Source organism: Sphaeramia orbicularis, chromosome 12 (assembly GCF_902148855.1).
Source record: "Sphaeramia orbicularis chromosome 12, fSphaOr1.1, whole genome shotgun sequence".
NCBI classification, from domain to species: domain Eukaryota; kingdom Metazoa; phylum Chordata; class Actinopteri; order Kurtiformes; family Apogonidae; genus Sphaeramia; species Sphaeramia orbicularis.
In genome coordinates this window covers 71,168,325-71,305,182 of record NC_043968.1, presented here as the reverse complement: position 1 = coordinate 71,305,182, position 136,858 = coordinate 71,168,325, and the positions used below count along the sequence as shown (strand labels likewise).

General features: G+C 37.1%; 1 protein-coding gene across 1 annotated transcript; it reads left to right on the top strand.

The window, feature by feature from the left end:
- Positions 1–20,360: 20,360 nt before the first annotated feature.
- Positions 20,361–113,455, top strand: eng (endoglin). Its single transcript, XM_030150108.1, has 14 exons — positions 20,361–20,496; positions 22,063–22,232; positions 60,702–60,850; positions 75,556–75,675; positions 84,413–84,590; positions 91,651–91,825; positions 91,927–92,029; positions 92,139–92,334; positions 97,770–97,915; positions 99,183–99,413; positions 102,356–102,422; positions 106,387–106,497; positions 106,590–106,631; positions 108,858–113,455. The coding sequence occupies exons 2-14, from the start codon at positions 22,175–22,177 to the stop codon at positions 108,962–108,964; spliced, it is 1,683 nt and encodes a 560-aa protein (XP_030005968.1). The 5' UTR covers positions 20,361–20,496; positions 22,063–22,174; the 3' UTR covers positions 108,965–113,455.
- The last annotated feature ends 23,403 nt before the right edge of the window (positions 113,456–136,858 follow it).

Genomic DNA, 136,858 nt, shown 5'->3' with positions numbered 1-136,858 from the left:
ACCACCATGGGCCACTTGATTCACAATGTTAAAGGTCCCATATTATGCTATTTTTCAGTCACGTCATATAGGTCTCAGAAGCCCAAAAACATAGTATTTAAGTTTGTTCGCCCCAAAATCATCCTTTGTTCGGAGTTTCAACGGTCGAAAAAGTCACTCTCACCAGCCCTCCTCAGAACAGGCTGTTTCTGGGCCTGCTTCCGCGTATGCAAATGAACGCATCTGTCCACGCCCACTCCCCCTCCCCTCTCTGGGAAAGGACGCGGCTTACGCTAGCGGTACTACGCGCTAATGTTGACTGTGAAGCCCCTCTCTCGTCTACAATACACATGTCTCAGACAGAACGTCTTTCCAAACACCAGCTTTCTTTGCCTTGAGGCGTGATTGAGCCCCGACGGAAAACGGCGGTGTTGTGTCGGGTTCGTGGACCTGACACGGAAAGACGCCTGCCGCCACTAATGCAGGCAGCTACTAACAAGCTTGATGCTAACTATACTGATGCCAACCACAAAAGGCCCGTGTTCAAAGTAGTTATGTTGAATGTCTCTTGATATTATCAGCTCTTGCATGTTAACAGGGACGCAAACGTTAGCAGCAGTAACCGAGCTATGTTAGCTTCCATGCTAACGTTAGACGTACACATCAACAACCACCAGCTTATCCGTAATGTTGGGTTATGCAGTAACGATATAAAAAAATGATAAGAACTTACATCTCCCACACTTGTACTTGGGTCACAAAGCGTTGGTACTGCGTCCTTCTTGATTTGGAGTCTTTGTGCTAAGCCGGAGCTGTATGGGCCCATGTTCGAAAAACACTCATCCGTGAAATGCCAGGCACACACAAACAAGCGTTTGGGAATGTTGTTTGGTACATGACCGTCAAAGATATAATCCAGCCACTTTTTACGGAGAGGCTCGGAAGTGGGGAGCAAAAATAAACTTTCGTGTTGGTGTGTGCAGCCAACAACACCACAACTTGCATGTCTCGCCTTTGCCATGTTTGTTGTCCAAGAGGTACTTTGCCAGGGCGGGTCTTACCTTTTCATGCAGGGTGGGGGCACAGTCAGGGGGAGGAGTTAAATCCGCTTATGTCGTCATAAGCGGACCCAACTCAAACTCGGCCGTTTGAGCAGGCATTTTCACAAAATGTGGTGTAGCAAGGCAGGGAGGAAACAGACAGTTTTCAAATTCGAACCTCATAATGAGGCTACTGCAACACACACTACTATAAGAAAACTTTCACAAAGTGAGATTTGCATAATACGGGACCTTTAACATCCACAAACCGCTCACCCACATGGCACCATCTGCCCTGGACAGTGAAAACCAGGATTCAACCATGAAGCAAACACCTCTCCAAAGTGCCAGACACCATTGAATGTGAGCATTTGCCCACTCAAATCAGTTATGATGACAAACTGCAGTCAGGTCGAGACCCCGATGAGGGCAATAAGCATGCAGATGAACTTCCCTGAGACGGTTTCTGACAGTTTGTGCAGAAATTATTTGATTAAACAAATCGATTGTTGCAGCAGCTGTCTGGGCGGCTGCTCTCAGACCATCTTGGAGGTGAAAATGCTGGATGTGGAGGTCCTGGGCTGGTGTGGTCACACGTGGTCTGTGGTTGTGAGGTCGGTTGGATGTACAGCAAAATTCTCTGAAACGCCTTTGGGGATGGCTTAAGGTAGAGAAATGAACATTCATTTCATGGGCAACAGCTCTGGTGGACCTTTCTGCAGTCAGCATTCCAATTGCACACTCCCTCAAAACTTGCAAAGTGTGGCATTGTGCTGTGTACTGCACATTTTAGAGTGGCCTTTTGTTGTGGTCAGCCTAAGGCAATAATCATGTTGTCTAATCAGCATCTTGATATGCCACACCTGTGAAGTGGATGGATTATCTCAGCAAAGAAGAAATGCGCACTAACACAGATTTAGACAAATTTGTAACAATATTTGAGAGAAATAGGTCTTTTGTGAACATAGAAAAAGTCTTAGGTCTTTGAGTTCAGCTCATCAAAAATAGGAGCAAAAACAAAAGTGTTGTATTTATATTTTACTCAGTGTATGTGTGTATGTATTAGCATGTATTTATTAGTGTGTATTAACATTAGTTTTTATTAGTGTGTATTATTATTAGTGTGTATTAGTAAGTGTGTATTAGCATTAGTGTGTATTTGCATTTCTGTGTATTAGCATTATTTTGCTTTTGCATTATTGTGCTTTTGCATCAGTGTGTATTAACATTTGTGTGTATTAGCATTAGTGTGTATTAGTATTACTGTGTATTAGCATTAGTGTGTATTAGCATTAGTGTGTATTAGTATTACTGTGTATTAGCATTAGTGTGTATTAGTATTACTGTGTATTAGTATGTATTAGCATTAGTGTGTATTAGTAAGTGTGTATTAGCATTAGTGTGTATTTGCATTAGTGTGTATTAGCATTATTTTGCTTTTGCATTATTGTGCTTTTGCATCAGTGTGTATTAGCATTCGTGTGTATTAGCATTAGTGTGTATTAGTATTACTCTGAATTAGCATTAGTGTGTATTAGTATTACTGTGTATTAGCATTAGTGTGTATTAGTATTACTGTGTATTAGCATTAGTGTGTATTAGTATTACTGTGTATTAGCATTAGTGTGTATTAGTATTACTGTGTATTAGTATGTATTAGCATTAGTGTGTATTAGTATTGGTGTGTACTAGCATTAGTGTGTATTAGTACTAGTGTGTGTTAGTATTAGTGTGTACAAGCACTAGTGTGTATTAGCATTAGTGTGTATTAGTATTGGTGTGTATTAGCATTAGTGTGTATTAGTACTAGTGTGTGTTAGTATTAGTGTGTATAAGTACTAGTGTGTATTAGTACTAGTGTATATTAGTGTGTATTAGTACTAGAGTGTATTAGTGTGTATTGGTACTAGTATGTATTAGTATTAGCATTAGTGTGTATTAGTGTGTACTAGTACCAGTGTGTATTAGTATTAGTGTGTATTAGTACTAGTGTGTATTTAGCATTAGTGTGTGTTAGCATTAGTGTGTATTAGTATTAGTGTGTATTAGTATTAGTGTGCATTAGCATTAGTGCGTATTAGTATTAGTGTGTATTGGTATTAGCATTAGTGTGTATTAGCATTAGTGTGTATTGGTATTTGTGTGTATTAGCATTAGTGTGTATTAGTATTAGTGTGTATTAGTACTAGTGTGTATTAGTATTAATATTAGTGTGTATTAGCATTAGTGTGCATTAGTATTAGTGTTTATTAGTGTGTATGAGTACTAGGGTGTATTAGTGTGTATTAGTATTAGTATTAGTGTGTATTAGTGTGTATTAGTACTAGTGTGTATTAGTATTGGTGCATATTAGTGTGTATTAGTACTAGTGTGTATTAGTATTAATGTATATCAATATTTGTATTCGTGTGTATTAGTACTAATGTGTATTAGTATTAATGTGTATTAGTATTTGTGTGTTTTAGTACTAGTGTGTATTAGCATTAGTGTGTATCAGTATTCGTGTGTATTAGTACTAGTGTGTATTAGTATTGGTATGTATTAGTACTAGTGTGTATTAGTAATAGTATTAGTGTGTATTTAGTGTTAGTGTGTATTAGTATTAGTATTGGTGTGTATTAGTACTAGTGTGTATTAGTATTAGTGTGTATTAGTATTGGTGTGTATTAATATTAGTGTGAATTAGTATTAGAATTAGTGTGTATTAGTATTAGTGTGTATTAGCATTAGTATTATTGTGTATTAGTATTAGTATTGGTGTGTATTAGTACTAGTGTGTATTAGTATTAGCATTAGTGTGTATTAGTATTTGTGTGTTTTAGTACTAGTGTGTACTAGTATTAGTATTAGTGTGTATTAGTATCAGTGTGTATTAGTGTTTGTGTATGTCTGTGTTGGGCGAGGCCTGTGCTCTTCTTGTGTCAGTCTGGGATATGAGTGGTGCGAGGCCATGCGTCAGCTCCCCCCTTGGAGGACGATAAGGAAACATGTTAGCTGGCTCATGCGCTCCATCCCTCCTGCCTCCCCTCTGCTGTGGACGGTGGCGGGCTGGCACCACAGAGACCCAGTGGCACCGAGCGGGAACCAACGTCAACCTGCGATGAAAGACGATGGCCGATTGTTTCCTGTTATTGAAACGCTGCTCATGGGCGGAGGTGGAGAACGGGGGAGGGGTCCGATTTAAAAAAAAAAAAAAAAAAAAAAAAAAAAAAAAAAAAAAAAAGGAAAGCCACTGAAGGAGAGACGGCTACTGTACTCTTGCCCTTCAGGAAAGGAAACCTGTGACAGGCTCCGATCCAACTGCCGGAGGAGTGCAGTTAAAAAAAAGCAGAGAATACAGAAAATAAAAGGTGAACATGTCTGTACTTAGTGATGTCTCCCATGTGGGCTGTCTTTGTTCAAACTGCCTGAAGGAACTGGGTCAAGGCAAGTTCACAGAGTCAATAAGCAGAATATTCCCAGAGTGTTGGTAAAGCTTCGTGGGGGTTTTAGCGCCATAACATGTCAACTCAGTCCAATTAGTCCTTAAACACCTATAGCAGGGGTGTCAAACTCATTTTCTTCCGGGGGCCACATTCAGCCCTATTTAATCTGAAGCGGGCCGGACCAGTAAAATAATAGCATGATAACCAATAAATAATGACAACTCCAAATTGTTTTAGTGCAAAAAAAAATGACATTCAATTATTCCAATATTTACATTTACAAACTATCCCAACAAAATGGATGTGAATAACCAGAAAAAAATTTAATTTGTTAAGAAGCATAAGTAGAATTTTATCAATATTATGCCTCAACTTATCATTTATACGTAGATATGCATTACAGGTCAGATCTACAAAGGCACAAAATATTTAGTAAGAGGCAGAATATTGTTAAAATTGCACTTAATTTTCTTTAGACATTTCAGGTTGTTCATATTTGTTCAGGTTATTCACATTTTATTGTTAAAGGATAGTTTGTTAATGTAAACATTTTCATAATTTAATGTTTTTTTGCACTAAATCAAAAAGAAAATATTGGTGTTGTCATTATTTATAAGTTATTATAATATTATTTTGGAGTTTGATGCCCTAACTTACACTTTGTAAATTCATCCTGCGGGCCAGATTGGAACCTTTGGCGGGCCGGTTTTGGCCCCCGGGCCGCATATTTGACACCTGTGACTTATAGTATCTGCAGCAGGGTTTCCACTGGAGCTGAGGGACAGCCAACATTGATTCTACCTTTATATTTGTCACTCCAAAAAAAACCAACTATTTACTTTGCCTTGTTTGGTGTAATTTTTTCTGCACAACCTCACCTGTGCGACTTCATTTTTTTTTTCATTAACCCTTTCATGCATGAATTATGAGAACCTTAATCAAGATTTTTTTTCCTGAGTGTTTTTATTCCTCTTTAGGCATGAAAAAAAACAAAAAACAAAAAACAAAAAACAATGTGATTTTTTTTTTTTAAATCAACCTGTTTTTCATGGAGTTACAAAAATGTCCACTCAGCTACACCATGAATTTTATTCTTGAAGCAAAGAAACATGTATTTAAAACCCAATATCATAAAGTGATATGAAAACAGTGAAATGAAACCATGTTTAATGCAGCTAATCTGATGTTTTCTCACATTTTAACAAATTCTAATACTAGTTATTACTCACTTCATGGAGATAATATGCCAAAAAATAAATATTAATAATTGATTTCCACTCAAGAACCAATCAAGAACAGCAAAGTTACAATAATGGTATGAATTGCAGTTTATGAGATGATGCATAAGTGTCCACTGTGTTGGTTGATATGGAACTAAAACAACAAAACCTATGAATATACAAGAGTAAAGCTGTAGAATAACCGTCCACTGTTGTGACCACTTTGCATGAAAGGGTTAATTTTTTTTCCATTAATGCACTGAAGCTAAAATCACACACACAAATAAACATGAAATCCAAGTTGGAAAAAGTTAGATTCTTTACTGTTTTTTAACAAATACACCACCGGTTGCTCATTTTATTTTCTCTCTCTCCTTTTGAGGTCAGCGGGTGGGGCACTCACATGGAAGCGGGCCCATGTGAGTGCAAGCAGGTGTAACAGATCTGCCTGATCAGTCCAGATCATTCAACCACCAGAGTCTCACCAGGTGCACACGATCGGTCTGATCAGGCCAGACCCTGGAGCCCAAAGGGAGGGGAGGTGTAGCAGGGAAGGACAGGATTAAATGTTATCACAAGGGGTGCATTTTTTTTTTTATAGATAATACATCAATTTAAATACTAAGGTTGATATTTAGGTTTGTGTTTGTAGATGTGTTTAAGTGAAGGTGGATGTTTGTTTCAGGCTTGTAAACTAGTCCGTACTGGATTCACCTGTGGATGAGAGGGTGGTGGAGTGGGCCAGGCCTATTTAACCCTTTCTTGCATACTGGTCACTATGGTGGACAGCTATTCTACAGCTGTTCTCTTGTATATCCATGGATTTTGTTGTTCTTTTCATTGTTTTTTTTTTTTTTTTTGACACATATCTTTATTAAAGTTTTAAGACACTACATATCTTTTCTGACATAAATTGGTAACATTATGTAGATCTCTCCTGAGCATAAACCTCCAGAATCACAAGCCCTCCCATAGTTCTCACACAATTTATCAGTAAATACATGTTTCTGTGCATCAAAAATTAAACGCATGGTGTCCAGTTGAGTGGACATTTTTGCAACTTCATGAAAATTAGGTTCATAAGAATTTTTTTTTCATTATTATTTTTTTTTAAATGTATTTTTTCAATGTTTTTAATTATTTTTATTTTATTTTATTTTATTTTTTTTTATCACCTCCGCCAAGGAGGTTATGTTTTTGCCAGGGTTTGTTTGTTTGTCTGTTTGTTTGTCTGTCCGTTAGTGTGCAACATAACTCAAAAAGTTATGGACAGATTTTGATGAAATTTTCAGGTTTTGTTGGAAATGGGATAAGGAAGAAATGATTAAATTTTGGTGGTGATCGGGGGTGGGGGCGCCCATGGGGGGGCCCATTTCCAACAAACCCTGAAAATTTCATCAAAATCTGTCCATAACTTTTTGAGTTATGTTGCACACTAACGGACAGACAGACAGACAGACAAACAAACAAACCCTGGCAAAAACATAACCTCCTTGGCGTGGGGGGGGGGGGGGGGGGCACTGATCAGCCTTGGTGGAGGTCTGCACTCTCCGAGTGCTTCTAGTTTATTTATTTAGTCAGAAGAAAATTTTCAATCACATTGTTTTTTCATGTGTAAAGAGGAATAAAAACACTCAGGAAAAAAAATTTGATTAATGTTATCATAATTCGTGCATGAAAGGGTTAAAGGGGGTCTACAGACTTGTAAATGTTCTTCTTTTTTTTTTTCCTGATGCCTGAGAGGGGGGAAGATGCTGCTGGTTTGCTGTATTTTTGTTGGTGCATAAAAAAATAAAAAAAAAAAGTTTAGTATTTTTCCAATTCCTAATGGCTTTTGTTTGACTCAGGCGCTGTGGCTTCCTTGGCTAAAGTAAGAAGACTGACAAATCTTACACCGGTCAAAAGTTTTAGAACACCCAATTTTTCCAGTTTTGTATTGAAATTCAAGCAGTTCAAGTCCAATGAACAGCTTGAAATGGTACAAAGGTAAGCGGTGAACTGCCAGAGGTGTTAAAAAAAAAAAAAAAAAAAAAAAAAAAGGTAAGGTTAAACAAAAGTGAAAAATAATGTACATTTCAGAATTATTCAAAAAGGCGAACAAGAAATAGGTAAACAACTTAAAGCAGTTCTGCAGCAATGGAGGTTGATCAAGCCTGGAAAGTTGGTGCTACCAGTTCCTACAGGTGTCCCAACGTTTGTGAATTCCTTCCAACCCCCTCTGTCTGCATAAAAGTAGTGTTGAACACACTTTGGTACCATACTGTTGTTAGCATTATTTGAACAGTATTGTACTGCAGACAGTAGTGTGTTACTATAAAAATGGAAAAGACGAAAAGGCAATTAACCATAGAAGAGAGACAGACCATCATAACACTAAAAAATGTAGGTCTGTCCTACAGAGAAATGTCCAAGAAAGTCCAGGTGTCAGTAAGTCCAGTTTCCTTCACCATCCAAAGGCACTCAGAAACTGGGGGAAATGCTGACAGGAAGAGGTCTGGCAGAGCCAAAGACACAACAGAATCAGAAGACAAGTGTCTGACAGCCAACAGCTGGAGTGAGAGCAGACTCACAGGACAACAGCTGAAAGCACAGTGAAGATAGTGGTCGGAGTAAGCAAGTCTGAGTTTAACTGTGAACAGAAGACTTCCAGTTGCAGGTTTGATCAGTCCAGAACACCTTCTTCCAGTCTTCAGTAGTTCTCTGGTGGTGTTTCATGGTCCAGCCAAGCCTCTTTTTCTTATTCTGAAGTCTCAGCAATGGCTTTCTTGCTGCAACTTGACCCATCAAACCTGCAACTGGAAGTCTTCTCTTCACAGCTGAAACTGAGACTTGGTTACTACGAGCACCAACTTTCCAGGCTTGATCAACCTCCATTGCTGCAGAACTGCTTTAAGTTTTTAACCCATTTCTTGTTCGCCTTTTTGAATAATTCTGAAATGTACATTATTTTTCAGTTTTTTTAACCTTACCTTTTTTTTTTTTTTTTTTTTTTACCTCTGGCAGTTCACCGCTTACCTTTGTACCATTTCAAACTGTTCATTGGACTTGAACTGCTTGAATTTCAATACAAAACTGAAAAAATTGAGGTGTTCATGTTGAATGAACAATTTTTATGATTTAGAATGAACACATAAAATGAAGACTTCCAAAAATTATTAGAAATTTAGCAAATAACAAACTTATATACTACTTACATGAAAATGCAAGCAATGCCTCAGGTGTTTTTCAGGAAAACTACATACAGGGTGTCCCATAAGTCTCCATACATAGGACACATAATACATTCCATACATATATGGTTCTAACATGTATTTCTTTATATTTCTTCTTTATAGTTCTTCAGCAGTGGAGGACATGCATTGAAATGTGTTCCCGACAAAATGGCAGTCATATAGAGCATATTATATAAATAAAAATGGTTTATGTCAAGAAACGTTTATTTTTCCTACGTATGGAGACTTATCGGACACCCTGTACAATTATTCACAAAACAATCTGGAGAACGAACCTTTTTTACAACTCAGAAAACTATATACAACTATTTATAACAAAAATCATCATAAAATACCACACATCTGTTGACAACTATGACATGGTGACATTGTGGAGATTTTTTTCATGCGGTCACTTCCCTTAGAAGCCTGTTTTTACTGTGTCTTCCTGCACCGAACATGATAACAATATTGACAAGAAATTCTGTTTTCGTTGCGTATAATGGGTCTGGTTTTATTTGGCCTTCCAACACAGTTGACTTCACAGTATTAGTTTGACATCTGCAGTTTCACACAAGTTAAATGAAGACTCAGCGAGGCTCTGTCTGCTGATACATGTCATAAATCGGTTTGTGATTTGGGCCCGAGGGAACATCCAGAGACTTCGAAGGGTTAAACATCCACTAGTGTGACAACATCTTTCACATGCAAATCATCTGTTAAGACTGAATTCCTGTGAAAGTGTATGGCTCACAAATACAAACAATGAACAAATACAGTTGTGGTTTGTGTACTTCTGTTTGCTTCAACACTATTGTAAATATTGTAACGACTGTGTAGAACTGTGTGTATATGTATTTTTCTTTCTCTTTGTTTGCTGAGCTGATTCGACAGGATGATGACTCCTCTGAGTCTGTGCACGACTGAAAGGATGTTGTGTCTACTCTCTGCACCAGACTGTTTTTCCTCAAAAAATAGAAATGGCGGAGTGGTCAAAGATGGATGCTATTCCGCTGAGGGGCGCCTTCACCATATTATTGATGAATTAGTTGTTAAATCAGGAAACATTCATTCATTAGTAATAGAGGGTCAAAGAGAGACTTTTAAATGTGGTGGTGAAAAACAAACAATAGACAAACAACCTGTTAATTATGGATATTATTTTGAGTTGCTGTTCTTTTTTTTATGCTCTAGGCAAAGCCAACTGGCTGCTGAGTTTTCCTCTGTTAATACACAGTAAAGTTATCCTTGAATACTTTTCCCTTTAACCCCTGACATGTCTGTGGTGCTCGTTCTGAATGTATGATTTAATTTAAATATTCAGAAAAATTCAACCATTTGCTCAACAGGAAAAATTTAAAAATGTGCAGATGGAATAGACCTTGCTCTTTCCATAGACATCTGAGCATGCTCAGTGCACCCCCTGCTGCCTGTGTAATGGGGGGCAAAACACAGAACAGCAAGTGAGACCGACTCACTATGAAAATAGATGGTTTGGGCTTCCTTTTTTCAAGCACCGTTTTTCTTGTTTTTTGTTTTTAATGTTGTTAGTGTTGTGGTGGTTTTCTTTTTTCTTTTTTACCAGACTGATCTCATGAAATCACACTGTATGTCACACCAGTTCTTATGGCATTTGGCGTGCTGTATGTATGCATTTTCATCCTTTCGCGTGTTAATCAACGCCATTTGATCAATGGCCAATTGGTCAATTTACGCCAAGATCTCCGGTTTACATGTCCATAACCACTAACCCTAACTCTAACCCTAAACTTAACCCTAAACCTAACCCCAACCCTAAACCTAACCCTATCCCTAAACCTAACCCTAACTCTAACCCTAAACCTAACTTTAACCCTAAACCTAACCCTAACTCTACACCTAACCCTAAACCTAACCCTAATTCTAACCCTAAACCTAACCCTAACTCTAACCCTAAACCTAACTCCTAACCCTAAACCTAACTCTAAACCTAACACTAACTCTAACCCTAAACCTAACCCTACACCTAACCCTAACTCTAACTCTAACCCTAACCCTAGACCTAAACCGAAACCTAACCCTAAACCTAACCCTAGACCTAAACCTAACCCAAACCCTAAACCTAAAACTAACCCTAAACATAAAACTAACCCTACCCCTAACCCCTATCTCTGACCCTAAACATAACCCTAACTCTAACCCTAAACCTAACTCTAACCCTAAATCTAAACCTAACCCTAAACCTAACACTAACTCTAACCCTAAACCTAAACCTAACCCTAACTCTAACCTGAACCCTAAACCTAACCCTAGACCTAAACTGAAACCTAACCCTAAACCTAAACCAAACCCTAAACCTGAACATAAAACTAACCCTAACCCTAACCCTAATCCTAACCTAACCCTAACCCTAACCCTAACCCTAGACCTAACCCTAACCCTAACCCTAGACCTAAACCTAACCCAAACGCTAAACCTAAACATAACCCTAACCCTAACCACTAATGACATAGTATTTGGCGTGGTGTGACCATACATGTGGAAAGCTTCTAATGCGTACAGATAACACAACAATTAAAAGTGTTATTCATGATATCACATTCTTTTACTGTGTTTTTACTGAGTTTTGACTGTGTAACTACTTTTTGGAGTTCAACCAGATGCCAAAAGCAGCTTTAGAAAAAAAAGCCCAAAACAAGAACTACTGGGCCAGAATTCAAACCCTTGTTGTTCAGTGTGTTCCAGTTCACAGTTCATGGTCAACATCCTAAATCTCTTATTAATCTACATCCTGAGTGCCTTATTTAGTAAAAACCTGTAAAACTTTAATTCCTTTCTTTGTCTTTTTCTGTTTTTCCACCTGTTTTGACCCTAAAACACCCAGTAAAACAAACCACTGAAGAAAAGGAACCCAAGCACATACTCACAGCAGCTTTTATTACACTGAAACAGATGACAATTCACAGCAGCACGTTTCATTGAAATAATGTCTCAGGGGTTAAAGGGTTAAAGGGGTCTTGTACTGATATTCCAAACTCCACAGCAGGGTGCAGTCATGTACCAGAACACACCCACGACAACCAAAACCATGAATCAACACTGTGTATCCACAGGCTGTGTCACTCACTGGATAAAGTATAAAGCTCCGTTTACACACATCTGCGTTAAGTTTTCTTCTTCAAACATTATTGTCTGAAATAATACTGTGTCTCATAATGTACCTGCGCTTCGTCAGAACAAAGAGGTTATAAAAGGTTTGGGAGCCCCAGCTTTTTTTTTTTTTTTTTTTCTGACTTGTCTTGTCCAGCATCCTAACAGCAGAATGGTAGTCTGGCTCCTTTTGGTGCTGAACAAATTTGCTTTGCCAAGGGAAACTTCATAAAGTATATGAAGCTCCCCTTGACATTCTACTGCCTTTATTAGGAGTTTTGTTGAACCACATTTTGATGCCGGACCTGACATGGGGGGGGGGGTATCAACAATACAAACAGTAACAACCATGGTGATAATTATAATGGTAACAATAACTACAACCAGAACTGAGTAAACTGGGCAGAAGAGAGAGAAAAAAAACCCAAAGCAAACAAACAAACAAACTAAACTACAATAAAATAAAATAAAACTAGAAAAGCACTTGTAGAGCGCAGACCTCCGCCAAGGCAGATCTCCCCACCACCACCACCGCCAATAACTACCAAAATTTAATCATTTGTTCCTTGTGCCAGTATCAACATTTCCTGAAAATTTCATCTAAATCCGTCCATAACTTTTCAAGTTATCTTGCTAACAGACATACAAACAAACAAAAAATAAAATAGATAAACTAGAAAAGCACTCTGAGAGTGCAGACCTCCGCTAAGGCAGATCAGCCCCCACCCCCCAATCACCACCACAATTTAATAGAATAGAATAGAATAGAATCTTTATTGTCATTATGCGAGGCACAACGAAATTTTGTCCAGCAGCTCTTGGCATTAAGGCACACATATTTACACACATATAATATAAAAGGCACATCTAAGATATATATATATATATATATATATATATATATATATATATATATATATATATATATATATATATATATATATATATATATATATATATATAGAAAAATAGAATAAAATAAAGTGACACAAGTATCCGTAGTGCAAACTTTCAAACTTTAATCATTGGTTCTTTGTGCCAGTATCAACATTTCCTGAAAATTTCATCCAAATCCATCCATAACTTTTTGAGTTATCTTGCACACAGACAGACAGACAGACAGACAGACAGACATACAGACAGACAGACAGACAGACAAACCAACGACAGCAAAAACCACGACAGCAAAAACATAACCTCCTCGGCGGAGGTAATAAAATACATAAGATCTATTAAATGATGAATATAAAAGAAAGCATGACCAGAATATCATACACCACGTCCGCCCAAATAAAACCAGTAACAAATCCACACATTAGTTGTTCACATTAATCTGCTGTGACAGAGTAACTGCATCAGAGTAAAGCAAAGAGAACAAGGCAAAGAGACTGAGGTGAGGAACACAGACATGTAACCACAACCGCACTCCCTCCAAGGACCAGGGGCCAACAAAGAGGGCCCCAAGGCCGGGCCAACCAGCAGACACCACAGAGGGAGGAGCCCCAGCTTTAACATGGACCACAAGAGGCCAGGACAGATGCGGGGGGAAGCATACACATTTATATAACATAACTGTTATTATAGAAGTGAATATCACACAGATCTACTATAATAATGTCAGTTTTTAGCTTATCTGGCGTCCGGCGTCATTGTCGTCTGTCGTTCATTACAAAAATTTCAATCATCTTCTTCTCCGAAACTACAATTCCGATGGACTTCAAACTTGGTATACAGCTTCTTTAGGATGACGTCAACAAAAATTAGTGAAATTATTTGGATCCGGATCTGATTCTGGATTTGAAAAATTTCCCCATTATAAGAGATAGGAAGTGGATCGATGCAATAACTCAGTAAATATAAATGATATCAAGTGTACATTTCTGCAGTCCAGCCCTGATGGGGAGATGACCAAAACATAATGGCGACATGCTGATCAGGATCTTCTTCGGGATCCGGGAACTTACGGAAAATTTAACATGGGCTCTTATAAGGGAAAAATTTCAATCGTCTTTTTCTTCCAAACTACAGTTCTGATTGAATTCAAACTTGGTCTTTATGATGATGTCAACACAAGGTATTGAAATTATTTCGATCCGGATTTGATTCTGGATTTGGTGCGACTTTGAAAAATTTTCCCATTATAAGAGATAGGAAGTGGATTGATAAAATAAATCAGTAAGTATCAATGACATCAAGTTGGAATTTGAATTTTTTACAGATCTGATTGGAATCTGACCAAAACATGGGCTATTTCTGTAATAGAATAAATACACAGAACTGGGTGATAATAAATGGCATCTGGATACATTTCCCAAAGCTTTTAATTTGGCCGGTCTACAGGGCCATTGGTCCTATTTTTTTTTAATCACATTTATGACACAAATGGAATGACTAATATAGACAGTGGAAGTCCTGGTGGAAACATCCTGATGTCATAAAATGACTCATGAGGTGTTTTTTTCTTTTTTTCCAAAGACAGGTCCCTGGTGGTCATTATTTTATTCCTCTTTAGCCTGGAAATCCTCACATTAGTCAACTTTGGAAAGTACCTACACTGAACTGTATTAACTACACGTACATGTATCCACATAATAAATGACATTTCCTTATTAGCGTTATGAGCATCACACTCAGTTTTAAGTCCACACTTTGAGTCTATTTTTAAACATGTGACTTTGGTTTCTCCTGTCTGTAATTTATCATTGTTGAGCAGTGAAAGTTATGTGTTATGTAATGAATTGTCTCTAAATACAAGTGAAAAAGGAGAAAAAGAGAACTTTGTGTCTTGACGAGGAGAGGACACAAAAAGACGTGTTAAAAATAGTGAGGTTCAAAGTCCCCTGTGGACAATAAGTCCTGTCTTGCGACTTTTTCGAGATCACAAAGGTCTTAGAAGGTTTAAAGGATTAAGGTAAAGTTAAACACATGAGAGACACTGGGTATACACCTGTATCTCTCATCATTCTTGAGCTATGAATGTAAAATTTTTACACAAAGTACCCACAATTTCCTCTGCAAATGACATTAAATCAAACTTCTGAAAAAAAAAAAAAAAAAAACAATTACAGATGCACCAAGTTAGAATCTAGAGTTAGAATCTAAAAGGGGCAAGTTATAACAGAAAGAAATAAACCAGAAGCTATTGCATGAAAAGAGATTATTATTATAAAACTACTACAACTGGGTCTGAACTGTATGTGTGCAAATCATACTGTGAAGATTATTGTGCTATTTTATTTTTTCTGATCGAATGTATATTAAAATGTCATTTGTGTCTCTACAGAAGCAGCTGTTAAAAGATGGTTCATTTAAAATAGCATGTTGAGTGTAATTTTTAGGAAACATTACCATATTGTGAATTTAATATCATAACTTGACTTGTCATCCCTGTAATGTACCTGTGCGTAAAACACATAGGTCTAACAAAAAAAAACAATGATAATATACAATATAAGTTTCTGTCTGTGTCTGCAGAAAGTGCGTAAAAGTATTAAAGTGAACAAAGTCTTGCTGGTTAACGTTTAACGGGATGGTTGTAACACTTTATTACAACCCATCTTGCTACTGTCGGCCATTGCTCAACTGCTGTTTTAACATAATGGGTTTGACATTAGCGGGGGAAACGTATCTCACATTTTCATCTAATGTAAATTATGTGATTATATGAAAGAGGATTAGGACCAGAGTTAAAAAAGGGGTATTTTGAGAATAAAGTCATAATATTCTCAAACAAAAAGTCATAATATTACAAATAAAATCTAACATAATGGAAATAAAGATGCAATTTTTCCAATATAAAAGTTAAAATATTTGAAGAAAAATGTCATAAAGTCACAATATTTGAAGAAAGAAGACAATAATTTTATGAGAATAAACTTGTGAAGAAGAGTAAATGATAGAGGAACAATCTACAACTTGCATTAAAAGGAGTGATAAAATTACTATGACTACTACTACTACTACTACTAACAATAATAATAATAATAATAATAATAATAATAATAATAATAATAATAGTTTAACCTCCTAAGACCCAGGAAATGTCAGCAAAATACAAGCTTTTTTTTTGTTTTTTATTAAATAAGTGCCTATATTGGAAACATCATGATGCAACAGTTTTTTCAGATACAGTTTTTTACATTTTTATGGAATGTCCTTTGTAGTGGACAGTTTTCTTTTCTTTTTTTTTTTTTTTTGTATAAAGTTCTGAAACTCTTGTCCCCAAATGTGGACAGAAAACCCATAGCTGGGTTTTAGGAGGTTAAAAGTATGTAGCGTCTTTCATGGGACCCAAGGACACTTTATACCTTACAACATAGTAGCTATGTTCTCATGGTGGATAATATTGGTTTCACAAATATTGAAATACTCGGTCTTCTGTGGTAAAATTGGAAAGATATTTACGATGTTTAAATCTTCTGGGGTTGAGCTGGTAATTTTGACAGAATTTTTTCCCCCTCATAAATCTAGTCTATATGATAGAATTAGAAATTTATGTTTGTACCATTTTGACTTTTATATTCTTTTAATATTATAACTTTATTCTTACCCCGCCTTCGCCCCTATGTAGCTGGGATAGGCTCCAAGCGACCCCAGTGACCCTAGTGAGGATAAAGCGGGTTCAGAAAATGAATGAATGAATGAATGAACTTTATTCTTGAAACATATACACACTGTTACCCATAATGTTGAAATAAAATATTCTTACCTCTTCTCATGAAATGATCGTGACAAAGTAATTTATTATTGATATATCAGTATAACTGGGACTCATTATTATGGGTCAAAGGTGATTTAATAGGAATAAAAAGAGAAATATGTCTGAAAACAAAATTATTCCTTTCATTTGGTTTGGAAATATTCACCGTGGCCCTTATTGTATCTTCATGACTTTTTGTCTTTTTATACAGGATTTCCACGTGTGTGTTTGTTGCCGTGACAACCATCATTCGGGATCAGGGTTATCTGTGTTCTAACAGACCCCAGTCTCCCCTATAGCTCTGTATTTATTCATCTACTCTGAATAGAAATGAAAAAGTTATATTTCAATGCGATCGAAACATTAATTTATAAAGTGTAATAAAGTGGAATACAGTGACATAGAAGGGGCTGTGACAGCGTTTTTCAACCTTGGAATCGGGACCCCACGTGGGGTCGCCTGGAATTCAAATGGGGTCACCTGAAATTTCTAGTAATTGATAAAAAATTAAAATAAAAACTTACTAATAAAAAATATATGATGAGTTGAGAGAGACAATCCCAATACATAAAAGACATGACAAACTGTGAAGCTGAAACTGAAGCACTGTGGTTCTGTTTATCTTTCAAATGTTCATTGTGGTCGGTTTCAGATGCTGCAGCTCTTTCATAATTCATAGTTTGAGTTATTGTTTGTTCAGTATTAATTGTCAGCCTTGTAAATCCAAGCTGGACTGACTGTACATATCCTGACCAAGGAAAATAAAATTCTCACTTTGTGCAGTAATCTACACCTGGCTTTTCTGCCTCCATCCATAATAATACACATTCTATAGCCTAAATGTCCTCTAAAATTAATGTTTATTTGCAACATAGTATAGTAAACTATTACATGATTAAAACTTTTTTATTTTAGCAAAAAAGTCTCTGTTTTGAATGCCTGGGGTCACCAGAAATTTGTGATGTTAAAATGGGGTCACGAACCAAAAAAGGTTGGGAACCACTGGACCACAGGTGTAAAACATACAGTTTGGGGGCCAAATCCGGCCCGCCAAAGGGTCCAATCCGGCCTGTAGGATGAATTACACTGAAGATATTAACAATCAGTGGTGTAAAAATCATTTTAATTCACGTTCCACATACAGACCAATTAGATCTCAATTGGGTCACATCAGTAAAATAGTATCATAATAACCTATAAATAATGAAAACTGCAGATTTTATCTTTGTTTTAGTGAAAAAAACGTTAAATTACATGCATTAATTAACTACCCTTTTACAAAAAATGTGAATAAGCTGAACAAATATGAACAACCTGAAATGTCTTAAAAGAAGTAAATGTAATTTTACCAATATTCTGCCTGATACTAAATGTTTTGTGTATTTGTAATCGTAATATAAGTTGTAATGCACATGTGTAAATTATAAACTGATAAACTGAGGCAGAATATTGTTAAAATTGCATTTGTTTTTCTTAAAACATTTCAAGTTGTTCATGTTATTCAGATTTTTAACCCTTTCATGCATGAATTACAAGAACTTTAATCAAGATTTTTTTTCTTGAGTGATTTTATTCCTCTTTAGGCATTAAAAAAAAAAAACAATGCAGTATTTTTTTTTAAAATAAGCTATTTTTCATGGAGTTGCAAAAATGTCCAGTCAGCTGGACACCATACGTTTAATTTTTGAAGCAAAAAAACATGTATTTACTATGAAAACTATGAAATAAAAAATAATGCTTTTAATGCTGCTAGTCTGTTTTCTCACATTTTAACATACTCTAATACTGGTCATTACTCACTTCATTGAGATAACATGCAAAAAAAAAAAACCTTTTGTTGTTAATTACAGTCTAATAACAATAAAAAGGAAATGATTTACATTCAAATGTGTTAGATCAAGTTTATCTAGAACAGCAAAGTTACAGTAATGTTATTAATTGTAGTGTATGGGATGATGCATAAGTGTCCAATGTGTTGGCTGATATGAAACTAAAACAACAAAATCCATGAATGCATGAAAGGGTTAAGGAAACATTGTAGATGTAGACATTATCAAAATGTAATTTTACTTTTTTCACTGTTATTATTTTACTGGTCTGACCCACTTGAGATCAAATTGAGGTGAATGTGGCTCCTGATCTAAATTGAGTTTGACACCCCTGCACTGAGGTGAAGAACAGTTAGTGATGTGACGTTCACGAACGAATCGAATCTTTTGAACAGCTCTTTGAAATGAACAATGGGAACCGAGTCTTTCTAAAGAGCCGTTCATTTTTTTTAAAATTTTTTTTTTATTAATAACAGTGATTAATCACTGTTGTGTTTTGTGCATCTTTTTCCGTATGTTTACACACATTTATTGTTCTTATTCTGAGGGATAGTGCACTACAGTTGTTAAAGTATTTAAGTAATTGCAATGATAAATCGCTTTTGTGTTTTGTGCATTTTTTCTGTATGTTTACCAACATACTGTTCTTGTTCTGAGAATTGCACTACAGTTCAGGTATTTAAGTAATTGCAGTGATTAACCCTTTCATGTACGAATTATGAGAACCTTAATCAAAATTTTTTCCTGAGTGTTTTTGTTCCTGTTTTGGCATGAAAAAAACAATGTGACTGAAGACTTTCTTCAGAAAAATAAATTTAAAAAATAATAATGAATTAAAAATAATTTTTAAAAAATTAAAAAACACATTAAAAAAAATAATAATGAAAAAAAAAAAAATCTTATGAACCTATTTTTCATGAAGTTGCAAAAATGTCCACTCAACTGGACACCATGCGTTTAATTTTTGATGCACAGAAACATGTATTTACTGATAAATTGTGTGAAAACTATGGGTAACGCTTGTGATTCTGGGGGTTTATGCTCAGGAGAGATCTACATAATGTTACCAATTCATGTCAGAAAAGATATGTAGTGTCTTAAAACTTTGATAAACATATGTGTAAAAAAAACCCCAAACCAAACCAAAACAAAACAAAACAAAACAAAACAAAACAAAACAAAACAAAAAAAAAGCCAAAACAACGAAAAGAACAACAAAATCCATGAATATACAAGAAACCAGCTGTAGAATAGCTGTCCACTGTAGTGACCAGTATGCATGAAAGGGTTAATCACTGCTGTGTTTTGTGCAGTTTTTCCGTATGTTTACACACATTTATTGTTCTTGTTTTGAGGAGAATAAAATGTTATTTCATGAGAAAATGTTTTATTTTCTTCTTCATTTTCAGTCTACAGACTAGTCCACATAATGAACTGTGATGTTTTTGGCCCAATTCCTGCATTTGCCTAATGTCACCTCTTATGTCATGTATTTAGCCCACACATTTGAACTAACTATCCTTTGTTATGGTAAGATAATATTTACTGCCACGCCAGTTAAACACCTTTAAAATGTAATGTCAAATATCACATGTAGCCTATTTAGTCATTAAAACATTGGTTTTTCAAAATAATACAAAAAACTTAAAAGAGCCAGTCTTTTGAACGGCTCCTGATTGAACGGCTCCCTTCAAAGAGCCAAAAATCCCATCACTAAGAACAGCCCCGTTGGAGGAAAAAACAAAACAAAACAAAAAAAAAAAAACAATGTGGGAGTGGTGCAAAGTGTGCGCGCACCGCCCAGCTAGTGCGCGTGAACCGCCCAGCTTGTCCGCACGAAAACTTTGGAAAGTTCTTACACCGACACAACGGACACAACGGACACATCTGGACGAGTGTGACAGCACAACTTCATGGTGGATTATTACAATTTAGAGCCGAACACACAGCCCTGAATGAACAAGTAAGTCCTGGAAGTCCAAACCTCTGACTTTTGTTGTTAAGTGTTTCAGGTAGAACTTTCCTCTGTTTTCCTTCTGCTTTTCCAACTCTTTTCGGAAATATAACTCGACTGTAATTCACCTTAAACAACCCCAAATCTATTAATTACGGTTATGTGGGTTAAAATAATAACTTTACATCTTATTATTTCACTTAAATCAGATTAATATTAACCGTAATTTGTGTTTTACTGAATAATCTGAGTTTGTCTTTTCTTCTCATTTTCTACATAATGACATTTTTCATGTCCAGGGGAAATATTTTTTTCATTATTATTATTATTATTATTATTATTATTATTATTATTATTATTTTCAATGGAAGGTCATACACAGTTTACACAGGCTCTTCCTTGCTTTTCGAACTCTTTTTGCAAATATAACCTGACCTTAATTTGCCTTAAACAACCCCAAATTTATTAATTACTATTATTTGGGTTAAAATAATAACTTTACACCTTATTATTCACTTAAATCAGATTAATATTAACCATAATTTGTGTTTTACTGAATAATCTGAGTTTGGCTTTTCTTCTCATTTTCTACATAATGACATTTTTCATGTCCAGGGGAAATTTTTCTTCTTCTTCTTCTTCTTCTTCTTCTTCTTCTTCTTCTTATTATTATTATTATTACTTTTATTTTCAGTGGAAGCTCATACACAGTTTACACAGGCTCTTCCTTACTTTTTGAAGTCTTTTTGCAAATATAACTCGACTGTAATTCACCTTAAACAACCCCAAATTTATTAATTACTATTATCTGGGTTAAAATAATAACTTTACATCTTATTATTCACTTCAATCAGATTAATATTAACCGTAATTTGTGTTTTACTGAATAATCTGAGTTTGTGTTTTCTTCTCATTTTCTCCATAATGACATTTTTCATGTCCAGGGGAAATATTTTTTTCTATTATTATTTATTTATTTATTTATTTTCAGTGGAAGCTCATGCACAGTTTACACAGGCTCTTCCTTTAACCCCCCCACCCCCCCCACCTCCATATGAATCATATAACAGGAGCAGTCAGTCTCCTCCTTATCAGATGTGGGCATTGTGATTTTATTTAAAGAAAGCCATGCCGTAGTGCTTCCTGACCAGCAGATAACCCCTAGGTTCAGACCCTTATTGTGCACCAAGAAAAACACTTCCACAAATATTGTAGGATTGTCTCAGGAGTCAAGTCATGTCATCCTGCTGAAGGAATTTAAGACATTTAAGCAACACTTCCTTTAGTGTCAGTGTCGATTTAACATATTTAACCGGCTTTGTAAGTCACAGAAACAGAATGAATCCAAATCAACTGCACTTCAGTTTTTACTCAATGATCCCTAGATACTAGAAGCTACGTAAACAACATAGATTTACACTTGTTTCGACATTGTCGGCCTGAGTCAATGAGATTGGATCAGCAGCTGGTCACTCACGTCCTTATCAGCCATTAACATCTCATCGATTCCCATCTTCCGTTTCTTGACCTTCTGACCTGCTAACACTGGAATCGTCTGCTCCATCACTTCCACAGTCATCGTCGCTGCTGCTGCTGATCAAGGACACTTCAATCTTTCCCCATCGCAAACACAAAGACAGATTCAGCTCCAGCAGCCTCGAACACCCAGATCAGAAAGTCAGTGGACATGGACGCTCTCGTGGCTCGGATTGTCCTGCTCCTGTGTATCACTGTGGCAGTATCTGGTAAGAGCACATGCTGTGTGTGTTGGATTTCATGCTACAGGTCTAGAAGAGTAAAATAGAATAGAATAGAATAGAATAGAATAGAATAGAATAGAATAGAATACAAGGGGGGGCTGAAAAGTTCATAGCCTGACTAAGAAGGAGTTATTCCACAGCAATGAAACTTAGCAAACATTAAATTCAACCTTTCCTGATACTAATTGCATGGTTTCCTTCCAGATAAACCCACGTTGGATAAATAATTTAGGACTTTGAAAAGTAGTACCAGAGACATTTAGTGAACCATCCATGGCACTGTGGTTTTATCAAATGTCTGCAGAAAAAAGGGGTTAGCCCCCAAGGACATTCATGCTGACATGGTTGCTATAGGGGATGATGCTCCAGCTTTATCAACTATGCAAAACTGGGAAGCTGAATTCAAGAGGGGTAGGGAGAACGAGGGACGGGTGAAAGCAAGCATTTTCATGAAATGTCTGTAGTACTACTTTTCAAAGTCCTAAATTACTTATCCAGTGTGGGTTTATCTGGAAGGAATCTATGCAGTTAGTATGAGGAAAAGTTGAATTTAATGTATACCAGGTTTCATTGCTGTGGAATAACTCCTTCTTAGTCAGGCTATGAACTTTTCAGCCCCCCCTCATAGAATAGAATAGAATAGAATAGAATAGAATAGAATAGGCTTTATTGTCATTACACCAGTTGTGCAACGAAATAGCATTTGGTCTCAACATTGTAAGATACGGACATATATTACAAAAGATATGAAGAAGTGTGCAGTGGAAATATGTGCAAATTAGAGATATGCTGTATGAAAGGGTAACATTTGAAAATAGAAAAGTAGTATAAAGGTAAACCTAAATAACCCTGGCATTACTGGAGCTGAGATTTAACCAAGAAAGGCTACAGTGTTTTTAGGATATGGTTCTCTGTGTAAGGCCCCCATTAGGTTATAATGATGAACATATTTCTAATCTCTGTATAAGTTTTAAACATATATACATATATACATATATACATATATATATATATATATATATATATATAAAAGTGGCGGCTGCTCGTCTTTCAGACAGGGGACGCTCATTGTCGGCTTACATCCAAAAAAATTGTCAAGTTATTTAAACATAAATTTGGCCCTCCGTTCGTTTTTAATAAAATGCTCAGTGACTTTATCGTACCGAGTAGGCATCTTTTCCAGGGACTGTACCAGTGTCCTCTCAATGTCCAGCAGAGCTAGGCTGCTTGGATTGCCTTGGCCCATTGTGTTTTGGTGTAAGACTTCAGCCTTTTTAAACAAGAGATGCTCCGTTCACTCCGACCTAGCTGACAGTTTGATTGATTTAACTATCTACAAAACGATATTAAACTCGAACAAGAAATGATTAAATTATGTAACTGAAACACGAAAACGCTGAAATTATGTTAAATTGAAACAAGGAAGTCCAATGAGTGTTTTATTTACAGTGCAAGAAATGAACGAGTAATTTCGTAGTGGTTTCTCTCTCGATTTCACAGCAGAATGTGTGACGGTATTAAACTGAACTGTGTCAGTGAAGGAGTAGATCTGAAAATAGCTGTCAATCAAACAGGATTCAGCCTTTCGACTGATCCTCCAATCAGCACGTGGGATTCTGGTGTCCAGCCTGGCCGAGCTCCGCCCACAGCTCCATTCACCCCCAGAGACGCCCGGCGTCCGGGGGCGGGACAACATCGTGGCATTTATCCAATTACCGTCCAGTTTTGAGGCAATGAAAAAAACTGTTCCACTCAGTCCCATTGAAGCCCAGAGACGCCTGCAGTCTACGGACAAATGCACTGAGCAGAGATTGAATGACAAAACAACGCAACAGGAATGTATGAGAAGTGAACAACATCGAGTCTGTAGATGTGTGATAAAGCTGATTCTGAACGAACTCATCTGTGAGATGAACGTGTTCGAACACATTTGTAGTCAATAAAATGTCAACACAACCGAGCATATTTAACCATTTAATTTTCGTAATTTTAGGGGAAGCTGGGCTTCCCTTGCAGTCTATGAGAAATCGCCACTGATATATATATATATATATATATATATATATATATATATATATATATATATATATATATATATATATATATGTATATACCATATGGTATACCATATACCAAAATATGCAGGAAATATGTCAACAGCAAAAAACACAGCAAAATGTCAGAAAATTCTGAATACTGAAGGGGATGAATGGGTCATCTGGACTGTGAAAGAAGTCAACAATACAGCCTGATCTAACTAAGAACTCTGGGGAGTTCTGTAGGAAGCTTCTTATATAATACCACAAGATTATTTAATAAAAGACCCATGAGAGTTCAAGATGCACTGAGGGCAAAAACAGGTTGCAGTAAATACTGACTTTGGTCTGTGGAAGCCATTCAATTCAGATGGTTTATGTTTCTACAATGTTGAATCTTAATGTTAAATATGTATGTTTATCACTATCCTGCAAAAAGCATCACAGATAATACTGACCTCTGAGACTTTTGCAGGAGTAATGTTCAGTACATTACATTTTATCTACAAATCCTATGGACAGACTCAGAGCGGTGACCTCATCCCTGAAAGTGTTGTCCATGTATCGTATGCTTGTTCATGTATGTCGTACCGCTCCACTGATGTCTGAGAACCATTTAAAAACCCATCAGTGAGTCTGGCTGTTGCAGTGATGGCCGAAGCCACTGTACCGGCTCAGATCACTCAGTCCACATATACTGTAGATGTGTTTGTCTGGAAGTCATGGCAAAGACAGTGCAACTTTAGGTACATGTCAGTCCACCACTGTTTTGGGAATACTAGCAACTGCTTCAGCTCCATGTCGTTTTTTTTATACTTTAACTTTTTTTCTGTTTTAGAAATCTCTGAATCTGACAGGTTGTATCTACTGAGCTGAGCTGAACTGAACCTCCGGTCTGGATTATGTTGTTCTGTTTTAAACTCTTGAAACCTTTTGTTTCTGCAGCTGTATATACACGGTGCTGTTTCAGAGTTCAGTTTCCATATAACGGGACATTTCTGTCTGTTTGGTGTAGTGATATAGTGAACATTACACATAAGTATTTGCTAAATCTGTTTTTATTGCTCTTATTTACATTTACCTTTTTATGGATACACCAAAGTCTACACAATTCCCCTTGCAATTTAACATCCTTTCAAATCCAAATTTTTTGACATTTTCACTTGTTTGTTATTGAAAATGCAAATTAGAAACAGCTGGATAAAGCCACCTAGTGATGCAAAGCAAAGTGTTTTTAATTGGTTTTGATCAACAGTGGGAACTCTATTTCAGATACACATACAGTGGCAATGTTTGTATGAGTACTTTATTGATAATATTTGTGTACGTGGTACTGACAGTGACATAGGTTTATAAAATACCTGGACTTAAAGGCATCCCACGGATAAGAATGGAGTAAAAACTCAGGCCTTGATGGATTTTTTTTTTGCCGCTCCTCTGTTGGCGTCCTCCACCACATGCTCCACAGGCCGCCTGTGGCCGTCCATATCAAATTCAGACATGTAATCCCTACAAGGTGGCAAAGGGAGTTGATTCCCTCCCTGTGCCTTCAGGCCATAATCCAGCCCCGCTCTCTGACCAACGCTCTGCTGCTTTGAGATGTTTTGGTCTCACTTCCCTGCAGCTATCTGGCATTAGGGCCGAGCCACACCACCCTGCAGTTCTCAATTAATAAAACAATGTTAAATCATTTATAGAACTGCGTTAGTAATCCCTACTCCTACAAACAGCTTCTGTTTCAACAACCATAACATGTCCCTATCTTCAATAAGAATCACATTAATATCCAAGTGCATCATTTAAGTTAGTATTTAAGCGACTGTTGTGCTCATTTTCCGGGTCAAAGATATAGTTTTAAAATGAAGTTGACTGTGAATCAGTGTTTTTGATTATGCTTTATGCTTCTCTTTGTATAATGTCACTCGTTTAATATATTCCTGAAAATAGTTGATTTACACACATGCAGAACGTCACATTGATACACATAATTTTGGTTTGGTTTGAAAGCTGTACAAGGAAGATTAGACATTAATTTTGGTATTATTCAATACCAAATTTTAATTTATAAGCATATTATTCATTAATAAAGTAACACAACTTACATCCATGTTGTAAAACTGAGTTTCTAATGATAATAATAATAATAATAATAATAATAATAATAATAATAATAATAATAATAATAATATGTTATTTATGAGTTTGATGTAGGAGTAAGCTGATACAGTATCCTGAAAAATTCTGACCCTGAAAACACATTATCCAGATCTGAGGTTATCTTTCATTTTATTAGAAACCAGAAAACTGGAATAGACCATGGAAGTCAAAGTAATTAATCGATTAATGTGACTCTGAACCTCAGTCAATGAAAAAAATCTAGCTGGGTGTAAATTTCATCTTCTAAGCTACTATTTTTCCTCAAAGTCAATAATTCCAGTCTAGAAGCCTCATATTAGCCAGTGGCCATTATTGGCAGCAAATTCTACTAATATTGATAGAAGTCTGATGTCTGAATTGGCCAGAAATCAGCCCTGTTACTAAAGACAAGTACAATTAGTTATAACTATAGGTGATGCAATGGCATGAGCATCATCAAAAGAGCAAATAAATGGTGGAACGCTATATGGAAATAGTGTTTGAAAATATTATATTTACAGGTAGTTATGATTATGCAAAATAATTCATAGAAATTGGAAGGTATTTGGAACATGATGATTATGTAGTAACATCAGTAACATCAATAGTTACTAGAGATAGAATGTTTCATTGTTTCGGCCAGTTAATCAGTAATGACAGGACAATTTGCAAAGTCTGTAGCCTGGCACTGCCAGACTTATTCTCCAATGAAAATTAGTCTGGTCTTCTCAGACTAAAATCCACTTGGATAGACCCTTAACCAATCAGAGAGCTCACCACTCCCATAGCAGATACATGGTTGTGACGGCCTTTACCAAGTCTAACTGGGCTTTGACAGTGGCCGATGGCTAATGTTAGCCTACATAACTGGAATGAAATGGCTCAAGGGAAAATAGCACCCCAGTCACCAGATTTCTGATGGTAATGTTCAGGTCCACTCATATTTATTTATGTTCTGTATGTACATCCAATTCAATAACTAAGAGTCAACCCATCATTGGGTTTGTAATATTTAACAGCAAATCAGCTATTAGTATTCTGCTGTTCCAAACTATCGCCCTAATATTGGCCTACAAAAATCCACCAGTGTCCAATAGTGAAAGTAATGTACTTTGAGCCTCATTTCAAAGCTATATAAAAGTCACAGATTAACATCAAGTATGTCCTATGTTGTAGCTGGTGTTCAAAAACCTAGTGTATGAATAAAATCCTTTTCACAGGATAAAAATATCATAAAAGAAAGCGCATGCCATTAAGTATTGTAGTTTTAACTGACTTCAATTTAAAACTGCCCCCATTCCTTCCGCATTTCTGCTCTTGAAGGTGAAAAAAACACTGTAGCGCCAACAGCCTTTTTTTAATACTGTAGATCTATAAACATAAAATGGAAAATAAAGTAGCTTATCTGGCTTACTTTTTTTTTTAAATAAGGCAAAGTGGCTCTGGCAAGCATACATCACTGTTGTTAAGATTATACGTGCCAGAAAAACAAGTAAGTGTTCACTGATGGCTCCAGCACTGACCTCCTCTATGACAAATCACAATATTGCCACAAGTACTAAACACCCTCTCCACAGGGGTGCTGGTGGCGGGGATACAGAGGTATTTTTTGGCCAACTGGCAGACGTGCAAAGCGTTGACCTCATGTAGTTTTTCCACCACGGGGGATCAGTCTCGCTGTCTGCTGGTGGAGTCTGGAAGGAGCTGTTTAGCTCAGCTTTAATTGCCTATGTGACACATGGGCCTGTATTCGCTATCAATTTTTGCCTTTCTTGAAAAAGCCTCAGAGGATTTCCTTTTTTTCCTTTTTTTTCATTCCCCTCTTCTTTTTGCATCTGCTTCAGCTCCAGGAGAGAGCCTGGACTGTCGTAGTCCTGTTCTGGGCGTTCTGACCCGTGTACTGGCATCCTTACCTATTACTCAAACACTGGCTTCACATGCTGTACACGAGCACTTCTTCCTCATGCATTGTTTGTTTTTTATAGTTTACTATTTTTATTGTAATTTGTCAATTTCTTTGACATTGTCTCCTGGGTTTAGAGCACTGTTGTTTTGGCACAAAAGAGCGTGAATATCAGGGGTGACATACTGAGGCCAACAATATACTCCATATATAATGAAATGTTGCATACTTTCAGACAGCACTATTGAAAACAGAAGCACACAGTATGTTGTCTGTTTGGATATGATTCAGAGTCTGTTTATTTAATAGCATCCTCGCCAGTCGTGAGGCTGTGGTAGGAGCCGAGACACTGCGAAAGTTCCTCAAAAGAAGAAGTAAACACAGAAAAAGTCAAAGTAAATCGAAAATAGCCTACAGCTGTAACAAATCCCATGATACAGCCAGCCCACTGCAGCCTATGGTATATTGTTTTTTTTTTTACTTGAGCTCAATTTCATTTGAGCTGTATTTATACTTTTTCTGTGTTTGACCCTGTGCTCTGTATTATCCCAAGGCTGACTCGTGGAGACTAAATTCACAGTCTTTTCTCTAATGTGACAAGCAGAGACACTGTGGTGTTACAACAAACCAGGCCAGTGGAGTTGGATCAGATCAACTGGTCATTTTCCTGGCATCATGTCACAGTCATTACTTATGCACAGACTTTGATTTCTTTCCAAGCATCTAAACAACATGGGCCAAAAATAAAACTCCTCAGGTTCACAATGGGATATTTTTTCTCTTTTTTTGAGTGACAACACATTCCTGGCTGAAGTTTGCACAAATATTCTTCTTCACCTATCACCTTTGTGTTTAATAATTCCCAGAGTGTGACTAATAGGCATTCACAAAAGTTAAACACGCCACTGTTAAACATGAAACTATTTTCAGTTATGAGGCCAAAATGTTACCAGATAACAAGGACGTCCCTATTAACAAGTAGGAAAAGCCCTGTGGCTCACTGCAGCTAAAATGAGCAAATGGAAATGTCAGTCTTAACATTTCAGTGTCAGTTTTTTAAATTTAGACTTTAGAAATTGCTTAAATATGCTTTAATTTGAAAGTTGCATACCTAAATATTCACCTATGATTACACATTCCTACTGTTTTTCTTTGGGAAAGGATTTAATATTGAGATTAATTTGCACAACCATGAGGTTCTATATCAGTTCTCCAGTTCAGGTCTAAGAGTAACACTCATAGAAGTAATGAAGTAGACTGAATTCCTCCTCAGACTTCCACCCATGTCTGCATTCTGTATTTTTACACTCACCACCACTCAGATGCACGCACTGATGATGAGTAGTGATGAAGATTCATATGGAAGTTTTTTTTCCAGGAGTGGGTGTTGTACCTGTGATACAGATGTTGTAGTTTAAAGCTGTAGTGTAGTGTAGTTTTTTGTTTTTTTTTGACCATATGACTCTGGTGTCATGAAATACATCAATGCTGTTGATAATGCACATGAAAATTCACAAAAATGTGAAAAAATCTGCATCTTATAAGTGAAAACAGCTCAACTCACCACTTCCTGTTTGAAAATCTTTTTGCACCACCCATTTCATAATGTAGAAACAGACTTTTAGTATTTAACCCATAAAGACCCAAACAGCCATTGGCAACCAAATGTATCTACTGATCTAAACTGATTAATACCTGTTGATCCACTAATCCTATCAATACATGTAAATAATTGGTGTAAAATGCAGTTTGTCATCTTTTCATGGTCATCAGATATGACCCATTTAGACATTCAGAGGCTCCGTAGTTACCGTGGAAACACTGTCATCTTGATTCACCAGTAAAACCTATGGAGTTTGGATGGAGGCACTTGGTTTATGTTCAGTTAATGATATATATTTTGTTGAAAAAGTCACTTTTTCTTCAGTTCTCTCTTTCTGTTATAATAACCCTCAACTTTAACCTGAACTTTTATGAACATCTACATGATCAGTAAATTGAATATTGGAAAATATCTGATTTACACTGAAATACACAAAATACAGAGGATAATATTGCAATAAATGTTAATCATTTAGAAAAGGTAAATGTGGAGGAAAATATTTTGGAACTGCCACAAAAGTAGCACTGGGCCTTTGTGGGTTAAAACCATTCTATGTCATGAAATTGACTCTAAAAAAATCTATTCAGCTGCCTCTAATCAAAAGTGTTCAGTTCATCTGTCCCTCTGTCACATTCTGGAGAACAACAAAGCTGTTTTATTGCTTCATCCAGAAACAATGGACTCACACAAGGACAGTGATTTTTGTCCTGTAATTCTCAGATATACAGACGTCCCTGAACTACTCCTGTCTCACATCCACACCTAGACATTTAGACACATTTAGACACCGATCACCACAGTCACTGTTGATTTCTGACTTTATAACGACTTTCATAATCCTACAGTGAGAAAAGTAGAGAAGATTGGGGTTAAAGCTACACTTTAAAGAGTCAGAATACTGTTATTCAAGGGGAAACAAGAGTGCGACCCACTGTTGTGGTGAATTTGTGAACTACTCCTTCTATTCTCTGTGGCTGAACAAAAGAGGTTAGGAAAGTGTCCTCACTTTTGCAGCATCAGGTCACCTAGCTTTATATTTAGTGATTTCATTTGGGCTGAAGGGAGAGAGCTGTAGAATCAAAGTGTGTATTATCAAATTCTGGTGTATTTCCTCCTGATTTTGGGTTCTATAAATTAAAACTGACTTTCAAATACAAATATTTATTAATAGTGATAATCAGCATCTTATATATTTATTGTTAGCCTCATAGCATAATTGCCTAAGTCATACACTATATGGACAAAAGTATTTGGACATGTTGAATTCAAGTGTTTCTTTTCTAACAGGGGTCTGGGACATAAAACAATAATGACAAATGTCATAATATAGTTTTATCCATCCTTCCATCCATTATCTTCCGCTTATCTGGGGCCGGGTCGCGGGGGTAACAGTCTAAGCAGGGATGCCCAGACTTCCCTCTCCCCAGACACCTCTTCCAGCTCTTCCGGGGGGACCCCGAGGCGTTCCCAGGCCAGCCGAGAGACATAGTCTCTCCAACGTGTCCTGGGTCTTCCCCGAGGTCTCCTCCCGGTGGGACATGCCCAGAACACCTCCCCAGGGAGGCATCCAGGAGGCATCCGAAACAGATGCCCGAGCCACCTCAGCTGGCCCCTCTCGACGCGGAGGAGCAGCGGCTCTACTCCGAGCTCCTCCCTGGTGACTGAGCTCCTCACCCTATCCCTAAGGGTGCGCCCAGCCACCCTGCGGAGGAAACTCATTTCGACCGCTTGTATCCGGGATCTTGTCCTTTCGGTCATGACCCAAAGCTCATGACCATAGGTGAGGGTAGGAACATAGATTGACCGGTGAATCGAGAGCTTTACCTCTCAGCTCAGCTCCTTCTTTACCACAACCGACCGGTACAGCGACTGCATCACTGCAGACGCTGCACCAATCCGTCTGTCAATCTCACGCTCCATCCTTCCCTCACTCGTGAACAAGACCCCGAGATACTTAAACTCCTCCACTTGGGGCAAAGACTCCCCACCGACCCGGAGAGGGCAGACCACCTTTTTCCGGTCGAGAACCATGGCCTCGGATTTGGAGGTGCTGATCCTCATCCCGCTCGCTTCACACTCGGCTGCAAACCGCCCCAGTGCACGCTGAAGGTCCAGGTTCGATGAGGCCAACAGGACAACATCATCTGCAAAAAGCAGAGATGAAATCCTGTGGTCCCCAAACCGGACCCCCTCCGGCCCTTGGCTGCGCCAAGAAATTCTGTCCATAAAAATTATGAACAGAACCGGTGACAAAGGGCAGCCCTGCCGGAGACCAACATGCACCTGGAACAGGTCTGACTTACTGCCGGCAATGCGAACCAGGCTCCTGCTTTGGTCATACAAGGACCGGACTGCCCTTAGCAAAGGGCCCCGGACCCCATACTCCCGAAGCACCCCCCAGAGGATACCACGAGGAATATAGTTTTATATTGTGATAAATATCATATTAATTATCAATATTGATATTTATATGTCAAATCAGCATGAACAGGACATCTTACAGCTGTAGACATGATGTGTCCCAATATTTTTGTCCATATAGTTAATAAATATCAATATTTCCTTTTTAAGTTTAGTGGGAGATTTTTCTTCCTAAGTTAGATGTGGAGAAAGTAGATGATTACTTGTGGTAGAAAATTATTATTTACAGTCAGACTATGAAAAATATTTTATAATTTTAGAGATAGAACATTTAAAATCATAGTCATAGATAAAAAAACAAAAAACAAAATGAATGTTTAGATAAATTAAGTAAAAATATCTCTTAGGCATTTTGGAAGCAAATATAACAATTTAAACCAAACTAACCAATGCAATGCAATGTATCTCAATATAAAACTATATTATGACATTTGTCATTATTGTTTTGTATTCCAGACCCCTGTTAGAAAAGAAACACCTGAATTCAACATGTCCCAATACTCAACAGATCTCCTAAATGACGTCCACCTCTGCAAAACAGAGTTAGGCTACAGCAGAACCCTTGCAGTGCATAAATAGCTTTGCTTGTTTAATCATCTCAGTAGCACATGGATGTACTGCTGAGATGTTTTAATACCCCTGAGTAGGAGTAGTAGTTTGACACTGACGTTTCCTCATTAAAATCAAACAGTCTGACCAGTTTAATAACTCCAAATCAGATCTGAACACCATTTCATTGTTAGTTATCTTAATTTGTCGCCTGATTTCAGTTCTGTGGCCCAGCTCTAACTCTGTCTGCCAGACACAGCTTTTAATCTTACCGTGAAATTTGTCAAACAGATAAATTCTGCCGCGAGATCCAGTTTTCATCAGCTTATTTCGAAAAGCTGGGTAGCACCTACCAAACCTAAAAGCAGGATCGTCTGCTCTGACGTTACATCACTCTTATTAAGATTCTCCGTATGTCGTGATCAGTCATGCCTTTTGTTTTCTGTTTGCGTGTCTGTAATCTCTGGGCAGGCGTTCACCATCACACTGGTCTTAGTTTCACCACGCTGCCTCCCTGTGAGGTTAATTGTGTTTAAAATGTTCAGTTTGTTTTTGAAGCCTTACATGGTTCAGCCTGTGAGTTTATCTCTGCACTCCTGCAGCTTTGCAATTCGTCTAAATCCCTTTAGTCATTTAACGGGAGGGGGGCGTTCACTTGTGCCAAGTTCCCAGTGGCTTCATAAAGACAGTGATGCTTTTTGCAAAACAGTGGATCCCAAACAAATGAATCATCCTCTCTTTCAGATAAGCTCAATTCTGTCATTTTCATTACAGCATGTTTTAAAGTCGAGCTTTGAACCGTGTTGCTTTTTACATTTTTCGTGTTGCCATCAGTCTTTTGTTTGTCTTGTTCCACTTTGTACTGCTTCACTTCATTGCAAATTATTGTTTTGTTTAAAGTAGGGCGGCATAATTAATCGATTTGCAATCTCAGTGCCAGCCTGTGCAATTATATCATTGCGAAAAACTGCAATTTAAAGGTCCTGTGTGTGTCTGGTGACATTTTGGATTCAGTGACACTGAGCAGACTGAGGTACTGAATAAATGATGAAAAATGAAGCTTTTGTTAAGTGCTTTCTGTAATAGTTTTGTATGTCTGCGCTGGAAAAACACATATTTTACAATGACTCTGTGCATTTGAGGTCTTGTGCCACCAAAACACTGCAAGACCAAGTGAATCTGTACATTTAAAAATCAAGCAAATAGAGTCAAAATCAACATGACTTTTTCACCAAATCATGCAACTTTAGTCCAAAGACTCTTAATGAAGAAATGTTAGAAATTTAGCATCTTAACTTTTATCGAGGGCAACGACATGTACATAAATAATAGTGTGCAGATGCACTGTATTGTCTGAACTTCAATATTGGCCAAATTAACCTTGATGACTCACATCACTTCAATGTTATGAGTGGCCCATCTTTAATATATTTCATTATAAGTGTCTTTCATTAATTTATATGATTGAAGTCACAGTTGAGTATAATTGGATTTGTAATGGTCAGTGTATGTTCAAAACATAGAAAGGTTGACCTCTGAAAAATGTCTCCTCAGTTGGAAATAAATTATCCTTCACTTTTTTTTTTTTTTTTTTTTTTTTTTTTTTTTTACAGACTGGATAGTGTTGAACTGAACATCAAAGTCAAAGCTATTAATCAAAAAAGAGTTTTTACGTTTTGAGCTGCATTAAGCCCAGTGCTAGTATATTAGTCATTGGCTGCTATCAGAGCAGAGCTGTGCCATAAACAGATTATACTTCATAAAAATGTCTTACTGACACTGTTTAATGGGTGGATGAGGAACTGAAAGACATGAGAACAGTTTATTTTTTTTAATAATGACAACTTCATTGTTTGACTGAAACGAGAGAGGAATACACAGCAACAAACAGAGAGGAAACAAAACAGAAAACAACACTGGAATCAATATAGGCTGAGGATTTTAGCATTTTAACCAAGAATTGATGATCACTGGTAATTGATGGTGACAGTCAAATATTGGGAGGGTGATTAACATCCACTATTCTATCAGCTGAGGTTGCAGTTGTGTGTGTGTTAAGATTTTTCACTTGGAAGTATGTATGCAAGTGAAGAAGTACTTGATATTGGTTTAGTTTTCCAACATTTGAGAAAGTCAATTCAGGTGTAAATCATGTGGGTCATTCAGTAGGAATGGACTGAACAGAGGTGTAACAGTATGAACTGGATGAAACACTGACACAGACTGACAATAGGAGTTAAACCGGGCTAAACTCCGTTACTGTGGCATTTGCAGTTTCATCTTCTGCCTTGCATTAACTCTGCTCCCAAAAACAGCCTCTCACTCAGAAGTAATATTGATGTGCACATCTTAGAGCCCGACCGATATGGGGTTTTTGGGGCTGATGCCGATACCGATATTGGGGGCTAAAAGAAGCCGATATCCAAAATATCGGCTGATATCCGATATTGGTAGATAACCGATATATTGGCCGATATATGAAATAAGAACACTGATCTACACATAATAATCTTACATTAGATAATTGTGGACAGGTGGATAAACAGTTGCATAAATCTTTGTTTATCTCACAAGTATAATTTACACAACTGTCAAATGGAAACTATGCAATCACAAAAATAATTAGAGCAAAAAATATTACTTACCACACAATTATTAATTCACTCACAAATTTTGATGTGTCTGCCTCACGGTACTACAACTTCTTATGTGGACTAAGGACTAAACTGAGCATGTGCAGAGTGAATTAGGTGAGTCCTAAGTTGTTCCTGATTGGAGCAATAGCAAGAGTTACAACTGACCCATGTTACAACTGTCCCTGGTCTCCCCTACACTATTAACACCCAGGCCTGCTGGCAGAATGAAACTGTGAGACAGGAAGTGCACGGACATGGGTGTGTGTGTGGGGGGTGTGAATACTTCATAAGACTGGGGGCGGGGGGGAGTAGCTCTGGGATTATGTGATTGTGTGTGTGGGGGGGTGATAGCGTCATTGCCCGAGCAGGAGTGAAAGTAAAACTAACTCGCTTTAAAGTTCCTCTTATTCTCCGGGCAGCACACACACACACACACACACACACACACACACACACACACACACACACTCACACACACACACACACACACACACACACACAGGAGCAGTGAGCGACAGAATCTCCGCGCAGCAAAAAAAGTTAATATATCCGCTACATTGGCTACATATTGGCCGATGTTGATTAATTGGTGATACGCGATAATCGGCCCGATTAATCGGTCGGACTCTAGCTTATCTTTTACGTGAATAAAATGTTAACAAGCTAGGGTCCAACGATTAGAGATTTTGGTGCTATGGTTATCGACAGACAAATAATCTAGGTTTTTTTTTTGCGGGGTGTTTATATGTAGGGTTGCGGTCTGGTCCGTACCTCACAATGTGTGTGCACAGACCATATGACCGTACATCCCTTTGAAAAGAAAATGAAAAAAACAGGTTAAAACTGTATTAAAGAGACAGGAAAATAGTCTAGTGACCTAATGGATTTTTTTGTAATGATTATGTATTTTTAAAAATCCATGCACATTATCTGCCTAGAATTTCATAATTCCTAGTAAATCTTAGTATGCAGACTAATTTATTTATATCTAAATATAAAATAAAACACGTTTGAAGTGTGTTAACTGTACTGTGGCTGCATATAGCCTGGTACTATTAAGCATAGATTGTCTATAGTGTTTAATTTACTGAACATAGGGCTGGGGATCCTAGAACAATGGATTACTTAGAGAATATTGAGTATCAAAAGATGCCAGGCAACATTTGGTATCATTTGACATCACCATAAATCTAGGAGATCTCACATTGTGATCAATCAATATTGATCACAATTATTGATTGCGATCAATAATTTGTCACATGACCCACTTTTTAGCGGGACAGATTGTGCCAAAAATAAAAAATAGAAAAAATAAAAGCGCTTTCGAAACTTTCCTGCTCAGTTGGCATCTAGTGTAGTTTCAGTATTTTACAGAGAACTGCACAAACCTATGGGGTTGTAGCGTTAAAGTCACAGCACAGGTCACTAGGATAGTGAGTTTATGCTAATCTGTTTATAGTGATACTTTAATGTCTGTGTTTGGGTTTAATCTGCATTAACTTGTAGAGTTTATGTAATGTGTTGCTTTTCTTCTGCTGAAAAATAATGATGAAGCCTAAAGTCTCGGATCAGCTGGTTCAGCATCTGAACTCTGACGGGCAAGAGTCTGATTTACACAAATGCATAAGAGTTATGTTAAAGAGCAAAAACATTTTTGATTCAATATAACACTCTGGTGGGACAAATTATTCTGCTACTGCAGCTATATGCACAGGAAAATGTCAAGTGGTGTTTACTTCATTTGAATATTGTCAATATTGTAATAATTTTGGTCCAAATGATGCAAAAATGCAGTTTTTAGTCAGATACCAACAACACAAAGCCATCACAGGCAGTCTAAGCTTCCATAAACCGGAGGAAACCGAGGAAGAGTTACCTTGCCTGCAGGGTGGACTGGGGCAAAAAGCAGCCTGGGAATTCGTACCTGACCTGCCCACTCTCCAGGGGGTGTGGATGGGGTGGTAGCGGTCAGCCAAAGAAAATGTCATGTCCCATAAAACACTGATATTATTTAAGTTTATGTCCCGCAAATCAGCCCACAACAAAAATAATTACAGTGTATGTAGGCTGTACACATATACAGGGTGGGGGAGCAAAATTTACAATATTTTGAGGCAGGGATTGAAAGACAGTGTATGACCAATTAGTTTATTGAAAGTCATGAGAATTTATTTGCCACAAGAAAATTTACATAATAGAAAATGTTTTTATTCTATGTGTCCTCCTTCTTTCTCAATAACTGCCTTCACACGCTTCCTGAAACTTGCGCAAGTGTTCCTCAAATATTGGGGTGACAACTTCTCCCATTCTTCTTTAATAGTATCTTCCAGACTTTCTCGTAATAGTTTTGCTCATAGTCATTCTCTTCTTTCCATTATAAACAGTCTTTATGGACACTCCAACTATTTTTGAAATCTCCTTTGTTGTGACGAGTGCATTCAGCAAATCACACACTCTTTGACGTTTGCTTTCCTGATTACTCATATGGGCAAAAGTTTCTGAAAAGGTATGGATAATAGTGTTAGGTATGATTATGACATCAATATATGTTTGGTTTCAAAACAACTGACGTAGTGCCTGCTGAGAAAAAACAACTAAATGTTCATTGTAAATTTTGCTTCCCCACCCTGTACATATGTAATTCTAACAGATGTGAACAGAACACCAAGTTCCTCAAAAAGCAACAATATTTGCCCAAAACACATAATTACGACTCTGGAAAACCCTTGCATATATGCATGTACACATTACTGAAGGGATAATGACACATCCTTTCACCCAAGGTCTAGATTATAACAAATGTTTAATATTTTTAATGTTAGTATTTAGAAGATGGATAAGTCACACAATAATAAATAATACACATAGCAATACTAATACCAGTACTACTATTATTATTATTATTATTATTAATAATAATAATAATAATAATAATAATAATAATAATAATAATAATAATAATAATAATAATTCTAAACATACCATCATCTTACATAATTAATAATTTTTGCAGCAGCTCACTTTTCTCCGCAACACCAAAGGAGTGTGACACATGCACATGGACCAAAGTTATCTGGCCTGTCACTTGTGAAACTAGCCTATAAAACACTGGAAACCATATTAAAGGCTGGCTGCCGGCCCAACTGCACCAATACTCACCCTGTTGTGGACCGCTGGCCACAACCTTGTGGACCATCTAGGCATTGGCAACAGCAGTTGTTTTTTTTCTTTCACCAGCTGCACCGGCCCACTGACCCAGCGGCCCACCGGGAAAACTCCCTGTACTCCTGATGGCCAGTCCGCCCCTGCCTGCCTGCATTTACAAGGAAGAGAAAAGATTGAGATTCAGAACATTTCATGAAAAAAGATCAAAATGTGACATTTTGGCCTGATCACATAGCTTTCAAAACAGTAAGAGAAAATGTCATCAACATCAGTGTATGTAGCAAGCACAAATATCACGTATATAAATATATTTATAATTTTATGGCACTACATAAACACATTAATGTAGTGCTGTTTTAATGTAGGGTTAGGTCATCAGTAGGGCAGTGTTTTTCAACCTTGGGGTCGGGACCCCACGTGGGGTCGCCTGGAATTCAAGTGGGGTCGCCTGAAATTTCTAGTAATGGATAAAAAATAAAAAACAATTACTAATAAAAAATATATGATGATTTCAGAGACAATCACAATGCATTTAAGACATGACAAACTGTGCAGCTGAAATTGAAGCACTGTGGTACTGTTTATCTGTCAAATGTTCATTGTGGTCGGTTTCAGATGCTGCAGCTCTTTCATAATTCATAGTTTGAGTTCTTGTTTGTTCAGTATTAATTGTCAGCCTTGTAAATCCAAGGTGGACTGACTGTACATATCTTGACCAAGGAAAATCCAATTCTCACTTTGTGCAGTAATCTACACCTGGCTTTTCTGCCTCCGTCCATAATAATATACATTATATAGACTAAATGTCATCTAAAATTAATGTTTATTTGCAGCATAGTAGAGCAAACTATTACATGATCAAGAACAAATTGATTTTAGCAAAAAAATGTCTCCGTTTTGAATGTCTGGGATCGCCAGAAATTTGTGATGTTAAAATGGGGTCATGAGCCCAAAAACGTTGGGAACTACTGCAGTAGGGTAATAATAGTGAGAACTAGAAAAGCACTCAGAGAGCGTAGACCTCCACCAAGGCAGATCAGTCCCACCCCACGATCACCACCAAAATTTAATCATTTGTTCTTTGTGCCAGTATCAACATTTCCTGTAATTTTCATCCAAATCCGTCCTTAACTTTTTGAGTTATCTTGCTAACAGACACACAAACAAACAGACAAACCCCGATGAAAACATAACCTCTGCTGTTCTTTGGTGGAGGTAATTATAATAATCAGTAATCAGTTTTATGTTGTAAAATGGTTTTGACTGCATATGACCTCAAAAGTAGAACAAAAAATTGACATCAAAATATATAATATAAATGTATTTTTTTAACAAAAATGGGAAATTAAAGTATTGAAACTCAGCTCTAGCTATGCAGCACCTTTGCAGCAGACCTTTATAAAGTTGACTTTCTAGTCATCCAGACCACTCTGTAATGGCATGAACAGTGACTGCTACTTGAGTTGAATGTATAAACAATGATATTTACGTCTGACTGAGATTTTTTGTACTTAGCGATTTTATCCAATGTGTGCCCGGCATTTCCTGGCAGGGAAGTAGTGTTGAATATGCCCCCTGCTGCAACAGGCTGCCCAGTGGGAGCCTGGCATGGGGATGTTAACGGCCAGACCTCCTGCTGCATTTATACCGACCCCAGAGTCTGCCTCCACGGCCGGGAGGAAAAGCACAAAAGTGATTAGCGAGCTGGTGGAGAAGGAGGGGAGGGTGTGTGTGGCGGTGGGGGGGCTGTCTGAACATGGATCTGAGAGAGGGAAAAAGAGCGAGACAGACGGACAGACAGACAAACAGAGATAACAGAATTCATAAAGACTGATTCATGGAGACAGCGAGGGAGGGGGGGGTCAAATTTATGTGACTGTCAAAGAGCAGATAAGTGGTTCAGAAGGAAGATGTGGGGCAACAGAAGTAAATAGAGGATTAAAAAGACATAGCGATAGGAAAAGGAACAAGACAGAGATAAAGAAATGGGGAGATATGGAGACAGTTAAATCAGAAGTTGGAAAGAAAATGATATAACACGACGAGCAGAGAGAGTACGACAAAACTCAAATGGGGTTGAGAATGAGGTATTCAAGATATAAAGGGAAAAAAAGTAGATATTTGCACGGGTAACAGATGACAGAATGTTTCCCAGAAGGCATGCGTTAATGTTGTGGAGTGGAAAGAAAAAAAAAAAGTCATGTTAAAAATGGCGATGAAAGTCAAAACAGTCGACTTCCCCTGTTTTACTGTGGTGAGCCAGCAGTGCCTGCAGTCAGACTGGGTGGCAGGGAGACGCGACCACTTGTCGCTGCCTCAGTCCGATTTCGATCTCCTTCAGTGTTATGCCCCTCCCAAATAACAATCCATTTCAGACTGCCTCGCTTTTCCTCTGTTTGAATACAGAATGCGGCATGAGGGAGCCTCACCAACGCCACACTATGTTCCACTCTCCATGTTTGTTCCCACAAGATTTATGCCCACGAACATTGGACTAGTTATGCATTTCCTGCCAAATAGATTTCAACATTACAGTCACAGATGTGTCATTCTTCTGTGGGTGAATGAATAATGGATCCAATGTGCCCAAGCTTTGAGTATTAATAGAAAACCACAACAGAAATCTAATCCATTATTATTATTATTATTATTATTATTATTATTATTATTATTATTATTAATAATAATAATAATAATAATAATAATAATAATAATAATAATAATAATAATAATAAAAGGAATTAAAAAAATAGTCTCACCTGTTCTTACAGACTTCCTTCAGTCATATATATTTTTTACTGATAGGTATGAAGTCCAGACAAGTATCTAAAATATATCGTGGTAACCACAAAAGTCAGTGCAATTCATAAAATCATTACATTTGACATGTAGAGGAGCTTAGATTTACATTTGCTGTATTCCTATAAAACGTGATGGGCATTAGAGGTGAACGTTTGTAAAATAACAAAAAGAAATGGTGACTTGTATGTTTCCATAGACTGAATATTGTTGTCTGGGTAGGGTGTCCTGATCAGTCCACTCTCCCTGGTGTACCAGACCATTTCACACTGTATTGAATATGTGACAATATCCTGCAAACAGCTGATCAGTCATGCGAAATAAATGTTTTGCTGTTTTAGTTTTTATTCATTTTCCTCTTATTTGCATCTATTGTTTTATGCAGAAAATAATTCACAGGAAATGGGAATTAGTTTTCAGATTTTGCTGTTTCCATGCACATTTTCAAATGTTAAATATATTTATGGAAACAGCTATTGTCAACCAAAGAATGACTATTTCAGAAATTCTGGGAACCTGTGATTAGTCTTGTTAAAGTAACTTGTTAAAGGTCTAACCAGTAGGGGTGTGTATTGGCAAGAATCTGGTGATACGATACAAATCACAATGCTAGGATCACAATACGATATACCATGATACTGTTAAAAAAGCCATTTTTTGTTTGTTTCTTTTTTTTTTTTTTTTAAGATTATTTCCTGGAAAAACTGAATTACATTAGAAATATGCACAAACACTAACATTTTTATTCGATCAGAACAGGATCTAATGCTATATCACAAAATATTCCCCTGTTAAAACTTAAATAATATTTTACAGACAATACAGTTTCAGATCCTGCTCAAATGTTCACATTCTGTTAGTTCATAACTAACATCATAACATTAATTTTGTGCAATCCCAACAAGGAACTAACATCTGCTTTTAGGAAGCTTCAGATAACCATTATTTAATAAAACAGCGTTAAATAATAATAAATAAAACAAAAAAGAAAAACCAAAAAAACAAAAATTAACCTCCACAATACCTGCATTTGAATAAATACCTAAAAATACCGATACAGTACTTTTTAATATCGATACAGTATTGTGAAATGAAATATTGCGAGAGATTACAGAACCGATATTTCCTTACACCCCTACTAACCAGTTAGATATGCCGTTTGTTAAATCACTGTAACCTCAAAAACAACTAGCAGATGTTCCATAAAGATGGTTCAATCATGCCATGTGGCTTATAGAGGATGACAGGAATATTCTGGTGTCTTACTGCTACATCAAGAGCAAATTCCATCTGAGACACTGTGGTTGGTTCTGAATCACTGGTCATGTAAGTTATAATTACATCGATGTCTAATACTGAACCTTTCGATTTCCTTCTTGCCGTGTTTCCTGTGTGATTATTAACCCTTGTGTCCATTATTTCCACTCTAGACACTGGTGAGTGCTGAATGGCTCATTAGTAGTGAGTGAGATAAACGCCTCGTCAGCATGGCGACCACTTGTGCCCATGTCAACATGCCTGCTGTCTGTGCAGATAAGCCTTGGCATTATGCGTTCTTATCTCGGGGTCTGTCTGCCCACCATCAACCCGGGGGTCTGCACAAATAACAGGAACTCTACCTGTTTATTGGACAGAGCTTTGGAAGGAAACTGTCCAAGGGTCAGCTGACTTACCTATAACTCGGGAATTGAAAGGGGATTTCTGGGGGATCTCTGAGCCTAGTCAAGATGAGGAATGAAGTATTTTACAGCTAAAATCCTCAATTGATTCCTTTCATGAAGAGTTTTTGAACATTTTTTTTTTTGTCTTGCCATGGTGAAATCTCCAAACAAACATTATACTTTGTAGAATCAATACTTACCCTAACTGGCATTTAGGAAATGTTAATATCATTTAGGTTATATCAACACTGTAACACAGTCATTTTAAAATAGCATTTTCACATGAAAGCAATCTGTGGCAGAACAAGCATTTTGGAAAACTCAGGAATAATCTATAAACATTCAAACTCACCTGAAATTAATGTCACACAAGGGGGCTGATAACGCTGGACAGGGGGTGGTTGTAAATGTCTCTAATGACAGCTCACCTTAACACCAGACCTGCAAATAAACCAGTCAACAAGAACTAAATTACCTGTTATTCAGTATCCATGTTGAGAAATGTTGGGCTGGAAACTCAAAGACCCAATCAGGCAGAAAAGGTGGGTGTTTGTGTCATTGTTTCCAAAAGTCTCCATTTTTGTCCAATCATATTACAAGTCAACCCCAGAGTTTCCTAATTAAAACAGGATCAGCAGTGTTTCCAAAAGTTTTCAGGTTAAAATAGCAAGAGTAGTGTGGGTGCAAAAGAGTTAAGCACTTTAAACCAAAAAACATATAAGATGGACATGTCCTTAGTTACACAAATCACTTAGAGATTGCATTATTCTAAAAGAGAACATAATACCACATGGATAAAATGAGTCAGGTGTTGTGTAAAAGTTCATACTATGTTGAATGGTACTTTGATTTTTAAAGTGGTCACTTGTGTACAGCAGCAGTTAAATGTTGTATAATGGCAGAGGCTCTTGATTCAAGCACTGGGTGGGTAGCTTTCCTGTTGATTCAGGTGCCACTTTGGTCAATCTGTATTTAGAAAGCAGAAATGTGTGTTTCATATGGTTTGTGTAAATGTTGAAAGCAAAACCCATCAGACAATCCTCACCGGGTTTGGACACTATATTTTTCATTTGCTTGAATTTCTGTGATATGCCAGTAAGTAGAATATGTGACTGAAAGAGAAAAAAAAGATGCCTTGAGACATCTGACAGATTATTTTAATCTGCTCATATACACAGACTACAAGCAAATCCAACAGTCAAACTCAGGACATTTAATAATGTTTTTACAGACGCTGGAGGGAATAAAGTTACACTTGCCAAATAACTCTCCTTCGTCCAGACATTGCCATTAGTTTAGCAGTGGAAATGAAATCATACACACCAAATACATCTGATGTCTCATTAGGAGCTACTGCCTTTTAAAACATTATGTTCTTAGAGATCTGCAAAGTGTTTGAGCCCCAGTAACACATGTACACCCATTGAACCTAAGGGTCCAAATGTCACGTTATTTATAATGTATTAAATAAAACATCAGGGGCATAGAGTCATTAAATATAGCAGTGTCTGTTTCTTCGGTCCTGAACTTTGGTTTAAGGCTCAACCCTTTCGTTTACTCCTGAATCATAGATCTTTCTTTAACTTATAACTCACTTAAAATATTTTGGAAAAAAGAGACTCATTATTATGCCGCCCTCATATAGGAAACCATTAATATTTACTGGCAAAATCAGTCAAGAAAAACGAGCTAATCTCTGTTGGTTCTACACCAAGCATATGTTGTGCAAAGCTACATCAATCTTGAATGATTGGGAGCAGCGACTGTGCAATGAATCTCTAACGCTTCAATCTGCTTTGGTTGCACGCAGTTAGCATGAAACTTGCTAAATTAGTCTTTCTATCCACCAATTAACACTGAGATGATTAATTGTGTTTTGCTTGTGCTTTTTCTTCATATGGGGGGGTAGGTGCTAACCACATAAGTGAATGCAAAGGAGCGTAATGATGGTGTCCAAAATAAAAAAAAGATGAACGAGGAATGTACATGCACATTAACAGAAATGTGAATGTTAAAGAACAAGAACACTCATACAATTCATAGGATTGAACATATCTGTACTAAACACTATGGAATGGTTAATTACCAAAAGGAGACCGGCCGTAGAGCGAGTGAGCAAATCACAGGGGAAGTGAGGCATAGACCTTCCATACGCCACCGTCAGGGCTTGTTGTTCCGCTGACTTCCGACAACGATGAGACGACGGACGAATGGCTCCCAGAGGTGTAAACAGAGCGAGTGTGAAGACAGGCTGTCTCCAGACCCGCTATCACATCCTCAGTTCCTCTCCAGTTGATACTGGATGCAGGCTTTGGCACACATGCACACATTCAAGCACTTTCAAACCTTTCAACTGATAAGACTAATCAGCATTTTTTCTTTTTTGATAGAATTTCAGGACTTACTTTGGGGAAGGTGAGATGGTCAAGAAGCTTTCTGTGTTGTATGGTGTGTGTAATGTGTAGTATGCAGGGGTGAGAGGCCAGGGGACAGTGCAGGCCCCTGCAGAGCACTGATAAGAGCTTGTTTACCTTCCTGTGGATGGTCAGGCCTCAATCTGCAGTTGCGGAAACGCCGGGACAATAGGTGTGTGTATATGTGTGTGTATGTAGAGTTGAGAGAGACTTGAGCCAGCCTTGAAGCTCTCCTTTCTCTGCAGCTAACTCTGATAGGGTTGCTGACCCCTCCCTCCCTCCACATTCCCCCTCATGACTCCGCCGTCCAACCCTGGACACAAACAGTTTACCCCTCCCCTAGGGACCCGGGGAGACAGTTGGTCTTGACGTCTCCTGTCAGGGTTTTCCTTTCTGGGTTTTTTCCCTCTTTCTGTTTCAAATGCAGCCATGTGCTGTAGCTCAATGCTATTGTGACTATTGTGAATACAATGTGTCACAAAGGCCTGGAAAGAATTCCTTCAAATTTGACACAAATATTTACCTCAAAACCTTGAGGATGATTGGATTTTAGTGGTCAAAGGTAAAGGTCACTGTCACATCATGTTCATATGGTGACTTAAGGCTGGAAACTCAACTATTACTATCAAAACTATAAACTTATACCGCTTTGTTCAAATTACACAAACACTTGTTTATGGATGTTGTAATGATCATCAGCACCATCCAGACCATATTTCCAAGTGAAACAACATATTTAATTATCAGTAGGTAAAAACAGCTAACATTAGCATTCAGGGCCTGTCCATATGACAATGAAATTATGTCAATCCCCCAAAAGTTTAATAGTGTTTCTGCCTTTTGTCCACATGACATGGTTGGTGCCCTGAAATGGTATTTTGGGAGAATGGGTACCAGAGCGGAAAAATCACAAAATGACGCCCTTGTGTTGCCATATGGATAGGCAAAACACCACTTTTTGAAAACGATGATGCCATAGTACCACATGACCAGAAGAAGAAAATCCTGGACATAACATCCGGTAACAACAACAACAATGGTGGTTTACAGAGTTGTGTTTGTGCTGCAGGCGCTGCTAAGTTTATTAGCACTACTACAGCAAAACCTGGTAATGCTACATCAGCTCGGCAACTGGCAGAGACGCATAAATAGATACACACATCAGATACTTTTAAATCCACCATGGTGTCCCTCTAGAGGGGCAACTTGGAGAAGATTATGGGTGAGACCTGGGAGAACTAGCAGCTGGTGGGACAACTTTGTTAATGATGTTGTCGTGGACGCTGAATGGAAGGAGAATTTCCGAACGTCCAGAGCCTCTCTTGTGGCCCTGTGTGAAGAACTATGTCCTTACATCAAAGACCAATCAACCAACTTGAGAGAAGCAATCGCGATGTCAAAAAATGTTGCATATATGCTCTATTACTTAAGTGATGAGGGAAGGCTACAAAAGATGGCTGACGCCTTTGGCCTCTCACAACAGTCTGTGTCCATCGTTGTCAGACAGACATGCAAAATCATCACTTTTCACCTTGGACCGATATGTATTAAGTTGCCTTTCATGGAACCTGAGGTAGAAGAACTTGTTTCAGGCTTTCATTGCGTTCATGGCATGCCACAATGTTTGGGAGCGGTCAGCGGGACCAACATTGAAATCAAGCAGCCATCCTCTAACCCCATGGACTGCATCAACAGAAAGGATAAACATTCCCTAAATGTTCAAGCCGTGTGTGACTATTGGTATAGATTTATGGATGTAGTCATAAAGTGGCTTGGGAGTGAGCACGGCACATGAGTCTTTGCCAATTCAAAGGTAAACACGTATTTCAAAACTGGCAACATTCAAGTGTTTAAAAAGCAGAGAGTGGAGGGCGAAGATCCTTTACCCATATTTCTGCTTGGTGACCCAGCCTATCCCTTACTGCCTTTCCTGATGAAGGAATATTCAAATGGCGGCTCCACACCTCATAAACAGTACTTTGGGATATGTTTGTGTATACCCCGCATGGTCACTGAGTGTGCTTTGGGTTGGCTCAAGGCCAGATTTGGAGCCTTGAGCAGGCCTATGGACATAAACTTGAATGACCTACCAGACATTATCTATGCGTGCTTTGTTCTCCACAACTACTGTGAGGCAAGTAAAGAAACCATGGATGAACACTCTGTGTCAAGAGCGATACAAGTGTCACCAAGATGCACAGCCTTCCACACAGTGCAACTACATCACTGACTGTAATGAGGCGGAGGGAAAGGAGTCAGAAGAGTGGTCTCAGAGTTCCTAGACCCATAATATAACTGAATCGACTGACCCACAACTTTTTTAGAGGTTTACTGTTTTCTTTTCTATTAATGTAACATTTGCAGATTGCTCAGGTCACCTAAACTTGTGTGGTTGTAAAAATATAACTAAACAGACTGCCCAGCTTTTGAAAGTGTTTCTATTACTTTTCTATTAATTTAATTTTTATAATTTGCTCAAGTCACATGAAAATGTGTAGATTGGGTGGGCGTTGTAAAAATTAACAAATTACTTCAACCCTTTCTTGATCTTTTTTTTTTAATTCGACAAGATTAGGATTGTCAAATGTGCCAATGTAGTATCAGTTAAGTGAACAAAAAAAATACTAAGTAAAATAAAACTATATACATAATAAAAAAAAACTATACACACAGCAACAATATATTAAAGAGAAAAGAGAACCAGGTCAGTGTGACTGAAGTCCAACAGCACACCTAAGTGAAGCACAATATGTTCACAAAGACCCCACATCATCATCTTGTAACATTGCTCTTCTGTATGAATAGTTGTTTGGAGCTGGACATGAATGTGGGGTGTCATGTGTAGGTGTGGATCCCCCATGTGCATCTGAAGGATGATGAGGTGTGTGCAGGTAAGATGGGGTTCCCTGGGGTATGGGTCCTTCCATGTCCATACCTGCTGCTTCTGCCACCATAGGGGTATGTAGCGTGGGCTGGCATGTGTGATTGTTGCTGGAGCATTAAACTCTTCAGCAGCAGAAAACCACCCTGGATGGTGCTTGTTATGGAGGTAATGTTCGACATCACCACCTGCAAGCTCTCACTGTTGCTTCTTTCTGAGTTCTTCATGATCTCCAACATCCTTCTCTTTATTTGGAGATCCTCTTGCACAGCATCTTCTGCTGGAGGTTTTCTTTTTAGTCTGTCCCTTCTGTGGCAGTTGAGTTTTGCCTTAAATATAACAAACCAAACAAATTTTAAAATGCAACATTTCATAGCAGAACACAATGTTATGCAACATGTACTACACCAACACACAAAGAACGTGCATCGAGCTAACACATCAAACATTACCGTGCTAGCATATACTTACCCATGGCAAAAGCTCAAGATTGAAACCATAATCAAACCTACCTGACGCAGATCTCTGCGTTGTTTGACCATTGCAGGAGGCAGACTGTTGTTGGCTGTCTGCAGATTGTCATTATCCAGGGAAGCTGGAGAATCAGGCAAGACCTCCCGTGCAGTTGAAGACTGCGTTGAGTTCGATGTCAACGACGAGGAATCAGCTTCCATCATATCACCTGTTTCTAGACCAGATGGGATGGTATTAGTTGCTGGTGACCCACCCCAGATTTTCTGACACATTTTGAAAAATAACAGGATCACGCGTCCTTGACCACTCCGACGCCCAGAGTCTATGGACTCCCTTGAGCTTTGCCGTCGCCTGGGGGTTTGGTAATGTTTAAGGCATTGTGAGGGAAGTTCTTTCCTGAGCCATGTCCCAGTGGAATACTGCTGCTGAAAAGCCAGCCTGACATCCCCATATTTGGACTGACATGACTCCCAATTGACATTCTCCTGGTATTTTGTTATTACCTCCACCAGGAGGTATTTTGATCACTTTGCTTTGTGTGTTTGCGTACGTGCATGTTTGTTTGTTAGCAAGATAACTCAAAAAGTTATTGATGGAAGAAGTGATTAAATTTTGGTGGTGATCGGGGGGGGGGGGGGGTGTTGTCGTCTGGACATAGCCTCAGTCACATTCTAACATTACCATTTGAGGTTATCAAATAAGTGGTTTGATCCCATGTCCCTGTCCAATTTTCACAATCTATTGTTTTTCAATTGTTAACAGGGAACCAGGAAGTGATGAAATTGTAACTATAAGGAACATTCCATGCGTGTTACCTTATCTGACATTATTATTTTGTTAACAGAATTCCGCCTTCCCACCCCGTGGCTGTTCATAGGTCTGGTACCTCTACTATCAGTCTAGAAAAGGTTAACAGATATATGGGTTTTTGCCTAGTGAACAGACTGCTGCCATGATGCATTTGCAAAATAGTGTCAGTGTCAGTTGTTTTGGTTGAACGTGGACATGACAAAGGTATTAAAATGACCAAATCCCTACAAAAGAAAATTGCATGGATAAAAGTTATGTGTCTTCATCAAAACTTGGTATTTTGAGGTTGTAGTTGCAGTAAAGAGGACTTTCAAAACAGTAATTCACAGATAGTCAAAGAAAGGAAACAAATATTCAGCCTTTTCCAACAGAGTACTTTGAGCCAACCACTAAATCTCCCTGGTTGAAGGATGACGAGATTCCTGAAGAGTGTTGGTCCAGTGGTAAATTGCTAACCTCAGCCATCTTTGCTACCATTACTTCAACATGACATCAGCTCTTTTTGAAATCTGTAATTGTAGAATTCACACACTGCTGGTCCCGCTGTTCCAGATGACTTCTTTGTGGTTGAGGTGGATAAAGTTTATCAACCGAGACAAAGTTTTACATCAACAGCAAAAGAGCAAGTGATGATGTTAACATACAAATCAGGCAACACAAAGACAGCTTATAGTCGCATTAATGCAACTGTGGCCTTAAGTGGTCTTAAAAAAAAAGACAAAAAAATCCAAACAAACCCTGAGACAGAGATAACACCGTGTAGAATGCTGCCAATTCCAAGAGTTTACCGAGACCCTGGAAGTGTGACTACAACAGTAGTTCAGGTTTTTATTGATTCTTAGTTCAGTGTCTTTATGGATGACAGCCTGGACGGAGGTGGTGGTGGCAGGGGGTCTGCAGGTTCTATAGTCTCCATCTGGCTCATTGGCTTTTGCTGAGACTGAGTTTGACGTTTCCTATGGGAAGTTATTTACTCGAACCACACATATAGTAATAATTTTAATTTCACCAAAGAATCCACTCAAAACTTTTCATTAAAATTCTTCAGAGTCTGTGCGTCTGGACGGACATGGATTATAATTGAAACTTGACTAGTTTGCAGGGGCATTCCAGCACTAGGCAGCAATTTGAGTTTTGCACCTAAACATGAGGCAAAGAGCTTATTCAGAGTGACTTTCAATGAGGGAGGGTAGAAAGATGGGGCATGAAATCAAGACTGTCTGATTGCTTGCCCAAGGTAAGTGAAAAGACAGCTAGTTAATGGGCCGCAGGTACTAGGTGCCTTGAATCTAAATCAACGTTTAGTTAAGATGTGAGTGGAATTTAAAACTCAAGGCCGCTCTGCTCCCTGTCAGGACCCTGCACTTCTCAACACAGCATGGATTTCCAACTTTGGGCCAACGGTGTTACACAGAGGCAAGAATCTGCCAAGCTCTTTAATTTACTGGCACAGGAGCTAAGCTACTAGAACAAACACAACTCCAAACTTTGTCTCAAAACTAACTATAGTAAATTCTTATTATATATAAAAATTGCCAGAAAACAATCTCAGCAATATTTTGTTTTCTCCTGCGGTCATGAAACAGAATATATCAAACTTAATTGTGTGATACAGTGGCTTCTAGAAATGTTCTCTCCTCTACAAAGTGACGCTGTTGGCAGGTTTTCAGATCATGTCGCTTCTTCTGTTCATTAACCTTGTTACCAAAGTTTCCTGAATTATGATTTTAGTGAAGGTCTATTTCTGCTGATGATGAGCTGCTGACATTTCAGAAAATGTACAAAATAAGAAGCAATAATCACATTCAGTCAGTCAGATCGAACTAAAAAAAGTACTTCTGCTTTTGAGGAGTTAGACAGTCAGGAGCCACATGGTGTCATTTCCTAAATTTACAGTTATGAAATGTGTTTTGGCCCAAAATTAATGGTCATTATCCAGGAGGAAACTGCGCCACATGACATCAAAGATTGGCGGGTTTAGTAGAAGATAAAAATGAGCACTAACTATATAAATTACCCTGGTGTGTGTTATTTATATTTCCATAAATTGGGTTATTTCTATTTTTCTGTAAAACTTTTCTATTTCTGAGTATGTCAGCAGCCTGTAACCTCTGCTGGTTCAAGGTTTTCCTGTTTCTACTCCACTCTTAGTTTTTTATTCATCACTCTCCATTCCAACTTTTTTTTTTGTGTAGGCAGTCTGTTGAATGTTACTGTAGCGCAGTTTGAGCACCACTATCATATCCCCTCTACCATTGAAAGGAGGAGCTTACAGCTTTTAGTTCAAAAAGGTTAAAAACAGAAGAAGGATAGTAACAGGATGTGAATATGAATACTTTGCACCATAATACTTAGTAAATCATTGCAAAGTGGCAAGTGACCCACAAGTACTTCCAAAGCCACTGGTTTCAGCTCCACTGCACTCAGCATAATTATGTTGGTCCATCCCGGACAATAAAGCATTCAGGTTGGCATCTTAAGTTAATTGAAAGTGTTTTAAATGTGAAAACAATGGAAATAAGGCATAACTGCACATATGGGTACTCCACTGGGCTAAAGGTAGTGTTTAAATCTTGTTTTTGACTTCTTTTATCAGCTCTACCATAGACTCTGTCGTCTGATTTCCAAGGACTATATTTAAGTCCGATTCACCTGTGGGGTAGGACCTTGGCTCCAAACTGAAGAGTGAACAGCCAACAGATGCTCCAAACAAGTCCACTTTCCACATTCTGAGTCATTATTTTTTCCAGGAGTCATTCTGGTCTCATTCCTTTAATTTGACTCTAATACAGGGTGGGGAAGCAAAATTTACAATGAACATTTAGATGTTTTTTCTCAGCAGGCACTACGTCAATTGTTTTGAAACCAAACATATATTGATGTCATAATCATACCTAACACTATTATCCATACCTTTTCAGAAACTTTTGCCCATATGAGTAATCAGGAAAGCAAACGTCAAAGAGTGTGTGATTTCCTGAATGCATTCGTCACACCAAAGGAGATTTCAAAAATAGTTGGAGTGTCCATAAAGACTGTTTATAATGTAAAGAAGAGAATGACTATGAGCAAAACTATTACGAGAAAGTCTGGAAGATACTATTAAAGAAGAATGGGAGAAGTTGTCACCCCAGTATTTGAGGAACACTTGCGCAAGTTTCAGGAAGCGTGTGAAGGCAGTTATTGAGAAAGAAGGAGGACACAGAATAAAAACATTTTCTATTGTGTACATTTTCTTGTGGCAAATAAATTCTCATGATTTTCAATAAACTAATTGGTCATACACTGTCTTTCAATCCCTGCCTCAAAATATTGTAAATTTTGCTTCCCCACGCTGTAAGTCAACTAAGCAGAGAGTTCATTGTTAAATCCATTAATAGGGTTGTGTTCTGTTATTGACATTTATAGTGTTATAGAAGTCATGTTGGTTATTCAGTTTTTTTCTACTGACTGAAATGAAAAGTCCATGAAATAACATTGTCGTGAATATTGGGTGCAGTTTCACCATTGTAAACTAGCGTTCGCCATTACCCTACCCATCACCCCTCAGGCGCCAGATGTGATGACATCTGGGTCTTATGACTAGGATGGGAATTACCCAGTCCGAAAACCATTGGATGATGTTATGATGGTTGCATCCACTTCTTGTATTCAGTCTTGGATCCCATTGTACATTGAGTTGTTTTAGCTAACATGCTAATCTTGAGGACTCATTTACATGAAGGTCAAAGCTCAGAGGACAGAGGTCTATATACTGTAGAACTGAGATAAATTAAAGTCAAAAAAGGAAATAAATGTCATCTTAAACTGACACAGCCTAAAGTGCAGCTCAGAGTTATTGATACTGAGATGAACTTAGCAGAATTGTTAAAAGTGTAAAAGTCAGTTCTTGTATGTCTTATACATAATGTGTGATTTGAAAACCCGGGTGCCTGTTGCCTTGAGTCCTACTCATTAGAAAAGTCAGGGCCCACTTCTACTTCTCTTAAATTGTGGTTGCAGAGTTCTGATGAAATCTGGGAGAAGTGCCAAGGTTGAAGTTATCTATTTTGGCTGCACTTGTTGGTTTTAAAATAATAAGCATCCATCTGAACAGAAGTGGCCATTCAATACATTCATTTGCTTATTTAGTGTTGTTAATATTGCTATTAGTAGTCTTTAGAGTCTTTTCAACAGTACAAATAACTCCATACCCACCTTCTGTAATGACTCATTGAACTGAAAAGTACAGCAAAAACAAACTTAAAGACCTAATTATGAGCAATTTTCTGAACAAAGTATCTGCTTTCAGTTCAGTCCTCCCCAATTTCCTAATAGTCTCTTCTCCTCATACCTAATATCTAAATGGAAATCACCAGCAACCATAAACATGTCTTCTCATGGAATGGGAAATGGAGGGGACTGATATAAGTAGATAAAGAGGACAAGGAATGGAATAGCTCTTCTATACCTCATTTAGTAGCAAACCGCTTAGCGAGGCCATTGGCATTTCCGGGGTCAAGAGGGCAAAATGAATGTTCCTCATATCCGACGGTGACTCGTAAAAAAAGGCAAACAGTGACAGATGCATCTACACTCACACAAACGTATACACACCATACACACCATACTGCGCAGTCAGTGTGATTTATACCAAGAGCTGTGAGGCGACAGTCATGGGCCGTTGACTCTGTCACAGCAGAACACAAGCGAAATAACTTTATGGATGTGGATATTGAGCAACAGACATTTACACAGAGGGCCAAAATAACAGGAAACCAGCCTTGACCTCCAGGGTGAGGGAGAAAAAAAAGATGGATGGAAAAGGAGCACGGGTGGTAGTCCATCTTAATTTTCACGAAATACCAAAGTCCAAAGCTGAAGAAACAAAGAAGGTATGGTTCCCTTAATTAGAACAACTTACATTACAATATAATGCAGGTAAATGGTTTTCTATAACAGAACAAATTATATAACTAACATTTTTCATTAAATTCAAGCCACTCAAAGATAAATTTATCTTGTAAATGACATAATTCTCTCCCACGGCTCCTTTCATCCAAACATATTACAGATGTAGATGAAAGGAACAAATAGAAGAAATGAACAAAAAGTCCATTAACAGTCCATGTTTATTGTAGGGACAACACAATAACAGACATGTGCTCTGTTCACTGATGCAGTTATGTAACATGTCTTACTCAGCCTCAGTCTTTCGCAGTCGTTCTTTGTATTTAGTACTTTTTTATCCTGTTTTATCTCTGGAGCTCTGTCCATTCTCCTCCACCACCAGTGATGACATTGCCTCAGCCAAGGTCTTTGATTAGTGTCGCTTCTAAATAAGGCACATCCTGTTGACCTTCCAAACTTTGCAATTTCCTATTAACCCTTTCCTATCATTCCTCTGCCATCTCAGTATCTTAATTCACATCTCTCCTCTTTGAAGAAATGAGGCCTGCTGGGCAAAGACATCAGATCCATTTGTAGATCCAAGGATTCATTGAAATAGTATGTCATGCAGCATTTTCTCAATAATTACTTTTTCTTTGATATCATATTTGATACCCTTGCACTGGTGTCTTGGCCCATATGGGGCTTACACAGGGCAAAAATAAATAAATAAATAAATAAAATCACAATAAACATCAAATCATTTTTGCTTTCATCTAAAGGCTGATTTTTGCTCCTGAGTGAAAGGTAGAGAAACACGAAACACAAAAAAATGTACATTGCAGTTACAGTAATTACTGCACTGTAAAATTATATTGTGATAATTGCTGCTGATCCTTAAATATCCTCCATTTACACCCATTTGCATGGATGCGTCACTAATGATATGGAAAGATTAACACTTCTTGTTTCCTAAGTAGTCAGTGTTAAGAGCCTCTTCTGAACAGTTGTTAGATTAATAATTTCCATATATAATAATAAGAAAAATACTTTTTTTTTTTTTTACAGGTAACTAACATTGTTTTATCAGAGATATAACCTGTTCAATTTTTCTGTAGATTTTTTTTTTTTTCCTTCTCCAGATAGTGTTGTAAGATCTTAGCCGACTTTGTTACTGAACAAAGAGATAGACTACACCTCAAATAAAGCCAGGTTTCTCCTGATACAAATGTCTTGAGGAATGTCATTTTAGTGTCAGAAGGTTCAGAGGATATGTGGCTTTTTATTTGTCTGACTTTGGGTCAAAGAATCAGTTGAAATCTAAAAATCTCATTCACTTTTACCTTTAGAATGAATATAACTATAACTAATATCAACTATAAAAATCATCACAAGTTATCCTGATTATAGATTCACTAGATTGAGTAAATTGAATAACAGTGAAGATTGAGTGTTTGGTGTTACTAAGAGTCTTAGTCCAGGTCAGAGAATTATTTCATCAAAAATGAATATACGTATGATATGAGACACTGTCCTGGATCAACTGCTTATTTTCTTCATTTCTATTTTTTTGATGATAACACTGGGTTACAAAAAAATGTTATTTGCAAGTTGTCTAGGTTTTTTCAACTGAATTAGGACCATTTTGCACCGCTAAATCCAAAAATGACATCTGTTTTTCTCAATCAGGTCAGGTTTTTTTTTACTAATTTGATTTTGAAAAATTTGATCTTCTCACAAAATTGATTACATTTTTGTGACTTTATCAGTTGATTTTTTCTATAGTTCTCACCCAAAATAGGTTTTAAGAGAAAAAAAAATCATTTGATCACTTGATTCCTGTTAGGTACAATGGTGTATTCACTGCAGATGTAGCGGAATACGTCAGGCTTATTTTTGCAAGATCTTCTAGTCGAAGCCATTTCATTCACCTGTAATATTAAAAAAAATCATAAATTGGCAAAAGTACATTCTTCAGAACTCGTTTATTGCAAGAAATATGAAAGAATTTTGTATCATATGATGTGAAAATGCCCATAAATGTAAGCAAAAATGTTAAAAAGCCAATATGTAGCATAGTTCAGAAAGTTGACCTGATTGAGCAAAATTAATGTGATTTTTGGATTCAGCACACCAAAATTATCCTAAATCAGCTCAAAAAACTTAAACAATAAATTTGTTGTTGACCAGTGTAATTTTGTTCATTTCACAACATTCAACTGAATGAAAATGTACGAAACAAGTGCAAAGCAAATTCTTTTTCAAACTTCTTATTCTTTTTATTCACAGCAGGTGGAGAAAATACCAATTATTGTGAAGTAGACCAACTGTCTGTGTTGTTAATAAATGATTTATCGCTGATACCCATTATTTTTGCCTTTTGAATGTGAATTGATTAAATTAGAAAACACTCAACAGATTAATCAATAATAAAAGTAATCGTTAGTTTAGTTCAGAATATAATGTTAAATAATTTTCTTGCTCATTTCCAAGCTCCTGTTATATCTTTCCTGAGGATGTGGTTATTAAATGATGATGTCGGTGCAGTTTGGTCATTCTTACTTTAATCTCATGAAGCCATTTCATCTTTGAACCAAACAGTGTAATGGTCGGAGGCTTTCAAAGCCTTGTTTCTGAGTAAATATAAATCAGAGAATTCTTCAGCTGTGGTGGCAACCAGCAATGCAGAAATGCCACAGGGGCTCCCATAATGCCACAGGGCTCCCATAATGCCTCAGGGCTCCCATAATACCGAAGCTGGATCCTTTAATCTCCAAGAGCTGGAAAAGACATCTGACCCTCCACACAATATACTGTCTTGACTGTTTTTTTTTTCTGTCAAAAGAAGGAAGTTTGCTGGAGACTACTATGTACCTGCCAACTTCAGCCAGGTTTAAAGTGTTCACGCCCCAACTCGCTCTGGTCTAACACAATAGAACTCACACGTACCTGGGCCGGGTCAAACGCCAGGCATTTATACCGAACCTCATCCATGACCGCACTGCCTCGGCTCGATTAATTCAGCCTCCAGAGACACGCATCTCCAGGTTAAACAGGAGACTCGCAGAGCAGAGTGAGTGCTGCTGATGGATGACTGCAGCCCAGGATTCTGACACGTCTGATAAACGTGAACCAGCGGATCCGTTTTTAAACAATGTAGTTCTACCCACACATTTAACATCCTTACTCTGAGACCAGGGAAAAGCTTTCACAATGACTTATAACAAATATAACTGCTTTTAGACATAGGATCTGTAAGTCATCTATCTCTTAAATAATGACTTTTTAGCCTCCTGCACATATAGGTTGCAGCTGCATGGGCTGCTCATGTTAAACCTGACAGGATTTTTTTTCTGATGTGTCAGAGCGGTGACTCTCCTCATTATAAGCTCCTGACTATCTCTGTCACGAATAGAGCTGGGGGATGTGAACAAAAGTGCTAGTCGATATCCATAATTATCCTGATGAATGTCAAATCATTTCTTTTGAGTTTAAGGGTTGTTTTTTTTTCCTGAACGAAGGTTGAAGATGATTATTTGTTGGTTTAACTTCTGCATTACCCTGTTTTAATGAAACACTGAAGTTTACTTTTTTTTTGGGTATTTAAATGCTATTATTTCCATTCTGTTGTGAAATACAATTAATATCAATCCAGATTAAAAATGTATACATGTTAATTTTCCTGTTAGTGCCCCTACCACTGATGACGATCTAGAGTTGGTCCCCCAGCTCATGCTGATGCTAATGCTAATGCAAGGTATTGTGTGTAGATAGATAGATAGATAGATAGATAGATAGATAGATAGATAGATAGATAGATAGATAGATAGATAGATAGATAGATAGATAGGCTTTATTTCAGACTCATGGTCCACATTAAAAAGCAAACAGATAAATACAAACACAATAAAAAACACAAAAAACCCTCTATACCAGGGATGTCAAACTCATTTTAGTTCAGGTGCCACATTAAGCCAAATTTGATCCGCAGTGGGCCGAACCAGTGAAATAATAACATAATAATATATAAATAATTTCAACTCCAAACTTTCCTCTATGTTTTAGAGCGAAAAAAAGTAAAATTATGCGATGAAAATCTTTCCATCTACCAACTATCCTTTAAAACAATGTGAATAACATGAACAAACGGAAATTTCTTAAGAAAACAAAGTGCAATTTTAACAATATTCTGTCTCAGTTTATCATTTAAACGTGTAAATTACAACTTACAGATCACAGTGGATCAACAGATACACAAAACATTTAATAACAGACAGAATATTGTTAAAATTACACTTCAGACATTTTAAAATGGCCATATTTGTTCACGTTATTTGTGTTTTTGTGAAATGTTAGTTTGTTTTAGTGTAAATACAGTAAAATGACATGAAAATGTTTACATTTAAAAGGACAAAAATGTGGAGTTGTGATCATTTATAGGTTATTACGATTGTATTTTACTGATCCGACCCCCCTTGAGATTACATTGGTCTGTATGTGGAACCTGAACTGAAATGATTAATGTCTTCAGTGTAATTTTTGCATTTCACAAATTCATTTGAGGGGCCAGACTGGACCCTTTGGCGGGCCGAATTTGGCCCCTGGGCCACATGTTTGATACCTTTGCTCTATACTTTCAAGAGGCAGTCATACCAGTGTTTCCAGAACAGAGATGTGTAACATACAGCACTATATGCAAGATTTGTCAGCAATAAAATTACAGTATTTTCTGAGTGATTCAGGCAACACATAAATTTAAACATCAGATTTCTCAACACAGCATGCAATGAATTTACATGATTAGACATAAACAATTCACTGGCACTGGTCCATCTGGGCTTTTTCAATAAAAGTCTTAGAGCATCATTGTATGCCACTGCGTATTATGGGTAAAATACAGAGACCAAATCTTGCTACAGAGGTAATAAAGGGAGTCCTTTATTATCCCTGTAACCTTTATCAGTTCCACTTAAATGTAGGATTTTATGATTTAGGCACCATATGTGTTTAAATGAACGAAGTTGATCAGAGACAGAAATATATGAACCAAAGACATACTTATATTTTATTCCTCTGCTTTATGGTTATTTTAAGTTATTTCGACTCACTTGTACTGACAGCTTTGCCGAAGAATTATTGTCTAAAGTTAATTTAAATATAATACCAAATGTCCAAAATACAGGTGATTAAACAAATTCATGTTCTGACTGAATACAATGACAGAGGACATTTAAGAGACTAGAAATGGTGTATGGGTATCTTACTTATATACAGCTAACCCAGGTGATTCATTTGTTCATGATCAGAAGATGTCAGAAACGTTTAGTGATTAGTGTATGTGATAATGTAAATGAAATGTGTATTTTTTTCCCCAACTCAAATGCACTAACATAACTTAATTTCAGTTTTACAAGTTTCATTTTGCTTGTTTTACACAGTTCCTCCCTCTGCCTGGTGTCACTGAACCCACATCCACAATTAATTTACCCTAAATCCTCCTAAATCTGTACCTTTAAACTGCAGCTTTTAGCAATTTGCACAGGTTAATACTGTGGTTATGAATGCAATTTTATTTGTTGTACAGCTTTAGGTTATCACAATGAATATAATTATCATATATTGTATGTAATATGTAGTATAATAAGCTCTGGTCATGCCATATTGCCATTATTGGTGCTAACTGCAGTTATGTTGTGTAATAGCAATAATCACCTTCCTCTGCAACAGGAATGTCATATTTCATCATTATTTCCACATTAGATTGTTATTATCACAAATTCATTTGTAAACTGACCAACAGGCTAATATCTGTTCTGAGCAAGTTTTGTTCACAAAGTAAAAAAAAAACAAAAAACAAAACAAAAATGCAGTTATTTATTTCTGTGTTGTGGTGTTCAATTCAATATACAGTTCATCTTCTACATTAGCTGTACTATAGGGGTATGTACAAAGTGGATTCAGGGTGATACTATGCACGTGGCATAAGAAACAGAAAAAGACAATTATATCACAGTTATTTCTAGGAGAATTAATCCTTAGCTGAAATGTAGTCATGTGTAGCTCCCTGCTTAACCCGTTTGTCGCTGGTTTCTTTCAGGTTCCAGTCAGACGTGTGCTCCCCAGGAGGACAATGACAACCCCCGGGTGTTCATAAGGGAGATGCGAACCGGCTGTTGGACTGACTTCATCCGAGGACAGGACCAGGCTGAGGTCCACATCCTTAACCTGGACTTCACCCCCAGCCCGGTGAGCTTGCACAGAAACAAAAATTAACAGTTTATTTCACATGTACTTGACGAACAATAGTACCACTAGCCTGAGTCACTTTTTTAACAGGCGGGTGAATTGTAACTGGGATAATAATTGCACCGCTGAACTGCAGCCGTATGCACATAGTTAGAAAATGTTGCACAGTCAACAGCAGCTATCTGTCAAACTGACAACATCTAACTTTTGATTTAAATCAATACCCTATGGAATGTCCTGGGTATGTCATCATCCTCTTGTTAATCATTCTTTCTTTTACTTGACAGTGCAATATGTCAAGTCCAGTACCCCTAAGAACATGTTCACCTTCTACCCTTTCCACACCGCTAGTGCCAAGACATGCTGTTATGACTGTGAATATGTAATTGGAAGCTCTATGGGGTTATGGTCAATGTAGCACGACCTGAAAAATGTGAGGCTGGTCCATCGTGTGTAAAGGAGATTAAATGTGACCAGAGTTCAGACTTCTGAAATAAATTAGTAAATGTTATGATGATGATACATAGTATTAGGTAAGAATGACTCACACTCAAGTGGTTTCTGAATTAGAATTTAAAATAAAATTGCAGCATAGATAGTCATGAAAAATACAAATGTAATGCAGCTATTTGATTAAAGCTATAACAACAGTTTGTTTTTGTTTTTTTTCTAACACTGGTTGATAGATCTTGTGACAAAAAAATAAACAGGCTTAGAAAGAAAGCAGAGCAGATGTTGCAGAAACTGTAAAGGTCAGAACAGTCAGGAAAACAAATTATTGAAATGCTAGTTGTAGGAAAATAATATACAGTATGTCTACCTACACCTCAAAACATGACAGATTTGGTTGAGTTATATCAAAGATGTTATGCAAAATGTAGTTAAAGTTCATGACATTGCAGAGTCACTGCACAGCTTGAAGTGATTCTAATAGAAAACTCAGCACTGACAACATTTGCAAGAACAAAGCATTCATGTTTTTGCAAAAAAGACTAAATTCAAAATGGAGATTTTCCACTAATACTGTGTACATGCAGTTGTGTATTCCCTGAATAAAAGCATTATATGTAAGAAGATTTGACAAGATTTGGATTTGACACATAAGCATCTTAATGGAAATAATTCTGTTTTTTGGAATGAGGGCAAAAAAAATACATTTTATGATTTAATATCACTGTGTTTATGTTTACAAAATATTAGTTTTTTCCTCAATTCCAAAAAACACAAATTCCAATTCCTAATTCTTAACATAACATAGCATAGCATGCATTCCATGATTCAAAATAGTTTTCTTAACTCTTTTCCGTCGGCCTCCATCTTGGAATCCTTCAAACTATTTCTTGAAACAGTTGCTTTTTAATATTTTCTGTAATTCAAAAAACTGCTGGAATCTTTCATAATGTTTAACAGTCGGTAGGTTTGGCTTCTGATCGGAAATGTGGACTTTTCATTTGAGCGTTCATCTATATCAGAGGGAATCTTTGTCTTTATTCCATCTTAACATAAACAGAGACAATATGTCGCAATGTGCAGTAACACTAAATATAAAACTATATTCTGAATGTGTTGTGTGATATCAGCTAACCCACTGTTCCATTCAGAGAAAGGCCTAAACAGGAATATCTAAACTCAATATGCTCTAATGCAACGACACACAATCAAATTCAGATTATTGTCATATTCAGAACAATAGTAAAATATTATTGACATTATTATTATTATTATTGTGTCATATACTCAGTGATGGTTGGCAGGTGGTTGGTAGTAATCAGATTTAACCAATCCTCCACACCAGTGTTTCCCAATCTTTTTTAGCCACGGCACGTATTTCACATTAGAAAAATCACAAGGCACACCACCGCACAAAAATGTCAGAAAAAGTATATTTATTGAAACATAATGCAAATCAAGTCTCAATTTACTTCCTCAGTGTGAGACCTGGGCCTGTTCAGTTGAACACAAAGCTGATATTCTTGGAATTGAGGAAAGATAAACATGAATCTTCCTCAACAGCGAGCACATCTGGGGTGCACGGGTGACATTGTCGCAGGGCGTTTGGAACAATAAAGCTGAGAGGGGTGTGTCAGTGACCTCTTGGACGGACCCAGCCCCTTAGGATTGAGGTCCGTTGTATAATAGTATGGGAGGCATATTTCCCCCGCCCCAACCTGATACCCAGGGTTCACGGGTAACTTGCTAATCTGTGCATCACTAGTGAGGGGGGCTTTATCAACAGAACGCACAGCATCGGGGCCGGTTCACTTTCACTTTTATTTTGCAAAGGGAAACAGGAGACTGTTGTAGAGTGGATCATTGGTGCGTGCAGTCATATGCATCTATATCACGCTGCTTGCTTACAGTACCAATCAGGTGAAACTGGATAATTTTCCACGGCACACATGATGATTTCTCGTGGTACAGCACACTGGTTGGGAAACACTGCTCCACACTATCTCTGTCTTTATCTGCTCTGTAAGTAGCGAAGGGAATCCAGAACCAGTTTTTGTAGAGAGTCCACTAATTCTGTGATGTCATCATGTCAAATGCGTCATCAACAGTTGTAACCCTTGCAGAGCTTCCATTACGACAAAGGGTTAAACACCTTTAACATGCAGAAAGATTTAATTCCAGCATTCAATTTAACTGTACCAATGGAAGGTCTTTGATTGGCTGCTTAGGCTTTGGGGCGGAGCCTACAGCAAGTTGTCCTCTGTCGCAGCTGTTAACACTAAACTCCTCCTAGTTCTATCGATATGGTTCATGTTAGCACCATTTCACAGTGTCAACCTGCTTTACTGTTGTTTATGAAGAATCTCTGTATCGTATATGTGTATAATATGTGATATTGATAATGGAGCCAAAATCGTTAAATTCTTATTAATTCCCATCATTATATGTAACTAACTTTTTCAAAGAGAATATGTTTTCCATCATGTCCAGGTTTTAACTGTAAACTGGTTTCTCTGAAAACCAGCCGAGCATGTCCGTCTGTGTTTCTGAATTTTTTATTGAAGCAAACACACATTACATAATTGCAGATTGTGCAACGGGTCCAACCTGAGGCTCCAGGGACACAGAAAAGTAACTGCAGAAAACTTTTAATCTATATGTTGTTATTGCAGTGCCAGACTCCATTTTTCACTGTCCACCACTGTCGGTCAGCAAACATTAGTCATTTCTTTATCAGCGTCCTCTCCTTGTTTGTTCTTCTGTTTGTGCTGTTTTTGAATTCTTTTTGTAACACTTGCACATGCATAATGTTAAACAGCTGCTCTTGTGTTTGTTTTCTTCTATTAGTCTCCCTTTGTTGGCTGTTGGTTCTCATTTGGTGCTGATTATGAGTAGGGGGAGCAGATGTGTGCGCTACAGTCAGGATGGTGCAATCCTCTGGTTATCTGATTCCACCGTCCTCCACCTCCCACCCCCATCCTCTCTGAAATTAATAAAACCCACAACCCTGTCCTTCAGCTGTTTGGTTAACAGCTGTAACAAAGGTCTTGTCATTTTTTTTATTCATGTGTCTAATACAATTTACATTCCAGTTTCACTGTTATGTGAAACAAAGGCACATTAAATAAATATCTTAATAATTAAACCACTATACTCTAGTTCTTACATTGAAAAGATGCTACACAGATGGTGTTTTATGTAAAGTAATATTTTGAGTAAGACTGACCTTTTCTGAACCGATGATTTTGTTTTCCTCAAACACTTTGGTTGTTGGCTAAAATGCAGCCAAGCTCCTTTATTTTTTTGCCAAGTGGTAAGTCTCATTTAATGGACTGAAGTGTTGCAGCATATTTAATCGAGTGGAAATCAGAAGGAAAAGCACTTTGATGACAAAACAGATTTACAGCATATTAAGAGGGAATTGCTCCTCTTAGTCATTTTATTAAGCCTGGAGGTTAGAGCAACCACATTATGTCTTGGAAAAGAGTGAAACGGAGGAAATTTTATTGCCAAAAAGCAAGAGTTTGTAAAAACAACTTGGTGCAACTTACTCAACAATAGAATAGAATAGAATAGAATAGATCTTTATTGTCACTGTCACAGGATCAATGAAAATTCCTTTAGCAGCTCTGTTCTGTTTAGCAGCAAAAACAACAAGAGAAGCACTCGGAGAGAGCAGACCTCCGCCAAGGCAGATCAGTGGGCCCCTGTGGCCTCCCCCCCACCCCCGATCACCACCAAAATTTAATCGTTTCTTCCTTGTGCCATGCCAACATTTCCTGAAAATTTCATGAAAATCCATCCATAGCTTTTTGAGTTATCTTGCTAACAAACAAACAAACACACACGCATGCATGCAAACACACAAAGCAAAGCGATCACAATACCTCCTGGCTGAGGTAATTAGTGCAAAAAGGGGACTGTATAAAAAATATCACACAAAATACTGAAAAATGGAAGCAGTGTACGAAAGCTACAAGATAAAAATATTAAATATACATATACTACTAAAGTTCTACAAAACTACTGATATATACAAACAGCTAACTCTATACTACAAATGAGAAACATGTACAACAAATAAGGATATATACAGGCAATATAGGATATATATAAGGTAAGATTAAGAAAAACATGGTGCATGTGTTGTGACTAGTCAGTGTGTGTGTGTGTGTGTGTGTGTGTGTGTGTGTGTGTGTGTGTGTGTGTGTGTGTGGGCATTTAACCGCTTGTAGGTGAAAAAAAAGGGTTGAAATCAGAGTGAGGGGTTTTGTGGGAGTTAACTGGAGGAATTTGGCCGAGGCTCTGTGTAAACCACTGGACATTGAACAGACTTCGCAGATCCTGTTCTCTAGTGGGATTATGAATCTATAATGGAAGAAGAAAGTGGACTTGTCTTAAAACACAGCCCTTATCTGCTCTTGACTGTTTACTGTAGAGCAGATTTTTCTTGTTTGCACAGAGGAAGGGGATCGTCTTCATCTCTTGCCAAACTGTCCACTCAGATGGGAGTTTTGCTATCGCCTTCCCCTTTTTTTGTCCTTTATATTTTTCTTATCACCCTCTTTGCCATCCCTTTGTTTTTCATGCTGATTTACAGCCTGCCAGAGACACTTGAGTCTCACGGTTTGACCGCACAGAGGAAGCATCAAGAGGCTGCATAGTTCAGGAAAATTCATAGGGAGGAGCTGCTTGTTCAGCCCATTGATGTCACACACTGGCCTGAGTCGGGTCCTGGCACGAGGCCGAGACTAGACCAGCGGAGCCAATTCAAGTTAAGGGAGAGAGCCAAAAGAATAACTGGAAACTGCATCAGCAAAGGCCCTTCAAAAAATGCTCTAGGGGTGGGGGGGGGTGGGGGGTGGTGAAAAAAAAAAAGTTTGAAAAGGAAAACAATTGTATCTTGAAAGCACAGGAACAAAACTAGAAAAGGTGAGTGATCAGGGTCAGGACCAGTCATGATTGAGGGTTCAAAATAAGAGAATGAAAGTCACAAAGGGATGAAGGAAGGTGAAACGAGACAGTGAGACAATGAAGCTCATTAGAAGTATTTAAGGAAATCATCTGAACTCTGTATGAAGCACAATGAGCTCCAATAGGAAATGCCATTCATTCACTTACTGTATGTAATGCATTCCAGGTAAAAATAAGTGGTATTTCTGGGAAGATGTCGTGTCACCCGTTACGCTCACCCGTTCAGGCTCAGATTTTAAGGGAATTGTTTTAACTCTGAGTCATAGACGTACATGTGCAGTTCTATGATACATTTATTTTGGACTGAAATGAAATGCAAGTGCCTGATCAGAGAAATGTCTGCAGATTTGGACTCATCATCACCTTCATAAACACATCAAAGTCACATCTGGTGATGTTGCAAACAGTTCCCACATCACACTCCCTTTTGGCAGGTTGTTATTTTTATGATAAGATTGATCAAGGCAAAGACTCCACATTTGTCTTTCGCAAATTAACATGACTTGAGGGCATTTATTAACAAGTCAGCCTCTTTTTTTGGGGGGATGCTCTGCCTCTTTTGGAGAATTTTCTTAAAAAAAAAAAAAAAAAGTTTGTGACCGGAGCAGGTCGAGGAGGATTAACATTTAATCACTCTTGAGATAGAAGCTGCGATGTTTGTAATCTAAAAAAATCATTTATTTTTCTGTATTAACTCTATGCACAGTACTTTGCGAAACACAAAAAATAAATGTATGATAGATCATTTCTGAGGTTAAAAAAATAAAATCAAAACAAACATGAATTTAACACAAGAAAATCTTAGAAAATGGGCTGTGAGTGTTGTCTGGATAATGGGTTTGTTTGTAGGTCATTAGTTATTATTAGCTGATTTAGTTTTGTCACGGCTCACCAACATAACTGTGCTTTTCTTGTTATTTGTGAGCTTTTTCTTGTAAATTTAGAGATTCATTCTTAGAGAATATCAGTGTTTTCTTATGAATGCAGAACATTAATATTACAAATGTTGTCATGCTTGTCCCTTGTTTCCCCACGTTTTATGAGGTACATTATTATTATTATTAGTCACTGTAAATGAGTGGGAAAAGGATAAATCCAGATGTAGATGTTTTTCAAATTGATTGAATGGGGTTCTGCTTTGAGATGCTTTTAAGATACATTGTTGTACACTTTTAGTACCGTTTAAATTATTGATGGTGTTTTATATGTATGTTTTGAATAGGGATGCACCGATGCCAATACCAGTATCGGGTATCGGTCCGATGCTGAGTGTGTTTACTTCTACTCGTACTTACAAACGCAATGATGCCGCTTTACAGCAGCGTGACATTCATAGTTAAGTGCAGCAGGTACGTGGCGGAGGAGTAGTGTCAGCAGTGTGGAGATTTTTCAAAATAAACAACAGTGACAAAAGTAACAGTGACTGAAAGTTACATTAAAGACAGAGACGGATACAGAGGGAGCGTTCTGTCTGTCCTCTGCCTACATTCTGTACATAATTCTGTCTGTTTTCCGGGTGCTTGCGGATGCGGACCCAGATCCAGAATTCGGAGCAGTACCACCTGGAACCGTGGAGGTAGCAGAGGTAGCGACTGTGTGAGTTACAGAAAAACTACTGACATATTTATGACAACTATCCTCATCAATATCAACATTAGTATCCACATTAGTACTACCTCCTCTGTCGTCGCCATGTTTGTTATTATTTACTTTCTTCTTCTTCATCTCAAAAGACTTTACTCTTCTTTGTGATATTTGGCAAGTATGGTTAATTAAGAGCAGCGCCCTCTGGTAGATTGATTGAGAAATGCTCATTCCAATGCTTTAAATGTCAGTAGCAGCACTTTGTTCCAGTCAGACTAATGACAACAACAATAAAGCACATTGTGAAAAGAAACGAAGAACTGTAATGGTATTATTAGGGCTGGGTAAAAAAATCAATTTGATCGATTTCTTTTTTAATTTTGCATAATGGATTAATGGTGGATGAGATCGATTTTTCAGAACAGGACCGTGAGTAAATGACCCGGAAACTGCCGACGCAGAAGCACGTTCGGCTCCTTTTGCGAGCCCGTCGCGGAGTCTTGGTCATGCTCGCGATGGTTCTGGCGCGGGAGGAACGTGGAGGAAGGGTGGGGAAAAGCCCTCCGCTGGAGGTCCTCCCGGCCTCAAACTCGAACCCGCAGTGCAAGGAACTCGCTGGTGGAGGTGGGTCATGGAAGCCAGTCTTTCTAGAAATATTAACTTGGATCACCAGTGGCTGATTGCGGAGATAGAGGAATAGTAAAACGGAAATCATGAAGCTCCGCCCACCCTCCCCCTCCAGTGAGTTTCTTGTACCAAGGGCCAAATATGATTCTGTTTCAGGGGGGCCAAATTGGTTGCAGTGCCCCAGGGTGATAGAAGCACCAGCCATAAAAAAGAATAAAGATGAACGAAGAAGTCCGTTCTGAGCCACTGTAGAAACATGGACATGTTTCTGTCCTGTTCATTATTTCAGAGCAGATTCAGCCATTCGCTGCTGAAATATCATATTTATTTCCTTTCTAATATCAATATTGATTCTGTGTTGCATGGCTGCAGTAGTCCAATAATCAAGTTACAACTCAAAATTGTACTTTGGTATCACTAAATGAATCTGAATCAATCAATTAATACTGAATCGAATCAAATCGAATCGCAATTAATTGATTCAGAACCTTATGAATTGAAATCAAATCAATTAAGGAAATTGGCCATGATACCATCCCTAGGTATTATTAAGTACTCGTATCAGTACTCGGTATTGGCAAGTAATCAAATGTAAATACTTGTACTCGGTCTGGAAAAAAGTGGTATTGGTGTATCTAGTTAACTGTTTTATGTATAGTTTTAGAAATTAGTTTTATTATGTTTTTCATGTACATTTTTAGCGTGGATGTATGGTTAACTTCTGCTGTTGCTGTCTTGTCCAGAACACAGATTTTTAATCTCAATTAGTCTTTTCCTTGTTAAATGAAGGTTAAATGAAATAAAAATAAACATTAGTATCATGATCAGCCTGCTACGTTATGTTAATATATTACTGATTTTGAGCATGTATGGATGTGAGGTTCTGCCAAACTTACTGTGCGTGAATCTCTGCATCAAATTACATTTGTATTTTGCTCATAGCCAATTTGTCGACGGTCTCCTTAGACCTCATTTGTGCTGCCCTGGTCTAAAAACATTTCCATAGCTCTGGTTCATCCCAGTTCTCTTGGATTGCACTCTGACAGCATCAGGTACCAAAGAAAAAAAGGGTGTAAATATTACAGATTCACTTTGCTTCCCCAGCACGCTCATTCACTGGCCAACAGGCAGAGCTTTAAACAATCTAACCTCAAATAAACATGATGGAACTGAATAAAGTATGGGGTGTCAAAAAGCATCATAGATGGATGGAAAGAGAAGTTTGTATTGATGCATGTTAAATTCTCCCAAAAGCCTCACACTGGAGTGTTTCCGTCCTTAGGCACTGACTCATGAAACTGAATAAATCTGAACTACTCGAGTCTTTAAAAACCCCATTAGCACAGAAGTGAAAGTAATTATAACAAGGATTTATTTCAGTTTAGTCGGAGTTGAGTTAAAAAAGTCACAGTGAAAAGGTTTAGTCACTACTGTTTAACATCTGTAACACTCAACACTGCCTTGCTTTACCCACGCAAATGTATAGTGTGTTAGTTAAGCCTGATTCATAAAGAAAGTGGTGGTGATTTGTAAAGTGCATCCCCTTTGTGCTACTCTCAGCTGAAAACCTGATTAATGAGGTATTACAGTCTGTATTAAATTATGCTAATAAGGCTTTACATATGGTATATAAAAACCACTAGGGCTAGAGCTGTGTGGGAGGATGCTGGGCCGCCAATTTATAAATGAATAATAGCATGTAATTAAAATAATTCTAGATTTTTTTTCTCTCTTTATATCAGCTCTCCTTATAATGCAGGGGAATATCACACTCAGCAGGTCTGAACCTTTGTTTCCACAGCAACTTACTGCGATTGATTAGTTAAATGCTGAAGTGGTGTTCCTACTTTTCTGTCTGTTATCCATTGTTGTCAATAGTAGTAATAGGTTTAGTATCATTAAATTGATGATGACAACAACATAACAGAATGAAAACCACAGGACCAATGTAAACACGTAAGACAAGATAAGAAGAGCAACTTAGCTCACCTGTAGATTCTTTAGGATAATGTTTTTTGAATTTGTTTGAATTTTTGAGAAATGTTTTACTTATAATGGGCCATATTTTGATGCTTATAACATGGAAATGGTTAGAGATATTACTATAGTTCCTATTGAACACTGATAGGAAGTCATATATGGACTTTCATTTGGGTCCATGACCTTTGACCTTCAGTGACCTTGAAGGGTCAAACTCAAGGTCACCTATGTGTACATTTTAACAATCTTCTTTTCTGAAACTACTGGTCAGATTAATTTAAAATTAAATATGTAGCTTCCTTGGGACAATGTTTACAAAGTTAGTGCACAGTTTTGAGAATTTTACATTTTTAAAATGTTTGCCGAATTTTTGAAATACACAAATTTTACCGTTATTTACAATGGGACATATTTTGATGGTTTATAACATGTAAATGGTTAGAAAGATCGATATAGTTACTATTGAGCACTGATAGGAAACTCAAGCTCACCGATGTCTATATTTCAACAACCTTCTTTTCCAAACACATGCTGCGTCCAAATAACTGTGTCCGACTGTCTTTGTGGACTTTATATTTCACAAACAAATGCATTTGACCTGAACTGAACATCAACCCAGTCAACCATAGTACTAGTGGTGTGATTTTGTACATCAAAGTGTTTGAGGCTCTATTATTATTATTATTATTATTATTATTATTATTATTATTATTATTATTATTATTATTAACAAATAAAATAAGTTATATGACCTTACCTGTTGTTGATTTACTCTTTATAGTTACAGCAGTTAACAGTCAGTTACAGTATATATACTATAACTGTCTGTCCTGTTGATTTTTCACAGTTAATTAGTTGAGTTCTCCTCCAGCTAAAGTACCGCCCACTTCTATTGGGAGATTGATTTCCTGATTCAAGACCACAGGACTCTAACATAGCGGCATAACCCGACAACTTAACAAATTCTACTTGTTATTGATTCTTGATAGAACATGCCTTTGAGCCACAGGGCCATTGGTCCTATTTTCTTAAAGGTCTTGGTCTTCTGTCTTACTCTAATGTATTTTTACTCAGCCAGCCTCATCTCATCGTTTCAGGCAGAAGAGTCAACAGTTTATTTAAAGAACATATTTCATGTACTTGCCATTTGTGTTTTTAATATATTTCAGAGAGCTAGTTTTAGTTGCTTTCTAGTTTTCTCCCATCCAACTCAGTGGAGAAGCTACCAATTTAGGTAATCATTATGCAATGTAGCTAATGTAGCATTAGCTTTGTGACAAATTTAAAGTGAAGGGGAAATGTGGTGACAACATGTTGTTCCTAAGTTATATTTTTGCCTATGATGGGAATAAGGCAGATAATGATAAGACATAAAGCAGTCTTGTCTCAGTGTCACACAAAGAAGTCTCAATTTTTTTTTTTTTCATTATCACTCAACGTTCTATGTCTGATATGTGTGTTGGTGTTATTGCTGTAATTTGATGTAAAACGTCCTGTTTCAAATGCAACTCAGTTCTATTTTGAAATTTCTTGTGAAGAAGCTTTACATTTTAGCCACCTGGTTATTAATCATATGTCTCAGGATGCTGGTTTCAGTGGTTTGTCGGCTTTTTGCCACCTCACTAACTGATGTAGTTACATACTGTACACTGAGGGACATAACTAATGCAGTGTTAGCTTTGTGACAGAATGAGTGGTTCAGGGCATGTGACAAAATTGTTCTGTAGTTAAACTTTTGGTTGAGACGTATAAAGCTATGAAGTCAATGTATGTAAACTTATGAAACACTAACTTTAGCTAATGTCACTCAGTCACTCAGTCTTTCAGTGTTATGATAAAAAAATTAATTGGTTTGGCTAGATAGCATTGATTATCTCACCCTGGTCTTGGTCATGATTTGGTTTCGGTTTGGGGGGTCTAAACCAGACCACTGCTGACAACGTATTCTTATGATGGTCTCTCATTTCCACTTCCATCTGTGGGTCAAAGGTCAGCCTAGGGAATCTTTTCACGATATGATGTATGATGTCGCAATTTTATGTTGAGAAATATTCTTTTTGAGCAGACGGAAAATTCATCAATCCTGATGCTTCACATGTGACCAGTTGACCGGCTGACTATGGATTCTAAATTCAAACATATTAAAAACATTGATTGAATTTTTTTGTGTTTTTTTTGTCAGTTAAATAAAAGTTCAAGTGAATTAGCAAATCACAGATGTTAGTTTTTATTGCATTTAATAAAATATCTCAACTTTTCTGGGACTGGGGTTTGTAAATAAGCAAGAACAAACCAGTAAATAAGCTAAACTGTCACTTAGTCACTCAGTCTTTCAGTGTTATGGTAAGAAAATTAATTGGTTTGGCTAAATCGCATTGATCATATCTCACCCTGGTCTTGGTCATGATTTGGTTTCAGTTTGGGGGGTCTAGACCAGACCACTGCTGACAACGTATTCTTAAATTACTCTAGAGAAGGGGTGTCAAAGATACGGCCTGCAGGCCAAAGCTGGCTGACCGAGGGGTCCAATCTGGCCCTCGGGATGAAGTGCAAAAATTACACAGAACAATATGTATTAAATCATACATTTTTCAGTCCCAGATGCCTGTTAGTGAATGTTTTGTGTATGTGTACATCCTCTTTGATCTGTAAATTGTAATGCACATGTGTAAATGATAAGCTGAGGCATAATATTGTTGAAATTCACTTTTTTTTCTTTTAAAAAGTTCAGGTTTTTCATGGTTGTTCAGGTTATTCACATTATATGTGAAAGGATAGTTTGTAAATGTTTGTAAACATTTTCACAATATAATTTTAGTATTTTTGCATGAAAAACAAAGTGAAACTTTGAAGTTATCATTATTTATAGGTCATTATGCTATTATTGTACTGGTCTGGTCTACTTGAGATCAAATTGGGCTGTATGTGGTCCCTGAACTAAAATGAGTTTGACATCCATTCTCTAGAATATTGCTGTCCAGAGTTGTAATGAAACACAGTTATTGCTTAAAGAAGCTAACAGCCCATTGCACATCACTTAAATATTTAATCTTCAGTTGCCTTAAATGCTTTTGGCTTCCCTTCCTTGTCAACTTAAAACTGCATAAAGATGTAATAAGAGAACTGAGCTGCAGAGAGCACAAACAGCTGCCTTCCCATCTTTTCCACAAACCGTCTTCAGTTGACTGGCACTGCTGTTCTGGGAGAGATGCATGTGTTGACATTTCATAGTTGCAAAAACAAGGATAATTGTCATATCCCCCACTGATTTTGCAATAGGGTAGAAATGGAATCAAACTTGTGCAAAATTAAACTGCAGTTGAATCTATTTTTAAACTTGGTGCTGCAAGCAAATGTCTCTCTAGTCAGTCGACTCCAGGTCTGTTTATTTAATGATCCTCTGTAGCCAGATAGGGAGGTCTGCAAATTGGAGGACAGTTATTCTCATTAGTCTAAAAAAGCTGGTTTATTGGCAGCATCTGTGAAAGAAATATCAGTTTCTGTTCATTATTTTCTGTTGGTAATAACATCATGTTTACAGCTGCAGACACAGATGCATCCTTTCACTGTGATGATATTACAGTTAGCAGTTATGTAATAACAGGCATCATTTTAAGTGCTTCATTAAGGTGTATTATTTATCCATTTCACTGTTTTGTTTGTGTAAAGCAGCATCGTCACAGCGTGGTAACGCTCCACAAATTCATTATAGGCAGCACATGGCGGCGGCGCAGTGTGAGTCAATATTTATGCCACTTGCCTTCTTTGTCTTCCTAATCAGTCCCAGTGTTCCACCTGGAGATTTACAACGCTGTCAGACTGAAGCCGTCCATATCACTCACCAGTGCGCTCACCTGGATATACAATCCATATATGACTGCAGTATACATTAGGCCTGCTCAAATATCCATGGACTTCGGGAAACATGTAGACTTAGGCTACGTTTACATGTAACCAGGTATCTGGCAAAACAAAGGTTTTTCTCTGCATTTGAGCCTATCGTTCACATGACAACGATGGCCACGCCCACCAAAAAAGATGGTTTCTAAAAACTCCATCCAAAGTGGAGATTTCAGCAAATCTCTCTTTTCGCATTTGCGTGTAAACAGAGGGGAATGGAGATCTTGGACGGATGTCTCAGTTTGCGACATAAATACATTTGCGCCACATATGCGAAGTAACAGAAGTACCGTTTTGATGTGATTCTTTTCAGGTTTCTAATTGGTTAATAGTACTCAATCATCTCACCACACTGCCATCTACAGGCCTGGCATGCTCTTGACGGTGTAGTTATACGGGGCCCTGTAAACAAATATTTTTCTGAAAATGGTCATGTCTGCACAGGTTTTTTTTTTAAACGGAGCAGGGGAAATATCCGTTTTCCAAAATATGTGTAAATGAAGCCTTAATGGCACCATATATCTCTGTAAAAGCCAAACTACAGCGTCATACCAGTGGTTCCATCACACGCTTGCAGATCAGCCACGTGGACACTGATGGGTTCATAAAAAACAGTGCCCTTTCTGCTCAGAATTTAGCATAGCTCTTTGTCCTTATGTAGTACAGTTTCAAGGTGCAGTTGTGGACTGTTTAAGGAGCATCAGTTTTCCTGAGTCGTCCTAACCCATATGTCTGTGTTCATCATGGTAGTATGATGGTTTCTCATTTCCAATTCCATCTGTGGGTCAAAGGTCAGCCTAGGGAATCTTCTCACGATATGATGTATGATGATGCAGTTTTATGTTGAGAAATATTCTTTTTGAGCAGACGGAAAATTCATCAATCCTGCTGCTTCACGTGTGACCAGTTGACCGGCTGACTATGGATTCTAAATTCAAACATATTAAAAACATTGATGGAAATTTTTGGTGTTTTTTTGTCAGTTAAATAAAAGTTCAAGTGAATTAGCAAATCACAGAAGTTAGTTTTTATTGCATTTAATAAAATATCTCAACTTTTCTGGGACTGGGGTTTGTATATAGGAAGAATATACCAGTAAATAAGTTAAACATGGTAATGTGGACAAATATGGTGTATGTCAGTCTACACTTTTCATTTTGAACAACAACTTTTCTATTGTTTCCTCACAGGATGCCAAGATGTTCTCCCTTAATCTGACCAGCGCCAAGGCCATGAATCTTATCGTCACATCTGCAGACACATCGCAGTCTTATGGTCTATACCATATTAACACAGATGTTAACATTTACGTAAGTAAAGCCTTTTTTGTTTTTCTACATACACTTCCAGGCTGTGTTTACGTCAAGTATTTTTCCGGGTACAGAATGGGTGGATGTATCTGTAGCTTTTCGGCTGGGAATGGAAATCAAATACTGGTTAAACCTTCCTCTAGCTGATGTGTATGAAACTGCATTACTTGCCATAAATCCAATGATGATGAAGTAAATTTTTGATTAATAGTATAAAAGAAAATAGAAAGAGAAAAAAAAAAAAAATTGTGGTTGACCAATAGTTATTATTATTATTATTATTATTATTATTAGTAGTAGTAGTAGTAGTAGTAGTAGTAGTATTGTTAGTATTATTAGTATTATATATCTTTATTTAGGTGGGACAGTGCACATTAATGAACACATTTATACATTCCATTTCAGTATAAACATGTAAATATGCTGGAGTTTGCGTCAGCGCTAATTTTCATCCGCAGTCCCCACTTAATATTTATTTATTTAGTTATTTGGGACAGTGCATATTAATGGACATCTACAATAATTGCAGCTATAGATGTGCCAGATTGTAGCAGCGGTGCTAATTTCCATCTGTAGTCCCTAGGCAGGTGACAGGAAAGACAGTTGACAAAAAGGCAAAACATCATAAAAACACACAGAACAACACAGTGAGGACACTCTACTGATGGTCACAGGCTTGGTTTTCCTTTATCCAATGTTTAAGTTGTGATTTGAAGGAGGCATATGATTGGGAGTCTCTTAGGTTGAGTGGTAAACTGTTCCAATATTCAGTTCCAGTGACTGAAAGTGTGGTTTGTCCAAAAGTAGTGCACCTGCATGGCCCCTCACAGTCTCCTGGAGCTGTGGCCCTGGTGACCATCCCACTGACAGAGCAGGATTTGATAAAATCTGTCAAGAGAGGAGGGGCATGTCCATGTAAGACTTTAAATATTAGGCACGCATTTTTAAAATTCACAAAACTATTAAAATTAAGAAATTTATATTTATCTAAAACAATGCAGTGGTGGAAATTAAAATCTTTTTTGTCAAATATTTTTATGGCTTTTTTAAAAAGTGAATCTATGGGTTTGAGTGTTGTGCCAGCAGCTAGTGACCAGGAAGTTATACAGCATTCAATGTGAGAGAAAATCATAGAGTGTAAAAACATCTAAATACATCTAATAAACAAATAACAGTGATCTGTGCAATACAAAATAATACAGTGGAATAAGTGCAGTACAGAACAGAACAAGACAGTGTAATGCATTAAAAACAGTACAGTTCAATACACTACAATATAGTACAAAATGACATTTGTGCCTATGTGTCAATAGTGGATTTTAAAGTTTAATAACTGATTAATGAGCTGATTCCATCTCCACCCTGAAAGATTTTCAACAACACTGGAAATGTACTATGTTGACTTTATTAAAAACTAGAGATTTGATCTAAACATTTAAGTCGAAGCAAATGATAAATAAAATTTAAAAAGTCAGATTAATGAATCATTAAATCATTTTCTGTGGTTTGGTTATTTTGACTAAAGTCACTGCTCATTAGTCACTGCTGATCACTATCGCAATAAATATGAAATCACTATTTTTACCTCTTCTCATGAAATGATTGTAATGCTGTGATTTATTCTTGATAGATAAGTGAAAGTGGGACAAAGGGATAAAAAGACAAATGTGTCAGAAAACAAAATTATTCCAACTTCATGGACGACAGTGCATAAATAATCTTGCACTGGCAACCTGGTAAAAGTATTATTGTATTTCTGTTCTACTGAATGAGTTATATATTGCAATCACTAGAAATAGACATTTGACAGTAGATATAAATAATTCTGTATGTGTTAGACCAGTATCTGGATGAGTGCATTCAGTTTTATCAGCTAACTCGGTGTAACAGGCCTTACTACTCTTAGAAGTGTGTGTGTGTGTGTGTGTGTGTGTTTGTGTGTGTGTGTGTGTGTGTGTGTGTGTGTGGGGGGGGGGGGGGTATTCTGACCTGTTACACCGGTCTGGATCAGTCTAAATCCTACTCTGAGCATATATTTTGTCCATACTCTATAACTCTGACCAAATCCAGATGTTCTCCTGTGTTGTCTGTAGCACCAGCTGTTCCACATACTGTCGAACTGCAGCAGCTGTGCAGATTCTCTGGGCCTGTTAGAACAGACAATGGACCATAATGCTTTGCTTTCACCATTCCCTTGTGTATGCTCTGTATGAAATTGTTTGTGTTTTTTGCATTTTTATGAACCTTCTAATAAAACTGGCAAAGTGCTCGAAGAGCGGTTTTAGAGTGGCCAGCGACAAGAGGGGCTGATGGCATGTGCCGTAAAATTTATGATCCCATAAAACTGGATATATTTTTTTTACCCCACTTTACACTGTTGTTAGATTATATGTGTAAAATAAATACAAGATAGAAAAACAACCTTCATTCACCCGCAGCTCACCGTTTTCATTTATTACAATGTGTATTACTATTGTTTCATGAGATAGAAAAAATGGAACTAACATACTAAATTGATTCAAACTTAATTTTAGAATAAAACATCAGACAGACATCTCCTTAGTACCAGGATTTGATTACAGTGTTACATAAGCAAAATGTTCTGCCTGGAAATAAGAATAAAAATGGCTGTAGAATTTCCTTGGATACATTCAAAATATATGACAGATAAAATACTGTAGATCTAAATAAATAATATTTATTACTTATCACAGATCAAAATGTCTGTGTGTGATTCTGTTTTTTTAAACTGCTTAAGCAGCACTTTCAGGTGAAAGTTGGAAGCAAGCTTCCCTCCACTTTAGTTGCACACACAGTGGGTTTTTCATATCAATTTCCTTCGTCTGAGTCGTGCTTTAGTACAAACATCTGCTGTGCTTAGTTTTCTCTCCCCTGTTGAATGTGTTTTCCTTAGACCTCAACCCATTCGCTGGTGTCAGCTCTTATCCAAATGCCATTAAAGTTTAATTGAGATACGAAACCTTCGAAATGGGAAATTACACTCAATATTTTGTCATTGCTTATTCCCTTAATCTCTAATGAGGGTTACCATAGTGAATTACAACAGCAAACACTGACATTTATCTTTTTAGCGTCCTTTATTTCATTGAACCTCAGCTTATTATTATCAGTGTAAGTGTAATGTACAGAGGTGGCAAAAGTACTCACATTCTGTACTTAAGTAGAAGTACTGCTACTTGGGTGAAAAAAATACTCTCATAAAAATAGAACTACTGATTCAACTCCTTTACTTAAGTTAAAGTAAAAAAAAAAACTACAACTTCTCAATTGTAATAAAGTACAAAAGTAAAAAGTAAAACTGCATTTTTTTTTTTTTTGCCATAAATGAAACAGTACTCATTTAACCAGGCAAAATCATAAAGAGAATCATATAATCATCTAAGAATTTTTGTAGGTACGAGCACAGGTAAAATTAAACAAAATGTGGGTGGGTACTAGGCAAGGAAGTGAAAAAAAAAAAAAAAAATTCCTAGATAAAAATAATTTTCAGGACGTTTAATGATGATGATCATTTAATTTGACCGTGGTTGATCCACAGCTGATTGGTTTTATTTTGAAGTGAGCTTCACCTCTGTTTACATCCACCCACAGACGTCACTGAGCAGCACATATTAGACATTTATTGATGGTGTGTGTTTTAGCCAAAAATAAAGCCCTTAAAAGTGAGTTACTGTGTAGACAATGGGCCGCATCTACTAAAGGTTTGCGTGTATTAAAACATGTGCAAACTGACTGCACATGCAAAAAAATGTACAAACTGATTTACTAACAGTGCGCACTAAGGGTAGCGTCTTTCAAAGGTGCAAAATAGCACGTCTGCATCCAGTTAGGATATTTGCCACAATGAATATGCAGTATAGGGCGTTTATACACTATTGTGCGTGTAAACGAGAAAATGGAAATATATTAATTTAGCACACGCAAAGTGATTTATCAAACCCGAAAGCAATTTTGCTCTATATTTAACACGTCTGAAAAGGAGGTGCAAACGGTTTGGATGCATAATTGCGCACACATGGAAGTGGTTAGGAGACATCGAAATGATGAAAGGAGATGCAGAGAACGCATTTTTCACCCTTGTGTGAACATTTTTGGAGTGACGGAAGAAAAAATTATTGAGATGTATGCCACACACACACACACACACACACACACACACACACACACTTTTCCACTCCTGATGATTTTGATTAAAAATAAAAAATATGCACCGACAGTGTGACAAAATTATGTGCACGTGACAGTCATTCAGTCCAACTACCCCCCCCCCCCCAAAAAAAAATACACACAAACACACACACGCTCATACACACCTTTAAAATGCAATACCTTCTATAACTCACCTCAAGTCAATGTCACATTTCCGTGCGTCTGGATCCTTCAGCGCACTGTTCCCATTAGTGCTGCTGTATCCCAGAGCAGTTATTACAGCGTATTGTCTCCAGCTGCGCACGCAAAACCCTCATTTAAATACGGTGGTCTCCAAGACTTTGCACCTGTTGTAATTTGTGCAAGCACTCTTGGTAAATCACCTGCAAACCGCGGTTCAACCCCACATGCAAAATTCTAGATTGTGCAAGCAAATTAGTACACGCAAATTGGGATCTTAGTAGATCCGGCCCAGTGTGTTTAATCATGGGTCAGGTTGTGGTACTCAGGTTTGCAGGTACGGGCGGAAAAGTTTGGAAAAAGTGGACCCGTGCAGGACTCTAGTACTGACCCTGGTCACAGCCTGTGCTCCTTCTCTCCTCCACTGATTTTCCACTGTATTTTACGTACTGTCACATCTGTTTAGTATGAAAAAGTAACAAGTCTATTCTGAGAGTGTCAGGAGTGTAAAGTACAGATATTTATGCAAAAATGTAGGGAGTAAAAATAAAAATTTGCAAGAAAATTTAAAACTCAAGTAAAGTACAGCTACCTAAAAAATCTACTTAAGTATAGTAACAAAGTACTTATACTTTGTTACTTCCCACTTCTGGTGATGTATCAGACTTCATTTGAGAAGTGGCTGAAATAAAACTCAAACTACATCAGTATAAAATGGCTCAAATGTATCCCTAACCTATCTAAAAATAGGTTTCTGGTGACCTGGTGGATGTTTAATATTTAACATTTACTGCACTGTACTTATATTTGAGGTCAACTGATTTAATTTTACCCACTCAGCATAGGCAGAACTCTGCTTGGACAGTGGCTGATGGAAAATATTAGGCTTCTTAATTGGAATCAGTAATTCTGAAACCTGCAGAAAACTTTTTTTATGCGATTCAAAATAGTGATTAAGTTCATTCTCTTTTGCAATAAAATAATAATAATAATAATAATAATAAAAATGAAAATATGACAAATATCCCAATCCATGTGACTTAGATATTTAATAACTATTATCAAAGATGGTTCATTTCTATCAGTATTCAATGTTTTGTCAAGGGTTTCACTATGTGTCGACCTGTAGTTTGTTTAGTATTAGTATAAACGGTTGGAAAAGGGACAGAAAGCTACTGTATTTAAAAGCTGTCATGTACTTGAACCTGGGCCAGCAGTAACTAGATGATGGTCAAGAATGATTTGCAGAAACTTTGGCTTGGTTTTTCATAGGCACATTTTATCCCCTTATTGTTATTGGCCCTGTCATGACTCCTCGTTCAAACTTTTTAATCACATTTAACCGATAATGCTGACAAAATGTTTACAGGAATGTCACCAGTTAGCGATATGCTGACAGCGGTGTGAGATTACATCCTGTATCATGTCCTGCTAAGGGCCTGGCCAGCGTTGCCTGTGACTGCAGGATGTTTTCGTGGGATGAGCAGCATCACTGGGGGATAATAGTGTTTTACTGCCGATCGTAGTGTAAGAGGAAACAGCATGTGTTTTGTGTCTGAGAAAGCACGTCACTGAGTTGACAGTTTGGCTCGGTGTCACCAGCAACTTTGGCAAAGAGCACATTACTGTTTCCCCCCAAAAAACAAATGTGAATAAACAATATTTTGCAAAGTTCCAAAGTCTTGAGAGATTTTACTTTAAATGTTACTGATATATATATATATATATATATATATATATAAGTCCATCAATCTTCTTACCACCACCACTTCTAATTCATGTCATGACTTTCCTTGTGATGTTCCCACCAGAACCAAAGCCCTGTTCATGATATTTTAATACAATAGAATACTGCAAACTCTCAAGTTCTCTTATTTCAAGTCTAGTTTACATCTCTCCGGACTGATCATAACACTATTTGAGCTTTATCAGAGTTATAATACCGCTACATCTGCTGTGGTGAAAACATTTCCCCTTTTCCCCCTCACAGAGTCTCAGTATTCTACACTTACAATATTACAGATGTGTTCCTTGTGTTTTCCAGTGTTGCTTTTGTATCTGTGTAAAGTCAATCTTACTGCACAGTTGAGATAAACTGATTCATCTGTGCCCATATTCGTTTTTTACATTTAGTATTAGCAGAACGTAGCTCCCCTAGTGGTCGATGGCTCATATTATACTTATAACTCTGAGGGAACTTTAATTTAAAAAAAAAAAAGTTCAAATTTCCAGTTTACTTTCAGACTTAAATGCGTCAGTGGATATCAGACAGTTAACAGGGTATCTAATTTTTCCTTGACCTCTACTTTACACTCAGAACTACTGTCTGAGTGGCAATAGTCACATGATCTGAACTTATTTTATGTCTTGAGCATCAGAAAAACACCTTGCACACAAACTCCTGCAGGTTAAAATGGACAAACTGGATATTTGTAATGCTAACCCACTAGCAAAGCAGTATATATGCTAATAACCATAATGCCTTACTATCTGTAGCCTGTTTCACTGGTATATGACATATTTAAAATGAATATTAGTGGTTTAGGACAGTGTGGATGGTGCATTTGATGGTAGTTCATCGAAAACTAGATCATCACAAATCAAGATAATAATTAATAAAGAAGTTGTACATTTGACAAACAACCGTAGTGGTTTTCTCAGTTATGTTACTATGGTTGGATTTTGTAACTACAATGACAGTCCTCATCAGCTGTTGTGGAATTATCAGTGCAATAATATTAAAAGGAAAAAAATTAAGACAGATGCATCCTCGCTCAATCCAGCTTTTACATTTTTCAGTTTCAGTTTGGATGTGAAATATTCCCCTTATACTTTAATGTGCTGTATCTGCACAGTTAGATCTATATGGCTATTATTTATTTATATATTTATTATTGGGTTTTCTTGATGCTATTTCAAATATTCATGTTGAAAGCCGTGTGAATCCTTCAGGCTTATTTGGACTCTAACATTATTTCTGCTTTGCTATGTGACACAAGGACAGATTCACAAAGTCGTCCATCACATAGGTACTCGAAGAAGAGGCATCAGTTCGTCAAATACACATAATTAAAAAAATAGGACTATAATAAACAAGATTTCCTACCTTTTATAAGTCTTAAGTTTAGCTTTTTGGGCATCACCTAAGCCAGAGTAGTATAAAATCAATATGGATGCCATAAAAGTCAGTCCCCAGTGGACTGCATTAAAAATGTTTGTTTTTAAGCTTCTTGGGTGTTGTTTACATTTTTTTTCTGCTTTTATTTATATATTTTATTTTCTGCAGATTACCTGTGGTTCAAACTGAGATATAGTGAGTGACCCTAGGGTCTCTTAACACTGGATGCCACCTGCTATAAAACATAAAACAGACTCTCTTGAACTCTCTGTGTAGATCTAAACAACTTATTCTAAAATAAAATAAAAGAAAAAAAGAAACATTTTCTCATTTTCATCTGATAATAGACTGAAAAAAATAGTCTTTTTTTTCCAATTAGATCCCCCTTAAACCCCCCTAAGTCTTTCAGACTGGACCTTTAAGTCTGTTCATAGACCTTCATGTCTGTCAGGAAAGTTAATGTCTTCAAATATGATAAGATGCAAAACCGCAGTGCAGCATTCTGTATTTCTGTATTCCACTTCTGTCCACAAAGCTCTGAAGAATACAAGGACAAATCAAGGACAAATCAGTGAACAATATATACATACATAGACACACTCACACATATATATGTATAAAGCAGCCTAAGGTAAAAACAAGAACAGTTTTCCTCTTAATAAATTGTTATGTATTGAGTGCATTTTAATATATGTCTGAAAGTCAAGGAACATACTGTAGATAATCACCACTCTTTTATTCCCCTCATACGACGTCTTTTACTTCCAAAGCCTAATGTAAACTCCATTATTTCCCAGCGGCCCAGACGAGGAAACAGCAGTGTCTAGTCGTTGCGATGGATGTATATATTTATACCTTGTACGGAGCCAGATTCCAGCCGACTGTGGTGACGCACAAAGCTAAAAAAGGTCCCATTTCCTGGCCCCAGTCAGGAAGCAAAGGAAAGACCTTGGCTCCAACAGGGTTGTGCAACTGTACTCGTGGACACTTAACCATAATAAACATTTCTTTTTAACAGGACCCGGCTAAGAGAATAGAGGGAGAGTCGGGCGGAGGGGTCCAAACAGCAGCAGATGAGAATGACAAGGATGGGCAAACATGTTTGTTAGGACAGAATTTAAGCAAACATTGTGTGAATATAAATAAATCTAAAGCCCACTCACTCGTGTCTGTTGTGTCGTAGCAATAACACCGATTTTTATTACCTCTTTGATCCTGACTTTGTTCTGTTTGGCTTTTGTTCAACTTTTTTGTTCTGTTTTGTTTTAGGTAAACACCAATTCTACGATTGGATTAATTGGGACTCAACATAAAAACAACGTCCACAAGCAGGACTTCCCAACACAAGAGGAGGAGCTGGTCAAGTGGGCGACAGACAAGTTTGGGGGCGTGACTTCATTCACCACCATACAAAACCTACAATACTTCACTGCATCAGGAGCAGAAGGTGAGAAGTGGTTTGAACCTGGCTGATGTTTTAATATACTTTTTAGACTCCCAGGGTTATTTCTCATAAAATTGCTATGAAGGTTTTCATTTTAAGGTAAGATAACATGCCTGGAAATGAAAACAGCATGCATGCCTGCCTATAGATGTGTTATTCTTGATAGCTTTTTTTGTTTTTTGTTCTACAGTATCGTTCTACATTTTTTTTTGGATCTAAAACAATATTTTTTATGGCTGAAAAGAACAAAAGAAGAAGAGTCAGCACAATATCCAGCCCGAGCCTCCATAACTCAACAATGCTAATCAGGGATGCATGCAGAGATACCAGGATGGAATGCATCACCTACCGTATATCTCTGTATCCAAAGTGTTTATAAACTCCTTTATGAAGAACAAACTAAGAAAACACTGCACTATGCTGAACCACGGGTGTAATTTATAGAATATGCACACTTTTAAATACTATTACTTTTTAACTGACAGTCCTAATACACACTGGCTGAAAACAAACATTGATAGATTCATATATATTTCACCCAATTTTCATGGTGTTTTATCTTTTTTATCTTTTACACAGTGTCTTTTTTTCCCCACTTCTTTTCATTTCCACATTTGGTTTCATCTTTCACTCAGAAATAATGATTTAATTATATTGATGATTGTTGATACCAACTTATATGACCTTTTTTTTTTTATCATGACACTAGTCTTACTAATGTCTATGAAAATCTGCTTTTGTTACATGAAATGGTGGAAACTGATCTCTTTAAAGACACGACAAGATGTCACCACACACCAAAACATTTAGGATGAAAGCCATGTGCTGGTGCTGCAGACAGAAGCAGAGGCACAAAGACGCTACATTTGTGATTTAAAGGCTGGATTCATGGCTGAACGAAGACTTGACATTAAGGATGTTATCAACTGCAATTGCCAGCAGCAGTAGCAGCGGGATGCTCGGTGCAAGCACAATTATTTTCCCAACAAAGCCTCCTTAAGGCAGCATGAGCCAAAACAGAGCTCTGACATGGCTTTAAATTGAAGTGAATGGTGATGATGGCTAAAATAGAGCCAGCTCTGTCTTTCATTTTCTGGAATAATTTGTTATATTTGAAATGTCTGTGTAATATATATTCAATATCTAAGCATGTTTTCATTTCAAACTGTGATTAAGGACCTGTTTGGAAGTGCTGCATTGTTGTATTGTTTTAGTTTTTGCCAGTATTATTTGTGACTCACAGACCACCAGTGTATTAACATTAGTCAACCAGTGGAACCGTTCTACTGCCGTACCCTTCGGCCTGTATCAGGGCATTAGGTGAACCTGCGTAGGACTCACTGTAGGCGTCGGAGAAGTGTTTATTGCGACTACACAACAGTGGGCTGACAGGTTAAAAGCTCAAGAAGAAGTACGTGTCCTTCACCCAGGTTTATTGAAGGTTTATCGACTCTCACTGACCACTTGGACGCCAGTTATGACTAGAAGTATCTTGAAGGCATACTGCACGGTGAAAAAAATGAAATAAAATAAACAGTTTAGTTTCAAACGCTTCCCTCCTGAAGGCTTGGAGGTTAGTTGCTGGCTGTCACAGCTGTGGTGAGTATGATTTCCACAGTGGAAACCGTACAAATAGAGGCTCTCTATCCGCTACATCCATATGCTCGTTACTGTACGCTCCAATTTGTGTGTGTTTTGTAATGTTTCAGACATTCAGTTGGTGTTGGTAAGATGAGGTTATGTAGATGCTAGGAGTCAAATGATCATCAGTCCTAATGTAGGACTCAGTACAAGTGTAACTCATAACATTAGTGAAACTAAAAGGACGGCGTTGCCTCATCAAACACATCAGCCTGATGTTAGAGATGTCGCACGGTAACCTTGAAAGAAAATCAAGTAACAAGTAGAGGTGGGTGATATGGTTAAGAAATGGTTTAGTGATATTAATTCATAAAGACTCAAACAGCCAAATCATCTACTGATATAGCATGTTTAGCAATTTCTGAACCAATAAACCTGTCAACAAGTTAAATAATTGGACATTCAGCAGATCTACAGGGTGTCCCATAAGTCTCCATACATAGGAGACATAATACATATGGTTCTAACATGTATTTCTTTATATTTCTTCTTTATAGTTCTTCAGCAGTGGAGGACACGCATTGAAATGTGTTCCCGACAAAATGGCAGTCATATAGAGCATATTATATAAATAAAAATGGTTTATGTCAAGAAACGTTTATTTTTCCTATGTATGGAGACTTATGGGACACCCTGTATAGTGAACGTGGAAACACCGTCACCCTCTACAACACAGGTGTCAAACATGCGGCCCGGGGGCCAAATCCGGCCCGCCAAAGGATCCAATCTGGCCCGTAGGATGAATTTGTGAAATACAAAAATTACACTGAAGATATTAACAATCAAGAATGTCAAAATCATTTTAATTCAGATTCCACATACAGACCAATTAGATATCAAGTGGGCCAGACCTGTAAAATACTATCATATTAAACCTATAAATAATGAAAACAGCAAATTTTCTCTTTGTTTTTGTGTAAAAAAGTAAAATTACATGAAAATGTGTATATTAAAAAACTGTTATTTTTTTAAAAAAATGTGAAAAACTTGAAATGTCTATAAGTAATAATAATAAGTAAATGCAATTTTACCAATATTCTGCCTGTTATCAAATGTTTTGTGCATTTGTAATTGTAATGTGAGTTGTAATACACATGTGTAAATGATAAACTAATAATCTGAGGCATAATGGTGTTAAAATTGCAGTTATTTTTCTTAAGACATTTCCAGTTGTTCATGGTATTCAGATTTTTGTAGATGTTAACATTATCCGAATTTAATTTTACTTTTTTCACTGTTATTGTTTTACTATTCTGGCCCACTTGAGATCACTTTGGGCTGAATATGGCGCCTGAACTAAAATGAGTTTGACACCCCTGCTCTACAACATTGATTCACCAGTAAAACCCATGGAGTTGGATCAATGACAGTGGATGGAGACACTTCTTTTATGTTCAGTTAATGATAGGTTTTACTGAAGAAGTCACTTTTTCTACAGTTTTCTCTGTTTCTAATATAATAACTTTAGAATGTACTCTGAGCTTTCATGAATATCTACATGATCTGTGAATTAAATACAGGAAAATACCAGATTTACACTGAAAAATGCAAAATACAGACAATAATATGACAATAAACGGTGATAAATCACTAAAGAATGGTTGAATATCGAGAAAAATATACTTGGGAACTGGCACAGAAGTAGCACTGGGTCTTTATGGGTTAAAGGCAAAAAGGAGTAGTTGGTGTTTTACTGTGGTTAGAAAAAAAAAGGCAGATGTATAATAGATGTAGTTATAATGGAATCAGGCGCTCATTGAGGATAGGGCTGGAGTACATGAAAAACTAAAGAGCAAAAAAAGACTATTGCAAACAATCAATAATCAATGTTCAGAAAATAAATAGTGCAAAAATAAAAGTTGGAAACAGGTCAAAGGCTCTCCTCAGGATCATTATTATCTACTTGGACCAATAAAAGATAGTATTAAACTACATACAGTATGTCAGAAATGAATACAATGCTTAAGAATGAATCCATAAAGTAAGTTATTAGATCATGTAATAATATACAAAAGAAAGGTGAAAAGTATACATGCATGCATGCACACATACACATTTTATTTCTATTGTCATAGTGATTCTGCAAAACGATTAGTGTACGGACAAATCAATATACACCCTGTCATTAATAACTTGCAGACTTACAGAATGTGAAAGAAAGTGTTTTCTGTAATTGGGCTACAAGTTAAGAACGTAATGCAAAATGCAGAAATGGCAGGTCGAACTACATGAAATGTGTAGTACAAAACTGATATAAAATGTTATAAAATAATAAAACTGGACATAATGAGCCAACAAAGACAAAGTTCTGCACTATTTGTACTAAAAAATTACTAACCAGTGACTGACAGTGCAGAACTGAGTCTGGTTTGTGATGAACTGTACGGAGAACAGAACTACAGAACAGGACATTCAGCTTTTACTCAGCTAATATTGAACTGTACAAAGTCACTGTGTTTTATTTTTTTATTTTTTATTTTACCTTTATTTAACCAGGAAGTCCCATTTGGACTTTCTTTTGCAAGGGAGACCTGGCCCAGGTAGCAGCCATACAAAGTCCAAACAACATAAAACACATACATGATACACAATGAACAATAAAACACAATAACAACTATTCAACCGTTATAGCATCAAGAAAAACAGTGGCATTCCTCCTTCACTGCGTTCTCCATGTTACAGCCACCAGTAATCTAGCTCTGATTTTAAACTCCATTCTTCTGAGCTCATCATCTGTGTTTTTTCTTCTGCAAAGACAATCTGAACTCCACCTTAGGTACCGTGACTTTACAGCAGCAGAAAAATATGTTACATACATTTGGTTAAAACTGATGAACTGAATACTTTTAATACTGAAGAATCACTATAAACATAATGTAGGAACATTACTGCTGTTGTTACAAACTTGTCTGACCAAGGAAAACACCAGTCATAACGGGAGGAGGAAAAGTCATGAAGATGGAGTATAAATAAGACAAGAAATATATTAACAAACTGGAATGACCATTCATTCAAATCAAGGTTGAGATAAAATAATAAGTAAACCACACTGCCAGTCAGCTGGTAATAGGTTGAACCTGCTCCGACAAATAACAAAAGGAAAAGGCACTACGAATCCCGTGATGCAACACTCAGGCATGGCCCATTTTTACATGTGAACATGTGTTTGTGAGATGGACTGTGCTATAGAACAGAGGGTGAAACTTTCATTCCAGTGTCTTAAACAAATTACAGTCATTATTATATCCCATTCAGGGGATGCACGCAGAAGACTGGAGCTGGACTAATTGCACAGAAATCACTTTTCACTTATCACCTTTTTTATGAGGTCAAATCCTGCTGCAGTTTTGGGCACAAGACCATGGCTACTCTACTGTTATGTAAATATGTATATAGTTTATAGAAGTTTGTTACTTACTACTCACGACCAATATTCTGATATTGTTTGCCTTTTGCACTATCTTTATGCACATTTTTTTCTTGCACTTTATTACCTCCGCCAAGGAGGTTATGTTTTTGCCAGGGTTTGTTTGTCTGTCTGTCTGTCTGTCTGTTTGTTTGTCTGTCCGTTAGTGTGCAACATAACTCAAAAAGTTATGGACAGATTTTGATGAAATTTTCAGGGTTTGTTGGAAATGGGATAAGGAAGAAATGATTAAATTTTGGTGGTGATCGGGGGTGGGGGGGCCCACGGGGGGGCCACTGATCAGCCTTGGCGGAGGTCTGCGCTCTTCGAGTGCTTCTAGTTCTGTTACTGCCTTGACCAGTGAATTTCCCCATTGTGGGATCAATAAAGTCTAACCTAATCTAATTAATCTAATTAATCTAATTTAATCTAGTCTAAAATAATATAATATAATATAATATAATATAATATAATATAATATAATATAATATAATATAATGTAATATAATATAATATAATATAATATAACCCAATCTAATCCAATCCAATCCAATCTAATTTAATGTAATCTAATATAATTTAATTAATGTAATCTAATCCAATCTAATTAATCTAATCCTATCCAGTGTAATGTAATGTAATCTAATCTAATCCAATCTAATCTAATATCAGTGAATATGCTGTTGTCAAGTTTACTTGTATGTCGGACATTACACCAGTGTTTTTCAACCTTGGGGTTGCGACCCCATGGGGTTACCTGGAATAATAACAATATGTATTTCATTCTAATTAAAACACCACACACTTTTCCTCATAAAAATCAAGTTCAGATCAAATGCAGGTTTTAATATCTGATTGACCTGATCATGTGACTGTGTCCGTTACTACGCTTGAACCTGCCCGGACACAGTCGCAGTTAGAAAACTGGACTGAACAATAAATGGAAAGATTTCTCCAAGAGAAACTGAGAAGCAGACACCAAAAAGGCATTATTATATACAGGGAAGGAATTATATACATTTTATAACCTAAATGTCGTCTAAAAGTAATGTTTATTTGCAACATAGTATAGCAAAATATACTCAGTGCCAATGAAAACGCAACACTTGAAGATTTTTATATTTTTTTAAATCAATGAGGATTTTTATTCCATAAGCTCTTTGGAATTAATCATAGGCCATTTCTATACAGTAAAAATAAAAAATCACATCCAAATTTGTTGACAAGAAATAAGGATAAAGAAAGAAACTCAAGGACCCCCAAAACCAAAAGTCACAAAGCGGTCCTGGAGGTGCTGCAGCTCAGTGTAGCGATCTTGCTTTGGCGTGGTCACACGTGCTTGTCCAGGGTGAGGTCTGTCTGCAGTTGAGCCAGTTCCTTCATGCCTCTGTTGCATCCTGACTATGGTGGACACATTGCATCCAAAACAGCGCGCCACCTGCCGAGCAGAGATTCCGGCCTCCAGGAGCCCCATAGCATGGCATCTTTGGTCACGTGTCAGTCTAGGCATCACTGAGTTATTGCAAATGATTTTGGTGCTTTTCAGCTTGCCTTTATATACAGAACATGACCACTCCTTAACTGACCACAATTCCTTAAGCTGAGCAGTTCATTGCTGAGCAATAAGAAAAACAAGTCTTATGAATGCAGACAAGTTCATTCAAGCGTGACAATAGCTCAACCCGTCTCAGGTTGTTAAGAAATTGTCTGGGATTATCTTATACAGGTGAAACTTAAACATATTGATGCAGCTCAGGAACAATGAAACACATTCAAGTGTTGCATTTTCATTAGCACTGAGTATATTACATGATCAAAAACAAATTAATTTTAGCAAAAAAATGTCTCTGTTTTGAATGTCTGGAGTTGACAGAAATTTGTGATGTTAAAATGGGGTCACAAGCCAAAAAAGGTCGGGAACCACAGCGGTTGACTGTTGGAAGCTGTTGTCTTCTTTATGAGTTTTATTCAGTTTTAGTATTTGTTGATTAAAAATAAATTCTTGTGGCTTTACAGGAACGAAGCCTGGCTCTCATGACTGCATACTAACAAATGAAGATACGTCAGAGAAACACTTTATCGAGATTTCAACCACGTTGGCAGAGTTCAAATCCTGCTCCCCGAAGCAAAAAATCTCCAATGATGAAGCTGAGCTGCACATCATAAATATCCCAGAGAGCTCCAGTGCTTGGTAAATATGAACATGTACATGACAGGTAACATATTTTGCAATGTTTTCATATCTGTACTGAGAAAATGCCGTGGTGTTGCTTTTTATTTGTTCTCCTGCAGTAACGTATCACTGCTCATGGATATAACGAAGACTAGGCTGTTCTTGAGGGGCCCCCAGGGGACCACGTGGATCATCTTTAACCCACATGTGACCAAATTTGCAGTAAGCAAAACTAAAGCCTACACAACATACTGTACAGTGGTTATAATACAAGTACCATCAGTAATTATCACATAAACATATTACTTTTTTTTTTTTTTTTTTTTTACAGTCTAACAATAAGATCGTGCTGTCGACCTTCTCGCATACAATCCAGCCTTTAGTCGCTATGAACACCGACCGTGCAGAAGACGTACAAAAAATGGCATTGGACTATTATAAAGCCAGCACTTTCACCAGCTATACTGAAATCAAAACGAAGGAATCTGCGCTTTTACTGGGCCTTCGAAAAGATGACCGTCCAGTAGGTAAGATGAAACCAGGAGACAGAATGTTCCAGTCCTACCACCTGAAATATTAGATACATTTATACAGAAAAGGATCGCAAATGTTCGTCCACTAGTGTTAATATTAACCTATACAGACCCAGTGCTACTTTTATGGCAGTTCCCAAATGAATTTTTCTCTCTATTTAACCTCTGTCAAGTGATTTATCACCATTTTTTACAATACTGTTCTACGTATTTTGCTTTTTTTTTTCAGTATAAATTATATATTTTTCTATATCTAACCCTTTCATGCATGAATTATGAGAACCTTAATGCGTCAAAACACAGTAATGTCCTGTCAGAGAGTGAACTTTAATTGATTGCCATTCCAACATTTATTTCAATATAAAGTAGCTCCTTGTTTTGGATAATCCCTTATGGTCCAACTAAAGCAAGAACGAATTTAAAAGTAAAAATGTGGGTCAAATTGTCTCTGAAATGTCCCATCAGAGAGATTTTGAATACTGTGTTTTGACCCTAATCAAGATTTTTTTTACCTGAGTGTTTCTATTTCTCTTTAGGCATAAAAAAACAATGCGCTTGAAAAATTTTTCATATACCGATTTTTCATGGAATTGCCAGAATGTCCACTCAGCTGCACGCTATGCATTTAATTTTTGAAGCAAAGAAACATGTATTTACTGATATACTGAGGGAAAACTATTAAATCAAGTATTTTGATACTGCTCATCTGATGTTTTGTCACATTTTAGCATACTGTAATATTAGTTATTACTCGCTTTATGGAGATAATATGCAAAAAAATAACCTTTTTGTTTAAGAAAATGGTTAATTGCAGTCTATTAACAATAACAAGCAATTGATTTACACTCAAACATGTTAGTGCAGATCAGATTTATCAAGAACAGCAAAGTTACAGTAATGGTATGAATGTCAGTGTATGGGATCATGCATAGGCGTCCACTGTGTTGGCTGATATGGAGCTAAAACAACAAAATCCATGAACATACAAGAGAACAGCTGGAGAATAACTGTCCACTGTAGTGACCACTATGCATGAAAGGGTTAAAGGAGTGATTTTTTGCTTTTTTTTAAATGGAATAATGCATTTTCAGACATTTCCCTGTGGTCTACATAAACTGTAAATGCTAAACTTGGGTCTGAATTCTTCATTAATTCAACTCCACAGGTCCATCTTCAACCCTATTTCTGAGTAATGACACCAGAAAGGTGGTTTTGAGCACTGGCCCTTTAAATGCAAATGAGCCACTTCATGCCCCACCCCCTCCAGGTTGTTGACCGTGCTTTCTGTCCCGTTCAGCCACTTGTGTTCATTAATACAACCAACAACCAAACATTTTAGGTAATCGGCTCCAAGTTTGGACATATTTTCAGTATGGACTACAACCGCTGCTGCTGACAAACAATTATGTCATACTCGGAGAAATGTTCGTTGGAAGTCTTGACCTTATATGTGCAAATGTCATGATGTAACTAGTGATAAAATGTAACAAATTAAGCAGGAATTAAAACGGGTTGTAGAAATCCACTCAATTTGAATGAATATAAAGATAGTTTTGCAGCACCTGGAGGGTTCAAATTCAAACTTTTTGAACTATTAGGGTCCAAATACCCAAATAAATGAACTAAAGACTAATAAAAATGGGTTTAGCAAAATATAACCCCTTTAATTCATCAGTCATGTAGATGTTCATGAAAACTCAGAGTAAATTCAAAGGTTATTATATCAGAAACAGAAGAAACTGAACAAAAAGATAAATAACTGAATGTAAAAACGAGTGTCTCCATTCACTGTCATTGATCTAACTCCATAGGCTTCACTGGTGAATCAATGTTGTAGAAGATGACGGTGTTTCCACATTCACTATGGAGTCTCTGAACGTCCAAATGGGTCATATCTGATGACCATGAAGAGATGACAAACTGCATTTTACTCCAATTATGTACATGTATTGATAGGATTAGTGGATCAACCGGTATTAAAAATCAGTAGGTGAATTTGGACAACGGTGGATGTTTGGGTCTTTATGGGTTAAGTGGTTTGTCATCACCACCATGGTTTAGAAGTTTACGTATCTTTTAAGAAAGTAGACTTTTTATCAGTACACGACTATTTCCACCTTTTGCAAATTAGTGCAGTACTTTCTTCTGAATTTTTACCACTCTGACACAGGTTTTTTTATTTTTATGTGCAAATTAAAACATTGAGTAAAAACAGCTGGGTGTAAATGCCCTTTCATTTCCAAAAATTTGAAATAATAATTGCATAAGTTTTACAAAATTAAAAATATAGCCTTTCAATTGCCACTTTTTTTCCATGGACCCTTACCCTAAGGCGAGATTAAGGTCAGAGCTTCTCCTCCAAACTTGCGGTTATGACCCAAAATAGACCATTGAGCTGTAAAATACACAATAATGTCATTCATGTGTCATTTCTATGGACATTTGTAGCTTCAGCTTCAGATCCTGTCGCTTCTGCTTTGTGTAAATGCATAACTAAAATATTTGTGACATTCTTTTGTATCAACTTACAGACCGCTAATGTGTGTGACACATATTGATCAGGATAGATTTACAGTCAGTTTGGAGACTCTTCACAGTCTCAGCTCAACACTGATCCATAAATAACAGCTGTATTTTTGGTGCTGGAAACAAACTGGGACATCTGGCTTTTCTGGATTTGTGTGTAATTTCTATGTGGGGAAGATTTTTCTTGCTAAATAAACAGAGACAGAGTACCTTGTCACCCCTGCATTAGAATATATACATCTACCAACTAAAAACTCAGAACTTTAATTGAGAGATATAAACATTTGACTCGTAATGACCCAGTTGAATCATATTTAATCCAGGATTATGATTAGGTTGATAACAGAAATCATCTGAAAGGGAACATCTTCTAGTTTCTGTGTTTAACATGTTAACCAGTGGTGGCTCATCAATAGAGGGCGCCGCCCCACCTGTCTCACGTGAAGAATAATACAACTCAAATAATTTAAAAAATATATATTAATATTTAAATAAACGAGCTATACATGATACAGCCCATGAGTACCGCGTGTAATAGATTTGATTTATATAGCACTTTTCTATGAACACATATGATCATGATTAGGACAGAGTGGGATTTGAACCACCGACCCTTCAGTTATTGGAGCACCCACACTACCTCATAATCTGCATTCAAGTGGAGATTAAAAGTGTTTTCGGAGGTTTAGTGAGCAGTCAAGTCATGTGTTTCCTGTTTGAGGTGCAAAAATCTGTTTCTCCATTTACTATATGGACTGTGGTTATTATAAATGTTGCGTGCACAGTAGATCCCCTCCAATACAGAGATAGGAGAACCTTAAGCACCGCCCACAGGAGTAAACGTCACATCCCAAAAAGAATCAAAACCTTCCTCAGAAATGCGGTCGGTGAATAGCTCCGTAGGTAACACTGCTGAGCCGTGTACAAGTGGCTGGGCATCTCAGTGGGCAACACTACTTACTTTGATGCAGAAGGCTAGGGTTTGAATCCCGGGATAAAGGCTTTCAGCCCTTCCACTGATTTTCTGTTTTTTTTAATGCCATGTAATCTACCCACATGACCTTGACCGCTGGTCTAAATGCATTGTCCACATTATCAGTGGAAAAGACACCTGTCAGGGACATGCCAGACTTTAACAATAGAGTCAAAGAAAAATTTGCATGTTTGAAGGATAGACGGGTGAAATTTAAATACATGACTGAAAACACATACTGTGTATTTCTATTTTTATTTTAACTGATATTTAAAAATAGAAAAAAAATAGAATAGTGATATGTTTCTTTATTTATTTTTTAACCTTTATTTACCCAGGCAAGCAATTAAGAACATATTCTTATTTACAAATGCAGCCTGATCAAAGAGCAATGGCTCCTTGAGGGGTAGGGGGCGGGGTGGGGTGGGGGGGCTAAAAGTAAAAACAAGGTTATACAATATACAGAAATGAACAGTTAATAAATAAGTACATTACAGCAATAACAGTGAGACATGTGCAGTGTTGGGCAAATTACTTTAAAAAGTAATTAGTTATAGTTACTAGGTACTTTCCCAAAAAAGGAATTGAATTAGTAACAGAATTACTCCTTCATAAATGTAATTAGTTACCAGGGAAAGTAATTATTGTGTTGCTTTTTTGAAAAACCTTCAAATGTGTAAAAGGAAACAGATTTTTGAGCGTGTTTCACAGGCCAGTTTTATAGAGTAGAACAGCAGACAGGTAGAATACCATAACTGTGGTGAGGCTGGGGTCCACCAGGGCCTGGCTGGGGTCCACCAGGGCCCGGCTTTTCCACCACATAAGTGCATATCTGCATTTATAGGAAGAAGATGCTCCTCCAGTTAATCCCGCATCTCCACTTTTTTCAGTCGCTCCTCCCTTATCCAGCGGTAAATGTCTCCAGTCCAGTCAGTCAGACTCTCACCGATAACTCCCCTAAATTAGCTGCGTACAGAGCTGCGTTCAAGTGCATGGGGTGTGCTGCGGACAACTCAAACTCGGACATGTTATTAGTCATTCGGGTGAAGGCAGCGTGGACAACTCAGACTCATGGGGCACACAGGAGAAGCATGAAGGCAGTGTGGGCAATTTGAATATAAGAACGGCTCATAAATGAACGGCTCGCAACGAATCGGTTCTTATCGTTCACTGAAAAGAGCCGTTGAAAAGACTTGACTCGTCCGCGAACGTCACACCTCTGGTGCCTGGCTGAGTGAGCCAGGACGGATAACAGCTGTTAGATATCAGTACACAGTAACGCACCGCATTTCACTGCCGGTAACGGTAACAGCGTTGTAATGTTTCAAATCGTAATTCATTAGGTTACCCGTTATTGGAAAACAGTAGCGGCATTAGTAACGCCGCTATTTATGACACCGTTATTCCTAACACTGGACATGTGACAGACAAATACTCTAATAATTTGTTACAGGTTTTGCTTATGTCATTATAGTGCAGCTGAAAACTGACTTGCATACTGCACCCCACCAAAAAATTAGTTCACCAGCCGCCACTGATGTTAAACTAACCTACCGCTAACCCTAAGTTAACATTTGGGGTGACCTTGTGTCCTTGGGCAAGACATTTCACCCACCTTTCCTCCAATGTCACTCACACCGGCGTATGAATGTTCAGTGGTGGTGAGAGGGGCCGTTTGGCGCCAATTGACAGCCACAGTTCCGTCAGCCTACCCCAGGGCAGGCGGGGCTACAAATGTGCTTCACCACCACCAGAGCGAATGAATGATGAAAAGCGCTATAGAAATTTAATCCATTATTATTATTAACCTGGTAGATGTGAAGAGGTCTGTTCTTCTGTTGTATTTGTAAAACTTCAAAGGTTCTAAGGATGACGTGACCATAAAAAGTGTACGTCCTCAGTTTGTGTTTCTTGAACCCATTTGTTGCAGGAATCGTCCCGGCAACCGTTGCTCCTGTGACTACGACTCCGCCCAGTCAGATGCCTCTGTTGATGCAGCTCTACGCCTCCCCAGATTACCGCTCCCCCCTCGACCCCAGCACCAAGGTTCAGAGCGACAAAAGAATTTACGCCGAGGTATGCGAGCTCACCATCCTTTTAAATATACGGTGAAATATTCTTGCATGGTTGGTGTTATAGCAGTAGAGCTCGGATAAAGCTGCTTATGTGCTATTACTATAACTTAGGCTAGTTGGTGCTGCATTGCCAGAGGGCAGTGGTTATAATCTACTGCCTGTCAGTTTTATGCCAGCATAGACTTTTAATTTATTTGGGGTTTTTTAATACTGTATCCCACGGCAAACGACTTAAGGTTTGGTATATAGTAGGCAGTTAAAGTGTAGATATTGAAGTTCGATCCAAGTTTTATTCCACACTTTTCATCATCCATATTATTCTGCTGTGCATAGGAACCCTGTTCTTAGCACAAACAACGTAAAAAATAAATTCAGTGACTAATAAGAATAATACGCTGAAACTATCGTCCAATATGATCATTTTGGAGATATATTGATATTGGCCTGTGTGTGGGCCAAAAACTAATGAGATTGCTGCACAGAAGAGATCACAGCCCTTGGAGGGGAGAACTTTGTTAATTTGAAACATCAATATCAGGGTTGGCTTTAGAAATCTTAATGTTTACCTAAATGTTGTTTTCTCTGAATAACCCCAGATATAATTACACGTACAGGGTGGGGAAGCAAAATTTACAATGAACATTTAGTTGTTTTTTCTCAGCAGGCACTACGTCAATTGTTTTGAAACCAAACATATATTGATGTCATAATCATACCTAACACTATTATCCATACCTTTTCAGAAACTTTTGCCCATATGAGTAATCAGGAAAGCGAACGTCAAAGAGTGTGTGATTTGCTGAATGCACTCGTCACACCAAAGGAGATTTCAAAAATAGTTGGAGTGTCCATAAAGACTGTTTATAATGGAAAGAAGAGAATGACTATGAGCAAAACTATTACGAGAAAGTCTGGAAGATACTATTAAAGAAGAATGGGAGAAGTTGTCACCCGAATATTTGAGGAACACTTTTGCAAGTTTCAGGAAGCGTGTGAAGGCAGTTATTGAGAAAGAAGGAGGACACATAGAATAAAAACATTTTCTATTATGTACATTTTCTTGTGGCAAATAAATTCTCATAACTTTCAATAAACTAATTGGTCATACACTGTCTTTCCATCCCTGCCTCAAAATATTGTAAATTTTGCTTCCCCACCCTGTAGACTTTGAGCAGGTGCAGAATTTTCCCCCTCCTCATTGGAAACATTTGTCTTGTCCTCTGTGGTTGGTTTGAGCCTTTTCTCTGCCTTCTCTTTGTTTCCTGTAGATTTCAGGGCACACCTTAGGGGGGATCGTCTTGACCATAAAGGTGATCAACTGCGTCTTGCGCTCCAAAGGGTCATGTCCCGTCGTGAAAGAGCTGCCCTTTATTCCAGAAGCCTGTTCAGTAAACTCCTGTCCCAACAGCACACGACTCAGCTTCTCATTAGATCAGCTGCAGGAGCTGACGTCCACCACCTGGGATCTGGAATGTTCTGTCAAACTCTGCTACAGTGAAGTAAGTCTGTATCACCTGTGTCTGACACATTACACACATAAATAAAATCCTAAGGTTTGCTGAATCGATTTAACCCTTTAACCCTTGAGACATTATTTCAATGAAACATGCATCTGTTTCAGTGTCATAAAAGCTGCTGGGAGTATGTGCTTGTGTTTCTTTTCTTCAGTGGTTTTGTTTTACAGTGTGTTTTAAGGTCAAAACAGGGTGGAATAACAGAAAAAAACAAAGAGTGGATTTGAAGTTTTAAAAGTTTTTACTAAATAAGGCACTCAGAATGTACATTAATAAGAGATTTAGAATATTTAACCCAGTGGTTCCCAACCTTTTTTGGCTCCTGACCCCATTTTAACACCACAAATTTCTGGCGACCCCAGGCATTCAAAACGGAGACTTTTTTTTTTGCTAAAATTCATTTGTTTTTGATCATGTAATAGTTTGCTATTCTATGTCGCAAATAAACGTTAATTTTTGACAACATTTAGTCTATATAATGTATATTATTATGGACGGAGGCAGAAAAGCCAGGTGGAGATTACTGCACAAAGTGAGAATTTGATTTTTTCCGTCAAGATATGTACAGTCAGTCCAGCTTGGATTTACAAGGCTGACAATTAATACTGAACAAACAATAACTCAAACTATGAATTATGAAAGAGCTGCAGCATCTGAAACCAACCACAGTGAACATTTGACAGATAAACAGTACCACAGTGTTTCAGCTTCACAGTTTGTCATGTCTGTTATGTATTGGGATTGTCTCTCTCAACTCACCATATATTTTTTATTAGCAAGTTTTTTTATTTTTATTTTTAGCAATTTCTAGACATTTCAGGCGACCCCATTTGGATTCCAGGTGACCCCACATTGGGTCCTGACCCCAAGGTTGAAAAACACTGGTTTAACATGAACTATGAACTGGAACACACTGAACAACATCAGTATTTGAATTTGGGCCCAGTAGTTTTTGTTTTGAGGCGGTTTTTTTTCCAAATCAGTCCAGCTGCTTTTTGGCACCTGGTTGAATTCCAAAAAGCAGTTACACGGTCAAAACTCGGTAAAAACACTGTAACAAAAAATAAAGTAATATCATGACAACACTCCAAAAAAAAACCCCAAAAAAACCCCCAAGGAAAACGGTGGAAAAAAAAAAAAAAAGCATGAACAGTCTATTTTTATATGGACTTTGTCTCACTCACTGCTCTGTGTTTTGCCCCCCATTACACTAGTGGTGTGGGGGGGCACTGAGCACGCTCAGATGTCTATAGAAAACAGAAGAACTATTCTATCAGCACGTTTTGAATTTTTTGTTATTGATCGAATGGTTGAATTTTAAGGAATTTTTGAAATAAATTATACATTCAGAACAAACACCACAGACACATTAGGAGTCAAAGGGGTAAAGATCCGTACAGCTTAATTTGTAATGTCATGTCATCAGCACATTCTGAATTAAGCCTTTTTTAACTGAAATGTTCTAATACTTTTTTAGGGTCTTACATGTTTAGATCTCAAACAATGTATAGAGTGAAATATGCATCTTATTTCCAGGTTTTATAACAGACTGTGACGTACAGGTTGTGTCAGCACTTCGCTAATGTACAGACAAAGATCCTCTCTAGCACAGATGGAGTCTCCCAAATCCACATTTCAACACAACTGTTAACATTATGAAAGAGGATAAGAGCAGATTTTTGGAAATATTTGGAAGTTATTTGAAATGTACTTACTACTAGTGGAAATTGTAAAAGCTGTATCTGTTTTAATAGCAATAATGGGGTGGAAGATGAATTTTCATTAGCCATGTAAACAGCGTACAGTAGAACCTCTCAGTAGAAGTTTTTTTGCATTTCAATCATTTTATGAATGAAGTTTCCCTATTGAAATGAACTGAAATATAATTAATCCATTCCAGCCCCCAGAAACCACCCAAAAATCCCTTTTTATGGGTTTTCAAAACAGACAAAGTGCAGTTAGAAAGAAAATAATCATGAAAAACATAAAAAAAAAGAATATGCAAAAGAAATAAATTGGTTTTGTTTACTTTTTTACCTTAAAGATGAGACGATCTGTGCACGAAGAAGAGTGGAGCAGGGAGAAGGATTTTTGTTTGGAAGGAGTTTCACAATCTCTTCATTTTCTCTTGCGTGAGATTGCAATTGTGTTTTCTCTCACAGTCAGTTTTTTTTTTTCCTCTTTTCTCTGGAATGGAGGCTGCTCCTGTTGGTGGGGGGCGACCTCAGTGCTGACTAACGTTGGCTAGTATGAAGCTCATTTGAACTGTGGATTTCCACTCATATTTCAAGAGAAAAGTACTCAGGAGCTGCGGCTCATAAAATAAATGACTCATACTGAGAGGTTCTTCTGTATAAGAAATATTTTTGAAATGTAGTGAAATATTCAATTATTATTTCCGCTATGACAGTATTCTCAATTTAACAGGTGTCAACTGAGAACTATATTCTGAAGGGCACCTTTTTCAAAATTGAGAATTTTTGACTAAGACAAATCAGATATACAGATATTATTCAGATTTTAGGAGAATTCTTTGAGGTTCTCTCCTGGTGCCAGATTCCCATTTTCATTCATGTTAAAACCTTTTAATATGCGCTAAAATCAATAAACCCTTTGATATCCTCTGTTATAATATAGGTGTGTTTCGCTTTCCACCACAAATGCATTCATTCATCTGTACCACGGAAGATCTTTGTCTCTGCTGTAGCTAAATGTAAACCTCACATATGAGATGTCATGTCATAAACCAGATTAACATTAAATTATTGTACTTGTCTTAATCAGAAAATTCCTTGGCTGATTCAGAATATGACCTGTTTTATTTTGCGTTGTCACCGTTGGAGGAAGGAGTATAAAGACATGAAGTTTATGACAAACCTGAGACTGCGTGATGTTAATACACTGCTTTCATTTACACCAATTTATAGAAATGTGGAGACGGAGGACGAGTAAAGCGGAATCTGGAGGTCACCCAGCCATGTCTGCAACCATCACGTGAGTTCACTTTACACCAGATCAATGCATTTATGTCTTTGTCTACTTTGAAGATGTTATTTGAATCTTCTTAAAACAATGTTCATGTCTATTTTCAGTTTTATTCCATTTTTTTTTATTATTTGTTTTATTCTGTTTAAAGCTGTTTTATTTTGAGACATTTTTCTATATAGAGCTTATCACAGCCTTTTATGACAGTGCGCTGTTGTCTAACCTACATTTAATTCCTGTTTCGAAAAGGATATTGATCACAGTGCTACTACACTTGCTTACTAAAGTGTTACAAGACAAGGAACCAGGCACCTTATTTTGCTGCTTTTTTATTATTTAACAGAAATGAAACAAAATAAGACAAAAAGAGAAGCTTGTGCAAGTGGCTGCTGTTATTCTAACATTAAAATTTTTGACAGCCCTAACTTTGTAGATTAATTGTTCAGCTGTGTAACAATACAACAACTTCCTGAACTTGCCAAGAGGTAAAACTTTTACATTAGCTTTTTTGCCTTCAGAACTTAATTGTTTGTCTACTGTTCAGTCAGTGTATGGCTGCTTACTACTGTAATTTTACATTCCTGTTGTTGCCTTCAGTGAACGCTACGCAGGCAGCCGGTTGTCATAGCAGTGAACTCAGGATGTGCGCTGAAGCCAGCGAGGGGGTTTCAGAGCAGGGCCTCGTCCTTTAGGAAGGTCTGCAGGCTGACCTTGTGGCCACAATCAGACGTAATGGCTCTCAAGGGAGAAGTGTGAGGTCCTTTGTGTTTCCAAAAGAGGGGCACTGACTGTGTTGCTGTCCAAACACAGGCACCAGGCCCGGTGCTATTGTCAAACCATTCAATACAGTTGAGTCAAGTAAGAAAAGATGAGGTTCCTTTAGAGAAAAGGTAATGTCCAGATGATTAATTTCTAGGAAAATTTAGAAGATTCTTTCCCCGTGCAGAACGACACAACAAAGACGATGATGATGAAAAGGTGGCGCGCCTGGAATTTGTCATACTCTGTAAAGCTGATAATGGATTTGTTTGTCCTTTTGGCTTCCTTTATCCTCTATCTCTTCCAGGATGATAAAAGTTGGTATGACGGTATTGAAGTACTTGCTGTGAGGAAACTCATCAGTGCTTTCCTGTGTCCTGTTTGTCTACCTGTTCGCTGTTGTGGCTTAACATGCGTAATTAAAAACAGTTTCTTCTGAAATTGAGCTGGCTGTCATGGAATGTGTGTGCCCAGCGGGTTCTATCAATGTGAGTCCGTTTTTTAAATGCTGATAGAGATACGAGGAGTTGTATCCGTAAGACTAGCGCCCCACATCGCACGCTTCCACTGGGCAGGACTGAGCGCTCCATTCAGCGATCCTTCCTGTTTGGAAGTTTTCATACTGAGGTCTCCGGGGAGTCGCTGCACAGGCCTGCTGTCTGCCTCCTTCTCTCCACCTGCACTGGAGCTTCTGCTTCCTGCTCCTGTTTATTCAGCTTTTGCTGTCAAAGCCTCACTTAAACAAACCAACACAGAAAACTGATTACATACACACAAAAAATAGTCCCAAGAGAAAACAGGCCAGCGTTACTGCGATGTTCCGGATCCATTCAGGGTCAAGGAATGTTTCTTGCAAATCGGGTTAGTTTACTGAGATGCAGTACATGAACTCGACCACATGATGTCACTGTTTCTCAGTCATGTTTATTTCAGCATTTTGTTGCTTTCATTAAACAGTATGAAAGCATGAAAGAGCATTACATTTTATTTAATTAAAGCCTTTTTACATCAGTGAAATACATGGAGTTCAGGTTAAATGTCACATACATTAATTTCTTTCAAGGCTCTCTGCAGAGGCAATGCAATGCTACATACAGTGGTTATTCATATACATATACACATGCACATAATACACAGAGTGGTGGCAAGTTTCCGCAAAACAATCTTCTGTCCTATGTGTCTCTTAAATCTATATCAAGAAAGGGGGGCCGTATTTTATGACTAGTGTAGTACTTGGTGTAACACAGTCCACCATGAGGCTGGAGGAAGGTGAGACAAACTTATCCAAATGTGGTGATTCACTTCCAGGGTCCAGGAACAGTGTAGGAGGATCTCCAGCAGAACAGAACTGAACAAAACAAAGAACAAAGTTTATATCTTCACCTTCAGTCCAGAACGTGTTCTTACTTTGTACTGTTTCAAGGCTGGGGTGTCTGTGAGCCTTTGTACACGACTGGTACAGAGTCAACTTTGAAACATTCAAATTCTCCAAGTACTTTCTATAGAGAAATAATTTTCAAACTTATTTTAATGAAGACAAGGTTTTCAAGGTTGATATTTTTCCATTTTGAAATGAAGACTCAAAGAGATGAGGTTAAGGTGACGTCTGAATGAAGGGGAAACTGTCAATGATCTGTTGTACGACTACTTGAAACGACGCCCACCTCATGGTAATTAATCTGCGTCCTTGTCGAACCAGGACAATGAGCTGTGGGTTGACCCCAACAGTCTGTTTCACTTATTGTCTTTGCTGTAGTACCACGTGTCAAAGCCTTCGGTTTGTCTTAATGTTCATCTTTGTTCTTTTTTAATCCGTCAGAGTGTCAGGGTTCATTTTAGTACATTCCATGATGTGCCTACATCTCCTGCAACTAAAAATGCTTTGCAGTACCGCTTCAATGTGCCATTCCCAATATGTTATGGTTTAGTAGGATTTAATAGATATATGCATAGACAGACAGACTTTATTGATCCCAAACTGGGAAATTGTAGTGCAGCAGCAGCATGACAAACAGCAAAAATAGGCTATAAGAACAAAAATAGAATTCAAGAGCAAACACACTATACATAATAAATGAGAAGAAAAAGAGAACTGGTAGAAAATCTGGACAATCAAACAGTAAGGTGCAACAATAAACCTGTATGTGCAAAGTAAAATGGATTTTTTTTCAGTAATAGGTTCTATTTCTATGACAAATATAACATTATATTCACAATAATGCTTTCAGTAGTGTAAAATAAGATAGAAATGAGAAATGCTGTGTTTTCATTACCTCAAATTGAGCTGTTTATGTCAACAAGAAGTGTCGACACCATCCCCCATGAAACCTGTAACAAATTTATTTAAAAGTTAGAAAATACATAAATGAATGAATGAATGAATGTCTACAAATGAACTTTTCAGTAAGTAACATCTTAGTAAGTCTAATCAGCTGCCAAAAAATCAGTTTTTCATTTCGTGTTTTCTTAAAATCGTCACCTCTGAGTTCAGTGTTGGCTACGTATCATGCCCACATCAAGTGCATCCGGTGAAAGAGGTTTTACATCAGTTGGATTTGAAATTCAAGAATGCAGATTTAACAACCTCAAACTCAATAAAATGTCAGCGTAATTAACCAGCGAACCATTTAGTGACTGAAGTTCTCATGATTTTTCCGTAATATTTCAGCCGCAAAAACAAAGGGCTTTAAAGTGAGACAGTGGTGGGGTTGTGGCTGTGTCTGGATTTGATTTGGAAATATTGGTGGATCAATCAGGTCCAACACTGACCTTAGAGGGTCCAGGTGTGCAGAACTGGTCCTGTGTAGGACTCTGACACTTTGGTTCTGCAGTAACTCAAAACAGACTTGCTTTGTGTTAAAGTGCATTACTGTCACATTCTATGTCTGAGATGGACAAGAGCTCATATCACCTTAACTAAAAAAAAAACATACAAATGTAATACAAACTCTAAGAATGCAGGACGTCTGCCACCATAGATCAGGAATTAGTGAGTATTAATTTGGCTGCAATCGGCAAATTAACCACTAGATGTCACTTATTAGCACAATCTAAATCATTAAAATCATTTCGCACCACATTCCTGTACTCTGGAAAGGCACACATTCATCACACAGTTTCTTGTAACCACAACCTCAAGGTCAACTAAATCGAATATTTGTAGTTGTTTTTAACTTCACGGAGCTTCATGTGTTGTGTTTGTCGTGTGTTGCAGCCACACCGTGCTTTGATTTCGGCCTACCCGGCGTCCTGGGTATCGCCTTTGGAGGTTTCCTGATTGGAGTGCTACTTATTGGAGCGCTGTGGTTCATCAAAATTAAAACAGGTAAACACTGATAGTGAGTCCAAAGAAAAGACCCTCGAGGTGAAGACGATATTCATCTGGATTTGAACTTGTCTCATTTTCATTCACTTCAGGATACCCAACTGGCATCAGTTCAGCCGCAGCAAATCTTGCAGGTAAAGAATTTTTGTCTTTATTGGATTCCGTCACCTTTTATTTTTTTATTGACCATTATGACTATCAAAGGTGCAGATATTGGGGGCAAGAAGGGGATTTGTTTCACCTCAATATTCAGAACAATAGTCAGAATAAAATGAGGAAAGAAACAGAGGATTTGAAGTATGAGCTCAAAAAAACACACAAAAAAACAAAAAAAAACCACTGAATCTTTTGCAGCAAATGATGATCCTCACAAGTCTCAGTCTACAGTTGATCCATCTGTGATTTAATGGGTTCTTGTCTGTTCTAGTTTTCAAACAGCTTCAATATTCCTACAAAAACAAACTTTTGGACATAACCAGAAACGACCTGAGCTGTTCAACAGGTTTAGAAATAATACAAATTAATCTATGTATCATTGAATTCAATTGGTGGCAGTTGCACATTTAACCCTTAAAGACCCAAACAGCCACTGGCAACCAAAAGCATCTACTGATCTAAACTGTTAAATACCTGTTGATCCACTAATCCTATCAATACATGTAAATAATCGGTGTAAAATGCAGTTTATCATCTTTTTATGGTCATCAGATATGACCCATTGGAACATTCAGAGGCTCTGTAGTGAACATGGAAACACCGTCATCTTCTACAACATTGATCGATAAATGACAGCGGATGGAGACACTTGTTTTTACATTCAGTTATTAGTCATTTTTTCGTCTTTTTTCTCTTTCTGACACAATAGCCCTTAACTTTAATCTGAGCTTTTATAAATATCTACATCAGGGGTGTCAAACTCATTTTAGTTCAGGGGCCACAATCAGCCCAATTTGATCTGCAGTGGGCCGGACCAGTAAAATAATAACAGTGAAAAAAGTAAAATTATATTATGATCAGGTTTACATCTACAAAGTTTCCTTAAAAATCTGAATGACATGAACAACTTGAATTGTCTTCAGAAAAGCAAGTGCAATTTTAACAATATTCTGCCTCGGTTTATCAGTTTATCATTTACACATGTGCATTACAATCGCACAAAACATTTAGTAACAGGCAGAATATTGGTAAAATTGCATTTACTTTTCTTAAGACATTTCCGTTTGTTCATATTTGCTTGGGTCATTTATGTTTTTTGTAAAAGTATAGTTTGGTAATGTAAACATTTTCATGTAATTTAACTTTTTTACACTAAAAAACACAAGAGAGAATTTGGGGTTGTCATTATTTATAGGTTATTATGATAATATTTTACTGGTCTGACCCACTTGAAATCTAATTGGACTGTATGTGTCTGTACATGGAACCTGAATTAAAATGATTTTGACACCACTGATTGTTAATATCTTAATTGTAATTTTTGCATTTCACAAATTCATCCCGCGGGCCGGACTGGACACTTTGGCGGGCCAGATTTGGCCCCCGGGCCGCATGTTTGACACCTGTGATCTATATGATCAGTAAATTAATTGTAGGAAGAAAACTCTGATTTTCACTGAAAAAACATCCAATACTGAGGATAACATTATAATAAATAGAGAGAAAAAATCATTCCAGGAACTGCCACAAAAGTAGCACTGGGTCTGTGTGGGTTAAAGAGGCTATTTACTGAAATAAAACTCACAAAAGAGGAAAAAGGATTCAATCATAGCTGCAGTGGTGAAAAAAAATTATTTGACCACCCTTGTTTTCTTCAGTTTCTTGTTCATTTTAATGCCTGGTACAACTAAAGGTACATTTGTTTGGACAAATATAATCATAACAGCAAAAATAGCTCATGAGAGTTTAATTTCAGTTCAATTTTCAGTTATCCATTTTCCATGGTTTTCTTGATAATAACCAAAATCACTTCAGTTCTTACATCAATAGCAATGGCATCGTACTGCCAAAAACAGTGCTTTTAGGCATTCCATGGTTTCTTTTCTGTCTGTTTTAGTCACATGATACAGACAGGAGTTAGTACTTGATTGCATAACCATTGTTTTTAATGACTTTTGATGGTCTAATAACTATTTCTGCGACTGTATATGTGTGTGATATAATATTAAATGATAAAAGATGATCTATAGTGGAATAAATAATTGTGAACAATTAATAATTAGTAATTGTTTCCACCATAAATTCAAACAGAAAAGCCATAAACTGGTGAAGAAAAATGCACCAGAATGCAGGAGATGAAGAGTTTGAGTAATGATGATTGTAATTTCTTTCTATTTGTCTGATATTTGCCCTCTCTTTTGCAGAAGCAATGCGACAACCTGTTTCAAGCAAACCGTCTCCGTCAGAGAACAGCAGCGCCAACGCCAGTATTGGAAGCACCCAGAGCACGCCGACCAGCAGCATGGCATGAGATGGCGTCATCTCCATGACCGACGGCAACACCACCTCCCTTCAAAGTCATTTAAACGGGTTGTGTGCTTTTGATTGTCTTAATGCTTAAAAAGCATTTGTCCCCTTCTGGCCCCCACCATGTAAATTGTCACTTAAAAACACAGCCCAAGTGTTGGCACACAGGCCTGGACTGGATGTGATCTGGGAGTCGGTGTGTAGAGGAGTGCCGGGTGACGGATAACACAAGTCTAATCAATGGCTTCTGACGCTCACCTCTGCAGCCCCTCTGTAAAGCCAAGCTCCCAGACAGGAAGTTAAAGAGGGCAAGCGAAAAAAAATAAATTGGCTCCCAGCAACAGGAAAAACAAACCATATCCCCCAAGAGCTAACAGGAAATTCACTGCATTCTTTCAATGAATTGCGCTTGTGTGATGGCAGCACAATAATAGTTAGACAGGAGACAAACCGGTCAAAAGACTGACTTTGAAAAACAGATGAAAAGCTGTTTTTTCATTCACATTCAAGCTACAAAAACTGCGAAGGGCTTTCTAGGTTGACCAGTCCAAGATGAACAACTTTCAGGGACTGCAAAGATCAACATGTTAGGATCTCAAAACCAGTAAATTCAATGCTCACTATAAGGGGTATTTGGCTTAATTGGAGTCGAGGTCAAAGGTTAACAGCTACCTCCTATTATTTAGAAGTCTGGAGCTAAGTGTAAACTTAACACTAGGCTTCCTCTGGTGAACTGATCTTATTTTCTGCCTTTTTTTAATTGTGTATCACTTTAGGTGTATCTTACAGTTGAACCTCCAGGTCATTTGTAGCGCATTAAAAGCAGTTATGGTGCCATTATTATGCTATGTGAGAACTACATCAGGGCCTTCTCTAAAGAGTATTTTTGGATCATTTACTGGATCTTCTGAAGAACTGTACTTGAAATCCTAATCACTCTACAAAACCAACGGTAAATCTGAGCTATGACCCATCAGTAGCAATACATTATGAAGTGCAGTGGAAAAAATGTTTATTTATGTGAGACCAGAAATAATCACTCTTGACATACAGTGAAGTTGTGCATGCAGACAAATATAGCTGTACTGAGAGATGAGTAATATCCCTATCAGGAGTAACTATTAAAACTTTGCACATGAGTTTTCAGAGCTACACCCACAGGGTGGAGTTTCCTTAAAATAGTCCGTCTGGAGGTGGAATTCCAGTACTTTTCCTTTTGCACAATATCACCTGACTGTGATGTGTACAAAGGCCATCACCGCTGCCTAATTACATGTAGTCATGATGTATTTATGGACAATGATGCAGGTCCTCGTGGTGGATGAACCATTAGCCATCTTTAAAAATTGAAATTGAAATTAAGTGAACACATAGGGCTCAAGCTGCCAGCTCATATTCACTGTCCTTTTATTAGCGATGTAGCCAGACGTCGGTGTTCTGCTCTGCCTTGTGCTCGTAGACAAGTGCGGGGAAGGAAAGCCTGCATTTTTAGACCTCTAATGGATGTTACAGATCGTCAGCACATTCACAGATTATGCTCTGACAGGCAAGACACCCTTGATCTTGATCCTTGCTATATATGGACCCTATTCCAGCTAATACATGATATATATTTTTTTCTTTTTAAGGGGGAGTATAGGTACAAAAATAGGTGGTAATGTTCCATAATCATGTTGGAATATAATCCTTATTGCCATACAGAAGAAAATGGAATCAGAGATATATAAGACAAATATTTGCTTTAAAGGAATCACCAAAACAAGTACATTCCAATTAATTTGAACATGCAAGAAACTGAGAAAACATAGAACCATGAACTTAGATATTTAATGATCCCAAACTTCCCCTTCTTGCTCTGGATGCAGGTCTAGGACATGGGTGGAGGTTTGGTTTGGACAGTGAAGGGGGACACATTTAGTGAGAGTTCTGGGGAAACTTTGAGCATTAAGCACGGAATTTTCTGCCTTGTGAAAATTCCATTTTAGGATTTTTTAAAGTCAATCTGAGACTCAGACTCTCAAAATTACATCAGAAATTGGCATGACATCCACATTTATAAACTGACAGTAAAAAACACAGCAAAAGTCTAGCATAAAGTGTAATGTTAATTTCTCAACACCTCATATATAAATCTGCAGTGCTTAATAGTTCTTTTGTGAAAAAAAAAAAAAAAAAAAAAATTGACATTGTGTCTTTTTTTCTTCATATTCTAACTGACGGAGTATCTGATGGGGAAAGAATTCCACCACCTTCTCTGAAATCTGTTTTCAGGTTGTAGATCTAGTTTTGGGTCTGAATCTAGATTTTATGGCCAATCATAGATTTATTTTCAGACAGGTTGGAAGGTGAAATAATTGGCTGACAGCTGTAATTACCAATCACTGTTCAGTTTCCATCATAACCGTACTGCTTTAGTCTGTGGTTTTTCATTTGTACTGCAGAGGAAAGGTGCATATTTTCAACTTATAATTTATTTTTTTTTGTAACCATGTGATTTTAGCATCTGCTGCTTGAACTAAAAGGCACAGAACAGACCAAAAAAAAAATAAAATAAAATAAACAAAAATAACACTTGCTCTTATGAGGAGATTTTTTGCAGCCACCATACGTCAGGGTGTTGGGTTCGTCGTGTGGTTGGAATCTGAAATGTCACCACTAGATGTCATCAGATATCACACAGATTCTGGCTTTTTTTCCATTGAGTTTGGCTCCAGTAGCTTTAATATGAACAGAAAATTTTTGTGTTATTGCAGTTTATGTGAAATCTATGTGTATGCTCCATCATCCACCACTTTAAAGCAGAGAAGAAAATTGTTAAAGCACAACAGCTTGATTATAACCACTCAAAGGAATGTTATTTTTGTAACTATAGAAACTCCTGCTCAAATAGTTGAACAGACGGTTGATCCGTGAACTCAGTCTACGTTTCACTGTACAAATGTAAATGTATTTTAGATTTTTATTGCCAGTCTTTTAACCTGTATGAAAATATTACCATCACATAGAAAGTCTTTCATTAAAAATTAAAAAAAAAAAAAAAAGTCCATACAATAATAACTCATGGGCACCAAAATTGTGACGTTAATGCTTTCCTTCTATTCATTCAAGACATTGATTTACTTCTACTGATGCATTTATTCACATTACAGATAGTTATTCACCTTTCAATTAGGATGGTTCAGATAATGTATTTACTTTTAGCTATAATCTTAAAGACATATTCTATGTTTGTACAAATCAAGTCTGTGTTTGGAAAATGTAAAATGACCATGTTTCCTCATTGACCGTATGAGAGCTATGTAGCTTATCCTGTCGGACTGTGTGCAAGTACATATTTGGTTTGTTTTTTGTTTGTTTGCTGTTTTGTTTTTTTTTTTTTGTTTTTTTTATGTGCATGCCTGGTTTTCTGAGTGTTTTCATGTGGGGAACAAAGAGGGCCAGTACAAATTGCCACTTGAGTATTTGTGCAATATGATGAGGTAAACTTATATGTGTTGTCTCTGTGTGGTTTTTTGTAAGAATGTTGTTTTATATTGCTCCTTTGGACCTTTTTTTTTTTTTTTTTAGCTGTTTTGGTTCTTTTCCATATTTGAACTGGGGATCATTACTAATCAAGGGAACTTATCAAATTCAAGTGCATTTTTATTATTATTTTTTTTAATTTCCCATATCGATTGACTGCTTTTTTTTTTTGGTTTTACCTCTGTTTGATCTCACCCCAGAATCCAATCCCCTGACCAAAAAAAAAAAAAAAAAAAAAGAAAAGAAAAAAAGAAAAGAAAAAAGAACCTTCAGTGTCTCTGCTAATACTGACATCCTGACATTGTATGGTGTTCATTGTATTATCTCTAGTGGGTGTGATGGGGATTTTTAAAGACAAAGCATTTAATAACAGAGCAGCATTCCAGTGAAAAGAAATGGAAAAATTGGCTCTTCGTTAAAAAAAAAAAAAAAGAATAGATTGCAGTATAAGACATGCACTTTTCTCCCCCCCAGAAAATCTATATTCCATACGTCTGTAAAGGCTCCAGTGAGTGCCAGGTTGTGTCTGAGCACTGACAGTAAAATCAGACAGCCTGTCATTTAACTCACTTGTTAACCCCGTACATTCCTTCGTTACCTCTGACAACATCTTCCTCCTCCTCATCCTCCTCCTCCTTAAGACAAGTCTTAGTTAACGAAAAAGTCGGCGTGTCATATACTGCAGCGTGTATGCGTGACTGTGTGGATCCCAGGTTAGCTGTACAGTAGAAACTACGCCTACATTTATATGAGTAGAGTCTTGTTCCAGACTCTTAACAATGTCCCAATTCAGAATTCACAAGAAAAAAAAAACGAAAAAAAGTCTTAACAACATGTCAGAATGTCGACTTTGATATGAAGTATAAAATACAGTGTTATTTTTGTGCTACAGTGGGCAGCCTTTTACCATTTAAAATGGGTCCTTTTTTGAGACAGTACTCAAACCAATGTCATGTATATTTTTATGTTGTCTCTAAAAAACTTTAAAGAATAAAGTGAATATGATAAACTTTGGTTTGAGTGTTTTGTAAAGTATTTAACTCTTCTTGTCTGCTTTATCATTAACCCTCATCCTACCAACATATTTCGTATCCTAATCCTACCAACCGGGGTCCATGTGGACTCCACTGTGATATATGGTGATATCATATCTTAGTAACAGACAGGAAACATCATTTGATTTTGGAATGTTTTTATTACATATGAAAACAGTTTGTATCATAAAACACTGTTACAATAACTAATTGTGTAAGAATGAGGTTGATACAAATTATCAAATCACCCTGATTTTTAACAATTGGATGTCTGGGAACCTTCAGCCTCAGAGCTGTCCTCTGCCTCTAAAATAGACCTAAGGCACAGGTGTCAAACATGCGGCCCGGCGGCCAAATGTGGCCCGTAGGATGAATTTGTGAAATGCAAAAATTACACTGAGGGTACCAATCAATAGTGTAAAACTCATTATATTTCAGGTTATATACATACACATATAAACCAATTAGATCTCAATTGAGTCATAATAACCTATAAATAATGACAACTGCAGATTTTATCTTAGTTTTAGAGTAAAAAAAGTAAAATTACATGAAAATGTTAACATTAACAAACTACCCTTTTACAAAAAACGTGAATAATGTGAAATGTCTTGACAAAAGTAAATGGAATATTATCAATATTATACCTGTTACGAAATGTTTTGTGTATTTGTAATGTAAGTTGTAATGCACACGTGTAAATGATAAACTGTAACTGATGCAGAATATTGTTAAAACTGCACTTGTTTTTCCTTAAGACATTTCAAGTTGTTCATGTTATTCAGGCTTTTAAGGAAACGATGTAGATATAAACATTATTATAATGTAATTTTACTTTTTTCGCTGGTATTATTTTAGTGGTCCGGCCCACTTGAGATCATATTGGGGTGAATGTGGCCCCTGAACTAAAATGAGTTTGACACCCCTGACTTAAGGGCTTGTGCAGCAGTGTACCTTGCTCTTCTATTTCCATTCGCCATCACTTACTGAAACAACAAGTTGAATACAGTACCCATTATGTCAGATTGTTTTTAGAACTAATATAAGCAATCAAACATGTAATGGTGCGAGTACAAACACAGAATCCAAACGCAGAACTCAAACACCAAAAATATAGTTCAAAAGGTTTATTGAACACACACAGGTGAAAAATAATGATCAGTGACAGAATCTTGAGGATAATAGTTGGTGATATCCTCCTCTGATTCGTCCTCCGGATCGAGGGCGAAAGCCCGTCTCCCCGAGCGGTGTTAGGGGTGTTTTTCCCGACTAGGGAAAAGCAAAGGGAGGTCAGGGACGGAAACAGGTCATACACAGGCAGGCAAACAATCGGGCAACAGGACATGAGGACAAGGCAAAAACTCACGTACCGGTAGTCAGGGCGAGAAGGTCAAAACCAGGTATCGGAAGAGGCAGACAAAAACCAGACAGAGAGCAGGCAGAAGACGAGAAACCGAGGAATCCAAAACAGGTCAAAAACAGGCAGGCAAACGAACAAACGAGGTCAAGACGCTGGTAAGAACTACAGGAGTTACAAACTGGCGTCTGACAGGGGGAAGAGACAGGGTTTAAATACACAAAAGGGAGGGAAGACAACGAGACACAGGTGGAGCAAATCAGGGCGGAGACAGGTAATCAGGTAAGAGGTCAGAAGAATCAGGGAACAGGAAGTAAAGACGACAGACAAGACACATGAGGGAAAACTTAACAAAATAAAACAGGAAGTGACAAACAAAACATAAAAGACAGACAAAACCAGACTAACGTCTGGCTGCAGGTATGACAGAACATGGACATACAGACAGACAAACTCCTAGCACAGTGATCCTTCAATGAACGATACAGCACAGACATAAAAATCATGTCCTGGGGTCCAGGTGGACCCCAGCTGGTAGGATGAGGGTTAAAAAAAATCGGTAATTTGTGGATTTGCTTGAGGTTTTATTTAACTGGCAAAAACATTTTCAATTGTTAGAACTGAGGACACGTTGAACCAGAAATATTAAATATTAGAAATATTTAGAAATATTAAAATTGCTGACTATACAGTATTTCAATGGAAAAGAATAACACCCTCCAGAAGAAGCATATGTCAACCTTTGAGAACAACTGGAATCCATTCATAGCATTTTTTAAAACAATCATAGTCGAAAATCGCATATATCATCAGAACAGAACACACATCCCCTTGCTCCCTCTGCTACCCCCCACCCCAGCACACCAACCTTTCTATCTTAGTATTCAACTTCCACGCCTCAGTCCCACTCATCATTTACATAATATTTATATACACACACACACGCACCACACTTATGCCAACGCAACACATCTGACCAACATTAGTATCTCCAACTGCAACCACTTAGTTTGTCTGTCCCATTGTCTTGTCTTATGTCTGTTCTGTCCCATTGTCTTGTGTCAATCTGTCCCTTTGTTACGTGCTGTCCCTGTGCACTGTCATCTATTTGAACCCTCCCTCTATGTATATGTGTACTAGCAAGGAATAGATGATAATATGAGAGTAAAACTTACAACTGTTACTTGTTAAGCACAAACTGTAACTAGAAGCACTCGGAGAGCGCAGACCTCCGCCAAGGCTGATCAGTGGGCCCCCCGTGGGCCCCCCCACCCCCGATCACCACCAAAATTTAATCATTTCTTCCTTATCCCATTTCCAACAAACCCTGAAAATTTCATCCAAATCTGTCCATAACTTTTTGAGGTATGTTGCACACTAACGGACAGACAAACAAACAAACAAACAGACAAACAAACAAACAAACCCTGGCAAAAACATAACCTCCTTGGCGGAGGTAATTAAAAATAAAGTTGTCCTTCGAAGTGGTGGGTGGGTTACAAAAAAAAAAAAAAAAAAGAAATATTAAAATGTCCTTATTTTCACACCATGCTCATGTTAGACTGATTTTAAAAAATGACATGATGCTAAAATGTGAACTATTTGCTTTTACAGGTTTAACTGGTCTTGGTGCAATACGCTCAAAAAAGTAGAAATCAGGATAAGATAAGGCCGACATGTTTACAGAATATACAAGTAACACAGTCCTCTACAAACAGCAGGTTAACTGGTAACAGATATAACAGGTATTTATGACTGGACCTAAAAAGAACAAAAAACAAAGGACTAGTTTATACAAAAATGAGTCATAACTCCACACTTTGTGCCAAACGTCAAGAGACAATTGTCAGTCGGTTCAAAAAGAACGTTTCTCAACACAAAAGTACAAAGAATTCTGGTCTTTCACCAGCTCCAGTGACATAACACGTTGAAAAGCTTCAGAGAGTCAAGGGAAATCTCAACGTGTAAAAGACCGAGGACAAAAACTCCTGTTGAATGAGTGTGATCTTCAATCCTCAGACAGCACTGAACAATAAACCGTCGTGTTCCAGTGAGGAATACGGACACATGGGCTCAGGAGGACTCTGGAAAACTGTTGTCACTAAACACAGTAGCGTATATGGATGCTGTCCAGGTAACAGGTTCTATGTGTTTCAGACTGTTATCAGTGAAAGGTGTCTGTGATGGTCTGGGGCTGCATCAGAGTCCACATGACTGATCCATATTTGTGTGAAGGAACCATCCATGTCAAACTATTGGATTTTACAGAAACATATAGAGGCATCAAGTCAACATGTTTTAACCCAAAAAGACCCAGTGCTACTTTTATGAGGCTTCATGTATTGATTTTTCTCTGTATTTAATCCTTTCTTATGTGATTCAGCACTGTTTATCACAATATTATCCCCTCCATTTTGCATTAATTTCAGTGAATTTTTTTTCCTGTATTTATTTTACTGATCATGTACTTTAATCATTATGCTGAGATTACATTAGAGAGTTATCCAGTGGTGTAGTCCAGGGTATACTGTGGTATATGAAGTATACCTACTTATTTTTCAGCCAGCAATATGTATATCCACTTTTAACCCTTTCATGCATGAATTATGTGAACCTTAGTTGAAATATTTGTCCTGAGCGCTTTATTCCTCTTGAGGCGTGAAAAAAATAATGTGATTACATTTTTTTAATGAATGTATTTTTAATGGAATTACAAAAATGTCCACTCAGCTGGACACCATGTGTCTAATTTTTAAAGCAAAGAAACATGTATTTAAAACCCATCATCAGAGAGTGGCATACTGTGTGAAAACTATGAAACAAAAACATTTTTAATGCAGATAATCTGATGTTGTCTCATATTTTAACATTTTCTAATACTTCACTTCATGAAGATAATATGCAACAAAAAATAACTTCTTGTTTAACCCTTTCATGCATACTGGTCACTACAGTGGACAGTTATTCTCCAGCTGTTCTCTTGTATATTCATAGGTTTTGCTGTTTAGGTTCCATTTCAGCCAACACAGTGGATGCTTATGCACCATCCCATACACTGACATTCATACCATTACTGTAATTTTGCTGTTTTGGATAAACCTGATCTGCAATAACATGTTTTAGTGTAAATAATTTGCTAATTGCAATTAGACTATAAGAAAAACAGTTTTCTTAAAGGTTTTTTTTTTTTTTTTGCATGTTATCGCCATGAAGTGAGTAACAACTAGTCACATAAGATTAGCTGCATTGAAAATGTCTTATTTTGTAACTGTCACAGAGTACATCACTTTCTGATATATAGGGTGGGGAAGCAAAATTTACAATATTTTGAGGCAGGGATTGACAGACAGTGTATGACCAATTAGTTTATTGAAAGTCATGAGAATTTATTTGCCACAAGAAAATTTACAGAATAGAAAATGTTTTTATTCTATGTGTCCTCCTTCTTTCTCAATAACTGCCTTCACACGCTTCCTGAAACTTGCGCAAGTGTTCCTCAAATATTGGGGTGACAACTTCTCCCATTCTTCTTTAACAGTATCTTCCAGACTTTCTCGTAATAGTTTTGCTCATAGTCATTCTCTTCTTTCCATTATAAACAGTCTTTATGGACACTCCAACTATTTTTGAAATCTCCTTTGGTGTGACGAGTGCATTCAGCAAATCACACACTCTTTGACGTTTGCTTTCCTGATAACTCATATGGGCAAAAGTTTCTGAAAAAGTATAGATAATAGTGTTAGGTATGATTATGACATCAGTATATGTTTGGTTTCAAAATAATTGACGTAGTGCCTGCTGAGAAAAAACAACTAAATGTTCATTGTAAATTTTGCTTCCCCACCCTGTACATGTTTCTTTGTTTCATGGTTTTTCTAACTCTACGAAAAATACGTTCATTAAAAAAATTTCAATTGCATTGGGTGTTTTTTTTTCATGCCTAAAGAGGAATAAAAACAATCAGGTAAAAAAATCTTGACTAAGGTTCTCATAATTCATGCATGAAAGGGTTAAAGAAAACTGTTAATTACAGTCTTGTAACAATTAGCAACTGATTTACACTCATACATGTTAGTACAGATCAGGTTTATCAAGAACAGCACAGTTACAGTTATGGTATGAATGTCAGTGTATGAGATGGTGCATGAGCGTCCGCTCTGTTGGCTGATATGGAACTTAAACAGCCAAACCCATGAATATACAAGAGAACAGCTGGAGAACAGCTGTCCACTGGAGTGACCACTGTGCATGAAAGGGTTGAATCCCCTTTATGTGCACCATTCAGTAGTATCTGAGCCAAATTGCCCATGTTTTCCCCTAGGATGGTGACGCCATGACCCGCCCTATTCTGCCTCCAATTGGCTTGTACTTGGTACCTTCATTGATTAGACTGGTTAACTTTAGGCATGAGGACTGATGAGCCAATCAGAGGCAAAGTAGGGTGGATTATGCAGAGAAAAATATTACTAATTTAACACCAGAGCCAGGGCTCTGCTTGGCACTGACCACCTCTGGAACCTGATTGGCCAGTTCAGTTCTGAGGTACGTTTAAAGGTGGTTTCCAAATGTGTCACTGTTTTAAATAGTACTGGTCATATGACTGCACATTTAGAGGAGAGATTTTGTTGCCGATAGTTCAACTATGTAAGTAGGCTATATGTTATGAAAGGCTAACATTATCCTATTTTTGCCTCATGTTGAATACATTCACATTCATGCAGCTGCTTGTGTGACCAGTAAAACCTACAAACTGCTCCTGATCAAGTCATGATAATTTTATAATAGAGAGCAAATACTACTGACAGAGTTTTAGGTAAACTAAATAGAGTAGTCTTACATGTCATTGTTTCTAAACTGTGTTTTTCTTGACTACTTTTTTTTTTTTTTTTTAAAGGGCAGAAAGTGAGAGTATACCCTCTACGTCAGAGACCACTACACTACTGGGGTTATCATCCCAAAAACAGAGAAAACTTGAGAAAAAGTGACTCTATCAGTAAAATCTATCATTAACCGAACATAAACCAAGCGTCTCCATCCACTGTCATTCATCCAACTCCATGGGTTTTACTGGTGAATCAATGTTGTAGAAGATGACGGCGTTTCCATGTTCGTTACAGAGCCTCTGAACGTCCAAATGGGTCATATCTGATGACCATGAAAAGATGACAAACTGTATTTTACATTAATTATTTACATATATTGAAAGGATTAGCATTGGGCGACACGGTGGTGCAGTGGTTAGCACTCGTGCCTCACAGCAAGAAGGTCCTAGATTCGCTTCCAACACCAGTCGACTGGGGGTGGGACCTTTCCGTGTGGAGTTTGCATGTTCTCCCCGTGTCTGCATGGGTTCTCCCCGGGTACTCCGGCTTCCTCCCACCATCCAAAGACATGCACTAACTGGTTAATTGGTTAATCTAAATTGCCCATAGGTGTGAATGTGAGAGTGATTGTTTGTCTCTATATGTTCAGCCCTGCGATGAACTGGCGACTTGTCCAGGGTGTACCCCGCCTTCGCCCCTATGTAGCTGGGATAGGCTCCAAGCGACCCCCGTGACCCTAGTGAGGATAAAGCGGGTTTAGAAAATGAATGAATGAATGATAGGATTAGTGACCCTAAAGTTATTAAACATTTTAGATCAGTAGCTTTTGAACACTGCCGTATATTTGGGTCTTTATGGGTTAAATGTAGTCGTTGGTGTGATGCCAGGGCTCATTCTGCACCAGTTCCATCATAGTGCTGGAGCAGGACTGTCCTGTCTGTCCACATCTGCCTCCTATTGAAAATGTATGGACATCATGAAGAGGACAAACATTCAACTGCCACCACAGACCAATCTGTAGCTCACGTCCTAGAAACTGAAGGAATGGACATGAGTTACACTTGCAGTACTGTTGTCACTTTTAAAATTTGAGGCTTTATTGCGTTTTAGAATTTAGAATTTGACATTTTAAACATCTTAATTTTTCTCTAAATGGGATTTGTACTTTAAAATGGAGTTTTTAGTCTTCATAGTGCTGGAGCTGGACTGTCCTGTCTGTCTGTCCACATTTGTCTTCTATTGAAAATGTAGGGACATCATGAAGAGGACAATAAGACAATGGTCACTATGGACTGATGAGGAGCTCACATCTTGGAAACAGAAAAAATGAATGAAAATTAAACTGAAAGTGCAACAACTAGAGGGTTTTAAACCACAAAGACCCAAACATATTTACCATCGAACAAAAACATCTATTGACGTAAACTGTTTAATACCTGTTGATCCACTAATCCTATCAATACATGTAAATAACTGGTGTAAAATGCAGTTCATCATTTTTTCATGGTCATCAGATATGACCCATTTGGATATTCAAAGGCTCCGTAGTTACCGTGGAAACACTGTCATCTTCTACAATATTGATTCACCAGTAAAACCCATGGAGTTGGATCAATGACAGTGGATGGACACACTTAGTTTATATTCAGTTCATGACAGAATTTACTGAAAAAGTCAGTATTTCTTCAGTTTTCTCTGTTGTTGATATAATAACCCTCAACTTTCAATCAGAGGTTTTATGAACATTTATGTTCAGTGTTCAGTGAATTAAATGTAGGAAATTACCTGATTTTCACCAAAAAATGCAAAATACAGAGTATAATATTAAAATAAATGGAGATAAATCATGTAAGAAAGATTAAAATAGAGAAAAATTCTCAGCATCAATGCTTCCTTAACCCATAAAGACCCAAACATTCACCAGCAACCAAAAGCATCTACTGATATAAAATGTTAAATATGTGTTGATCCACTAATCCTATCAATCCATGTAAATAACTGGTGTAAAATACAGTTTGTCATCTTTTCATGGTCATCAGATATGATCCATTTGGACATTCAAAGGCTCCATACAGGGTGAGTCAGAAAAAAACGCTCTTTTCATTTAAAGAAATTGTACCACTGAAATGGAAATGCTTATTTTTCTTTTGATCATACAGTCATATTGATGTGGTTATTGAGCATGTCTGGCGATTGAATCATTGATTTATGGCATAGCATAACAGAGGGAATGTCCATTGTTTATTGTGCACCGAAATATCTGCCAACACAGTTTATGCCACCGTGAATGAAATTGAAATTGCCAACCATTACAGCATGTTTACTCGCCATCAAAATGTTTTGTCTCAACGAAGTCGTCCGGCACGACCTTCAACCTGGCTACCATTCAGATTGATGCAAATCTGTGCTCGTTGTCGCATCTCTAACACAGCTCTTCTCACCATTCGTGTTCGTCATAGGGCTTGGATTTCAGCCGTGATGCGATTTCGGAGTTCCTGAAGAGTTTGTGGAACAGTCTGATACACACGGTTTTTAAGATACCCCCACAAGAAAAAATCAAGGGGGGTCAAGTCCGGGGATCTAGGTGGCCACTCTCTCTCCTGACCCAAACAGACAACTCGATGAGGAAATAATACCTGCAATCGCTGTGGTCTTGCCATGATGAAAACTCCCTGGGCACTGTCATGTAGGCCTATGTCCTGAGTGTGAAAGCAAAGCCCCGACTCCTGTAATTGTTGTCAATTTCAAGTTTGTTCACTGTGGCATACATTGTGTTGGCAGGTATTTCAGTGTCCAATAAACAATGGACCTTCTCTCTCTTATGCAAGGCAATAAATCTATGACTACATCACCAGACATGCTCAATAACCACATCAATATGACTGTATGGTCAAAAGAAAAATCAGTGTTTCCGTTTTAGCAGTACAATTTCTTTAAATGGAAAGAGCGTTTTTTCTGACTCACCCTGTAGTTACCGTGGCAACACCGTCATCTTCTACAATATTGATTTACCAGTAAAACCCATGGAGTTTGATTAATCACAGTGGATGGAGACACTGTGATTAATGTAAAAAAAAAAAAAAAAAAAAAGAAAAGGCACTTGTTCTTCAATCTTCTGTGTTTCTGATCTAATAACCCTCAACTTGAATCTGAGTTTTTATGAACATCTACATGAGCAGTCAATTAAATATAGGAAAATACATGATTTCACTTAAATGTTGATAAATCACTTAAGAAAGACTAAATATAGAGAAACAATTATTTGGGGAAATGACACAAAAATAGCACTGGGTCTTTATGGGTAAAAAAGAGAGGCAGTGTAACACAGTAGTAACATACCTTCTGGTTCAGATGTCAGAATTTATGTTTATTACACAATTACAAATACATTCAGTTGGTTTTTGATGATATAAACTATAATATGATCATATACATCACAGTCCACAGTAATCCCCTCATATCACATCAATGTCAACATCATGTACAACTATACTGCAGTTATGTATTCTATAAATATTTCTTGTTTCACTCTTATATGTTCTGCCTATCACTTTGTTTTCTGTATTTTGTTGCTTTAAACACTGCAATTTCCCCACAGTGGAATCAATAAAGTTGTATTTTATCTTAAAGACTGAAATGAATTAATAAATCACACATTTCAGGTTTTTTTTTTTTTTTTTGCATTTTATGAAATATTCCATCTCTTCTGGATGTGTGACATGTATAAGCCGCTGTGATTATATCGTATTGGACCCGACATGATGACCTTTAGTTTTGCCAAAATTACAAATGAATTACACAGAAATCCATATATTAGTGCATTAAAAACCCAATTCCCTGTCATAAACCTACATTCTGCAATGAAGCACAAAACAAAAATACTGTCCATGTGTGTTTTACTAAATTTGGTCCAACTTTACACTTCTTCCAACTCTGAAAGGTGTGTGTGTTTAATCATAGGAGAGAATAAATACAAGAGGAAAATGAGAAATTACAAAGGCATATTATATCATTACGCTTTTTTGTCAAAGGTTTTTTTTTTTTTTTTTTTCATGTTTTTCTTCTTTTAGCTGATTGAGGCGTATTCCAAATAATTCCATTACAGTAGGGGATTATTTCTTCATATTTGTTTTATTTGGTTCAGGACAACTTGACTCACAGCTGACCTCCAACACAACAGATCTGAAACATCATACTATATGATGTTATGAGTCACGTACAACCTTTGTTGTGGGACAAAATAATGGAAATACTGGTGTGTTTTTCTGTGTAGGGCCTTTCCTGAAGTTTCAAGTCCTCCTTTTTTTATTCAGATTCAGCCTTGTTTTCCCAACTGAAGCCAAGGCACACAATGCATGTTTATGGACCACTTTCATCCACAAATGTGACCGTTTGGCCTCGCACTGGACACATTGTACCGTATGTGTGTATGTGTTTCTTGTTTGCTGCTCTGGGTTTCTCCCTTACTTCTCAGGGAAATGTGTTCTGTTCTTCAGAAAAAAAAAAAAAGAAAAAAAAAGTGCCTCCTGATATGAGCGTGTTACCTGAATACAAAGCCTGCAACACTGGCTCCAGGGCAAAACCAGCCTTCACATCTCTGTTCTAGAAAATTAAGGCATGAGCAGGTAAGAGAGACCGATTTTTCTTTTTTTCTTTTGCTTTTTTTTTCTTCCTCTGCAGTGTCAGAGGGTTTGTGTGTTTATATGTGAATAAAGAAAACAGCTGTCACTTCTGTATGGAGCTATGAGCGCTATGACATTTATCACTGTGTTTTTTTTTTTTTTCCATCCCGTTTGTGCTGTAAAAGACATAGTTCCATGAAGAAAAAAAAAAGAAGAAACAAAAGAAGTGGCTTATTGTTTCCAGGGAGGTTCAGCCCAGTGGGATCCATCACACTGCATCACTACGAGGGCAGCCGTCGCTTTGGGTCGGTCCTGTCAGACTGGGACTTTCCTCTCACTATTACTGACTTACATGTACTTCCTCTAAATAAAATGAGTCATGAATTTATGACAAATGACTGATATTTAGGTCATTTTGGTTAAAAAAAAAAAAAAAAGATAGTAGCTGATTTTATGGTCAGGGTTACATTTGAGCCATTATTGAATTGATGGAGTCTGAGGTTGTTTTTTATTTTACCTTCATGTAACCAGATAAAATCCCACTGAAACTGAGATCTCTTTTACAAAGGCGACCTGGCCAAGAGGTCAAGCAGCACACACCATACCATAATGAAAAACAGGTTAAAACAGGGGGGTCAAACTCATTTAGTTCAGGGGCCATATTCAGCTAAATTTGATCTGCAGTGGGCCAAACCAGTAAAATAATAACATAATAATGTATAAATAATGTCAACTCCAAACTTTCCTCTATGTTTTAGAGTGAAAAAAAAACAAATTTGCATTATGTAAAGGTTTACATCTAAAAACTGTTCTTTCAAAAGATGTGAATAACATGAACAAACTGAAACAATAAGTGTAATTTTAACACTATTCTGCCTCAGTTTATCATTTACACATGTACATTAGAACTGACAGATCACAGTGGATCTACAAATAACAAAACATTCAATAACAGGCAGAATATTGTTAAAATTGTACTTACTTCTCTTAAGACATTTCAGGTTGGTCATATTTGTTCAGGTTATTCACATTTTTTGCAAAATTATATTTTGTTTTAGTGTAAATACATGAAAATATTTACATTTACAAAGACAAAAATTTGGAGTTGTCATTATTTTTATGTTATTACTATAGTATTTTACTGGTCCTGCCCACTTGAGATTGAATTGGTCTGAATGCGGAACCTGAACTGAAAGGATTGTTCATATCTTAGTGCAATTTTTGCATTTCACAAATTCATCCGAAGGGCCGGACTGGACCCTTTGGCGGGCCGGATTTGGTCCCCGGGCCGCATGTTTGACACCTGTGGGTTAAAAGATCAGTGATGAATACAAAAAAAAGTCAATTATTAAGTAATAACACCAAATAATAACAAGATTTTGACGAAATTGCAATGTGGTAGAGGTTTGTTTCAGTCACATGATAAATACAAAAACTATAAGACGTTCATTTTCAAATGAAGTCTGTCACATATATTTGGACCTTTGTTACCAGCCTTCACCCACACGCAACAACCAAGTATTATTAGAGTAGTATTAATATTAGAGCAGAGCGTGAAAAGTCCTCAGGGCATGTTGAGCTACATTATGTACTAAATTCCCATTATGTAATAAAAGTTCAAAATGTAATAAGAATGTCACATCATCTTGTAATAAAGCCGCATTATGTAATAAGCTGATGCATTTTGAAATAAACTACGTCAACGTATTATGTAGTAAATTTTTTCACATTATGTAGCAAGTTATTAGAATTTGAGAAATGTATTACAAAATGCACTTGACACATTTTTATTAAAAAATAAAAAATAAAAAACATGGTTCATTATGTAATAACAATCCAAATTAATATAATTTCAGAGCAATTTAGAAGAAATTAGTCACAGGAGCTACAGGTAATGTAATCAGAACTTTAACCACACAGTTTAAAGATTCATTTAGCACATTACATTTTCCTGAAAATGAAAATGTGTCAAGTGCATTTTGTAATAAATTTCTCAAATTGTAATAACTTACAACATAATGCGAAAAAATTTACTACATAATGCATTGAGGTAGTTTATTATAAAACGCGTCAGTTTATTACATAACGCAGCTTTATTACAAGATGACGTGACATTCTTATTATTACATTTTGAACTTTTATTACATAATGGGAATTTATTACATAATGCAGCTCAACAGGGCATACTAATCAACTTCCACAAAAACTATGACCCATGACATGCTACAAAAAAAACAAAACAAAACAAAAAATCTTACATTTTCTTTAACTATTGTAGATGATATTGTAGCTGAAGTCAATCAAATCTTTAAATCAGGTGAAACTACATTTCATTTTTTTTTAAAGCATTTTTACAGTTTTATTTATTTTTTATTTATTTACTGGTTTATTTAATAGGGGCCATGCATATTTATGAACATTGTTGTATAAAAAATACACCCCATGTAAATATGCCAGAATTAGTCAAAATAACTGCTTTTCATCTGCGGTCCGTAGACAGGTGGCAAAACAAAACATAAAACAACCAACATTGATACATCACTCGTTTGCTATAAATTAAACATTTAAAAAATACACATAATGATGATGACATAGACATCATCAAAACAAACAAACAAATAAACAAAAAAAACAAATAGACAGATGATCACAGGGGCATTAGCCTATACATTCATCTCTGTACTTACATACAGCTGTGTTTTGCTGTGCATCTTTGAACTCCTCTTCCATCATTCAAATATAGTGTCTAAGCTTCCCAAAAAAAAGGCCATTGAGTGCATTTATAGGAAGTGAAATTAATGCTTTAATGTCTTTTTCCACAGAATTTAAAGCATTAACTTCCATCCTGAAAGTATATTTATACCAGAATGTTTGTCCGGCTATTAATTTTTAAAACATATCTGATATAGTTATAGACATGTTTATTGGAAGAAAGTTCCCCTCCTCTAACATCAATTATTCATAAGTCTGTGGCTCCTTCAGCTCAAACATTTCAACTGCGGTAGGTCAGAAATGATAGGAATACTTATAAAAGGAATGCTGGTTTTTCCTCTGCTTGCCCTATTCATTTTGTAATTCTTCACAATGATCTTTATTAGCTTCAAATTATTAGCTTGAAAAACAAGTATTCCTAAAACTTAAACGCTAATGCTCACTATACTAACAGATAATTAGAATATTATCATTTTTAAATTGCAATTTTTAATTGAAATTAAATGAGCTATGAAGTCAGATGTTACTGGCTATCAGGATAGGCACTATTAAAGGTAAATATGCTGCAAAAGGACACATACTTTTCTGCCTTATATGAAACCAAACAGTGCACTCAAAATAAATGAAATACCAGACAAGACTAAACCTTAAAGCAGCAGTAGTTCTTGTGTTTCTTTGTTTTGACTGGTGATTTCCACTTGAGAATATCACCCCAAGTAAAAGAGCCAACAAATGTAACTGATCAACCTGATTAAATGGCTCAGCTAAGAGACTGCAGCTAAAACTGTCCTGTTTCAACCTTTGGGAAAGCAGTCTTGGGATTTTAAAGTTTAACACTAATGTAATTATCTAAAGGCCATGTTTAATCTCATTTCACCGGCCACCGCATAAGTACTCAACAAACTGTCAATTGTGTGAAGTTAACTTTGGACAGTGATGAAATCCAAAAGATAAACTACCCCCGTATAACTTTCATTATGGTGTTAGATTTACTGCATAATGAGTGGCTGCAGGGAAACGTCCTGTTTCATTTCATTACTGTGATAAATGGATTTTCATCTGATCGCCACCAGATGGTGCTGTATTTTCTTTTGTTCTTCTCTGAATTCACAGATAGCACTGGTTGTTAACAGAAGAAGAAAGGGAGCCTCATTGTCATGGAGTAAATGAAATACATTTACTTGAAAATGATGAATTATTAATTAACAAACAAAGCAATGCAGCATAAGAAGAAATCCAAACTTGACTGTATTGACATCATGCTGCTGCCTGTGGAAAATAAATGACTGGTGGAGCTCATTATGTCTACTCCAACAGGGCGCAAAAAGAGCCGTTTCATGGTAAAACTGTGCAAGACGAACAAATCACACCATAGTCATAGCAGAGCACATCTATTTTTTTTTTTTTTTTTTTTTTTTTTTTTTTTTTTAAACACGCATGGTCATTCTTTCAGTTCTGATGTTGTTTCATCCTAACACATGAAAAATGCATCTGAGCCCCTGAACGGGTTTGATTTAAACTGCTGTGGTATGGAAACGCCTGGAGGCAACATTCTCAACTTTACACTCACACCATGTGTCCAGAAATGGAATGAAATATTTTTAAAGAATTGCAAGAGGATAAGGAAACCTGTTGCTTTTTTTTTTTTTAAAGAAAAGTTGATATAATTTTCTTTTTGTTTTGAATCCCTAAGGCATTAAACTCAAAGCGTGCCTTAACATTATTTTATCATCAGGAAGAAGAGAAAAAAAAGACAATAATAGGTGATAATAGGTGAGGAGTGAGGTTTGATTTTTCTAATTGCGTGGTGATTGATTTCATAATTATATAATGGAAAATGCTGCCTCGAAGCAAGCAATTTTCTCTCGTAATAAATGAATGAATGCATTTTTAATCTGATAATATTATTTGTAATGAAATTGACATTTTAATCAGCATCTGTACTAAAAGTTTCACCTGTACGCTGCAAATACAATTAATCCACAGTCATACACACACACACGCAAAGTGTAGAAGTATAAAAAAGAAAGCAGGTACATAATAGACAAGCACAAAAGGAAAAGGAAAGAAAAATGTCATGTGTTTTACCCACCAGGAGTAGTGCTGACTTTCTCTACACGTTCCTACAGCAAACAACATTTTGCAGGATAAACTCTAAATCAAATCAAATCAAATTTTATTTCTATGGCACTTTACAACAGCATAACAAAGCCCAAAGTGCTTTACATCTAAAGGCATGATTAAATTATAAGATAAAAAAACAGGTTAATCAAGTACCGTAAATATGCATAAAACAATAGGACACAACACACATTGATAAAACAGACCTAAAAGTCTAATTTCTGAATGATTTGAAAGCCATTCCCTTTGTGACAATGTCTGAGATGATTTCCAGTCACCTGTTACCATCAAGGCGGCTAACAAGAGGCGCTACTCATCCACAGTTAATTCCATAGGGGAGTTATCATTAAGTAAGAGCAAACACTGGGAATGAGGAATGACTCTGCCAATACTATCAGACAAAGTATTTGACACTTTCCCCCAAAATCCATTAACCTCTGGACACTGTTAAACTATGTGAAGAAAAGTGTCAATGGTTTCATCTGAACCAAAATCAAACCATGGACTGTCCCTGAGTTTCATTTGACATAATCTTCATGGAGGCGGTGAAGACCTATGAATGACTGCATTATGTGCATGTGGCGATTTGGATTTCCGGAAAATGAAGATATTTGACCATATGGTGTACCGGGTCTGATAGATTATTAACCCATACAGACCCATAGAGCCACTGGTGACCAAAACCAGCTACTGATGTAAAATGTTTAATACCTGTTGATTCACTAATCCTATCAATACATGTAAATAATTGGTATAAAATACAGTTTGTCATCTTTTCATGGTCATCAGATATGACCCATTTAGACCAAGGTTATTATCGTTAACGAAAACTAACGAAATGACAAAAACTAGAATTGTAAAAACATTTTAGTTAACTGAAATAAATAAAAACTATAATTAAAAGAAAAAAAAAAAGATAACTAACTGTAACTGTATTGTGTGCTACAAAACTAACTAAAACGTCTAAAAATTATGGATAAAATTCCCTTAGTTTTCATCTTTGTCAAAGTCGGACTGATATGAAATCGATTTATTTCCCTTCAAGCAATTTTAACTCGCAGCACCATATGATATTTAACGGTCTGTCATTCCTCGTCACTTGTCGTTTATAGTCGTCTTCTCATCCCACTCTACCTGGAAACATGGAGACTACAGTTGGGAGAAAGCAGCAGAGTTCTGTATGGGATTGATTTGAATACGACGGAGAAGCAGAGAAAAGATATGAAAAAACTAAAACTAAACGAAAACTAAGCATTTAGAAAAGAACAAAAACAAATAAAAACTAGCAAACCTGCTCTAAAAACTAATTAAAACTAACTGAATTATGAAACTATAATGAAAAATCCAAAACTATTATAACCTTGATTTAGACGTTCAGAGGCTTCGTAGTTACCGTGGCAACACTGTCATCTTCTACAACATTAATTCATCAGTAAAACTCATGGAGTTGAATCAATGACAGTGGATGGACACACTTAGTTTATGTTCAGTTAATGACAGATTTTACTGAAAAAGTCACTATTTCTTCAGTTTTCTCTGTTGTTGATTTCACAACCCTCAACTTTCAATCTGAGCTTTTATGAACATCTACATGCTCAGTGAATTAAATATAGGAAAATACCCGATTTTCACCAAAAAATGCAAAATACAGAGCCTTATATTAGAATAAAAAGGAGATAAATCATGTAAGAAAGGTTAAAAATAGAGAAAAAATCATTTGGGAACTGCCACAAAAATAGCAGTGGGTCTGTATGGGTTTAGGTCTCCCTTCCAGAGTGTGTTGAGTGTTATATGAAAACTTGGTTATAAATGTATAGAGCTCAGAGACACTGCTGTGTCTTACAACTTTTCCACCACTTACCAAATGAAAAGTATGAGGTTCCAGATCAGTACCTTGTGGAACACCCTGTACACAGCTGTAAATAAACATCAGGTCCATCTAGCTTTTTATTGAGTTTTCTGACTTGGACAGATGGGAGAAAGTTTTATATAAATATACATGAACAGGATTCTGTTTCTCACCAATGTTCATGTAACATAAAATCTGAGAAGGGATTGGTCACTGCAGCTGTCAATCATGTATTTAACCCACATATGTGTCTGAAAACAGCTATGAGTCCCTTTGTGAGTTAGATTTTCTACAGCCTGAAAACAGAAAGGGAGGTACAATCCCCATTTCTTCTGGGACCACCTAATTTACGACACACTGAAAGGTTATTTTGGGATTATTTTCTCCAATGATGCCAAAAAACTACCAGGTAATGCAGTTTTAAAGAGACAATTTTGTCTAATCTAAATTTTTAATGGTACATTTCCAACTGGTGAAGCTATTACAGCAGTAGGAGTTGAAATGTGGCGAAGAAATGCTGGAATTCTACCATATACAGGTTCCTCCTGTAGCTTTTCTCTAAATCAAAGGACTAATGTCCAATTCACTCTAATGCAAGTATTTTGCCAAGAAAACATTCTTCACTATATTTGGGCTTGTCAGCCATATAAACAGCATTTCAGGTCCAAAACACTGTCTTTTTTTAAAGTGGTTAGTGTGTATCTGTGTGGAGGGGGAAAACAAAGACTACAAAATGATGATGTCCTGTTGTTGCTTTGTGTGTTGAACATGTAGCTGCAACATCACATAAAATTCTATAGGTGTAGAAGTCAATGCTGGACCTGCAGGAGATGGAGGTCAACATGGACAGATTTGAAAACAAACACATGGACTAGAGCTGTGGTCAAATCACATCTGTAGAAAATGTCTGGAACTGAACGTGTTGCTGCTCAGCCTCATGACATATTAACCCTTTCATGCATGAATTATGAGAACCTCAAACATGATTTTTCCCCCTGTTTTTCTTTTTTGTTTGTTTGTTTGTTTTTTAATTTGCCACCGGCCCCCCTCTTCGGAGGACAACTTCATTTTTAACTATACAGGGGTTGTTTTCGTTTGTTCAGAACAAAAGAAAATAACCTCTGTATCATTAAGATAAGAAGACAAAATTAAAATTATTGAACTATTTATTTTTAATTACAGCTTGTGTTTAAGTAACAATCTCAAACTTTATATTTGCATGTTCATCCTTTCCTTGCTCGTATACATATACATAAGAGAGGGCTCATATAGACGAAAGTGTACAGGGACAGAGCGAGACAAGACAGTGGTTCCTCTTTAGGCATGAAAAAAACAATGCGATTGACATTTTTTTTATGAACCTATTTTTCATGGAGTTGCAAAAATGCCCACTCAGATGGATACCATGCATTTAATTTTTGAAGCTAAACAACAGGTATTTACTGGTATACTGTATGAAAACTACGAAATAGAAATGTTTTTAATGCTGCTAATGTGATGTTTTCTCATATTTAAACATACTCTAATACTAGTTATTACTCACTTCATGGAGATATTAAAAAAATCATTTTGTGAAAGAAAAAATTATAATTACAGTATAATAACAATCAGCAATTGATTTACACTCAAACATGCAACTGCAGATCAGGTTTATCAAGAACAGGAAAGTTACATTAACAGTATGAATTGCAGTGTATGGGATGATGCATAAGTGTCCACTGTGTTGGCTGATATGGAAGTAAAATAACAAAATCTATGAATATACAAGAGAACAGCTTTGAATAGCTGTCCACTGTAGTGACCACTATGCATGAAAGGGTTAAAGCCATATTAAAGCCGTATTTTGATGGTTTCAAACAGAAATGATTAGAGATATCAATATAGGTACTATTGAGCACTGATAGGAAGTCATATATGGACTTCCATTTGGGTCCATGACCTTGAGTGACCATGAAGGGTGAAACTGAAGATTACCAATGTCATCTTCTTCTTCTCTGAAACTACTAGTCAAATTAATTATTATTTTTTTTTTTTTTATGTAGTTTCCTTGGGACAATGTCTGTAAAGTCGTTTCACAGTTTTGTGAAATTTGGATATTTGATTTTTTGACGGATTTTTGAAACATTAACGATTTGCCTTTACTTACAATGGTTCTTATTTTGATGGCTTATAACCTAGAAATGGTTAAAGATATCAATATAGTTACTACTGAGCACTGATAGAAGTCATATATGGACTTTCATTTAATTAGCTGAGTTCTCCTCCAGTGAAAGTACCACCCACTTCTATTGGGAGATTGATCTCCTTCATCCAGACCACAGGACTCAAACATAGAGACAGAACCTGACAACCTCACAGATTCAAGTCGTTATTGATTCTTGCTTGATAGAACATGCCGGTGAGATACAGGGACATTGGTCCTATTTTTGTGTTGTCATGTGGACTTAGGTAGTTTGTAAAATGAAGTTCGTCTTGACAACAGAGGAGAATACCAACTTAGAAGAATATCCATATTAGTGAGGACAGGGCATTATTATAAATATAGATGAATCTGATGCAGTTTCACTCTGTTGTGGAAAAGTGAAACCTCTTTTCCAGCTTTGATGTTGAGCCGTGGAGCAGAGCAGCCATCTGACTGTATCTGATCACTGATCTCATTACAGCTGTCGACTATGTTTTTAACGCCCTAACAAACCTCCTGTTACTGGCTTTGAGGAGGTAAGTCTTGTTTCCTCCCAGATTGGTAGTTATGGGATTTTTGTACAAGGATACAAAAAGACAACAAGCGGAGTTACTTTTATAGTTATTTTTTCTATTTTAACATTTAAAATGGGATGCATTTTAAAATAGGTGAAGCCCTTGAATTAGTTAGTTTAATGAATATTATTCTAATTTCACATGATAACTATTGTTTTTTTGTTTGTGCCAGTGCATAGTGGTGGTTTAAATGTCTTTAAATGATGGCTATTTGGTCCATTTTAAGAGACAAAAACCCTGAAAGCACCACAATGTTGTTTATAAACCACGGCAAAATAATACATACCCTAAAGGGTTCAAATCCACACTCCTGTTTCCATGTTGTATTTGCCATTATCATATGTAAATGAACATTAGGAGAACATGCCTGTGACTGATCTTGACATGGGGACTATAAAGGCTGGAGGGCATGTTGAATTCAGGAAGCGATGTGTGAGCAGACCTGCAGATACTTGCAGTAAAGCCGCCTCTCCTTCAGACTTTCACACCCTGAGGCACTTTGTTGCACACAAGGTTGTTTACACACTTGGAGACTGTGTACAGGCTCAGCCTCTCTCCATCTCGCAGACATTCACTCTCCCAGGCCCACATATACAGCCGTCCACACCTCAGTGAGTATCCACAGTCTGGACCCGGACTAATCCTCTAACTTATAGGCAGCGCTGTGCGCTCCCAGTAAATCCCATCCCTTCCAAATGCAAACACCTCTGGAGCTGACGCTGGCCCACACACTTCACAGGTCAAAACACAAAGAAAACAACTTGCTTTTTAGGTTTTGCCTTCTTCTTACTCCACTCTTTGTTCTTTCTCTAGTAATTATATTCAGAACTTAGATTGGATTAGATTAGATAGAATTTTATTGATCCTTTGGGCAGAGCCTTCAAGAAATTGGGGTTCCAATAGCAGCACAACACCAATGATACACATATAAGAAATATTATAAGAAAATAATAATAACAATAACTATAAAAACAGTAGTGAAAAACGTCAGGCAGTTGCACATTGGAAAGTACTAGTAGAAACAACAAGTACCATTCATTCATTCATTCACTTTCTGAACCCGCTTTATCCTCACTAGGGTCACGGGGGTCGCTTGGAGCCTATCCCAGCTACATAGAGGCGAAGGCGGGGTACACCCTGGACAAGTCGCCAGTTCATCGCAGGGCTGAACATATAGAGACAAACCATCACTCTTACATTCACATCTATGGGCAATTTAGATTAACCAATTAACCTATTAGTGCATGTCTTTGGATTGTGGGAGGAAGCCGGAGTACCCGGAGAGAACCCACGCAGACACGGGGAGAACATGCAAACTCCACACAGAAAGGTCCCACCCCCCGTCGACTGGTGTTGGAATCGAACCCAGGACCTTCTTGCTGTGAGGCACGAGTGCTAACCACTGCACCACCCACGGTTGGATTTATTTTTTAGATTTTTATTTAAACAAGTACCAAAGCAGTAATAATAAAGTAGTAGTAATACTACTACTACTACTACTACTACTACTAATAATAATAATAATAATGATAGATAGCTATTTATGTTATTTTATATACTGTATATGTATATAGTTCAATAATCACAGGATAAAAGCTAGAATAAAGTGATAACAGTAATAGTAGAGATAACAATGATATATAAGTAATATATGTAGGGAATAATAATAATAATAACTAGAAGCACTCAGAGAGCGCAGACCTCCGCCAAGGCTGATCAGTGGCCCCCCCTGTGGGCCCCCCCCATGCCAAGGAGGTTATGTTTTTGCCAGGGTTTGTTTGTTTGTTTGTTTGTTTGTTTGTTTGTTTGTTTGTCTGTCTGTCTGTTTGTCTGTCTGTTAGTGTGCAACATAACTCAAAAAGTTATGGACAGATTTTGATGAAATTTTCAGGGTTTGTTGGAAATGGGCCCCCCGTGGGCCCCCCCACCCCCGATCACCACCAAAATTTAATCATTTCTTCCTTATCCCATTTCCAACAAACCCTGAAAATTTCATCCAAATCTGTCCATAACTTTTTGAGTTATGTTGCACACTAGCGGACAGACAAACAAACAAACAAACAAACAAACAAACAAACAAACAAACCCTGGCAAAAACATAACCTCCTTGGCGGAGGTAATAACTAGAAGCACTCGGAGAGCACAGACCTCCGCCAAGGATGATCAGTGGCCCCCCCCCCGTGGGCCCCCCCACCCCCGATCACCACCAAAATTTAATCATTTCTTCCTTATCCCATTTCCAACAAACCCTGAAAATTTCATCCAAATCTGTCCATAACTTTTTGAGTTATGTTGCACACTAACGGACAGACAAACAAACAAACAAACAAACAAACAAACAGACAAACAAACAAACAAACCCTGGCAAAAACATAACCTCCTTGGCGGAGGTAATAATAATAATAATAATAATAATAATAATAATAATAATAATAATAATAATAATAATAATAATATATAGTGGTAAGATAACTAAATTATCAGCAGCAAGTAAACAAACATTGCACACCGGAATAAACAATAAACAACATAATCACTTTCTCATCACATCTACACACTGTTGTGAGCATGACAGCTTTTTCAGTTGGCCTTCATTAACCTCATTAACATACCTAAGACAAGGAATCAACATGTTGTGCAATAAAGAGGCATGTGTGTAGGTGTCAGGGCTGATCAGCTTTAATATTTAAATAAGGTGTTCTTTATCATGACTCAATATTAGCAGCAATTGTTAATGATACAAACCTGTTGAAAAACTGCATCGTATTTATCAAAATTCACAGAATATCTAGTGTCCTCTGTCAGACACTGATTTTTCTATAGTTGATAAAATTAATTTAGAGCCAATAAGTTTAAATCCATCAGTAATAAACATTTTCCTCTCAGATGTTCAATGATAGACTGAAGAATGGTTCTTAGTATTATTTTTGGCCATATTTACTTCTTTATTTGATAATGGAGGGGAGAGAAATATGGAAAGGTCATGCAGCAAATACTAGCTTTCCATAAACATATTTAATGCATATTTTACATTTTATACTCAAAAATGTTCATGGAAATGCCAAGATGAAAAATCAAACTTCCTGAATTTTGCAAAAATA

What these genes read in the sequence shown, in the direction of transcription:
- eng (XM_030150108.1), top strand. Translation starts at nt 22,175, where the DNA reads ATGGACGCTCTCGTGGCTCGGATTGTCCTGCTCCTGTGTATCACTGTG. An exon ending in ACAAAAGAATTTACGCCGAG is followed by an intron (nt 97,916 to 99,182) that starts GTATGCGAGCTC and finishes TGTTTCCTGTAG; the next exon opens with ATTTCAGGGCACACCTTAGG. An exon ending in AGCCGCAGCAAATCTTGCAG is followed by an intron (nt 106,632 to 108,857) that starts GTAAAGAATTTT and finishes TCTCTTTTGCAG; the next exon opens with AAGCAATGCGACAACCTGTT.